General features: G+C 52.4%; 3 protein-coding genes across 6 annotated transcripts; 1 reads left to right on the top strand and 2 right to left on the bottom strand.

The window, feature by feature from the left end:
- Positions 1-51,516: 51,516 nt before the first annotated feature.
- Positions 51,517-68,814, bottom strand: ZDHHC21 (zDHHC palmitoyltransferase 21). Of its 3 annotated transcripts, none has more exons than XR_012941090.1 (8): positions 64,546-68,813; positions 63,309-63,407; positions 61,373-61,487; positions 60,138-60,276; positions 59,714-59,830; positions 57,756-57,802; positions 55,976-56,180; positions 51,517-55,009 (listed from the first exon to the last, which is right to left on the bottom strand). XR_012941090.1 is itself a non-coding variant. In XM_032956261.2 (8 exons), exons 2-8 carry the CDS (start codon positions 64,697-64,699, stop codon positions 56,039-56,041), a joined length of 813 nt encoding a protein of 270 aa, XP_032812152.2. In that variant the 5' UTR covers positions 64,700-64,723; positions 68,591-68,812; the 3' UTR covers positions 51,517-56,038. The 3 variants fall into 3 exon arrangements, 2 of the variants coding, with proteins under 2 accessions (XP_032812152.2, XP_075921142.1); XM_032956261.2 differs by having other exon boundaries at positions 51,517-56,180; positions 64,546-64,723; positions 68,591-68,812; XM_076065027.1 differs by lacking the exons at positions 51,517-55,009; positions 55,976-56,180; positions 57,756-57,802 and adding an exon at positions 57,813-58,719 and having other exon boundaries at positions 64,546-68,814.
- Positions 68,815-71,055: 2,241 nt separating this feature from the next.
- Positions 71,056-82,931, top strand: LOC142923971 (uncharacterized). The gene is made up of 4 exons (XM_076065026.1): positions 71,056-73,196; positions 77,230-77,327; positions 78,021-78,186; positions 81,875-82,931. Exons 1-4 carry the CDS (start codon positions 72,884-72,886, stop codon positions 82,762-82,764), a joined length of 1,467 nt encoding a protein of 488 aa, XP_075921141.1. The 5' UTR covers positions 71,056-72,883; the 3' UTR covers positions 82,765-82,931.
- A 1,949-nt stretch (positions 82,932-84,880) lies between these two features.
- On the bottom strand, positions 84,881-130,511 carry LOC116943329 (interleukin-6 receptor subunit beta-like). 2 transcript variants are annotated; one of them, XM_076065024.1, is made up of 18 exons: positions 130,163-130,511; positions 113,738-113,828; positions 112,834-112,944; positions 112,470-112,576; positions 110,547-110,760; positions 105,598-105,721; positions 102,738-102,907; positions 101,889-102,043; positions 100,628-100,781; positions 100,220-100,302; positions 97,675-97,936; positions 96,855-97,055; positions 94,909-95,016; positions 90,806-90,958; positions 89,041-89,187; positions 87,936-88,023; positions 87,250-87,328; positions 84,881-85,777 (listed from the first exon to the last, which is right to left on the bottom strand). In XM_076065024.1, exons 3-18 carry the CDS (start codon positions 112,907-112,909, stop codon positions 85,097-85,099), a joined length of 2,802 nt encoding a protein of 933 aa, XP_075921139.1. In that variant the 5' UTR covers positions 112,910-112,944; positions 113,738-113,828; positions 130,163-130,511; the 3' UTR covers positions 84,881-85,096. The 2 variants fall into 2 exon arrangements, with proteins under 2 accessions (XP_075921139.1, XP_032812021.2); XM_032956130.2 differs by lacking the exon at positions 113,738-113,828.
- Between the last annotated feature and the right edge of the window lie 12,186 nt (positions 130,512-142,697).

Here is a 142,697-nt window from a genome sequence, read left to right as displayed (position 1 = left end):
GTGGCGTGCGCGATGACCACCACCACCACGTGACTTTTATTTTGTGTTGTGCGCGGTGCATTTAGCCCCGCAGCGCGTGGATTTATAGCGTGTTTGTTTATTTGTGTTACAGTGACTTTGTGTATTTCGTATCGGAATCGCCTCCATTGCTGTTGCTGCTGGCGGCAATAAAAGTTTTTTAAAAGTCTCTCTGCCTCTGTCTCTCTCTCCTCTCGTCTCTGCCTTTTTTCTGGTTGTAATCGCCGAAACGCAGCATCTGTAGACGCAGGGGAACAAAGATCTACGCTTTTCCATCCCCTCCACCCACCCTCCTCCTCCACCTCCTCCTCCTCCCACCATTGGCCCCGCCGTGAACCCCCACCCTTCCTCCCCCCCCCCCGGTATAGACTCCAACGGTGTGTTGGAGCGAGCACTTGTGAAGCAATGACGCAGCTACGATGAAGGTCAAATACCCACTTCGATCTAAGCCGCGGGTGGCGTACATACGGTGCGAAAGAAGTTAGACATGCGTACATGCATAGAGGCCCATAGACTCGTCACACAGAGACCCGTGGACTCATCACGTGGAGACCCATGGACTCATCACACAGAGACCCATGGACTCACCACACTGCAACGTGCGCTTTCAGTTGCACTTTCTGCGGCCGTCTGGAATGCTCTTCCATCCGATATTAGGAAGCTTCTGGGAGCTGTGTTGCACTTTTAAACCATCATCGAGATTGACACACTCATTTTATGAGAACTGCTTCTTGTTGTTGTTGTGTTTAGTTTGCTGTCCGTCGCCCCGTACCTCCGATTAGCATGGTTGGCTACATACGGTGCGAAATAATTTCAACAAACATACACAGACTCACATAGAATACCATTGACCCACACAGCATTCCATAGACTCACACAGATACCTATCGACTCACACAGAGACCCATCGACTCACAGAGACCCATAGACTCACACAGAGACCCATAAACTCACAAAAAGACCCATAGACTCACACAGAGATCCATAGACTCACACAGAGACCCATCGACTCACACAGAGACCCATCGACTCACACAGAGATCCATCGACTCACAGAGACCCATAGACTCACACAGAGACCCATCGACTCACACAGAGATCCATCGGCTCACATAGAGATCCATAGACACACATTGAAACCCATAAAACCACACAGAAACCCATAGACTAACACAGAGACCCATACACCCACACAGAGACCCATAGACTCACACAGAGACCCATGAACTCACAAAGAGACCCATCAACTCACACAGAGATCCATCGACTCACATAGAGACCCATAGATTCACACAGAGATCCATAGACCCACATAGAGACCCATAGACTCACACAGAGATCCAAAGACTCACACAGAGACCCATCGACTCACACAGACACCCGTAGACTCACACAGAGACCCGTAGACTCACACAGCGACCCGTAGACTCACACAGAGATCCATAGACTCACACAGAGACCCGTAGACTCACACAGAGATCCATAGACTCACACAGAAATCCATCGACTCACAGAGACCCATAAACTCACACAGAGACCCATCGCCCAACACAGAGATCCATCGACTCACACAGAAACCCATAGACTCACAGAGAGACCCATTTTTTCAGAACTGATTTTTGGGGTTAGTTTGTTGTGTGTGTCCCCCCCCCCCGGCACCTCCGATGAACGCGGTTGGCTACGTAAGGTGCGAAAGAAGTTCGGCACGGGAGGCACGGACGACTCGCGAACAAAACGCCGTCGAGCGCCGAGTTGGGTTCACGCCGGCGACGGCGACAGCGGCAGCAGCGGCAGCAGCGGCAAAGTTCAAGCGACGTGAACCCAGCGGTGCATTGCAGCCAGCAGTGGCCCTGCATCGTGACGTGAGCCACGTGGGCCCTGGGGAGTCGTCCACCATGTTCTACAGAGTGAGTGAGTGAGTGGAGTTTGTGTGATCTCCCCCACCTGTTCTACAGAGTGAGTGAGTGAGTGGAGTTTGTGTGATCTCCCCCTGTTCTACAGAGTGAGTGAGTGAGTGGAGTTTGTGTGATCTCCCCCACCTGTTCTACAGAGTGAGTGAGTGAGTGGAGTTTGTGTGATCTCCCCCACCTGTTCTACAGAGTGAGTGAGTGAGTGGAGTTTGTGTGATCTGCCCCCCTGTTCTACAGAGTGAGTGAGTGAGTGGAGTTTGTGTGATCTCCCCCACCTGTTCTACAGAGTGAGTGGAGTTTGTGTGATCTCCCCCTGTTCTACAGAGTGAGTGAGTGGTGTTTGTGTGATCTCCCCCTGTTCTACAGAGTGAGTGAGTGGAGTTTGTGTGATCTCCCCCTGTTCTACAGAGTGAGTGAGTGGAGTTTGTGTGATCTCCCCCTGTTCTACAGAGTGAGTGGAGTTTGTGTGATCTCCCCCACCTGTTCTACAGAGTGAGTGAGTGAGTGGAGTTTGTGTGATCTCCCCCCGCCCCCTGTTCTACAGAGTGAGTGAGTGGAGTTTGTGTGATCTCCCCCTGTTCTACACAGTGAGTGGAGTTTGTGTGATCTCCCCCTGTTCTACAGAGTGAGTGAGTGGAGTTTGTGTGATCTCCCCCTGTTCTGCAGAGTGAGTGAGTAGAGTTTGTGTGATCTCCCCCCCTGTTCTACAGCGTGAGTGAGTGGAGTTTGCGTGATCTCCCCTTGTTCTACAGAGTGAGTTAGTGAGTGGAGTTTGTGTGATCTCCCCCTGTTCTACAGAGTGAGTGAGTGAGTGGAGTTTGTGTGATCTCCCCCTGTTCTACAGAGTGAGTGAGTGGAGTTTGTGTGATCTCCCCACCCCTGTTCTACAGCGTGAGTGAGTGAGTAGAGTTTGTGTGATCTCCCCATGTTCTACAGAGTGAGTGAGTGAGTGGAGTTTGTGTGATCCCCCCCCCTGTTGTACAGAGTGAGTGAGTGCGTGGAGTTTGTGTGATCTCCCCCCTGTTCTACAGAGTGAGTGAGTGGAGTTTGCGTGATCTCCCCCTGTTCTACAGAGTGAGTGAGTGAGTGGAGTTTGTGCGATCTCCTCCTGTTCTACAGAGTGAGTGAGTGCGTGGAGTTTGTGTGATCTCCCCCCTGTTCTACAGAGTGAGTGAGTGGAGTTTGTGTGATCTCCCCCTGTTCTACAGGGTGAGTGAGTGGAGTTTGTGTGATCTCCCCCTGTTCTACAGAGTGAGTGAGTGGAGTTGTGTGATCTCCCCCTGTTCTACAGAGTGAGTGAGTGGAGTTTGTGTGATCTCCTCCTATTCTACAGAGTGAGGGAGTGAGTGGAGTTTGTGTGATCTCCTCCTGTTATACAGAGTGAGTGAGTGGAGTTTGTGTGATCTCCCCACCCTGTTCTACAGAGTGAGTGAGTGGAGTGTGTGTGATCTCCTCCTGTTCTACAGAGTGAGGGAGTGAGTGGAGTTTGTGTGATCTCCTCCTGTTCTACAGAGTGAGTGAGTGGAGTGTGTGTGATCTCCCCCCCTGTTCTACAGAGTGAGTGAGTGGAGTTTGTGTGATCTCCTCCTATTCTACAGAGTGAGGGAGTGAGTGGAGTTTGTGTGATCTCCCCCTGTTCTACAGAGTGAGTGAGTGGAGTTTGTGTGATCTCCCCCTGTTCTACAGAGTGAGTGAGTGGAGTTTGTGTGATCTCCCCCTGTTCTACAGAGTGAGTGGAGTTTGTGTGATCTCCCCCACCTGTTCTACAGAGTGAGTGAGTGAGTGGAGTTTGTGTGATCTCCCCCCGCCCCCTGTTCTACAGAGTGAGTGAGTGGAGTTTGTGTGATCTCCCCCTGTTCTACACAGTGAGTGGAGTTTGTGTGATCTCCCCCTGTTCTACAGAGTGAGTGAGTGGAGTTTGTGTGATCTCCCCCTGTTCTGCAGAGTGAGTGAGTAGAGTTTGTGTGATCTCCCCCCCTGTTCTACAGCGTGAGTGAGTGGAGTTTGCGTGATCTCCCCTTGTTCTACAGAGTGAGTTAGTGAGTGGAGTTTGTGTGATCTCCCCCTGTTCTACAGAGTGAGTGAGTGAGTGGAGTTTGTGTGATCTCCCCCTGTTCTACAGAGTGAGTGAGTGGAGTTTGTGTGATCTCCCCACCCCTGTTCTACAGCGTGAGTGAGTGAGTAGAGTTTGTGTGATCTCCCCATGTTCTACAGAGTGAGTGAGTGAGTGGAGTTTGTGTGATCCCCCCCCCTGTTGTACAGAGTGAGTGAGTGCGTGGAGTTTGTGTGATCTCCCCCCTGTTCTACAGAGTGAGTGAGTGGAGTTTGCGTGATCTCCCCCTGTTCTACAGAGTGAGTGAGTGAGTGGAGTTTGTGCGATCTCCTCCTGTTCTACAGAGTGAGTGAGTGCGTGGAGTTTGTGTGATCTCCCCCCTGTTCTACAGAGTGAGTGAGTGGAGTTTGTGTGATCTCCCCCTGTTCTACAGGGTGAGTGAGTGGAGTTTGTGTGATCTCCCCCTGTTCTACAGAGTGAGTGAGTGGAGTTGTGTGATCTCCCCCTGTTCTACAGAGTGAGTGAGTGGAGTTTGTGTGATCTCCTCCTATTCTACAGAGTGAGGGAGTGAGTGGAGTTTGTGTGATCTCCTCCTGTTATACAGAGTGAGTGAGTGGAGTTTGTGTGATCTCCCCACCCTGTTCTACAGAGTGAGTGAGTGGAGTGTGTGTGATCTCCTCCTGTTCTACAGAGTGAGGGAGTGAGTGGAGTTTGTGTGATCTCCTCCTGTTCTACAGAGTGAGTGAGTGGAGTGTGTGTGATCTCCCCCCCTGTTCTACAGAGTGAGTGAGTGGAGTTTGTGTGATCTCCCCCCCCCCCTGTTCTACAGAGTGAGTGAGTGAGTGGAGTTTGTGTGATCTCCTGTTCTACAGAGTGAGTGAGTGGAGTGTGTGTGATCTCCCCCCCTGTTCTACAGAGTGAGTGAGTGGAGTTTGTGTGATCTCCCCCCCCTGCTCTACAGAGTGAGTGAGTGGAGTTTGTGTGATCTCCCCTCCCTGTTCTACAGAGTGAGGGAGTGAGTGGAGTTTGTGTGATCTCCTCCTGTTCTTCAGAGTGAGTGAGTGGAGTGTGTGTGATCTCCCCCCTGTTCTACAGAGTGAGTGAGTGGAGTTTGTGTGATCTCCCCTCCCTGTTCTACAGAGTGAGTGAGTGAGTGGAGTTTGTGTGATCTCCCCCTGTTCTACAGAGTGAGTGAGTGGAGTTTGTGTGATCTCCCCCTGTTCTGCAGAGTGAGTGAGTAGAGTTTGTGTGATCTCCCCCCCTGTTCTACAACGTGAGTGAGTGGAGTTTGCGTGATCTCCCCTTGTTCTACAAAGTGAGTTAGTGAGTGGAGTTTGTGTGATCTCCCCCTGTTCTACAGAGTGAGTGAGTGAGTGGAGTTTGTGTGATCTCCCCCTGTTCTACAGAGTGAGTGAGTGGAGTTTGTGTGATCTCCCCCCCCCCCTGTTGTACAGAGTGAGTGAGCGCGTGGAGTTTGTGTGATCTCCCCCCTGTTCTACAGAGTGAGTGAGTGGAGTTTGTGTGATCTCCCCCTGTTCTACAGAGTGAGTGAGTGAGTGGAGTTTGTGCGATCTCCTCCTGTTCTACAGAGTGAGTGAGTTAGTGGAGTTTGTGTGATCTCCTCCTGTTCTACAGAGTGAGTGAGTGGAGTGTGTGTGATCTCCCCCCCTGTTCTACAGAGTGAGTGGAGTTTGTGTGATCTCCCCCTGTTCTACAGAGTGAGTGAGTGGAGTTTGTGTGATCTCCCCCTGTTCTACAGAGTGAGTGAGTGGAGTTTGTGTGATCTCCCCCTGTTCTACAGAGTGAGTGAGTGGAGTTTGTGTGATGTCCCCCTGTTCTACAGAGCGAGTGAGTGGAGTTGTGTGATCTCCCCCTGTTCTACAGAGTGAGTGAGTGAGCGAGTGGAGTTTGTGTGATCACCCCCCCCCCCCTGTTCTACAGAGTGAGTGAGTGAGTGGAGTTTGTGTGATCTCCTCCTGTTCTACAGAGTGAGTGAGTGGAGTGTGTGTGATCTCCCCCCCCTGTTCTACAGAGTGAATGAGTGGAGTTTGTGTGATCTCCCCCCCCCCTGCTCTACAGAGTGAGTGAGTGGAGTTTGTGTGATCTCCTCCTGTTCTACAGAGTGAGGGAGTGAGTGGAGTTTGTGTGATCTCCTCCTGTTCTTCAGAGTGAGTGAGTGGAGTGTGTGTGATCTCCCCCCTGTTCTACAGAGTGAGTGAGTGGAGTTTGTGTGATCTCCCCTCCCTGTTCTACAGAGTAAGTGAGTGAGTGGAGTTTGTGTGATCTCCTCCTGTTCTACAGAGTGAGTGAGTGGAGTGTGTGTGATCTCCCCCCCTGTTCTACAGAGTGAGTGAGTGGAATTTGTGTGATCTCCACCCCCTGTTCTACAGAGTGAGTGAGTGGAGTGTGTGTGATCTCCTCCTGTTCTACAGAGTGAGGGAGTGAGTGGAGTTTGTGTGATCTCCTCCTGTTCTACAGAGTGAGTGGAGTTTGTGTGATCTCCTCCTGTTCTACAGAGTGAGTGGAGTGTGTGTGATCTCCCCCCCCCTGTTCTACAGAGTGATTGAGTGGAGTTTGTGTGATCTCCTCCTGTTCTACAGAGTGAGGGAGTGAGTAGAGTTTGTGTGATCTCCTCCTGTCCTACAGAGTGAGTGAGTGGAGTGTGTGTGATCTCCCCCCCTGTTCTACAGAGTGAGTGAGTGGAGTTTGTGTGATCTCCCCCCTCTGTTCTACAGAGTGAGTGAGTGGAGTGTGTGTGATCTCCCCCCCTGTTCTACAGAGTGAGTGGAGTTTGTGCGATCTCCCCCTGTTCTACAGAGTGAGTGAGTGGAGTTTGTGTGATCTCCCCCTGTTCTACAGAGTGAGTGGAGTTTGTGCGATCTCCCCCCCTGTTCTACAGAGTGAGTGAGTGGAGTTTGTGTGATCTCCCCCTGTTCTACAGAGTGAGTGAGTGGAGTTTGTGTGATCTCCCCATGTTCTACAGAGTGAGTGAGTGGAGTTTGTGTGATCTCCCCCTGTTCTACAGAGCGAGTGAGTGGAGTTGTGTGATCTCCCCCTGTTCTACACAGTGAGTGGAGTTTGTGTGATCTCCCCGCCTGTTCTACAGAGTGAGTGAGTGAGCGAGTGGAGTTTGTGTGATCACCCCCCCCCCCCCCTGTTCTACAGAGTGAGTGAGTGAGTGGAGTTTGTGTGATCTCCTCCTGTTCTACAGAGTGAGTGAGTGGAGTGTGTGTGATCTCCCCCCCCTGTTCTACAGAGTGAATGAGTGGAGTTTGTGTGATCTCCCCCCCCCTGCTCTACAGAGTGAGTGAGTGGAGTTTGTGTGATCTCCTCCTGTTCTACAGAGTGAGGGAGTGAGTGGAGTGTGTGTGATCTCCTCCTGTTCTTCAGAGTGAGTGAGTGGAGTGTGTGTGATCTCCCCCCTGTTCTACAGAGTGAGTGAGTGGAGTTTGTGTGATCTCCCCTCCCTGTTCTACAGAGTAAGTGAGTGAGTGGAGTTTGTGTGATCTCCTCCTGTTCTACAGAGTGAGTGAGTGGAGTGTGTGTGATCTCCCCCCCTGTTCTACAGAGTGAGTGAGTGGAATTTGTGTGATCTCCACCCCCTGTTCTACAGAGTGAGTGAGTGGAGTGTGTGTGATCTCCTCCTGTTCTACAGAGTGAGGGAGTGAGTGGAGTTTGTGTGATCTCCTCCTGTTCTACAGAGTGAGTGAGTGGAGTGTGTGTGATCTCCCCCCCCTGTTCTACAGAGTGAGTGAGTGGTATTTGTGTGATCTCCCCCCCCCTGTTCTACAGAGTGAGTGAGTGGAGTTTGTGTGATCTCCTCCTGTTCTACAGAGTGAGGGAGTGAGTAGAGTTTGTGTGATCTCCTCCTGTCCTACAGAGTGAGTGAGTGGAGTGTGTGTGATCTCCCCCCCTGTTCTACAGAGTGAGTGAGTGGAGTTTGTGTGATCTCCCCCCTCTGTTCTACAGAGTGAGTGAGTGGAGTGTGTGTGATCTCCCCCCCTGTTCTACAGAGTGAGTGGAGTTTGTGCGATCTCCCCCTGTTCTACAGAGTGAGTGAGTGGAGTTTGTGTGATCTCCCCCTGTTCTACAGAGTGAGTGGAGTTTGTGCGATCTCCCCCCCTGTTCTACAGAGTGAGTGAGTGGAGTTTGTGTGATCTCCCCCTGTTCTACAGAGTGAGTGAGTGGAGTTTGTGTGATCTCCCCCTGTTCTACAGAGTGAGTGAGTGGAGTTTGTGTGATCTCCCCCTGTTCTACAGAGCGAGTGAGTGGAGTTGTGTGATCTCCCCCTGTTCTACACAGTGAGTGGAGTTTGTGTGATCTCCCCGCCTGTTCTACAGAGTGAGTGAGTGGAGTTGTGTGATCTCCCCCCTGTTCTACAGAGTGAGTGAGTGAAGAGTTTGTGTGATCTCCCCCCTGTTCTACAGAGTGAGTGAGTGCGTGGAGTTTGTGTGATCTCGCCCCTGTTATACAGAGTGAGTGAGTGAGTGGAGTTTGTGTGATCTCCTCCTGTTCTACAGAGTGAGTGAGTGGAGTTTGTGTGATCTCCCCCCCCCCCCCCCTGTTCTACAAAGTGAGTGAGTGAGTAAGTGGAGTTTGTGTGATCTCCCCCTGTTCTACAGAGTGAGTGAGTGGAGTTTGTGTGATCTCCCCCTGTTCTACAGAGTGAGTGGAGTTTGTGCGATCTCCCCCCCTGTTCTACAGAGTGAGTGAGTGGAGTGTGTGTGATCTCCCCCCCCTGTTCTACAGAGTGAGTGGAGTTTGTGCGATCTCCCCCTGTTCTACAGAGTGAGTGAGTGGAGTTTGTGTGATCTCCCCCTGTTCTACAGAGTGAGTGGAGTTTGTGCGATCTCCCCCCCTGTTCTACAGAGTGAGTGAGTGGAGTTTGTGTGATCTCCCCCTGTTCTACAGAGTGAGTGAGTGGAGTTTGTGCGATCTCCCCCTGTTCTACAGAGTGAGTGAGTGGAGTTTGTGTGATCTCCCCCTGTTCTACAGAGCGAGTGAGTGGAGTTGTGTGATCTCCCCCTGTTCTACACAGTGAGTGGAGTTTGTGTGATCTCCCCGCCTGTTCTACAGAGTGAGTGAGTGAGCGAGTGGAGTTTGTGTGATCACCCCCCCCCCCCCCCTGTTCTACAGAGTGAGTGAGTGGAGTTTGTGTGATCTCCTCCTGTTCTACAGAGTGAGACAGAGTGAGTGAGTGGAGTGTGTGTGATCTCCCCCCCCTGTTCTACAGAGTGAATGAGTGGAGTTTGTGTGATCTCGCCCCCCCTGCTCTACAGAGTGAGTGAGTGGAGTTTGTGTGATCTCCTCCTGTTCTACAGAGTGAGGGAGTGAGTGGAGTTTGTGTGATCTCCTCCTGTTCTTCAGAGTGAGTGAGTGGAGTGTGTGTGATCTCCCCCCTGTTCTACAGAGTGAGTGAGTGGAATTTGTGTGATCTCCCCTCCCTGTTCTACAGAGTAAGTGAGTGAGTGGAGTTTGTGTGATCTCCTCCTGTTCTACAGAGTGAGTGAGTGGAGTGTGTGTGATCTCCCCCCCTGTTCTACAGAGTGAGTGAGTGGAATTTGTGTGATCTCCACTCCCTGTTCTACAGAGTGAGTGAGTGGAGTGTGTGTGATCTCCTCCTGTTCTACAGAGTGAGGGAGTGAGTGGAGTTTGTGTGATCTCCTCCTGTTCTACAGAGTGAGTGAGTGGAGTGTGTGTGATCTCCCCCCCCTGTTCTACAGAGTGAGTGAGTGGTATTTGTGTGATCTCTCCCCCCCCCTGTTCTACAGAGTGAGTGAGTGGAGTTTGTGTGATCTCCTCCTGTTCTACAGAGTGAGGGAGTGAGTAGAGTTTGTGTGATCTCCTCCTGTCCTACAGAGTGAGTGAGTGGAGTGGGTGTGATCTCCCCCCCTGTTCTACAGAGTGAGTGAGTGGAGTTTGTGTGATCTCCCCCCTCTGTTCTACAGAGTGAGTGAGTGGAGTGTGTGTGATCTCCCCCCCTGTTCTACAGAGTGAGTGGAGTTTGTGCGATCTCCCCCTGTTCTACAGAGTGAGTGAGTGGAGTTTGTGTGATCTCCCCCTGTTCTACAGAGTGAGTGGAGTTTGTGCGATCTCCCCCCCCTGTTCTACAGAGTGAGTGAGTGGAGTTTGTGTGATCTCCCCCTGTTCTACAGAGTGAGTGAGTGGAGTTTGTGTGATCTCCCCCTGTTCTACAGAGTGAGTGAGTGGAGTTTGTGTGATCTCCCCCTGTTCTACAGAGCGAGTGAGTGGAGTTGTGTGATCTCCCCCTGTTCTACACAGTGAGTGGAGTTTGTGTGATCTCCCCGCCTGTTCTACAGAGTGAGTGAGTGGAGTTGTGTGATCTCCCCCCTGTTCTACAGAGTGAGTGAAGAGTTTGTGTGATCTCCCCCCTGTTCTACAGAGTGAGTGAGTGCGTGGAGTTTGTGTGATCTCGCCCCTGTTATACAGAGTGAGTGAGTGAGTGGAGTTTGTGTGATCTCCCCCTGTTCTACAGAGTGAGTGAGTGAGCGAGTGGAGTTTGTGTGATCTCCCCATGTTCTACAGAGTGAGTGAGTGGAGTTTGTGTGATCTCCCCCCCCCCCCCCTGTTCTACAAAGTGAGTGAGTGAGTAAGTGGAGTTTGTGTGATCTCCCCCTGTTCTACAGAGTGAGTGAGTGAGTGGAATTTGTGTGATCTCCCCCTGTTCTACAGAGTGAGTGAGTGAGTGGAGTTTGTGTGATCTCCCCCTGTTCTACAGAGTGAGTGGAGTTTGTGTGATCTCCCCCTGTTCTACAGAGTGAGTGAGTGGAGTTTGTGTGATCTCCTCCTGTTCTACAGCGTGAGTGAGTGGAGTTTGTGTGATCTCCCCCTGCTCTACAGAGTGAGTTAGTGGAGTTTGTGTGATCTCCCCCTGTTCTACAGAGTGAGTGAGTGGAGTTTGTGTGATCTACCCCTGTTCTACAGAGTGAGTGAGTGGTGTTTGTGTGATCTCCCCCTGCTCTACACAGTGAGTGAGTGGAGTTTGTGTGATCTCCCCCTGTTCTACAGAGTGAGTGAGTGGAGTTTGTGTGATCTCCCCCCCCCCTGTTCTACAAAGTGAGTGAGTGAATAAGTGGAGTTTGTGTGATCTCCCCCTGTTCTACAGAGTGAGTGAGTGAGTGGAATTTGTGTGATCTCCCCCTGTTCTACAGAGTGAGTGAGTGAGTGGAGTTTGTGTGATCTCCCCCTGTTCTACAGAGTGAGTGAGTGGAGTTTGTGTGATATCCCCCTGTTCTACAAAGTGAGTGAGTGAGTGGAGTTTGTGTGATCTCCCCCTGTTCTACAGAGTGAGTGAGTGAGTGGAGTTTGTGTGATCTCCCCCTGTTCTACAGAGTGACTGAGTGGAGTTTGTGTGATCTCCCCCTGTTCTACAGAGTGAGTGAGTGAGTGGAGTTTGTGTGATCTCCCCCTGTTCTACAGAGTGAGTGAGTGAGTGGAGTTTGTGTGATCTCCCCCTGTTCTACAGAGTGAGTGAGTGGAGTTTGTGTGATCTCCTCCTGTTCTACAGAGTGAGTGAGTGGAGTTTGTGTGATCTCCCCCTGTTCTACAGCGTGAGTGAGTGGGGTTTGTGTGATCTACCCCTGTTCTACAGAGTGAGTGAGTGGTGTTTGTGTGATCTCCCCCTGCTCTACAGAGTGAGTGAGTGGAGTTTGTGTGATCTCCCCCTGTTCTACAGATTGAGTGAGTGGAGTTTGTGTGATCTCCCCCCCCCCCCCCCCTGTTCTACAAAGTGAGTGAGTGAGTGGAGTTTGTGTGATCTCCCCCTGTTCTACAGAGTGAGTGAGTGAGTGGAGTTTGTGTGATCTCCCCCTGTTCTACAGAGTGACTGAGTGGAGTTTGTGTGATCTCCCCCTGTTCTACAGAGTGAGTGAGTGAGTGGAGTTTGTGTGATCTCCCCCTGTTCTACAGAGTGAGTGAGTGAGTGGAGTTTGTGTGATCTCCCCCTGTTCTACAGAGTGAGTGAGAGGAGTTTGTGTGATATCCCCCTGTTCTACAGAGTGAGTGAGTGGAGTTTGTGTGATCTCGCCCTGTTCTACAGAGTGAGTGTGTGGAGTTTGTGTGATCTCCCCTGTCCTACAGAGTGAGTGGAGTTTTTGTAATCTGCTCCTGTTCTGCAGAGTGAGTGAGTGGAGTTTGTGTGATCTCCCCCTGTTCTACAAAGTGAGTGGAGTTTGTGTGATCTCCCCCTGTTCTACAGAGTGAGTGAGTGGAGTTTGTGTGATCTACTCCTGTTCTGCAGAGTGAGTAAGTGGAGTTTGTATGATATCCCCCTGTTCTACAGAGTGAGTGAGTGAGTGGAGTTTGTGTGATCTCCCCCTGTTCTACAGAGTGAGTGAGTGAGTGGAGTTTGTGTGATCTCCCCCTGTTCTACAGAGTGAGTGAGTGGAGTTTGTGTGATCTCCCCCTGTCCTACAGAGTGAGTGAATGGAGTTTGTGTGATCTCCCCCTGTTCTACAGAGTGAGTGAGTGAAGTTTGTGTGATCTCCCCCTGTTATACAGAGTGAGTGAGTGCGTGGAGTTTGTGTGATCTCCCCCCTGTTCTGCAGACTGAGTAAGTGGAGTATGTGTGATCTCCCCCTGTTCTACAGAGTGAGTGAGTGGAGTTTGTGTGATCTCCCACTCTTATACAGAGTGAATGCGTGGAGTTTGTGTGATCTCCTCCTGTTCTACAGAGTGAGTGAGTGGAGTTTGTGTGATCTCCCCCTGTTCTACAGAGTGAGTGAGTGAGTGGAGTTTGTGTGATCTCACCCCGGTTCTACAGAGTGAGTGAGTGAGTGGAGTTTGTGTGATCTCCCCCTGTTCTACAGAGTGAGTGAGTGGAGCTTGTGTGATCTCTCACTGTTATACAGAGTGAGTGAGTGCGTGGAGGTTGTGTGTTCTCATCCTGTTCTTCAGAGTGAGTGAGTGGAGTTTGTGTGATCTCCCCCTGTTCTACAGAGTGAGTGGAGTTTGTGTGATCTCCCCCTGTTCTACAGAGTGAGTGAAGGAGTGGAGTTTGTGTGATCTCCCCCTGTTCTACAGAGTGAGTGAGTGAGTGGAATTTGTGTGATCCCCCCCTGCTCTACAGAGTGAGTGAGTGGGGTTTGTGTGATCTCCCCCTGTTCTACAGAGTGAGTGAGTGGAGTTTGCGTGATCTCCCCCTGTTCTACAGAGTGAGTGAGTGGAGTTTGTGTGATCTCCCCCTGTTCTACACAGTGAGTGAGTGGAGTTTGTGTGATCTCCCCCTTTTCTGCAGAGTGAGTGAGTGGGTGGAGTTTGTGTGAACTCCCCCTGTTCTACAGAGTGAGTGAGTGGAGTTTGTGTGATCTCCCCCTGTTCTACAGAGTGAGTGAGTGAGTGGAGTTTGTGTGATCTCCACCTGCTCTACAGAGTGAGTGTGTGGAGTTTGTGTGATCTCCCCTGTCCTACAGAGTGAGTGAGTGGAGTTTTTGTAATCTGCTCCTGTTCTGCAGAGTGAGTGAGTGGAGTTTGTGTGATCTCCCCCTGTTCTACAAAGTGAGTGGAGTTTGTGTGATCTCCCCCTGTTCTACAGAGTGAGTGAGTGGAGTTTGTGTGATCTACTCCTGTTCTGCAGAGTGAGTAAGTGGAGTTTGTATGATCTCCCCCTGTTCTACAGAGTGAGTGAGTGAGTGGAGTTTGTGTGATCTCCCCCTGTTCTACAGAGTGAGTGAGTGAGTGGAGTTTGTGTGATCTCCCCCTGTTCTACAGAGTGAGTGAGTGGAGTTTGTGTGATCTCCCCCGTCCTACAGAGTGAGTGAATGGAGTTTGTGTGATCTCCCCCTGTTCTACAGAGTGAGTAAGTGAGTGAAGTTTGTGTGATCTCCCCCTGTTATACAGAGTGAGTGAGTGCGTGGAGTTTGTGTGATCTCCCCCCTGTTCTGCAGAGTGAGTAAGTGGAGTATGTGTGATCTCCCCCTGTTCTACAGAGTGAGTGAGTGGAGTTTGTGTGATCTCCCACTCTTTACAGAGTGAATGCGTGGAGTTTGTGTGATCTCCTCCTGTTCTACAGAGTGAGTGAGTGGAGTTTGTGTGATCTCCCCCTGTTCTACAGAGTGAGTGAGTGAGTGGAGTTTGTGTGATCTCACCCCGGTTCTACAGAGTGAGTGAGTGAGTGGAGTTTGTGTGATCTCCCCCTGTTCTACAGAGTGAGTGAGTGGAGTTTGTGTGATCTCTCACTGTTATACAGAGTGAGTGAGTGCGTGGAGGTTGTGTGATCTCCTCCTGTTCTACAGAGTGAGTGAGTGGAGTTTGTGTGATCTCCCCCTGTTCTACAGAGTGAGTGGAGTTTGTGTGATCTCCCCCTGTTCTACAGAGTGAGTGAAGGAGTGGAGTTTGTGTGATCTCCCCCTGTTCTACAGAGTGAGTGAGTGAGTGGAATTTGTGTGATCTCCCCCTGCTCTACAGAGTGAGTGAGTGGGGTTTGTGTGATCTCCCCCTGTTCTACAGAGTGAGTGAGTGGAGTTTGCGTGATCTCCCCCTGTTCTACAGAGTGAGTGAGTGGAGTTTGTGTGATCTCCCCCTGTTCTACACTGAGTGAGTCGAGTTTGTGTGATCTCCCCCTTTTCTGCAGAGTGAGTGAGTGGGTGGAGTTTGTGTGATCTCCCCCTGTTCTACAGAGTGAGTGAGTGGAGTTTGTGTGATATCCCCCTGTTCTACAAAGTGAGTGAGTGAGTGGAGTTTGTGTGATCTCCCCCTGTTCTACAGAGTGAGTGAGTGAGTGGAGTTTGTGTGATCTCCCCCTGTTCTACAGAGTGACTGAGTGGAGTTTGTGTGATCTCCCCCTGTTCTACAGAGTGAGTGAGTGAGTGGAGTTTGTGTGATCTCCCCCTGTTCTACAGAGTGAGTGAGTGAGTGGAGTTTGTGTGATCTCCCCCTGTTCTACAGAGTGAGTGAGTGGAGTTTGTGTGATCTCCTCCTGTTCTACAGAGTGAGTGAGTGGAGTTTGTGTGATCTCCCCCTGTTCTACAGCGTGAGTGAGTGGGGTTTGTGTGATCTACCCCTGTTCTACAGAGTGAGTGAGTGGTGTTTGTGTGATCTCCCCCTGCTCTACAGAGTGAGTGAGTGGAGTTTGTGTGATCTCCCCCTGTTCTACAGATTGAGTGAGTGGAGTTTGTGTGATCTCCCCCCCCCCCCCCTGTTCTACAAAGTGAGTGAGTGAGTGGAGTTTGTGTGATCTCCCCCTGTTCTACAGAGTGAGTGAGTGAGTGGAGTTTGTGTGATCTCCCCCTGTTCTACAGAGTGACTGAGTGGAGTTTGTGTGATCTCCCCCTGTTCTACAGAGTGAGTGAGTGAGTGGAGTTTGTGTGATCTCCCCCTGTTCTACAGAGTGAGTGAGTGAGTGGAGTTTGTGTGATCTCCCCCTGTTCTACAGAGTGAGTGAGAGGAGTTTGTGTGATATCCCCCTGTTCTACAGAGTGAGTGAGTGGAGTTTGTGTGATCTCGCCCTGTTTTACAGAGTGAGTGTGTGGAGTTTGTGTGATCTCCCCTGTCCTACAGAGTGAGTGGAGTTTTTGTAATCTGCTCCTGTTCTGCAGAGTGAGTGAGTGGAGTTTGTGTGATCTCCCCCTGTTCTACAAAGTGAGTGGAGTTTGTGTGATCTCCCCCTGTTCTACAGAGTGAGTGAGTGGAGTTTGTGTGATCTACTCCTGTTCTGCAGAGTGAGTAAGTGGAGTTTGTATGATCTCCCCCTGTTCTACAGAGTGAGTGAGTGAGTGGAGTTTGTGTGATCTCCCCCTGTTCTACAGAGTGAGTGAGTGAGTGGAGTTTGTGTGATCTCCCCCTGTTCTACAGAGTGAGTGAGTGGAGTTTGTGTGATCTCCTCCTGTCCTACAGAGTGAGTGAATGGAGTTTGTGTGATCTCCCCCTGTTCTACAGAGTGAGTGAGTGAAGTTTGTGTGATCTCCCCCTGTTATACAGAGTGAGTGAGTGCGTGGAGTTTGTGTGATCTCCCCCCTGTTCTGCAGACTGAGTAAGTGGAGTATGTGTGATCTCCCCCTGTTCTACAGAGTGAGTGAGTGGAGTTTGTGTGATCTCCCACTCTTATACAGAGTGAATGCGTGGAGTTTGTGTGATCTCCTCCTGTTCTACAGAGTGAGTGAGTGGAGTTTGTGTGATCTCCCCCTGTTCTACAGAGTGAGTGAGTGAGTGGAGTTTGTGTGATCTCACCCCGGTTCTACAGAGTGAGTGAGTGAGTGGAGTTTGTGTGATCTCCCCCTGTTCTACAGAGTGAGTGAGTGGAGCTTGTGTGATCTCTCACTGTTATACAGAGTGAGTGAGTGCGTGGAGGTTGTGTGTTCTCCTCCTGTTCTTCAGAGTGAGTGAGTGGAGTTTGTGTGATCTCCCCCTGTTCTACAGAGTGAGTGGAGTTTGTGTGATCTCCCCCTGTTCTACAGAGTGAGTGAAGGAGTGGAGTTTGTGTGATCTCCCCCTGTTCTACAGAGTGAGTGAGTGAGTGGAATTTGTGTGATCCCCCCCTGCTCTACAGAGTGAGTGAGTGGGGTTTGTGTGATCTCCCCCTGTTCTACAGAGTGAGTGAGTGGAGTTTGCGTGATCTCCCCCTGTTCTACAGAGTGAGTGAGTGGAGTTTGTGTGATCTCCCCCTGTTCTACACAGTGAGTGAGTGGAGTTTGTGTGATCTCCCCCTTTTCTGCAGAGTGAGTGAGTGGGTGGAGTTTGTGTGAACTCCCCCTGTTCTACAGAGTGAGTGAGTGGAGTTTGTGTGATCTCCCCCTGTTCTACAGAGTGAGTGAGTGAGTGGAGTTTGTGTGATCTCCACCTGCTCTACAGAGTGAGTGTGTGGAGTTTGTGTGATCTCCCCTGTCCTACAGAGTGAGTGAGTGGAGTTTTTGTAATCTGCTCCTGTTCTGCAGAGTGAGTGAGTGGAGTTTGTGTGATCTCCCCCTGTTCTACAAAGTGAGTGGAGTTTGTGTGATCTCCCCCTGTTCTACAGAGTGAGTGAGTGGAGTTTGTGTGATCTACTCCTGTTCTGCAGAGTGAGTAAGTGGAGTTTGTATGATCTCCCCCTGTTCTACAGAGTGAGTGAGTGAGTGGAGTTTGTGTGATCTCCCCCTGTTCTACAGAGTGAGTGAGTGAGTGGAGTTTGTGTGATCTCCCCCTGTTCTACAGAGTGAGTGAGTGGAGTTTGTGTGATCTCCCCCGTCCTACAGAGTGAGTGAATGGAGTTTGTGTGATCTCCCCCTGTTCTACAGAGTGAGTAAGTGAGTGAAGTTTGTGTGATCTCCCCCTGTTATACAGAGTGAGTGAGTGCGTGGAGTTTGTGTGATCTCCCCCCTGTTCTGCAGAGTGAGTAAGTGGAGTATGTGTGATCTCCCCCTGTTCTACAGAGTGAGTGAGTGGAGTTTGTGTGATCTCCCACTCTTATACAGAGTGAATGCGTGGAGTTTGTGTGATCTCCTCCTGTTCTACAGAGTGAGTGAGTGGAGTTTGTGTGATCTCCCCCTGTTCTACAGAGTGAGTGAGTGAGTGGAGTTTGTGTGATCTCACCCCGGTTCTACAGAGTGAGTGAGTGAGTGGAGTTTGTGTGATCTCCCCCTGTTCTACAGAGTGAGTGAGTGGAGTTTGTGTGATCTCTCACTGTTATACAGAGTGAGTGAGTGCGTGGAGGTTGTGTGATCTCCTCCTGTTCTACAGAGTGAGTGAGTGGAGTTTGTGTGATCTCCCCCTGTTCTACAGAGTGAGTGGAGTTTGTGTGATCTCCCCCTGTTCTACAGAGTGAGTGAAGGAGTGGAGTTTGTGTGATCTCCCCCTGTTCTACAGAGTGAGTGAGTGAGTGGAATTTGTGTGATCTCCCCCTGCTCTACAGAGTGAGTGAGTGGGGTTTGTGTGATCTCCCCCTGTTCTACAGAGTGAGTGAGTGGAGTTTGCGTGATCTCCCCCTGTTCTACAGAGTGAGTGAGTGGAGTTTGTGTGATCTCCCCCTGTTCTACACTGAGTGAGTCGAGTTTGTGTGATCTCCCCCTTTTCTGCAGAGTGAGTGAGTGGGTGGAGTTTGTGTGAACTCCCCCTGTTCTACAGAGTGAGTGAGTGGAGTTTGTGTGATCTCCCCCTGTTCTACAGAGTGAGTGAGTGGAGTTTGTGTGATCTCCCCCTCCTCTACAGAGTGAGTGAGTGGGGTTTGTGTGATCTCCCCCTGTTCTACAGAGTGAGTGAGTGGAGTTTTTGTAATCTCCTCCTGTTCTGCATAGTGAGTGAGTGGAGTTTGTGTGATCTCCCCCTGTTCTACAAAGTGAGTGGAGTTTGTGTGATCCCCCCCTGTTCTGCAGAGTGAGTGAGTGAGTGGAGTTTGTGTGAACTCCCCCTGTTCTGCAGGTAAGGACCACCTGAGCTATGTAGCTCTTTTTCGGAAGCGACCTGGCCACAAATGACGGCTCAACGAAGCAGTGGCTTCTCGTGTAGGAATGTAAAGCAGCAGCCAGACACGGAGAAAAATCCACGCGACCACGTGCGGGAGAGAGAGAGACACGCGAACTCCAAATGTACAGCAGCAGGCGTCAGGGTCAGGACTGAACCCACGACCTCCTGCATACCAAGCGAGGTAGTTAACATCTCATCACGGGGAGAGAGAGAGACACGCAAACTCCAAATATACAGCAGCAGCAGGCGTCAGGGTCAGAGGTGAACCCACGACCTCCTGTATACCAGGCGAGGTAGTTAACATCTCCTAGCCACCGCTGCACCCAAAATACACGCTTGTACCTTTGCAATATATGCAGTACATCGTGTACACAACATCACCTTTGTAATCATACACACGCACAAAGACAAAGATCCCCCGCGTAGCCTTAACAGACTGTTGGGGCAAGTTGGGGCAAGTGCTGTTAGCGAGTAGCAGCAGCGCCTACGAAGGAGACAAAGACAAAGATCCCCCGTGTAGCCTCTAACAGACTGTCGGGGCAAGTGCTGTTAGCGAGTAGCAGCAGCGACTATGAAATTCCGGCACTAGCGACTCCTTTGTTTTTCGCACCGGGTACTCATTTGAGGCTGAGTCGACCTAAGGGAGGCCCGGGGATAATCATCACTTGTGTTGGTGGCCGTGAGCGAGAGTCGAGATCTGGTAGCTGGGCTCGTAGCGCAGAGCGCTAACCATTGCGCCACCGCTCACCATATACATACACACGTAAATATACATACACACTCACACATGCACATATACACAAGACAAAGATCCCCCGTGTAGTCTTAACAGACTGTAGGGGCAAGTGCTGTTAGCGAGCAGTGCCTATGAAGGCCGGCACGGCACAGGAGGGGGTGGGTGGCCAACACCACGCCCGGCCGCCTTTGTCTCCCCTAGTGGCGATGTTTTTACACACCAGGTACACATTTGAGGCTGAGTCGACCTAGGGGAGGCCCGGGACCGGTTCAGATAATCGTCACTGGTGTTGGCCGTGAGCGGGAATCGAACCCGGGTCGCCGGGTTCATAGTGCAGCGCGCTAACCGCTACACCACCGCTCCCCACCAGGTACTCATTTGAGGCTGAGTCGACCTAACGGAGGCCCGGGGATAATCATTACACACACGCGTGTACACACACACACGGGTACAACAACAACAAACGCCATTCGCCACTAAGTGGCGGTGACGTCACCACGATGCTTGTGCCAGGCCATGTGCACCACCTGTGCCCCCTACTGTGCCAACCTGCTGTGCTTTAGCCACCCGGCGCTCCGCTCGTTGTTGTGAGCGTCGCTCCTCCGCCCTCCGTTGTTGTTGGAGGGCGACTGCCTCCAACTGCCCAGTAGCATCCTTCACGAGCCTCCTCCACAGAGGCCGATCTTGACACCGCTGGTACCAGTCATCGGCAAGTCCACTCAGCTCCACGTCCTCCTGTACCACATCACTCCATCTCTTCTCCAGCCCGTGCCGCGCCCGTTTAGCCTCCTCAATCCGGCCGAACAAAAGCTGTTTCGGCATGCGGTGGCTGGGCATGCGGGCTACATGACCCAGCCAACGCAGCCTTGCCTGCCGGAGGAGCTCACCGATGGGACCGTGCCCAGATCTTTGAAGGATTTGTGAGCTCCTCACACAATCCAGCCTGGTTAAACCCAGAATGGATCGTAGACAGGCCAGCCTAAATGTTTCTAACTGGCGAAGATGTTCCATTAGGGGGGTCCACGTTTCGCAAGCGTAGAGAAGGGAGGGAATGACCGTGGCCGAGAAGACCTGACGCTTAGTGCGGAGCGACAGACCAGGTAACTTCCACACAGCGTTACGCAACCGATGAAAAGCTATTGCCGCTCGACTGATTCGGAGTGAGACCTCTGCTGTTAAACTGGAGCCGGTCATAAGCACACTGCCCAGGTATGGGAAACTCTCCAATCTCTCCACAACTGCCCCATCACCGATTGGGAGTTGTGGGGGTGGAGTGTCCGATGGTACAAAATACCCAGGCAGGTGCTTAGTTTTGGCCGGAACGGTACACGAGGGGGTGGGTGGCCAGCACCACGCCCGACCGCCTTTGTCTCCCTAGTGGCTATGTTTACACACCGCACCAGGTACTCATTTGAGGCTGAGTCGACCTAGGGGAGGCCCGGGACCGGTTCAGATAATCGTCACTGGTGTTGGCAGTGAGCGAGAATCGAACCCGTGTCGCCGGGTTCATAGCGCAGCGCGCTAACCGCTACACTATCGCTCCCCACTCACGTACACACACACGTACACACACACACGTACACACACGTACACACACACACACACGTACACACACACACGTACACACACGTACACACACACACACGTACACACACGTACACACACACACGTACACACACACACGTACACACACACACGTACACACACACACGTACACACACACGGTGTGTGTGGGTGTCAACACGATCCCACCCGATTCGCTTCATCGTGAGCGACTCTCTACAACAAGCGGCACTTCTCCCCCACCCCCCAACATTCTGTCGAGGCGAAAACTACACTAAAACTAAAGTATATTATTAATTAGAACGTGTCCTTTTTATACCGGGTTAAAGGCCCAACTACTGAGGTAGCGCGTTTCGAGAAGCGACCCTGGCGATCACAAATGATGGCCCACCACCACCACCATCATCATCACCATCATGCGGACAATTATAGCGGTAGCCAAATCATTCTGAACGCGGGGTTGATGTCGGTTCTAGATGTGGAGGGGGAGATGGGACTCGGAGGAGATCGGAGAAAAATCCACGCGACCACCACGTGAAGAGAGAGAGAGAGAGACACGCAGACTCCAAATATACAGCAGCAGCAGCAGGCATCGTGAGAGTCGGGACTTAACCCACGACCTCATGTACACCAGGCGAGGTAGTTGACATCTCCTAGCCACCGTGATGATGATGAGAGAGAGAGACACGCAAACTCCAATTATACAGCAGTAGCAGGCATCGTCAGGGTTCGGGATCGAACCCACGACCTCCTATACACCAGGCGAGGTAGTCACCATCTCCTAGCCACCGTGATGATGATGAGAGAGCCATGCAGACTTCAAATATACAGCAGCAGGCGTCATCAGGGTCGAGATTGAACCCACGACAACCTCCTGTACACCAGGCGAGGTAGTCAACATCTCCTAGCCACCGTGATGATGATGATGAAAGAGACACGCAAACTCCAAATCAGCAGGTGTCATCAGAGTCCGGGTTCGAACCCACGACGACCTCCCGTACACCAGGCAAGGTAGTGCAGAGCTGGGTGGGGGCGGGGTGTAGGGGGGTGCCGAGGAGGCGGGGTGGGGGGGGGGCGAAAGGGGGGCCCCGGCGTCACTCACCATCCACCAGGTGCGAGCCGAGATGTCGTAGCAAAGTTGCCACTTCACCGATCCATCGGCTGCGGTAGCGGCGTGCCGAGACATCATCGCGAGCGGCAGCAGCAGCAGCTCCCCCCCACCGCCTCCCCCCTGCTAACCGCTCACCACAAGCGGTGCTGGCGACGGAACTGAACTCGGCCGAGATAGCTCCGCAGCTAACTGAACGAAGCCGGCTCACCGGTTACGAGCGAGTCGATGGCGAGTGGAGCGAGTGAGCGGAGCGAGTGAGTGGAGTGGAGTGGGTTGGTGGGTGAGTGAGTGAGTGGGTGGAGTGGGTAGGTGGGTGAGTGAGTGAGTGAGTGGTGAGTGAGTGAGCGGAGCGAGTGAGTGGAGTGGGTGGGTAGGTGAGTGAGTGAGTGGAGTGGGTAGGTGGGTGAGTGGAGTGAGTGTGTGAGTGGGTGTGTGAGTGAGTGGTGAGTGAGTGAGTCTGTTAGTGAGTGAGTGGAGTGTGTGTGTGAGTGAGTGAGTGGTGAGTGAGTGAGTCTGTTAGTGAGTGAGTGGAGTGTGTGTGTGAGTGTGTGAGTGAGTGAGCGTGTGAGTGAGTGAGTGGTGAGTGAGTGAGCGTGTGAGTGAGTGAGTGGTGAGTGAGTGGTGAGTGAGTGGTGAGTGAGTGAGTGAGTGGTGAGTGAGTGAGCGTGTGAGTGAGTGAGTGAGTGGTGAGTGAGTGGTGAGTGAGTGAGTGAGCGTGTGAGTGGTGAGTGAGTGGTGAGTGAGTGAGTGGTGAGTGAGTGAGTGAGTGGTAAGTGAGTGAGCGTGTGAGTGAGTGAGTGGTGTGTGTGTGAGTGAGTGGTGAGTGAGTGGTGAGTGAGTGGTGAGTGAGTGAGTGGTGAGTGAGTGGTGAGTGAGTGAGCGTGTGAGTGAGTGGCGTGAGTTCGATTGAGCCAAGAGGATGGAGCGGAGCGAGCGAGCGAGTTGCGATCGGATGTGCTGTAGCGACCCAAAGAATATGAACTCCTATTCTTCTTCTTCTCTTCTGCTGCTGTTGTTGTTGTGATGTTGTCGTTGTTGTTGTTGCTAAAGTGGTGGTTCGGAGACGGAGGTGGAGAGTTGACCAATGGCTAAATCTGGCACACGGCAAAAAAATAACGGGGGGGGGGCGGGTGGGGAGAGGAGAGGGGTAGAGTGAGGTGGGTGGGTTGGGTGTGGGGAGAGAGTTTGGTTACGACCAGAGAGTAGGTACGTGAGCGGCGTTGGGTTAGGCAGTCGGTCGGTCAGTGAGACACGCGGACAAGACAGACGGCTTTAGTCGGACCGGGCTAGTCAGCCGCTCAGCCAGAGAGATAACCAGTTGGTCAACAAAGCGGTCAATGAGTAAAGTTACACGGTCAGCTGGAGAGTTGGTCAATGGCCCGGGCCGATCAGGTCGGGCCAAGTGATAGCGGGGGGGTCAAAATCGGCCGCCCGCCCGTCCGCCCGCTCGCGGAGCGCGTCGGCCGCTCTGAGAGTTCGCCGTGACTCGGGGCGGCCGGGCGTCAGGGCCTGTCCGCTAGGCAGCCCGGTCGGTCACACAGGAGGGGTGACTGCCGGCGGTCCTGGCGAGTCGCACTGCGGGAAACGAAAAACGCCACCGTGCGTGCGTGCGAGCGAGCGAGTGAGCGAGAGGGACCCAGAACTAATCTTGAGCAGCTCAGCCCCCTCGCGATGAGCCACGTTGCCTCGCCGCCTTCAGCACGAGCCAACCGGGTGGCTGGCCCGCTCAGGCAGCCAGTCAGCCAGTCAGACAGCCGTGCCGGCCGGCTCACGCAAATCAACGATTCAGCTGGTCAGTCAGCCGGTCAAACAGTCGACCAATCAGCCAGACAGTTAGACAGCCAGTCAGTCAAACGATCAATCAATCAGCCAGCCAGTCAGACAGCCAGTCAGTCAACTAATTAACCAATCAGCCAGTCAGACAGCCAGTCAGTCAATCGATTAACCAATTAGCTAGCCAGTCAGTCAACTAATTAACCAATCAAGCTAGCCAGATAGCCAGCCAGCCAGTCATTCGGTTACTTCACGTAAAAGTGAGAACATTCAATCAACGAGCCAAATAACTTATCAGTCAGTCAGTCACACAATCAACAAATCAGCCAGCCAGTCGGTCAGTCGATTAACGAGCGAGTCAGTTCATTAGTCTAAAAGTAAGAACATTCAACCAACGAACCAACCAGCCAGTCAGCCAAGTTAGACAGCCAATCAGTCACGCAATCAACCAATCAGCTAGCCAGTTAAAAGGCCAGCTAGTCAGTCAGCCAGCTCGTCAATTAACCAGCTAGTCAGTCAGCTAGTTAGTAAAAAAAACAGTGAAAATTCAGCCAGCAAGTCAATGAGTCCGGCGAGTCAAAAAACAAATGAGTCAGTCAGGCAGACGGCCAGTCATCCATCCAGTCGGTAAGCCAGCCAGTCCAACTAAACAGCCCGCTTATGCAGTCAGTCAGCCAATTTCTCAGACCCCCCCCCCCCAGAAAAACCCAGGCAGTCAGATCACGTGCACCAGTCAGCCGAGTAGCCAGCCAGCACAACCGGGCAGCCCAGTCGAGTCAGTCCAGGCCGGCCAGTCCAGTCAGCGGTCAGCGACGATTGGGTGGAGTGAGTGGGCGAGTGAGCCACACGGCTCGGAGCCCGCCTGAGTGGCGACAGCAGTAGAGGCAACAGCAGTAGAGGCAACAGCAGTAGAGGCAACAGCAGTAGAGGCAACAGTAACAGCAGTAGAGGCAACAGCAGTAGAGGCAACAGTAGTAGAGGCAACAGCAGTAGAGGCAACAGCAACAGCAGTAGAGGCAACAGCAGTAGAGGCAACAGCAGTAGAGGCAACAGCAGCAGTAGAGGCAACAGCAGCAGTAGTAGAAGCAACAGCAGCAGAGGCAACAACAACAGCAGTAGTAGAAGCAACAACAGCAGCAGTAGTAGAGGCAGCAGCAGCAGTAGCAGTAGAGGCAACAGCAGCAGCAGCAGTAGAGGCAACAGCAGCAGTAGTAGAGGCAACAGCAGCAGTAGCAGTAGAGGCAACAGCAGCAGTAGCAGTAGAGGCAACAACAGCAGCAGCAGTAGAGGCAACAACAGCAGCAGTAGTAGAGGCAACAGCAGCAGTAGCAGTAGAGGCAGCAGCAGCAGTAGCAGTAGAGGCAACAGCAGCAGTAGTAGAGGCAACAACAGCAGCAGCAGTAGAGGCAACAACAGCAGCAGCAGTAGTCGAGGCAACAGCAGCAGTAGAGGCAACAGCAGTAGTAGAAGCAACAGCAGCAGAGGCAACAACAACAGCAGTAGTAGAAGCAACAACAGCAGCAGTAGTAGAGGCAGCAGCAGCAGTAGCAGTAGAGGCAACAGCAGCAGCAGCAGTAGAGGCAACAGCAGCAGTAGTAGAGGCAACAGCAGCAGTAGCAGTAGAGGCAACAGCAGCAGTAGCAGTAGAGGCAACAACAGCAGCAGCAGTAGAGGCAACAACAGCAGCAGTAGTAGAGGCAACAGCAGCAGTAGCAGTAGAGGCAGCAGCAGCAGTAGCAGTAGAGGCAACAGCAGCAGTAGCAGTAGAGGCAACAACAGCAGCAGCAGTAGAGGCAACAACAGCAGCAGCAGTAGTAGAGGCAACAGCAGCAGTAGCAGTAGAGGCAACAACAGCAGCAGCAGTAGAGGCAACAGCAGCAGCAGTAGTAGTAGAGGCAGCAACAGCAGCAGTAGAGGCAACAACAGCAGCAGTAGCAGCAGTAGAGGCAACAACAGCAGCAGCAGTAGAGGCAACAACAGCAGCAGCAGTAGAGGCAACAGCAGCAGTAGTAGTAGTAGAGGCAATAACAACAGCAGTAAAGGCAACAACAACAACAGTAGAGGCAACAACAACAGCAGTAGAGGCAACAACAGCAACAGCAGTAGAGGCAACAACAGCAGCAGTAGAGGCAACAACAGCAGCAGTAAAGGCAACAACAACAGTAGAGGCAACAACAACAACAGTAGAGGCAACAACAGCAGCAGTAGCAGTAGAGGCAACAACAACAACAGTAGAGGCAACAACAACAACAACAGTAGAGGCAACAGCAGCAGTAGCAGTATCAGAGTCCACCACCCCCATCGCAGGGCCGGCGACAGAGCGCGGAGCTCCGGAGTCAGCCCCGAGCTCTGGGGGACACCGTCCTCACGTCTCCCACGTCATGTCCCCGTGTCTCGTCCCCGTGTCTCACGTGTCCCGTGTCTCGTCCCCGTGTCTCACGTGTCCCGTGTCTCGTCCCCGTGTCTCCGTGTCTCACGTGTCCCCGTGTCTTACGTGCCCCCGTGTCTTACGTGTCTCCGTGTCTCCGTGTCTCTGTGTCTCACGTGTCTCCGTGTCTCACGTGTTCCCGTGTCTCGTCCCCGTGTCTCCGTGTCTCACGTGTCCCCGTGTCTTACGTGTCCCCGTGTCTCCGTGTCCCCGTGTCTCACGTGTCTCTGTGTCTCACGTGTCCCCGTGTCTCGTCCCAGTGTCTCACGTGTCCCTGTGTCTCCGTGTCTCGCGTGTCCCGTGTCTCGTCCCCGTGTCTCCGTGTCTCACGTGTCCCCGTGTCTTACGTGTCCCCGTGTCTCTGTGTCTCACGTGTCCCCGTGTCTTACGTGTCCCCGTGTCTCCGTGTCCCCGTGTCTCACGTGTCTCTGTGTCTCACGTGTCCCCGTGTCTCGTCCCCGTGTCTCACGTGTCCCCGTGTCTCCGTGTCTCACGTGTCCCGTGTCTCGTCCCCGTGTCTCCGTGTCTCACGTGTCTCTGTGTCTCACGTGTCCCCGTGTCTCGTCCCCGTGTCTCACGTGTCCCCGTGTCTCCGTGTCTCACGTGTCCCGTGTCTCGTCCCCGTGTCTCCGTGTCTCACGTGTCCCCGTGTCTTACGTGTCCCCGTGTCTCGTCCCCGTGTCTCACGTGTCCCCGTGTCTCCGTGTCTCACGTGTCCCGTGTCTCGTCCCCGTGTCTCCGTGTCTCACGTGTCGCCGTGTCTCACGTGTCTCCGTGTCTCACGTGTCCCCGTTTCTCGTCCCCGCGTCTCACGTGTCGTGTCTCTCGTGTCGTGTCTCACGTGTCCCCGTGTCTCCGTGTCTCTCGTGTCGTGTCTCCGTGTCCCCGTGTCCCCGTGTCCCCGTGTCCCCGTGTCTCCCGTGTCCCCGTGTCTCACGTCTCGTGTCTCTCGTGTCGTGTCTCTCGTCGTGTCTCGTGTCACGTGTCTCTCGTGTCACGTGTCTCGTGTGTCTCTCTTGTCACGTGTGTCTCTCTTGTCACGTGTGTCTCGTGTGTCACGTGTCTCTCGTGTCACGTGTCTCTCGTGTGTCTCGTATCTCGTGTGTCTCGTGTCACGTGTCTCTCGTGTCGTGTCTCACGTCTCGTGTCTCTCGTGTCACGTGTCTCTCGTGTCTCGTGTCGTATCTCTCGTCGTGTCGTGTCGTGTCACGTGCCTCTCGTGTGTCTCGTGTCTCGTGTGTCTCGTGTGTCACGTGTCTCTCGTGTCTCTCGTGTCACGTGTCTCTCGTCGTGTCTCACGTCTCGTGTCTCTCGTGTCACGTGTCTCTCGTGTCTCTCGTGTCACGTGTCTCTCGTGTCACGTGTCTCTCGTGTCTCTCACATCTCGTGTCTCTCGTGTCTCATGGGTCTCGTGTCGTGTCTCTCGTCGTGTCTCTCGTGTGTCTCGTGTCTCTCATGTCTCATGGGTCTCGTGTCGTGTCTCACGTGTCACGTGTCTCTCGGCGCAGCCAGCACGCTGTCTCCGTGCTCGCTGTCTCCGCGCTCGCTGTCTCCGCGCTCGCTGTCTCCGTGCGGGGTGTCTCCGCGCAGGGTGTCTCCGTGCTCGCTGTCTCCGCGCTCGCTGTCTCCGTGCGGGGTGTCTCCGTGCTCGCTGTCTCCACGCTCGCTGTCTCCGTGCTCGCTGTCTCCGTGCGGGGTGTCTCCGTGCTCGCTGTCTCCGTGCGGGGTGTCTCCGCGCGGGGTGTCTCCGTGCTCGCTGTCTCCGTGCGGGGTGTCTCCGTGCGGGGTGTCTCCGTGCGGGGTGTCTCCGTGCTCGCTGTCTCCGCGCTCGCTGTCTCCGTGCGGGGTGTCTCCGTGCGAGCTGTCTCGGCGCTGTGGTTCTGGAGACAACGCGGTAGAGACGGCGTGGAGCGGAGAGGGTTGGTGAGCAACGGGTGTGTGTGTGTGTGTCTGTGTGTGTGTGTCTGTGTGTGTGTCTGTGTGTCTGTGTGTGTGCGTGTCTGTGTGTCTGTGTGTGTGTGTGTCTGTGTGTGTGTGTGTGTGTCTGTGTGTCTGTGTGTGTGTGTCTGTGTGTGTCTGTGTGTGTGTGTGTCTGTGTGTGTCTGTGTGTGTGTACCTGTCTGTGTGTGTGTGTGTGTCTGTGTGTGTCTGTGTGTGTGTGTCTGTGTATGTCTGTGTGTGTGTGTACCTGTGTGTGTGTGTGTGTACCTGTGTGTGTGTGTCTGTGTGTACCTGTGTGTGTGTGTACCTGTGTGTGTGTACCTGTGTGTGTGTGTACCTGTGTGTGTGTGTACCTGTGTGTGTGTGTGTCTGTGTGTGTGTGTCTGTGTATGTGTGTGCCTATGTGTGTGTGTGTGTACATGTGTGTGTGTGTCTGTGTGTGTGTGTGTGTACCTGTGTGTGTGTGTGTACCTGTGTGTGTGAGTGTGTGTGTACCTGTGTGGGTGAGTGTGTGTGTACCTGTGTGTGTGAGTGTGTGTGTACCTGTGTGTGTGTACCTGTGTGTGTGTGTACCTGTGTGTGTGTGTCAGTGTGTGTGTACCTGTGTGTGTGTGTACCTGTGTGTGAGCGTGTGTGAGCGTGTGTGTACATGTGTGTGTGAGTGTGCCTGTGTGTGTGAGTGTGTGTGTACCTGTGCGTGTGAGTGTGTGTGTGTGTACCTGTGTGCCTGTGTGTGTGTGTAACTGTGTGTGTGAGTATGTATCTGTGTGTGTGAGTGTGTGTGTACCTGAGTGTGTGAGTGTGTGTGTGTACCTGTGTGCCTGTGTGTGTGTGTAACTGTGTGTGTGAGTATGTATCTGTGTGTGTGAGTGTGTGTGTACCTGAGTGTGTGAGTGTGTGTGTGTACCTGTGTGTGTGAGTGTGTGTGTACCTGTGTGTGTTAGTGTGTGTGTACCTGTGTGTGTGAGTGTGGTTGTGTACCTGTGTGTGTGTACCTGTGTGTGTGTGTACCTGTGTGTATGAGTGTGTGTGTACCTGTGTGTGTGCGTGTGTGTGTGTGTGTACCTGTGTGTGTACCTGTGTGTGAGTGTGTGTGGACCTGTGTGTGTGTACCTGTGTGTGTGTGAGCGTGTGAGGGGAGCGGTAGTGTAGCGGTTAGCGCGCTGCACTATGAACCCGGCGACCCGACTTCGATTCCCGATCACGGCCAACACAAATGACGATTATCTGAACCGGCCGCGGGCCTCCCCTAGGTCGACTCAGCCTCAAATGAGTACCTGGTGCGGTGTGTAAACATTACCACATAGGTGCTCGCTAACAGCACTTGCCCCGACAGTCTGTTAAGGCTATATGGGGGATCTTTGTAAGTGTGTGGACCTGTGTGTGTGTGTACCTGCGTGTGTGTACACACACACACAGACAAAACAACCCCCTACCTCCTCGCGGTGCCGGACGGGCAACTCTGTCGTGGACAGTGCTGTGGGGGGAGGGCCAATTCCGATTGGCTCCTCCCCTTCATGGCGTCTGTGTCCACCACAGTGGCTAAACTGGGGCTCTGGACGGGTGCGAGGAGCTGGTAACCCCTCCACCTTCAATTAATTACCACTAAACCACGAAGTAAACTGAAATATGTAACTAATAAGCTTGTGCCGGAGGCCCCGGGGGGACAGGCGTCTATGACGTCTCCTGGCCAAACCCCATTTGGCGGAGCCAGGAGATTGAATCTCTACCCTCGGGGCTCCTCCAGAAACAACGAAAAGCCACTACGGGTGGCCACGTGGAATGTTCGAACGCTCACTGCGGAGGAGAGGCTGCCACCCCTCTGTCGGGAGCTGGACCGGTACCGCCTGGATCTCTGTGGCATTCAGGAGATCCGGTGGACCGGTTCGGGCTCCTGCCACCATGAGGAGTGGACAGTCCTCTACTCGGGGCAGCAGACTGCCAAACAACAGGGTGTGGGTCTTCTTTTGAACAAAAGAATGAAGGGGGCGTGGGAGCGTGGCGGTGAGGTGTGGGAAGCTGTAAGCACCAGGCTACTTTGGGCTCGCCTTCCCATCAACCGGAGGCGAGAAGTGGTGGTCGTGGTTACTTATGCCCCCACCGAAGACGAACATCCGTGGAGGGATGCAGGCAAAGCCGATGAGTCAGATGCCTTCTATGACCTTCTGTCACAGGTGCTGGCTAAAGTGGCACCTCGGGATAGAGTCATCATGTTGGGTGACTTCAATGCCCGAGTTGGTCATGATGCTTGCACCTGGTCTGGAGTGATTGGAGGGCATGGGCCAGATCAGCTCAATAACAACGGTAGGAGGCTGCTAGATTTTTGTGCAGCCCATGGGCTTGTAATTACCAACACGCTGTTCCGGCATCGGCGCATCCACACAACAGCATGGATGCATGCCGGGTCCAAGCAAGAACATCTGCTGGACTACAGATTGACGGACCAGTGGATGCGAGCCCATGTCCTTGACACCAGGAACTACTGTGGAGTTGATCTGCCCTCTGACCATCCATTAGTCATCTGTAAGATGCGCCTGCCATTCTTCCACTCAGGTGGTGGGTGTACACCCAGGACCCCATTCCAAACTAAAGTGGCCTGGTCTCAGTTATCTGATGAAAGTTGCAAGCGAGAATTTCATCATCACTTGCGGCTGGGATTGGCATCGTCCCCCACTCCTCCTGATGTCGAGGGTAAATGGGCGAGGTTTAGGACTGTGACTCATGCAGCTGCAATGGCTGCTTTGGGTACGCGGTCCAGACCTCCGCAGAGACCCTGGCTGACAAAGAAGGTGTTCAGGATGGTTGTGAAAAAGCGACAGGCCCACTGTCATCGGCTACACAGTCCCACGTCAGAGAATGAGGAGGCTTACCGCAGCCTTTGCTCGGAGGTTCGGAGAGCCGTGAGGCGCTGCAAGGATGGGTGGTGGTCGCGGGTTGCTGAGGAGATGGAGTCTGCCTCAGTGACCCGCGATCACAAATCTCGATTTAACGCCATCAAAAAAGTAACCTGCAGCGCCACACCTATTACCATCATTAGAGGAAAAAACGGTGATCCAATCTCCGACCCCCAGGAACAGGTTTGCAGATTTGCTGAGCATTTCTGTGAGGTCCTGGGAGAGGGAAAATCCCTCAGCCAGGAAAACATCGTGGCACAAAGTGAGGATGACCCTGCTGAGGTTGCGGTGACTCAACTATCGGAAGAAGTCACCCCCTGTGAGTGGCTGGCTGAAGTGCCATCTGTTGAGGAAGTACTGAAGGCGATCCGGAGTCTGAGACCAGGAAAGGCAGCGGGCAGAGATGATCTCCCAAGCGAAATGCTGAGGGAGGGTGGCGTTTGTGCACAGACTGCCCTATATGACATCATATCAACAGTCTGGACCACTGGATGGGTTCCGCATGATTGGAAGGATGCCCTGGTGGTCCCCCTCTTTAAGAAGGGGGACCGCACAGACTGTAACAACTACAGGGGCATCTCACTCCTCAGTGTGCTGGGAAAGGTCCTGGCAAGGATTATCAACATCGCCTCGCCAGGCACGCTGAGGAGAGGCTTGCGGAGCCCCAATGCGGTTTCAGGAAAGGGCGGTCCTGCACAGATGCCATATTTTCTGTCCGTCTGCTACAGCAGAGGTGTAGGGAATTCCAACAAGACCCACATCTCTGCTTTATTGACCTGGTCAAGGCCTATGATACCATCAGTAAGCCTGGGCTCTGGGTTGTTCTTCGTGCTTTTGGAGTCCCTGACCATCTGCTCACGATCATTAAGGACCTTCATGATGGTGAGCGGGCCCGGGTAAAACTACGTGGCCGGGAGTCAGAGCCATTCCCTGTACACCTTGGGGTGCGACAGGGATGTTCTCTGGCTCCCACATTATTTAACATCTATTTTGACCACGTAGTTCGTGCAGCCTTCAATAGCTGTACCGGGGGAATCTCCATATGGTACAGATATAATGGGAGGCTGATCGATGCCCGGGTGTGGTCAAGGGATGGCTCCCTATTGCTCAACCACGTTATGTATGCCGATGATTTGGTAGTAGCTGCTCATTCAGAGGAGGAGTTGGAGACGCTGCTGCTGAGACTGGAGCGTGCCACTAAGAGATGGGGCCTTACCATCAGCCCCACCAAAACTAAGCACCTGCCTGGGTATTTTGTACCATCGGACACTCCACCCCCACAACTCCCAATCGGTGGTGGGGCAGTTGTGGAGAGAGTGGAGAGTTTCCCATACCTGGGCAGTGTGCTTATGACCGGCTCCAGTTTAACAGCAGAGGTCTCACTCCGAATCAGTCGAGCGGCAATATCTTTTCATCGGTTGCGTAACGTTGTGTGGAAGCTACCTGGTCTGTCGCTCCGCACTAAGCTTCAGGTCTTCTCGGCCACGGTCATTCCCTCCCTTCTCTACGCTTGCGAAACGTGGACCCCCCTAATGGAACATCTTCGCCGGTTAGAAACATTTAGGCTGGCCTGCCTACGATACGTGGAGCTGAGTGGACTTGCCGATGACTGGTACCAGCGGTGTCAAGATCGGCCTCTGTGGAGGAGGCTCGTGAAGGACGCTACTGGGCAGTTGGAGGCAGTCGCCCTCCAACAACAACGGAGGGCGGAGGAGCAACGCTCACAACAACGAGCGGAGCACCGGGTGGCTAAAGCACAGCAGGTTGGCACAGTAGGGGCCACAGGTGGTGCATCAGCCAGTCATCTCAGTCATCTCAGTCAGTCGACCCGTGGCACCTGGGTCTGCCCGGTGACCTCCTGCCAGCGGGCGTTCGACACTTCACGTGGCCTCAGGGTGCACATAGCCTGGCACAAGCGTCGTGGTGACGTCACCGCCACTTAGTGGCGAATGGCGGTTGTTGTTGTGTTCCTGTATGTGTGTACGAGTGTGTTTGTGTGGGGAGGAGTGGTGCAGCGGTTAGGGCTCGAGTTTGAATCCCGCTCACGGCCAACACCACGTGGCACACTCGTACAACAACACGTGTTGTTGTTGTGAGATACACAACAACAACACATGTAGCTATATATTCGATAGGCGACGTTTCGGGCAATAGCCCTCGTTCATGGTGGAGATGGGGGATCATTGTAACACGACTGGAGCTTATTTTCTTGCATATCGATTTGCATTTAATGCCACTAATCGATTTTCTGGTCTTGTGCTCGCGCGTAGAACCTAATCACCACAACCGCCGCCACCGCAACTATTACAACCACCACAACAACCACCACCACAGCCACCACCATCACGCAAACACGACCCCTCCACTCTCCACGCAATTCCCCCACCCCAACCCCTCCCCCCACCTTCACCCCTCCCCCCCACCTCCAATCCTCCCACCCATCTCCACCCAACTCCACCCCCCCCTCCTCCACTGCTCCTCCACCCCAGCACCCCCCCCACAATCTCCCTCCCCCTCACCTCCTCACCCCCAACCTGATTCACGTAGATCCCATCACCTCCTCCAATCACCCACTCCGCCCCTCCCCTCCATCCACCCGATTCCCCCCACCCATACCCCTCCCCCCGACCCCTCCCCCTCCCCCCTCCCCCCACCCCTCCCCCTCCCCCCATCACCCCGTCCAGGTGGTCTCAGGAACACGCCGCGGTCCCCTGCGCCCCACCGCTGCGCCACCGCTCCCCCGTGCACGACGGATACTCGGCACGCGCGCGCGCGCACGCGGCTGTCAGCGAGCACCTATTAAGGTCCGGCACAGGTGGGGGTGGGGGGGGGGGACACGGGGGAGGGGGGGACACGAAGGGGGGGGGAGGGGCTCCGAGGCAAATTACGTCATCGCCACCTCCACTTCTCATGCAGGTTCCTGCGATGCAACGAGATGTTAACTCCCTCGCCTGGTACGCAGGAGGTCGCGGGCTCGATCCCGACCCTGACGCCTGCTGCTGTGTATTTGGAGTTTGCGTGTCTCACTCTCTAATCATCATCATCATCATCACGGTGACCAGGAGATGTTAACTACTTTGCCTAGTACGCAGGAGGTCGTGGGTTCAATCCCGACCCCGGGCGATGCCTTCTGCTGTATATTTGGAGTCTGCGAGTGTCTCTCTCTCTCCCCGTGGTGGTCACGTGGATTTTACTCCGGGGTCCTGCGGTTTTTTTTCCCCTCTCCACATTAAGGAATCAACGTCACCACGCGTTTCGAGTTATTTGGCGGCTGCTATAAATGTCCACGTGGTGATGAAGATGATGAGACGCCACCACCTCGTTCAGCTGCTAACATTTGTGATGGCCAAGTTCTGAAAAAGAGCGACATCGCTCACTGGGCCTTACCTGGTAAAACAATGAAGTTTAAATAGTTTATATATAGACGCAGTGATATATCTCATTCTCGCTAGAGAGAGAGATGCAGGGGCTTCCCTCTCTATATATAGAGACAGGTCGCTCTCTCTAATTCCCAGACAAACACACACAGGTACACACACCACAGGTACAAACACAGACACAACAACAACAACCGCCATTCACCACTAAGTGGCGGTGACGTCACCACGACGCTTGTGCCAGGCCATGTGCACCCTGAGGCCACGTGAAGTGTCGAACGCCCGCTGGCAGGAGGTCACGGGGCAGACCCAGGTGCCACGGGTCGACTGACTGAGATGACTGGCTGATGCACCACCTGTGCCCCCTACTGTGCCAACCTGCTGTGCTTTAGCCACCCAGCGCTCCGCTCGTTGTTGTGAGCGTCGCTCCTCCACCCTCCGTTGTTGTTGGAGGGCGACTACCTCCAACTGCCCAGTAGCGTGCTTCACGAGCCTCCTCCACAGAGGCCGATCTTGACACCGCTGGTACCAGTCATCGGCAAGTCCACTCAGCTCCACGTCCTCCTGTACCACATCACTCCATCTCTTCTCTAGCCCGTGCCGCGCCCGTTTAGCCCCCTCGATCCGGCCGAACAAAAGCTGTTTCGGCATGCGGTGGCTGGGCATGCGGGCTACATGACCCAGCCATCGCAGCCTTGCCCGCCGGAGGAGCTCACCGATGGGACCTTGCCCAGATCTTTCAAAGATTTGTGAGCTCCTCACACAATCCAGTCTGGTTAAACCCAGGATGGATCGTAGGCAGGCCAGCCTAAATGTTTCTAACCGGTGAAGATGTTCCATTAGGGGGGTCCACGTTTCGCAAGCGTAGAGAAGGGAGGGAATGACCGTGGCCGAGAAGACCTGAAGCTTAGTGCGGAGCGACAGACCAGGTAGCTTCACACACACACACTGACAGACACACACTGACAGACACACACACACACACACTGACAGACACACACACACTGACAGACACACACACACTGACAGACACACACACACTGACAGACACACACTGACAGACACACACACTGACAGACACACACACACACACTGACAGACACACACACTGACAGACACACACACACTGACAGACACACACACACTGACAGACACACACTGACAGACACACACACTGACAGACACACACACACACACTGACAGACACACACACTGACAGACACACACACTGACAGACACACACACACTGACACACACACACTGACAGACACACACACTGACAAACACACACACACACACTGACAGACACACACACACTGATAGACACACACACACTGATAGACACACACTGACAGACACACACACACTGACAGACACACACACAGAGACGCAAACCGCGCCATCCCGGTAAGAAAGAGCCGCGTTCATCGGGGGGATGGCGGGGGGGGGGGGGAGCTTCAAAGCGCCGAGTCGGTGGCCTCGAGATCAGCAGCAGCAGGAGGAGGAGGTGGAGGAGGAGGTGGAGGAGGTGATTGGGTGGTGGTTCACGTGGAAGAGAGGGAGGCTTTGTGAGCAGCTCACTGGAAGCATTCCATTAGTGGCGTGCGAGTGACTGCGAAACAGACTGCACCTTTTGTGCGTGGCCGTGTGTGTGCGTCTCTGTGTGTAAGTCTGCGCGTGTGTGTCTGTGTGTAAGTCTGCGTGTGTGTGTCTCTGTGTGTAAGTCTGCGCGTGTGTGTGTGTGTCTCTGTGTGTAAGTCTGCGCGTGTGTGTCTGTGTGTAAGTCTGCGTGTGTGTGTCTCTGTGTGTAAGTCTGCGCGTGTGTGTGTGTGTCTCTGTGTGTAAGTCTGCGCGTGTGTGTCTGTGTGTAAGTCTGCGTGTGTGTGTCTCTGTGTGTAAGTCTGCGCGTGTGTGTGTGTGTCTCTGTGTGTAAGTCTGCGTGTGTGTCTCTGTGTGTAAGTCTGCCTTTGTGTGTCTCTGTGTGTAAGTCTGCGTGTGTGTCTCTGTGTGTAAGTCTGTCTATATGTGTGTGTCTGTGTGTAAGTCTGTCTGTGAGTGTGTCTGTGTGTAAGTCTGCGTGTGTGTCTCTGTGTGTAAGTCTGCGTGTGTGTGTCTGTGTGTAAGTCTGCCTGTGTGTGTGTCTCTGTGTGTAAGTCTGTCTATGTGTGTGTCTCTGTGTGTAAGTCTGCCTGTGTGTGTGTCTGTGTGTAAGTCTGCCTGTGTGTGTGTGTTTCCGTGTATAAGTCTGCGTGTGTGTCTCTGTGTGTAAGTCTGCCTGTGTGTGTGTCTGTGTGTAAGTCTGTCTATGTGTGTGTCTCTGTGTGTAAGTCTGCCTGTGTGTGTGTCTGTGTGTAAGTCTGCCTGTGTGTGTCTCTGTGTGTAAGTCTGCGCGTGTGTCTCTGTGTGTAAGTCTGCCTGTGTGTGTGTCTCTGTGTATAAGTCTGCGTGTGTGTCTCTGTGGGTAAGTCTGCGCGTGTGTGTCTCTGTGTGTAAGTCTGTCTGTGTGTGTGTGTCTGTGTGTAAGTCTGCGCGTGTGTTTGTGTGTCTCTGTGTGTATGTTTGTGTGTGTGTGTGTCTCTGTGTATAAGTCTGCGTGTGTGTCTGTGTGTAAGTCTGCGTGTGTGTGTCTGTGTGTAAGTCTACATGTGTGTGTGTCTCCTTGTGTAAGTCTGCGTGTGTGTGTCTGTGTATAAGTCTGCGTGTGTGTGTCTCTGTGTGTAAGTCTACGTGTGTGTCTCTGTGTATAAGTCTGCGTGTGTGTCTGTGTGTAAGTCTGCGTGTGTGTGTCTCTGTGTGTAAGTCTGCGTGTGCGTGTGCGTCTCCGTGTGTTTGTCTGTGTTCGGTAGTGGGGAGCGGTAGTGTAGCGGTTAGCGCTACGCTGCGCTACGAACCCGACCACCCGGATTCGATTCCCGCTCACGGCCAACACCAGTGACAATTATCTGTACCGGTCCTGGGCCTCCCCTAGGTCGACTCAGCCTCAAATTAGTACCTGGTGTGATGTGTGAGCATGGCCACTAGGGGAGGCATGGTGTTGGCCACCCACTCCCTCGTGTGCCGTGCCGGCCTTCATAGGTGCTCGCTAACAGCACTTGCCCCAACAGTCTATTAAGGCTACATGGGGAATCTTTGCCTTTATCTGTGTGTGTGCGTCTGGAGGGGGGATGGGGGGGACTGTAAGACCCGGAGAAAAATCCACGCGACCACGGAGAGAGAGAGACACGCAAACTCCAAATATACAGCAGCAGCAGGCGTCGTCAGGGTCTGGGTAGAACCCACGACCTCCTGTACACCAGGCGAGGTAGTCAACATCTCATAGCCACGTTCTGACCCCGTGCCTCCTACTGGACATCTGGGGGGGGGGGGGGAAGAGCTTTACAGCTCATCGGATTCCTCCTGCGGTCTAAGTAGACGTTCTGATTCCGCTGCGGTCGTGGAGTGGGGAGTCACTTTCCGGAGCTCAGTCCTGGTTATTATTCCAAACTTGGGGGGTGGAGGGAAAAGATCGCCCGTGATGGGAGGGAAATTCCAAGGACTGACTCCCCCCCCCCCACTCAAAACGCCAAACGGCCTGCAACAAACAGCCCCGTGAAATGGATCGTTACATCGCTGGGTCGTCAGAGACGGATTAAAGATTAATCCAGCAGTGGATTCACCATGAAGACTACTACTGATGTTGCTGCTGCTGATGACAATGATGACACAGATGTCTCTCCTACTCTCTCAGTCTCCCTCTTTATAGAGAGATACGGCATGGCTCTCTCCCTCTCTCTCTGTTATGCTCGCCGGTGAGAAGCTGTTGCGGGACGTCGCTCCTCGCCATGAAGGAGCTGCGCCTGAAGCTGGAGGCGCCGGGGGATGGTGGCGGCCCTCTCCCCCCCGTCCTCTGCCTCGTCCTTCCCGGAGTTGTGCTTCTCCTGCACGCAGCCCCCTGGCCAAAGCGACTCCGGCAAGCTACTGAAGCTCCGAGGCTGCAGGAACGTGCCCCTGAAGAGCGCCCCAAGCAAAGCGCTCTACACGTGGCTGTGTCAAGGCGCTGCATTCCCGGGGCCTGGCCGACCTACCGGACACAAAATGGAGAGACCACTTCTCTCCCCTCATTGCGGCCGCCCCCCAGTGGAAACAAATGTACAAAGTCTCCCGTAGCCAAACGCTGCGGTGACCTCCGATGGAGGTTGGCACACTGCACGTTGCCATCGGCCGTGTGGCTCAGCCGAATCTCGCCGGGGGTAACAGACTTGGTGCATCTCCTGCGGTGCCAGGGAGGATCTGCCCCACCGGTACTTACGCTGCCAGCGGCTCAACCCAATGTTCCGCCCTTTGGGGGACATCTTCAGGAAACTGGGGGTGCCCTTCTACAACAGAAGCTTCGTATATGGGGTGGTGCCTTACGTGGCTAACAAGCGCCATGACCTCGCCATCTTCGCCTGTGCTCAGGCGAAGTTGGCGGTGTACAGAACGAGGAAGAAGATGCTGCAAGGTGACACTGACGGCTGCTCTGTGCTGCTTCCAGTGTTCAGGGGCCTGCTCAAGGCGCGGCTCCGGCTGGAGCACGCCACGTACCACACACACGTGTCGGTGATGTGCAGCGCGTCTTCTTAGAACGCTGGGAAGCCGGACAAGCCCCTCTCTGTACCGGCGTGGACGGCACCACCCCACGTGGTCACCTTCTGAAGCGCTCGCTCGTCACCGTGGCGTGCGCGATGACCACCACCACCACCACCACGTGACTTTTATTTTGTGTTGTGTGCAGCGGATTTAGCGCCACAGCGCCTGTGGTGTTTATTGTGTTTTATTTGCTGCTGGTGACTTTGTGTATTTCGAATCGGAATTGTCTCCGGTGCTGTCGTCGGGGAGGCTGACCCCAGGCTCATCACTCACGTGGGATCCGCTGCTCCCCTCTTCCGTGTCCTGGGGAGGGTTACTGCTCACCGACTCCCCCCCCCCCCCCTTCGCCGCGGCCCCTCGGGGCATGACTCGCGGCTGGCGCTTAGCCACCTGGGGTCAATCCACAAAATCTCTGCGCACACTCACTCACACCCACTCACTCGAAATCCGACGTCGCTCCTCTCCCGTGCCGCGCACCAATCGCGCGGCACGGGACTCGGGGTCGGGGGTCAGAGGGCAGGGACGTCACTCGCACACGCGCAGCCGATTGGGGGGGGGGTTGTCTCGGAGATTTATTTAAAGGGCTGTATGAACAATCTCACGGGCACGCTGCCCGTTCACCCCACGCACACGTTAAACACAAGGGCGTATGGGTAATCGCACGTGCCCCTGTACGAGTCCGCCGCCGCTCGTCACACGCACATGATAACCACGAGCTACACGCATGGGCGAGCGCAAACACGTGGGTAAATACACACACGCACAAACACAGGGGTACAACGACGCACACCACCACGCGTCCGTTCCACCCTCGCAGAAACCACACGACAAGGTTTATTGATCACCAACAGTTTATTCTCGGCGAGTCCGAGGCTAAATTACCCGAGTGAGTTTGAGTCAGCAGGAGAGGTCTAACCTATCTCCCGATGGTCTAAGACCCGCTCTGTCCCGCCTCTTTCAAATCACTCTCCTAGGAAAATCTCACGATGGCCTCAATGTCTCACTCTCGGGTATTCACGCACGGTTCGACTCGTACGGAGCTGCTGGGTCGGATCCTCGCTGCACTTCGACTCGTCACACGGACGTTCGAGTGGCTGGGAAGTGGACGGCCCCGAGCGCTGGCTTGAGTAGAACACGAACTCACCCTATCCCTACCTTCTCTCCTCTTTTTATTGTCCTCTACATCGAAGATAAATCGGTCGCTGATCCGCTGGCCTCCCGTCCAATCAGGTGGCTCGGATTTCCCGCCGTTCGTGACTCCATCCCCCACTACCTGCCTGCTGACCCGTGTGTGTTGTGGGTGTATTGTCTACCCGCGGTGGCTCAGCAGCCCCGTCGTGACCATGCAACCACAACCCAAGTGCGAGTTCGCCTCGGGGGGGGTCGCCCAATGAGAGGGCTTCTGGGTGAAAACCTGTCGGTCACGTGACCTCCCCTCGGGGCTCTATGTGGAGGTGTGTGTGTGTGTTCATGTGGGGGCTCTATGTGGAGGTGTGTGTGTGTGTGTTCATGTGGGGGCTCTATGTGGGTGTGTGTGTGTGTTCATGTGGGGGCTCTATGTGGGGGTGTGTGTGTGTGTTCATGTGGGGGCTCTGTGTGTGTGTGTGTTCATGTAGGGGATCTGTGTGGGGGTGTGTGTGTGTTCAAGTGGGGGCTCTATGTGGAGGTGTGTGTTCATGTGGGGGCTCTATGTGGGGGTGTGTGTTTGTGTGTTCATGTGGGGGCTCTATGTGGGTGTGTGTGTGTGTGTGTTCATGTGGGGGCTCTGTGTGTGTGTTCATGTAGGGGATCTGTGTGGGGGTATGTGTGTGTTCAAGTGGGGGCTCTATGTGGAGGTGTGTGTGTGTGTTCATGTGGGGGCTCTATGTGGAGGTGTGTGTGTGTTCATGTGGGGGCTCTATGTGTGTGTGTGTTCATGTGGGGGCTCTATGTGGGTGTGTGTGTGTTCATGTGGGGGCTCTATGTGTGTTCATGTGGGGGCTCTATGTGTGTGTTCATGTGGGGGCTCTATGTGTGTGTTCATGTGGGGGCTCTATGTGTGTGTTCATGTGGGGGCTCTATGTGTGTGTTCATGTGGGGGCTCTATGTGTGTGTGATCATGTGGGGGCTCTATGTGTGTGTTCATGTGGGGGCTCTATGTGTGTGTGTGTTCATGTGGGGCCTCTATGTGTGGGTGTGTGTTCATGTGGGGGCTCTATGTGGGTGTGGGTGTGTTCATGTGGGGGCTGTATGTGTGTGTGTTCATGTGAGGGCTCTATGTGGGTGTGTTCATGTGGGGGCTCTATGTGTGTGTGTTCATGTGGGGGCTCTATGTGTGTGTTCATGTGGGGGCTCTATGTGTGTGTGTTCATGTGGGGGCTCTATGTGTGTGTGTGTGTTCATGTGGGGGCTCTATGTGTGTGTGTGTGTGTTCATGTGGGGGCTCTATGTGTGTGTGTTCATGTGGGGGCTCTATGTGTGTGTGTGTGTTCATGTGGGGGCTCTATGTGTGTGTGTGTTCATGTGGGGGCTCTATGTGTGTGTGTCTGTGTGTTCATGTGGGGGTTCTATGTGTGTGTGTGTTCACGTGGGGGTTCTATGTGGGTGTGTGTGTAGTGTGTGTGTGTGGTGTGTGTGTAGTGTGTGTGTAGGGTGTGTGTGTCTGTGTGTGTGTGTTCATGTGGGGGGTGGTGAGGGAGGAGCGGCGTCGGCCGCGTCGCTCGGAGGTGTCGGCGTCGCGGCCACGGAGTTGGGCAGGACGGCCTCGCTGCTGCGGCACCACCACAGCAGCTGTTGTTGCTGCTGCTGCTGATGGCAATAAAAGTTGTTTAACAGTCAAAAGTCTCATGCTCAGTCTAGAGAGAGAGACACGGCATGGCTCTCTCTCACTCTCGCTATATAGAGACACACAGCTATCTCATTCTCTGTCTATAGAGAGAGACACGGCATGGCTCTCTCTCACTCTATAGAGACACACAGCTGTCTCATTCTCTGTCTATAGAGAGAGAGACACGGGATGGCTCTCTCTCTCTCTCGCTATATAGAGACACACAGCTGTCTCATTCTCTGTCTATAGAGAGAGACACGGCATGGCTCTCTCTCACTCTCGCTATATAGAGACACAGCTATCTCATTGTCTGTCTATAGAGAAAGACACGGCATGGCTCTCTCTCACTCTATAGAGACACACAGCTGTCTCATTCTCTGTCTATAGAGAGAGACACGGCATGGCTCACTCTCACTCTCGCTATATAGAGACACACAGCTGTCTCATTCTCTGTCTATAGAGAGACACGGCATGGCTCTCTCTCGCTATATAGAGACACACAGCTGTCTAAGTCTCTGTCTATAGAGAGAGAGACACGGCATAGCTCTCTCTCTCGCTATATAGAGACACACAGCTGTCTCATTCTCTGTCTATAGAGAGAGACACGGCATGTCTCTCTCTCACTCTCACTATATAGAGACACACAGCTGTCTCATTCTCTGTCTATAGAGAGAGACACGGCATGGCTCTCTCTCTCTCGCTATATAGAGACACACAGCTGTCTCATTCTCTGTCTATAGAGAGAGACACGGCATGGCTCACTCTCTCTCTCGCTATATAGAGGCACACAGCTGTCTCATTCTCTGTCTATAGAGAGAGACACGGCATGGCCCTCTCTCACTCTCGCTATATAGAGACACAAAGCTGTCTCATTGTCTGTCTATAGAGAGAGACACGGCATGACTCTCTCTCACTCTCGCTATATAGAGACACACAGCTGTCTCATTCTCTGTCTATAGAGAGAGACACGGCATGGCCCTCTCTCACTCTCGCTATATAGAGACACAAAGCTGTCTCATTGTCTGTCTATAGAGAGAGACACGGCATGGCTCTCTCTCGCTATATAGAGACACAGCTGTCTCATTCTCTGTCTATAGAGAGAGACACGGCATGGCTCACTCTCACTCTCGCTATATAGAGACACAGCTATCTCATTCTCTGTCTATAGAGAGAGACACGGCAGGTCTCTCTCTCTCTCGCTATATAGAGACACACAGCTGTCTCATTCTCTGTCTATAGAGAGAGACACGGCATGGCTCTCTCTCGCTATATAGAGACACACAGCTGTCTCATTCTCTGTCTATAGAGAGAGACACGGCATGGCTCTCTCTCACTCTCGCTATCTAGAGACACACAGATATCTAAGTCTCTGTCTATAGAGAGAGACACGGCATGGCTCTCTCTCACTCTCGCTATATAGAGACACACAGCTATCTAAGTCTCTGTCTATAGAGAGAGACACGGCATGGCTCTCTCTCACTCTCGCTATATAGAGACACAAAGCTGTCTCATTCTCTGTCTATAGAGAGAGACACGGCATGGCTCTCTCTCACTCTCGCTATATAGAGACACAAAGCTGTCTCATTCTCTGTCTATAGAGAGAGACACGGCATGGCTCTCTCTCACTCTCGCTATATAGAGACACAAAGCTGTCTCATTCTCTGTCTATAGAGAGAGACACGGCATGACTCACTCTCGCTATATAGAGACACACAGCTATCTCATTGTCTGTCTATAGAGAGAGAGATAAGAACTCTGCGTTCGGTACAGGTCACGGCTGAGTCTGATCACTCAACCAAAAAACTGAAGTAACGAACTGAAGTAGTAACTGAAGAAGTAACGAACTGAAGTAGTAACTGAAGAAGTAACTGAAGTAGTAATTGAAGAAGTAACTGAAGAAGTAACTGAAGCAGCAACTGAAGAAGTAACTGAAGTAGTAACTGAAATAGTAACTGAAGAAGTAACTGAAGAAGTAACTGAAGCAGTAACTCAAGAAGTAACTGAAGTAGTAACTGAAGTAGTAACTGAAGAAGTAACTGAAGAAGTAACTGAAGCAGTAACTGAAGAAGTAACTGAAGCAGTAACTGAAGAAGTAACTGAAGAAGTAATGAACTGAAGTAGTAACTGAAGAAGTAACTGAAGTAGTAACGAACTGAAGTAGTAACTGAAGAAGTAACGAACTGAAGTAGTAACTGAAGAAGTAACTGAAGTAGTAACTGAAGTAGTAACTGAAGTAGTAACTGAAGTAGTAACTGAAGCAGTAACTGAAGTAGTAACTGAAGAAGTAACTGAAGTAGTAACTGAAGTAGTAACTGAAGTAGTAACTGAAGAAGTAAAGAACTGAAGTGGTAACTGAAGAAGTAACTGAAGTAGTAACTGAAGTAGTAACTGAAGTACTAACTTAAGTAGTAACTGAAGAAGTAACTGAAGAAGTAACTGAAGTAGTAACTGAAGTAGTAACTGAAGAAGTAACTGAAGTAGTAACGAACTGAAGAAGTAACTGAAGTAGTAACTGAAGAAGCAACTGAAGTAGTAACTGAAGTAGTAACTGAAGAAGTAACGAACTGAAGTAGTAACTGAAGAAGTAACGAACTGAAGTAGTAACTTAAGAAGTAACGAACTGAAGTAGAAACGAACTGCCACGTTTTGTTTACGTGACGAACCCTTAATTGGCTGTGTCGGTTATGTTCATGCGATCTAACCAAACACAAACAACGCCACCACTATTATGCCACAGGTGGGTGGCCGGCATGTTTCCGGATAAGGATACAGATACGAAGCGTGTCGAACACCTGTAATGAGATTTCAATGATCATATACGCTGTATCTATGTGTGTGTGTGCGGGGAGCGGTAGTGTCGCGATCAGCGCTACGCTGCGCTACGAACCGGTCGGCCTGAGTTCGATTCCAGCTCACGGCCAACACCCAGTGACGATTATCTGAACCGGTCGCTAACGGCACTTGCTCCTACAATCTGTTAAGGCTACACGGGGGGGTCTTTGTCTTTGTGGGGAGCGGTAGTGCAGCGGTTAGCGCACTGCGCAACTGAACCCGGCATGCCGAGTTATATTCCCCGTTCGCGGGCAACACCCAGTGACGATTATCTGAACCGGTCCTGGGGCCTCCTCTAGGTCGACTCAGCCTCAAATGAGTACCTGGTGCGATGTGTAAACATCGTCGCTAGGGAGACAAAGGCGGCCGGGCCACCCACCCCCTTCGTGTGCTGTGCCGCACCTTCATAGGTGCTCGCTAACAGCACTTGCCCCTACAGTCTCTTAAAGGCTATAAGGGGACATTTGTCTTTGTATCTGCGTGTGGATTCAACGACGCATTTATATTTTCCTCATGGTGATGTCTTTATCGGCGAAAGTGCCCCCCACCACCACAGCCCCCCCCAGCCCCCCAGCCCCCCAGCCCCCCAGCCCCCCACTGTGTAAATGAGTGCAGCATGACACCGCTCCCTGTTTGCTTGATGCGCGCCACACCGCTCGTGCGGCTGCGGTGCCCCCTAGTGGCTACGGGGGAGGGGCGAAACTGCACGTGCGCCAAGTTGCCGCACGAGGTGTAGCAATCAATCAGTGTCGTGTGTGAGAGTGTGAGAGTGTGTGAGTGGGTGAGGATGTTAGTGTGAGCGTGTGTGTGAGAGTGCGTGTGTGTGGGTGAGGATGTTAGTGTGAGTGTGTGTGTGTGAGAGTCCGTGTGTGTGGGTGAGGATGTGAGTGTGTGGGTGAGAGTGTGTGTGTGAGCGTGTGTGGGTGAGGATGTGTGTGTGTGTGAGCGTGTGTGGGTGAGGATGTGAGTGTGTGTGTGGGTGAGGATGTTAGTGTGTGTGTGTGTGTGAGAGTGTGTGAGCGTGTGTGGGTGAGGATGTGTGTATGTGTGAGCGTGTGTGGGTCAGGATGTGAGTGTGTGTGTGGTGAGAGTGTGTGTGTGTGAGCGTGTGTGTGGGTGAGCGTGTGTGTGGGTGAGAGTGCGTGTGTGTGGGTGAGGATGTGAGTGTGTTTTTGGGTAAGAGTGTGTGTGTGTGTGAGCGTGTGTGTGGGTGAGGATGTGAGAGTGTGTGGGTGAGGATGTGAGTGTGTGTGTGGGTGAGAGTGTGTGTGTGTGTGAGCGTGTGTGTGGGTGAGGATGTGAGCGTGTGTGGGTGAGAGTGTGTGTGTGTGGGTGAGGATGTGAGTGTGTGTGAAGATGTGAGCGTGTGTGGGTGAGTGTGTGTGGGTGAGTCAGTGGTTGTGTAAGTGGGTGCGTGAGTGGGTGAGTGAGTGATTGTGTAAGTGGGTGCGTGTGTGGGTGAGTGGTTGTGTAAGTGGATGCGTGAGTGGGTGAGTGGGTGGGTAAGTGTTGTGTGTGAGTGGGTGAGTGGTTGGGTGGGTGGGTGAGTGGGTGTGTGTTGTGTGTGGGTGTGTGTGGAAAAGTCGTGGTGTAGCAGTTAGCGCCTCGCTGCGCTACGAAGCCGGCTATGACCCGAGTTCGATTCCCGCTCAAGGCCACCAACACCAGTGACGATTATCTGAACCGGTCCTGGGCCTCCCCTAGGTGGACTCAGCCTAAAATGAGTACCTGGTGCGGTGTGTGTAGTAAACATCGTCACTGGGGAGACAAAGGCGGCCGGGCGTGGTGTTGGCCACCCACCCCCTTCGCGTGCCGTGCCGGCCTTCACAGGTGCTACTCGCTACTAACAGCACTTGCCCCTACAGTCTGTTACAGGGCTATACCTATTCAGGAGACAAAGATCCCCCGTGTAGCCTCTAACAGCCTGTCGGGGCAAGTGCTGTTAGCGAGTAGCGGCGGCACCTATGAAGGAGACAAAGACAAAGATCCCCCGTGTAGCCTCTAACAGACTGTCGGGGCAAGTGCTGTTAGCGAGCAGCAGCAGCACCTATGAAGGAGACAAAGACAAAGATCCCCCGTGTAGCCTCTAGCAGACTGTCGGGGCAAGTGCTGTTAGCGAGTAGCAGCAGCAGCACCTATGAAGGAGACAAAGACAAAGCTCCCCCGTGTAGCCTCTAGCAGACTGTCGGGGCAAGTGCTGTTAGTAGCGAGTAGCAGCAGCAGCACCTATGAAGGAGACAAAGACAAAGCTCCCCCGTGTAGCCTCTAACAGACTGTCGGGGCAAGTGCTGTTAGCGAGTAGCAGCAGCACCTATGAAGGAGACAAAGACAAAGCTCCCCCGCGTAGCCTCTAACAGACTGTCGGGGCAAGTGCTGTTAGTAGCGAGTAGCAGCAGCATCAGCGGCACCGCAGCGCCTAAACCGCTGCCGCTCACCAACAACGCACGCGCAGCACTCTGGATCACAGAGACCGTGGCAATCACGGTGGGGAATAAAAGTCTCGTGTAGCCACCCCCACGCCGATGCGCTGCGTGCCAATGTATGCCCGTGTGTGTGATTATTATTATTAGTGCGTGTGTGCTTCTTATTATTATTATTGCTAACGTCTGCGCGACTGCGTTTAATCAGGGCCAATCAAGCGGCGATTCCTCACCCCCCCCCACCAGCTTTTTTTTTACAAGTCTCACATTTTTTTGTGTGTATGTGGTTGTTGTTAACTATGTGTTGTGTGTGTTGGGGAGAAGCGGTTGTGGCGGTGAGCGCGCTACGCTGTGCTCCGAACCCCGGCGATCCGAGTTCGATTCCCGTTCACGGCTACCAACACCCGGTGACGATTATCTGAACCGGTCCTGGGCCAGCCCCCTTAGGTCGACTCAGCCTCAAATGAGTACCCGGTGCGGTGTGCAGTAAACATCGCCACTGAGGGATACAAAGGCGGTCGGGCGTGGTGTTGGCCACCCACCCACCCCCTCGTGTGCCAGTGCCAGCACTGGCATAGGTGCTCGCTAACAGCACTTGCCCCAACAGTCTGTTAAGGCTATATGGGGGGGTCTTTGTCTTTGTGGGGGAGCCGTCCGACGCTCACAACGAGCGGAGCTGCCGGGTGGATAAAACACAGCAAGTTGGCACAGCGGGGTGGCGGGCATCAGCCAGTTCAACCCATGCACCTGTAGAGTCTGTCCCGTAGCAGCCTCCTGCCAGCAGGCGTTCGATACTTGACGTTGCCTGAAAGTGCACAGAGCCTGGCACAAGCGTCGTGGGGGAACCTCACCGCCACTTCGTGGTGAATGGCGGTTGTTGTTGTTGAGTCGGTCGGGCGTGGTTCCTGTTAAGAGGCTACACGGGGGAATTTGTCTAACCGGGAACAGGTAAGCGCAGCGGTAAGCGCGCACCACTGCGCGCTACGAACCCGGCGACCCAGGTTACATTCCCGCTCACAGTCAAGACGCCGGTGGCTAGGAGACGTTAATTAACTCGCCTGATGTACAGGAGGTCGTGGGTTCGATCCTGACCCTGAAGGCATGCTGCATATTTTGGAGTCTGCGTGTCTCTCTCCCTGTGGTCGGCGTGGATTTTTCTCGGGTTTAGAATCAACGTCACGCGTTTTAGAGTATTTTGCTACCATAGACCCATACTCACAGAGACCCAAAGAAACACACAGAGACCCATAAACTCACACAGAGACCCATAGACTCACAAAGAGACCATAGCCTCACACAGAGACTCACAGACTCACACAGAGATCTATAGACTCACACAGAGACCCGTAGACTCACACAGAGACCCATAGACTCACACAGAGACCATAGACTCACACAGAGACCCATAGTTTATTGTCCTTGTCCCCGCACCTCCGATTAGCACGGTTGGCTGTGTATGGTGCGTTAGGTTTCAACATACATACATTAAAAAAACATCACAAACAATAAAAACACATTTATTCATGGGGGTGGGGGGGGGGGGGGGAAACCCGCAAGAACCAGTCCCAAAGAAAAAAAAACATACAAACCCCCCCAGCACCCCCCCCCCGTATATGTACTGGCATTAAAAAGGTCACGCCAATAACCAACTGTTAATACTCATAAAGCAATACGAGACAAAGGTCCCATTCTGCTGCGCCTCCACATTAATAATAACACACATACTTTAGCCCATACATCCTATACAGTATTCCCTTTCCAGACCAAATATTGTCAAGCAACAGGATTTATTTCAGTCTAGCCAAACTCCGGACAAACGTGTGCAGGTGGCGGGGGGGAGGAGATTGTGAACCATATTTAAACAACACGGAAAACCCTTGTTCGGTCTGCACATACAAAAATAAAAACAATGTTGTTTATCCATCGGCCTAGTGGCATTCCAGAACTAATATTACCACGCGAGAAAACTCTGGACCCCACTTCAACCACTCTGGGTCTCATCAGCAGCACAGCCAAGTTCGTTAAAAACCACACGCTGCTAGATTTCCGCATGTTAGGGGCGCCACGGTAGCTAGGAGATGTTAACCACCTGCCTGGTATGCAGGAGGTCGTGGCTTTAATCTCGACCCCTGACGACTTCTGTATTATTTGGAGTTTGCGGTGTTCATCGCTCCTTCTCTCCCCGTGGTTGCCGTGTGGATTTTTCTCCGGGTTCTCCGGGTTTACGTCCCTCCACATTTAGAATCTGCGTCACGCGTTTAGAGAGTTATTTCGCTGCTGCTAAACATTTCCACACGACGGTGGGCGACGGCGACGACGACGACAAGCCGTCACTGTCGAGGCCGTCATTTGCGACGGCCAGGTCGCTACTGGAAAAAGAGCTACAAGTAGCTCATTGGTGGTGGGCTCATACCTGGTAAACATTAAAAAACGATTAGTATTACAGCTTTAATTAGTGAGAGATCTTCTTATAAACTATGGGGGGGGGGGGGGTGGGAATCCTGTTAAAATCCCCAAAAAATTTAATCAAAGCTGCACGTGGAGTCATTAGCGCGCTGCACCGAAGTACAGTGAGTTTGTAAAACATCACACACGACCGCCCACAGTCCCGTGATTTTAATCGATTGGCGGTGACCCGGGTTCACCATCGTGACCCGGGGTAACCCAAAAACCTCCATAACTCCGAAACCAGAAGGCCTATGACGACGGGAGATGTCACTGAGCCCGATACGCACGCCAAATTTGAAAATAAAAAACGCACGCAAAACACCCATGAAAAAGGGGGGCTTGCTGGGGATTTGTGCGTGGCAACGGCTGTTTATCGCTTGTTTTGAAAGTACATCAGGATGCTGGTCTGGTCATTCCCCAGCACGTTCTGCTTCTTACGGGGGCGGCCCACCCTCCTTGACTTTGGGAGCGAGACCACTTGGAGGCAATGGCGCACCCAGGCGCTCTCTCGGTACGGCCGGCGGTCACGGTTGTGCCGGCGGGATCGACATCGTCGTCGTCGTCATCATCGCTCCCAGCGTCGCCCTCCGACAGGATAGGGTGGTAGTACCAGCGATGCTCCCAAAAAAAAAACCTTAAACTATGCCCGGCCCACCAATATTTTGCGGTGACCCGGGCTTACCGCCAACGGATTCATTTAAACTCGCAAACCGCGGCGTTACAAACGGCAATTTACTTTTCAGCATCGACAATAGAAGTGTCTTTTTCATAGCGTAGGGTTTTTTTGGAAGGTTAGAGCGCAGTAAATATTCGTGTCGGTAAACCCGCAACCACCCGAAACAGCAATTAGTAAGGTTTATCACGTAAACAGAACGTGTCAATTCGTTACAATTCGAGTACAGCACACCGGTGTGTTGGCGCAAATCCACAACATTTACAATCTCCAACACTATAAAAAAAAATTGTTGATTTGTTTACCTTTCCTATACTTTCCACTCCCGTCGTGTTTTTGTAATTGTTTGTTGTTGAAACGTTCTGACCCCATGCCCCTACTAGACATCTGTAAAAAAAAAAAAGACCTTTATAGCTCATCGGATTCCTCTTGCAGTATAAACATTCCGATTCACTTTGCGCTGCACAGGGACAAGCTGCCTTCAGAGGGTCCCTGTTTTCCAGTTTTAAAAAGGTAAAAGATGTCACATTCACTGCCCTAGACATTCCCATTATGCGCAGCAAAAGCAGTTGGCGAAGCCACTGGGAGGTAGGCACTTTTAAATCATCTCATTCACTTAGAACTGCTTTTTGTTTAATCTCATTCATTTAGAACTGCTTTGATATGTTTAATTTGTCGTCCTTCCCCCCCCCTCTTCCCCGCGCACCTCCGATTTAGGCACTGTTGGCTACGCACGGCGGTGCGAAAGAGAAGTTCCCACGCACGGTACGTACATCGCGGTTACCGGGTGCACAACAGCAGCAGTTTTAATAACGCGAGTAACGAGGAATACGATGATCACGAACGTGAAAATAAAGCCGCTGCCATGAATTCCTAAAGCGCGCGGGGCACATTTCATTTGATTCCACGCCCCCCCCCACTCCCCCTACCCCCGCCCCCACTTCCCCGCGCCCCCCACTCCCCAACCATCCCCCACCCCACCACTCCCCCACGCAGCCCACTCCCCCCCCACCACCCCACCAAGCCAGCCAAAGAAACACAACCTTCAGGAATTACACCTCAGCTGTTCTCAACCAAAATCTTCGAGAGGGTGGGGGAAGCGGAGGGGAGGGGGCGGGGCAGGCTGCGGCCGGACACGTGCAGGAGAAAGTTTGATTCGTGGCTGAGGGGGGGGGGGGGGACGGGAGCGATGCGTCGCGTCAGCGCCATGTCGACCCCCCACCCCTCAACCCTTCCCCCCTTCCCCCCTGCCCCTTTGTGGATCGATGGGCTGAGTCGGACCCCAAAACCGGGATTCAGTGCCGACGACTCGCGCGTAAAAACTCAAACAAAATAACTCCCATTGGCACCGAGGCTCCCGCAAAGGCCACCACATGCGCAAGGGGCGAGGGCCCAGGGCCCAGGGCCCAGGGCCCAGGGCCCAGGGCCCAGGGCCAGGGCCCAGGGCCCAGGGCCCAGGGCCCAGGGCCCAGGGCCCAGGGCCCAGGGCCCAGGCCCAGGCCCAGGGCCCAGGGCCAGGGCCCAGGCCCAGGGCGTGCTGAATACAGTTTGTGGCGCCGGCTATCGCGTAAGGAGAGAGTGCGGCGGTCGCGCCACCACGGTTACTCTAGCGCCCGGTTATTAGAAAAAACCGGGCGCTAGCTACTGCTGCTGCTACGCCCACGGTGGTGAGGCATTATCTTCATCTGGGTTCTCCGGTTTCCCCCCCCCCCCACATTTAGAAACATGCGTTGAGATTATTCAGATAATTTTGCTGCTATAAAATGTCCAAATGATGGGCCACTTTGTTGAGCTATCATTTGTGGCCAGGTCGCTTCTGCAAAATAAGTTAATACCTCAGCGGGCTTTGCCTGATAGGATGGTTTTAATTTTATTTGTATGTGCTTTGGTTAATTTGTTTACCTTTCTTATACTTTGCAATCCTATCGTGTTTTTGTACTGTTAAAACGTTTCTTACCCCATGCCGCTACTGGTCATTTGTGAAAGAGCTTCATAGCTCATCGGATTCCTCCAGTAAAAATAAAGATTTTGATTCTGACGCATCTCTCCGAATAAAATGAACATCCGAGGCGCTCGAGTGTTCCCAGACTCGGCGGGCCAATTGGGGTGACAAAGACCCCCCGTATAGCCTTAACAGACTGTTGGGGCAAGTGCTGTTAGCGAGCAACTATGCAGGCTGGAATGGCGCACGAGGGGATGGGTGGCCAGAACCACGCCCGACCGCCTTCGTCTCCCCAGCGGCGATGCTTACACACCGCATCAGGTACTCTTTTAAGCCTAAGTCGACCGAGCGGAGTAGGCCCAGGACCAGTTCAGATAATCGCCACTGGTGTTGGCCTTGAGCGTGAATCGAACTCGGGCCGCCGGGTTCGCCACCCTTCTCCACACACGGGTACACATACCCTGCAGACTTGCAGACGACTTGAACACGGGGGCGGGGGGGGGGATGAGCAGGGTTAAATAATGCGGCAGGGGGGGCTACCTTTCTCACATCTTCCGCCGCCTCTACGTCCCCTCAGCTGGGCACGCGCTATGCAGGGAAACAATTTTATTCATATTTTACAAAAGGTTTTTTTTTTTATTTGATTTTACCAGGTAAGGCCCCACTTAGCTCTATGGGGCTCATTATTTCTGAAGCGACCTGGCTATCACATATGATAACTCAACGAAGTGAGCGTATCATCATCATCATCGCATGGCAATTTACGGCAACCAATTATAAACGTAGTGACGTTCTTTTTTTTTAAATGTGGAGAGGGAAAAAAAAACGGAGGATCCAGGAGAGAGAAAAAAACACGTGACTAGTGGGAAAACGTGCGTAACTCCAAATATACAGGCGCGTCACAGGGTCAGGATCGAATCCACAACCTCCTGTATACCAGAAGCGAGGAAGTTAGCCACCGTGGCGGTTGTGTAGGATTTTATTTTTTACGTTTATTTTTAAAGCTTTAGCCGTGCGCTTGTCTGGGGACGTTTCGTTGCACGATTGTTGGTAGTCTAGGATCCCCATGTGTGGTCTAGGCGCGGGGCCGGCGGCGGGGCGGGCGGGGCGAAACGTTATACAGAGCCGCGCCGAAATTCTCGGAAGAAAATGGAGCGTTAACGTGTTTTGGGAACGGTCCTGGGATTCGGAGAACAGAGACGAGTCTCAGATGCTGGGTGCGTAACATTGACGCGGAGCGCCATGTGGCTCGCGTTTCTGGCTCGTTATTATTATTAGTATGACGGGACGGTTCTTTGCGGCGGGCTTTAAATTAAATAACAAAATAAATATATAACAAGCTTTTGATACAAAAATAGAAAAGGGGGGAGGGGGGTGTATGCACGCTTTACAACACGATACACCCCAATAAAAATTATTAACGGGTGCAAGGGACACGACAGGGTGGGGGGGGGGGGAGGAGGTTTAATGTTTAAAACTAAAATAAAAACTAATTTCAAGAGGCGTGCGGGTTTGTCAGTTAGACGGTGGGTCTTTTTTTTTTGTATCTCCCCTTTTTACCCCTCCTTCCGTGCATAATCAAGCGCTATCCGGTACCTCTGGCCCTCTCGCCGTCGCCCGATGTCCGTACGCGCAGGGACGTGCCACACGAACGCGAGGTTCGTCGCACGACGGTCGCAGCGATATTTTAATTTTCAGAAGTGAAATTTAGTCAAACGAAGTGAACAACCAAATTTTTCCGTGGGTGGGTTTTTTTTGTGTCGGTGTGGTGGCCAATCTAAGACCACCGGTGGCGAGATGTTAACTACCTCACCTGGTATACAGGAGGTCGTGGGTTTCGATCTCGACCACTGACGCCTGCTGTATATTTCGAGTTTGCGCGTCTCTCTCTCTCTCTCTCCCCGTGGTCGCGTGGATTTTTCTCCGGTCCTCCGGTTTTTTCCTCCACATTTAGAATTGACATCACGCGTTTAGAGTATTGGCTGCTGCTATAAATTTCCACACGACTGCTTTTTGTGTTTATTTTTTTGTCCTTCCCACGCACCTCCGATTAACACGGATGGCTCTGTACGGTGCGAAAGAAGTTCAACGTACATGATAAGCCACTTGGTTAAGCTATAATTTGTGGATAGGTCGCTTCTGAAGAGAAGCTCTATATATCTCAGAGGGGCCTTACCTGGTAAAATAAAAAATAGTTTTAGTTCCGTTGAATCAATTTACGATTCCTGGATTCTAACCCATGATCAACAGTGCCTGTGAGCGCAGCCAACCACCTCAGAAGTAACAAATTCTACAAATACGAAAAAAAACAATTCAAATCATAATAATTAAGGCAGCGACCTTTTCACTCGCAACATGATGAAAGGGGGCCACGATTTTACCAACAAAAATGTGGGTGAAAATTGGCAGCAAGAGAAATCTTGGAGTTGGGCCTTGACATACTTTGCCAAGTAAAACAAAGAGGCCTTGAATCAAATCCACGTAATTTTGTGCTGCGGCGGCGGCAGCAGCAGTAGCAGCAATCGCAAGGACACGAGTGATCACCATCGACATTTCAAAGGCACGTAAATGTTAATACCCTTGGGGGGGGGGGCTTTCCCCTTTCCCGGCAATCAAAACGCTCCCCCGTCCCTCTTTGGGAAAACATTTTTCTCTTCAACTTTGCCCGTGCGTCCGTCACTCAACAATCCTCGGCAAGCTTGGCAAAAAAAACAATGGTGTTCCGTCATTTCAAGGGATCATCCAGGTAACAAAAAAAAGTTAAATGTGCATTGAAACACAGTCTGTGTTCTCCTTATAACGTGATGGTAGGCGTTGCGTTCCTTGAGAACACCGCGGCATTATGGAAAAACGGCATTATAATAAATAACATATGTAGACGGCGATGCGTAACGCAGAGGCCGAACGAAGACTGAGGCGCGTGTGGAGTAGCGTCCAGAAGCATCCAGCAGCATCCCAATGGCTCGCGCGACGACGCTGCTCCGAGTGCGGCCGTTACGAACCGCTTATTCCTACACGTGCGCAACGCTGCAGTTCCGTTCGCTCGATCGCGGTCACCGTGTCCAATGTCGCATCCGCGCTGCTAAACAAAAAAAAAAACGCGTTCCCCAATGCATCTCGTCGCGTCGTTATCCAATTGGCGTCAACGAAAAACCCAACGCGTTGCGGAAGAACGGAACGCATTGGGGGGAAATGTACCGGGCAGTTTGAGCCGCGGCGGTGACGGCGTTGTCTGTAGCTGCCTGCCTCACAAGATTTGGAGAAGTCACTCTTGGCCCAAATTTGATTTTGCTTTTCACGGGAGGATGTTTGTGTTCTTTCTTTCCCTGAGCTTGTGCAAAAGTGAAAGCTTCACGCGAAAGGAGAATGTTTTATGCACGTGCCATATGCTGAACTTCTTTTTCGTACCATACGGAGCCAGCCGTGCTAATCGGAGGCATGGTGTTGTTATCGCATTGTGAGATGCGGTCTTGCACTAACTGATGCTATATATTTTTTTAAAAAATGTATCATCACTTGCAATAGAGTAAGGAGAAAAAAAACAATCGCCTCTCGCAAGACGCGTAGCACACCCGGACCCAAAGTGAAGTAAAGTGAAGGCCATCGTAAACAAATAGTTTGCTACTGGCAAAGGAGGTCTCATAATGTAAATGCTTACCCCGAGCTCTCAATAGTGCGCTGTTTTTGAGTTGTACGCCTTTTGGCGTCATCTGGTCCAACACCAGTGGAGACTAAGGGCTCTAAGAAAAGCCGTCTCTCGGGTGTGGACCAATCAATTTCAAGGACAGTGCCAATATCATTATCAGAGTTCTCTTTTTGTTTGCATTTTGACTGCTTGTGTTGTGGTTCTTGTATAAAGGTGTCAGTTTTGGTGCCAGATAAAAGGGTAAAAACCTATTACTACAAATAGTTTGTGGGCGATGGCGACGGCCTTGGGAACAAATTCATTCAGCTGTGGAAAGCTCAAGCCTGATGACGACAACGACGGTGTTGATGATGATTATAATGACATGAACATGGGTGCGCCCCCCTTTCGAGGAGGTTGTACCAGTGTGCCTGGCAGGGTGAGCAGGGCTCAGCTGGGCAGGGCTCAGCTGGCCAGGGCCGAGGCTCACACAGCGGCTTGGTAGGAGTAGCGGCGTGCAGAGATTCCCTGCACCCCACCGCGGCGGCAGGGAATGAGCCACAGCAGCTTCCATCGCGTGCCGAACACCGCCGCCAGGGACTCCTGCCAAGGCCGCTGCACCTGAGCGCTGCACGGAGATCGATGCCGCGTCAGTCACCGCTCAACCTTCAACGATGCGAGTTTAACCACTACCCCCAGCCCCCCCCCACCTCCGCTCAATGGAATTCAAAAGAACTCGCAAACAAAACGCCTCGTTGTGAAAGAACCCCCCCAACGCAGAATATTCCCCCTCTCTGAGCTTTGATCTCCTACGAAGCTGCTCACGGTTCAACCCCAAAACCGCATCGTGACTTTACCGAATAGAACCAAAGAGTATGGATCCTTGCAGTCACGAAAGCTTTAAATCTAGAATTGGCAGTAGATGCACAAATGGAAAATCTGAAAACTCTCCAGTGTGCGTGCGACCTGTGGCAATGCCCACGATTCACAAATACGAAGGATACATCGCGGCGATGATACTACTACTCCGCTGCTCCTGACGTGGTTGCCTGCTGGCTTGAAGCACTTGCAGGTGAAATTGTAGTCGTTGTTCAGCATCTACATCGGCTACTGGAACCCCCAGTCAAAATCTGAACTCGCAACCTTTCGATGTTGCGTCCAGTGCTCGAACCAAAAAGTAGTAACTCAAATCCAGTGTATTTTAAATATAACCATGCAATAATTAGATTAATATAGATGTTTTACTGCACTCATGGATGATGCATCAAACTATTATATTAAGAAGACGATGCTTGTTTACCCAGAAAAGCCTCAAATAATCTCAAGAGAGCCTTGCCAAGTTTAGGCCGCGGGGGGGCGCTGTTGCTACGAGTAATGCCAACTGAGAAATGTACCCGCAATTTATTTTCAGAATTTAACGATATTTGGCCAACAACAATCAATAACAATGTACTGTTTGCCTTTTGGCGTTGTTCTTCGGTCTAACGCTGGTGTTAGAGACGAGGCCATAAAGAAGGTTGCTGTCTCTGGTGTAGGCCAATCAGTTTCAAAGACAATCCTTACATTATTATTATCAGAGTCATGTTTGCCTGTTGTGCCACCAGTACTGTATGTGGTTAATGCAGACTTGATGATGCCCTGCAACAATAGGTGTATCTATTTGGGTAAAACCCTACTGTTGTTGATTCATCAATTTTAATAAAACTGGCAATAAATATCCCATATATATAAAACTGCTCAACCCGAGCTATAGATGCTCTGATACGTGCATTGTCTTTGTACTGTTCGACTTTTGGTGTCGTTCTCTGGTCCAACACTGTTGGTGAGATAACGCCATAAAGAACGCTCGTGAGGTGCACAAGAGTTATCACTGCACCACACCTGCCCCCCCCCCCCCAAACTGCGTGTGTGTAAGGAATCGTCCGTTGTCGTCGTCACGGATAAATGCGACCCCCTGCAGCCACTAGTGGCCAATACATTCACCACGAAGTACAACGTTAAAACAAAAAAAATCGACTCTTGAATTACGGTTATGACTATATCGGACATCTGTGAAAACTACTGGACATCTGGGAAAAGAGAGCTTCAAAGCTCAACGGATTCCTCCAGTATAAATAAATATTCTGATTCTGATATGCTGAAATCATTCTCTCGGTAATGATATCAACACTTGCGTATGCTGGGGAATAGTTAGGGTACTTACCTGACTTCCAAAAAGGGATCTTTCATTTTTTCAATTGTGGTCAAATCCTACGTGGAAAAAAAGTAAGTCAGAGAGCACACAAGGGGTTAAACGTTTACATACTTTAATTGCACAACTCTGCTTTGTCATTTGATAACGCATTTCAAATTCGCACGGGTCGGGATAGTACCACAACAAGTGCAGTTTTGTGCTATGAATAAAAACAAGCATTAACATCGTTATCCTCACAGTGGGTGTAAATGTCACTCCATTATTGCAAAGGTGAACTCGACGCATTTCACGTTTTAAAAATCACAATTCCAGTTGATTCAGGGGTGGGGGGGGGGGAAGCTGAGCGAGAACGGCGTGCCTACACGTGCCGAATATTTTCTGAGATAACGTAAAATATACTGATGACACTGTACGGTTGAGGCTTTAGTATTATTGTGTAATTTAAAAGAAAAACGTATTCCATAAATCCTTTGTTGAACTTGTACAAGGTAGAGAAAAATTATGCAAACAATTACGTGACCTAATCTTCTTATGAATAACAGAGCCCGCTCTGACAGAAATGTACTTAACCAGACAAAAAAGCCTACAAACTTGTAAAGTATTGACATTTCCCTTGACTGCACTGATTGGATTTCATTGTGGTGCCAACCAGTTGTGTGTATCAGGGTTAGGGTTAAGGTACGGGACTCTCTTATCTATTCCTGTCCTTCTTAGTATCCTACTACTGCTGCTTGGCGAAGGCATCCCACAAAGCCTTACATTCGTCACAATCTCTCGGCACCTTCGTGTACGCACTTTAAACGCACACAATTTAAGGTTTCTGTGACTTGTATGGACAATAAACGGTGCAAAAAGCAATTTGTCCGATTGATGTTCGTGCGGTATTTTCAATGTCTCCACCGACGTGGTTGCTTTGTTTGCTTCATCGCTATACAGTCTGGTCTCCAATAACGCCACAGTCGTAGTCGCTTTCCTGAAGAACACCACGGCGTTGTGGAAAGATCGCGTTATAATAATGAATAAAGGGTAAAGCACAGTCCTCGATAACGCGTGAGATGCATAGCGCAGACCGAACAAAGACTGAGGCATGTTTGGGCAGTGTCTAGAAGCATCCAGCAGCATCCCGCCTTGTGTGATGTTGCGGCGAGGCAGCCGTACGAACCACCTAATCCCATTCACATGACGTAGTAGTTCCCTTCGCTCAATCGCGTTACGATATCCCTTAATGCGTGGCTATGACAACCACAAGTTAAGGGAGAACAGACTGTTATACTTCATTTCATTTTACCGCCTTTGTCATTTTTGTGACCCGGGTCTGGAAATGTTTCACTTTTGGCAATTCGACACCAAAGCACGCGCTTGCCTACTCTTTATACTCTTCAAATAACGTCCCGTAAAAATAACTGTAACTGCCGCCGTCACCGAGATGGCTTGCTGTATCCGCGGATAATACCCCCGGGGAATATTCACCGGGGCGGCCGGAAGGCGGTCGGGGATATGGACTGCAGAACTTCTGTGACGAAACGCAAAACACGCCGGCTCGCTCGGCGGCGTCACGACCCAGCCTGCATTTGCGTCAGCCGCCCGTGAACATTACCAGGCAACTGTACGTGGCCATCACCACCCCGGAAAATGCGAATGCAACGCCAGTGAGCTGGGCACCACGGTGTCCGGGAGATGTTATTACCCTCGCCTGGTATGCAGGAGGTCGTGGGTTTGATCCCGACATGACACCTGCTGTGTATTTGGAGTTTGCGCGTCTCTCGCTCTCCCCGTGGATTTTTCTCCGGGTCCTCCGTTTTTAACCTCCGCATTCACAATCATCTGTTTGGATTATTTGGTTGCTATAAATTTCCGCATTGGACTATCATTTGTGATAGTAAGTCGCTTCTGAAAAAAGAGCTATATAGCTCAGCGGGGCCTAACCTAGTTAAATAAAAAATAGTTTTTTGTTTAACTGTCATTACCGTGAGGATGTTGATGACCTGTCCGTAGAAGAGGGCGGCCATGCCAAGAAAAATCATCACGCCCATGACTGCGGCACCCCTCAGCATGGCCACCGAATAGTGGAACACAAACTCGTCCTGAGAGAAACAAAAGAACGTTAGTTTGTTTCTCAGTCCACTTGCCCTGGTGAGGGTCACGGCAGCAGCAGCAGCATGTTGAAGAGTGGCGGTCCAGACCTCCCTTTCCTCTAAACACACATTGATTCTTAATGTGGAGGGAAAAACCGGAGGACCCGGAGAAAAATCCACGCAACCACGGGGAGAGAGAACACGCAAACTCCAAATATACAACAGGCGTCAGGGTCGGGATCGAAACCACAACCTCCTGTATACCGGGTGAGGTAGTTTACATCTCCTAGCCACCGCGTCAGCCCAAGGTTCTTACCGGCTGGGCGTCCGCGAGGGGAGGCAGCAAGTAGAAATGTGCAAAGTTGACGACCAGTGCGTACGTGCTGAGCAGTTGCGTGTAGAAGCAGAGCTGGATGAAGAGCCACTGATTTCCCTCTCCAACACAGTTGTTTATCCTGTCGGGCAAAATGTCGAAGAGATGCCGATGGGTTGATTGGTGAAGCGAGAGTCTGGTGGTATTGCGTGTGTGTGTGTGTGGGGTTGTAGTGTCACCGTTCGTGCACCGCGCTACGAACCTGGCAAACCGAGTTCGATTCCTGCTCACGGTCAACGCCAGTGACAATTATCAGCCAGTCATCTCAGTCAGTCGACCCGTGGCACCTGGGTCTGCCCCGTGACCTCCTGCCAGCGGGCGTGCGACACTTCACGTGGCCTCAAGGTGCACATGGCCTGGCACAAGCGTCGTGGTGACGTCACCGCCACTTAGTGGCGAATGGCGGTTGTAGTTGTTGTACCCGTGTGTGTGTGTACGTGTGTGTACACGCGTGTGTATGTGTGTACGTGTGTGTGTGATGATTATCCCCGGGCCTCCGTTAGGTCGACTCAGCCTCAAATGAGTACCTGGTGGGGAGCGGTAGTGTAGCGGTTAGCGCGCTGCGCTATTAACCCGGCGACACGGGTTCGATTCCCGTTCACGGCCAACACCAGTGACGATTATCTGAACCGGTCCTGGGTCTCCCCGAGGTTGACTCAGCCTCAAATGAGTACCTGGGTGTGCAAACATCGCCACTCGGGAAACAAAAGCAGCCAGGCGTGGTGCTGGTCACCCACCCCCTCGTGTGCTGTGCCGGCATTCATAGGTGCTGCTACTCGCTAACAGCACTTTCCCCAAAAATCTGTTCATGCTATACGGGAGATCTTTGGCATTATGGTGCTGGCCGGCCACCCACCCCCTCGTGTAGAGTGCCAGCCTTCACAGGTGCTGTTCGCTAACAGCACTTGCCCCAGCAGTCTGTTATAGTCTATACGGGGGATCTTTGTCTTTGTGGAGACAGTGGTGTAAATTCTCATTCATGCTCGTTTTATCCGGGAAAGCCTCACAAGACTCTCAAGACTCTTTCGAAGTAGGGACCCGTACCTCGACGCACGGTAGGCTACGCACGGTGCGAAAGAAGTTCAACATACATTCGTACAGCAGTGGACTGATTGTGGCCGATGACAATCGTGATGACAGGGCAAAGCCGTGTGCAGCATCGCCGCACTCGCGTTTACCATGGGCAGTGGTGGTCCATGCGTCGCACGCAGTGGCCGCAACGGGAGCAGTGGTGGGCACGGGCCGGCTTCACGATGCTGCACTTCTGGCACACGTGGCTCTGCACACTAAATTCTGAACGTGCAGCACAGCACACACAAACATGCACCAAGGACAAAAAAAAGGATCCCCGGGATAGCCTTTAACGGACTGCTGGGGCAAGTGCTGTTAGCGAGTAGCACCTATGAAGGCCAGGAACGGCACACAAAGGGGGTTTGGGTGGCCAGCACCACAAAGAACCCCCCCCCCCCCCCCCGTATCGCCTTTAACAGACTGTTGGGGCAAGTGCTGTTAGCGAGCACCTATGAAGGCCAGAATGGTACACGAGGGGGTGGGTGGGCCAGCATCACACAGTAGCAACACTTACACACCACACCAGGTACTCATTTGAGGCTGAGTCGACCTAGGGGAGGCCCACAACAGGTTCAGATAATCGTCACTGGTGTTGGCTGTGAGCGGGAACCGAGCTCGGGTCGCTGGCTTCGTAGCGCAGCGCGCTAACCGCTGCACCACCACTCCCCACAGCACACACCAGCAGCATTACCACCTACGCAATCACCAGCAACCATCACAACCATCACTGCCATACGCACGACTACCGGCACATCCACCAGCACAACTACCATCACCAGGACAACCACGACCACCACAAACTACCAGCACCACCACCGGCATAACCACCGTCATCACCACCAGCAGCACGTGCCATGCCTGAGCCCACTTACGTTTGCTTATAGTTATTAATTATGTCGTTAGCCTGTGTATCATATGTAGTAGGATGGACAACAACAACAACAGGAAAATTAAGATAGGTGCCATAAAGATGTGGCCACTATTTGACGCATATTGGCACTAGAAGACAGAGAGGAAAGTGGAAACAACAAATTACGAAATGTGCAGTGGACACCACCACCTACTAATACTACTACGGTGCGTGCTATCTGCCCCTGGGTTTCGAGATGATTAGCAGGGTTGGCTACGTACGGTGCGAAATAAGTGCAACATACATGCAGATATACACACATACATACAAACATACAGAGGAAGACTCTTAACAGAGAATGGCTTGACGACGATGACATCATAAGAGAGATTGGTGCCAGAAAGATGTGGCCACTACTTGACGCATATTCTTCTCCAATTAGCACTGTCGGCTATGTGTGGTGCAAAAGAAGTTCAACATACATACATACATGTTGGCACTACAAGACAGAGAGGAAAGTGAAAACAACAAATGACAAAATGTGCAGTGGACACCTCACGGGGCTATCTGCCTATGGATAGTGATACTGATAACCTGCGTATGCTCTCTAATCCTGGTGTCCGTGTGAATTAAAATCTATCAATCCCCTTTTGTGTACGCGTGCACGTACAGCCCCTTTTGCCAATCCACTGCTGGATGACGGACCTCCACACGCCGCCGTGCAGGTCGCCGCCGTGCAGGTCGCCGGGGTTGTTTGACCGCTTGTAAACGCGTTGAGATTATTTGTATTATTTTAGCTGCTATAAATTCCCACATGACGATAAGCCACTTTTGTTCAGCGATCATTTGTGGCCAGGACGCTTCTGAAAAATAAGTTAACGCCTCAGTGGGCGTTGCCTGGTAAGATATAAAAAGTTTAGGTTAACTCGTATATTTTTTTAAAGTTATTTGTTTACCTTTCCTATAATTTGGATTCCTATCGTGTTTTTGTACTGTTTGTTGTTGCAACGTTCTTACCCCGTCCCTGGACTACTGAAAAGAGCTGTATAGCTCATCGGATTCCTCCAGTACTAACAAATGATTCTGATACTTCACCGCGGTAGTCAGCGTGGGGTTTTGCCGAAGGCGGCGGGGAGGAGTACAGATGTGGGGAGCAGAGTACTCAGTAGTTTGGATGCGAGTTAGAGACTCACCTTCGCTTGACATATCCCGCTCTTGCCGCACACGGCCCGGATCAGCTGTGGATGCCCGCACGAGCGCGGCCATACACAGGGCAGCCACAACGTAATAGCCTGGCACAGGAAATGAACACTCATGGAGGCGGTGATGTGGCCGGGGCAGTAATTGCGAGGATCGCGGTGCAAATTTGGCAGGGACACTCTGGCAATTGGTGCGCCGGGGTGGTGTGATGTTCACTAACTCGCCTGGTGTACAGGAGGTCGTGGGTTCGATCACAACCCTGACGCCTGTCGTATATTTGGAGTTTGCGTGTTCCCTCTTTCCGTGGTTGCGTGGATTTCTCTCCGGGTCCTCCGGTGTTTCACCCCACATTTGCAATCAACATGGGTTTAAGAGTATTTTGCTGCTATAGATTTCCACGTGACGATAAGCCAGCCACGTCATTGAGCTATCATTTGTGATAGCCAGGTCGCTATTCTGTAAAAGAGCTACTATGTAGCTCTGTGGGCCTTACCTGGTAAAATTTAATTTAAAAAAAGTTTACCTATTGGACCTCTTTTGCCAGTATCAAAGTATGAAAAATAACAATAGCTTCAACCCTTTCTGGCAATAAAATAGGTCTTAAGATGTTGGAAACACCAAATAGAAACCATTTGCAAAGAAATCAAGTCTGCATTAACAACACGTACTGGATACTGGCAAAAAGGTCCTATAGATATAACTGCTGAACCCGAGCTATGCACTGGTACTTGCATTGTCTTTGCGCTGTTCGCTTTTTGGCATTCTCTGGTCTTACACTGGTGAGACGAGGCCATAAAGAAGGCTTTGGTGAAGGCCGATCAGTTTCAAAGAGAATGCATACATTATAATCAGAGCATGTTGGTTTGCATGTTTAATCGCAAGAAACATCCTAACACAACTCTTGTTTAATTGCTAGAAAGGGTAACCACCTATTTTATATATTTTTTCAAACGTGCATATACTACGGGGAGTGGTGGCGCAGAGGTTAGCGCCCCACGTTATAATTATGAGGCCGTATTTGCCTCAAGTCTGTTAAAGGCTATGACAGCGATTCTTTGTCTCTGCGATAACAGTCATAGGTCACTCTTGCAAATGCGACTTTATCCTGGCGGCTTGCGTTATCGCCCGGTTGCACAAAATCATCTTGCAAATTATGAAAAAATCTACATGCATTTATTTATATGGTTTAGTTACGAGTGGAGGAGGAGGAGGAGGAGGTAATGCAAGCACCTGCAGCTACCGCAGCGGGCAGCGTGCCCTGAGCGACGTGCGGCATCATGATGAGTTTGGGCAGCAGCCAGGTGTTGTAGGACCACACGAACACGATGGAGCTGAGGCAGAGCCAGCCCATAGGGTCCCACACCGTGTGAATCCGGCACGCCATCGGAGGGGGGTGGGGGGGGGGACACTGCAACAGAGGCAGCGCGAGCGACAGAACGAATGAATAAATAAGCGGGCAATAACACCAAACATGTCCGTCCTGAGAGAGATCGGTCCCCCTCTTCCACTCGAGGTCGTGCTTGCGAAGCAAGAAATTGACGAACTTTTGGTCACGTTGCGAAGGCCTCTGGACCAGAGGAATCGGTCGTGCTTGTGAATGAAGAAGGCGGGCAGCAACCACACTCGGCCGCTTTTGTCTCTTGAGTGGCCGATGTTTAGACACGCGGCACCCAGGCACTCATTTGCGGCTGAGTCGGCCTAGGGGAGGAGGCCCAGGGACCGGTTCAAATAATCGTCACCGGCGTTGGACCGTGAGCAGGCATGGTACTCGGGTCGGTGGTGCTTCGTGGCGCAGCGTAGCGTAAACCGCTGCGCCACCACTCCCCAGGACCCGCTCCCACGCACACCTCTCGGGAGGCCACGTGTGGTGGGGTAAAAAGTGGGTAACTCCCGACATCTTCCAACACGTCTGGTCAGAGTGGAAGAGTAGACCAAGTACCACCTGGAGCTGGATCTAGTCTAGCGGGTAACTCCGACATCTTCCAACACGTCTGGTCAGAGTGGAAGAGTAGACCAAATACCACGTGGAGCTGCCCCAAGTCTAGTGGGTAACTCCTACTCTCTTCCATCACGTCTGTTCAGAGTGGAAGAGTAGACCAAGTACCACCTGGAGCTGGATCTAGTCTAGTCGGTAACTCCTACTCTCTTCCATCACGTCTGTTCAGAGTGGAAGAGTAGACCAAGTACCACCTGGAGCTGGATCTAGTCTAGCGGGTAACTCCTACTCTCTTCCATCACGTCTGTTCAGAGTGGAAGAGTAGACCAAGTACCACCTGGAGCTGGATCTAGTCTAGCGGGTAACTCCTACTCTCTTCCATCACGTCTGTTCAGAGTGGAAGAGTAGACCAAGTACCACCTGGAGCTGCCTCTAGTGGGTAACTCCTACTCTCTTCCAACACGTCTGTTCAGAGTGGAAGAGTAGACCAAGTACCACCTGGAGCTGCCTCTAGTCTAGCGGGTAACTCCTACTCTCTTCCATCACGTCTGGTGAGAGTGGAAGAGTAGACCAAGTACCGCCTGGAGCTGCCTCTAGTCTAGCGGAAAACTCCTACTCTCTTCCAACACGTCTGTTCAGAGTGGAAGAGTAGACCAAGTACCGCCTGGAGCTGCCTCTAGTCTAGCGGGTAACTCCTACTCTCTTCCATCACGTCTGGTGAGAGTGGAAGAGTAGACCAAGTACCACCTGGAGCTGCCTCTAGTCTAGCGGGTAACTCCTACTCTCTTCCAACACGTCTGTTCAGAGTGGAAGAGTAGACCAAGTACCACCTGGAGCTGCCTCTAGTCTAGCGGGTAACTCCTACTCTCTTCCATTACGTCTGATCAGCGTGGAAGAGTAGACCAAGTACCACTTGGAGCTGCCTCTAGTCTAGCGGGTAACTCCTACTCTCTTCCACCACGTCTGGTGAAAGTGGAAGAGTAGACCAAGTACCACCTGGAGCTGCCTCTAGTGGGTAACTCCTACTCTCCTCCATCACGTCTGGTGAGAGTGGAAGAGTAGACCAAGTACCACTTGGAGCTGTCTCTAGTGGGTAACTCCTACTCTCCTCCATCACGTCTGGTGAGAGTGGAAGAGTAGACCAAGTACCACCTGCAGCTGCCTCTAGTCTAGTGAGTAACCCCTACTCTCTTCCATCAGGTCTGGTGAGAGTGGAAGAATAGACCAAGTACCACCTGGAGCTGCCTCTAGTGGGTAACTCCTACTCTCCTCCAACACAACTGGTGAAAGTGGAAGAGTAGACCAAGTACCACCTGGAGCTGCCTCTAATCTAGTGGGTAACTCCTACTCTCTTCCAACACGTCTGGTGAGAGTGGAAGAGTAGACCAAGTACCACCTGGAGCTGCCTCTAGTCTAGCGGGTAACTCCTACTCTCTTCCAACACGTCTGGTGAGAGTGGAAGAGTAGACCAAGTACCACCTGGAGCTGCCTCTAGTCTAGTGGGTAACTCCTACTCTCTTCCATCACGTCTGGTGAGAGTGGAAGAGTAGACCAAGTACCACTTGGAGCCGCCTCTAGTGGGTAACTCCTACTCTCCTCCATCACGTCTGGTGAAAGTGGAAGAGTAGCCCAAGTACCACTTGGAGCTGTCTCTAGTGGGTAATTCCTACTCTCCTCCATCACGTCTGGTGAGAGTGGAAGAGTAGACCAAGTACCACCTGGAGCTGCCTCTAGTCTAGTGGGTAACTCCTACTCTCTTCCATCACGTCTGGTCAGAGTGGAAGAGTAGACCAAGTACCACCTGCAGCTGCCTCTAGTCTAGTGAGTAACCCCTACTCTCTTCCATCAGGTCTGGTGAGAGTGGAAGAGTAGACCAAGTACCACCTGGAGCTGCCTCTAGTGGGTAACTCCTACTCTCCTCCATCACGTCTGGTGAGAGTGGAAGAGTAGACCAAGTACCACTTGGAGCTGTCTCTAGTGGGTAACTCCTACTCTCTTCCAACACAACTGGTGAGAGTGGAAGAGTAGACCAAGTACCACGTGGAGCTGCCTCTAATCTAGTGGGTAACTCCTACTCTCTTCCAACACGTCTGGTGAGAGTGGAAGAGTAGACCAAGTACCACCTGGAGCTGCCTCTAGTCTAGCGGGTAACTCCTACTCTCTTCCAACACGTCTGGTGAGAGTGGAAGAGTAGACCAAGTACCACCTGGAGCTGCCTCTAGTCTAGTGGGTAACTCTACTCTCTTCCATCACGTCTGGTGAGAGTGGAAGAGTAGACCAAGTACCACCTGGAGCTGCCTCTAGTGGGTAACTCCTACTCTCTTCCAACATGCCTGGTCAGAGTGGAAGAGTAGACCAAGTACCACCTGGAGCTGCCTCTAGTCTAGTGAGTAACTCCTACTCTCTTCCAACACGTCTGGTCAGTGTGGAAGAGTAGACCAAGTACCGCCTGGAGCTGCCTCTAGTCTACTGGGTAACTCCTACTCTCTTCCATCACGTCTGTTCAGAGTGGAAGAGTAGACCAAGTACCACCTGGAGCTGCCTCTAGTCTAGCGGGTAACTCCTACTCTCTTCCATCACGTCTGTTCAGAGTGGAAGAGTAGACCAAGTACCACCTGGAGCTGCCTCTAGTCTAGTGAGTAACTCCTACTCTCTTCCACCACGTCTGGTGAAAGTGGAAGAGTAGACCAAGTACCACCTGGAGCTGTCTCTAGTGGGTAACTCCTACTCTCTTCCATCACGTCTGTTCAGAGTGGAAGAGTAGACCAAGTACCCTCTAGTGGAGAACCTTCTACCAGCAGGGGCTTGGGGCAAGGAATCTGCAGTGGCTGCGCCTTGAGGTGGTTTAAGGCTTTAAGCGACCGGCGAGTACAGTGACGTTGTATTTGAAGGCAACTTTAAAATATTGTAAAAAAAAAAACTCGGCACGTTAACGTTCACGAAAGCAAACTACAACAATACGCAACGAAATAAAAAAAACAGAACTTTACTTTATCGCGACCTTAAAAAGATCCGTTCTGGTTTACCAAAGTGGAGTCACGAACAGGTAAAATTCGCCTGGCGTCGAATAGAAAACAAGCGACATTGATCGACCGACATAACAATAATAATAATACTAACAACAAACAACAACAAAGCGCAAACGTGAGACATTACCGTGCGTACGATTAAGTCGAATTAAATTCGAGGAAATTTTAATTTAAAAAAAAACACTTAAGATTTCCTGTCGGCGTTGTCAATGGCGACACCAATGTAAGGAAGAAGCTCGTGCCGCGTTCCCTCACGCGAGGCGACAATTGTGTATTTTATTATTATTGTTGTTGTTGGATTAAAACTCACGAAACTAACGACGTGCGCTTTCAGCAGGCTCTGTTTATGTTTTTTTTGTCGTCGTTAAAGTTTGTAACAAGAAAACGCAGCTGGCTTTAAGCATCGCTGACGAGTTCCCCCTCACAACTTCATCGCTGTGGCGTCAGCTTCCTCGATAGCGGGGGGCGGGGCGGTGACGCCGCCGCGTCACGTGACCAAAAGTACGACTCACGCGCGCGTGCCCCCCCCCCCCGTCCTACTAATGCACTTTCCCGCCAATTTTGTCCCCCCCCCCACCACCTTAATTTCACCCCCACCTCTAAAAACCCCGCCCCTTCCACCCCCCCCCTCCACCGGCCCCACCCCTCCACCGGCCCCACCCCTCCATCGGCCCCACCCCTCCACTGGTCCACCTCTACCGCCCCCACCTCCACCTCGCCTGCTATACAGGAGGTCGTGGGTTCACCTCTGACCCTGACGCCTGCTGCTGTATATTTGGAGTTTGTGTCTCTCTCTCTCCCTGTGGTGAGATGTTAACTACCTCGCCTGGTATACAGGAGGTCGTGGGTTCACTCCTGACCCTGATGCCTGCTTCTGCTGTATGTTTGGAGTTTGTGTCTCTCTCTACCTGTGGTGAGATGTTAACTACCTCGCCTGGTATACAGGAGGTCGTGGGTTCACTCCTGACCCTGATGCCTGCTTCTGCTGTATGTTTGGAGTTTGTGTCTCTCTCTACCTGTGGTGAGATGTTAACTACCTCGCCTGGTGTACAGGAGGTCGTGGGTTCACCTCTGACCCTGACGCCTGCTGCTGCTGTATATTTGGAGTTTGCGTCTCTCTCTCCCTGTGGTGAGATGTTAACTACCTCGCCTGGTATACAGGAGGTCGTGGGTTCACCTCTGACCCTGACGCCTGCTGCTGTATATTTGGAGTTGGCGTGTCTCTCTCTCCCTGTGGTGAGATGTTAACTACCTCGCCTGGTAAACAGGTCGTGGGTTCACCTCTGACCCTGACGCCTGCTGCTGTACATTTGGAGTTTGCATGTCTCTCCCTGTGGTGAGATGTTAACTACCTCGCCTGGTATACAGTAGGTCGTGGGTTCACTCCTGACCCTGACGCCTGCTGCTGCTGTATATTTGGGGTCTGCGTGTCTCTCTCTCCCTGTAGTCGTGTGGATTTCTCTCTGGGTCCTCCGGTTTTTCCCTCCACGTTTAGAATCGACGTCACGTGTTTTAGAGTATGTGTCTGCTGCTGCTGCTGTACATTTCCACGTGATGATGGTGATGTGCCCACTTCGTTGAGCTTTAACTTGTGGCCGGGTCACTGCTGAAAAAGAGCTGCTATACAGCTCGGTGTGCCTTATCTCGTCATATTAAACTGTTTTATTTTAGCAGATAAGGACCACTGACCTGTATAGTAGCTCTTTATCAGAAGCGACCTGGCCACAAATGATAGCTCAACGGAAGTGGCTTGTCGTCGTACCGTGGGCATTTATAGCAGCAGCCAAATGCTCCACAACGTGGGAGGGGAAAGATCGGAGGAACCGGAGACAAAATCCACGCGACCACCGCAGGGAGGGAGAGAGAGAGAGACACGCAAACTCCAATTACATACAGCAGGCGTCATGGGGTCAGGATCGAACCCATGACTCTCCTGTACACCAGGCGAGGTAGTTAACATCTCCTAGCCACCGTGATGATGATGATGAGAGACACGCAAACTCCAAATATACAGCAGCAGCAGGCGCCGTCAGGGGTCAGCATCCAACACCACGACCTCCTGTCTTGTAGCGGAGGAGGGGGCGGAACGCGCCACCACCAGCCCAGCAAAGGGCGACTTCGCGCTCCACAATTCCCACGCGACGAGCCAACTTCGTTGAGCTTTTTATTCGTGGTAGCCATGTCGCCCAGTGGCAATAGATATCCTTTTTTTTACATCTTGATTTGAAGCTTTCGTGACTGCAGGAATCCATAATCTTTGGTTCTTTCGGTAAAGTCACGAAGAAAGAAAATCATTGCAAAAATAGAATACCGACGTTTCGATTGCAACACAAGCAATCGTCGCCAGGTAGAACTACATTTGAAAGAGAGACAAAACACAGACACGGAGACACACAGACAGACAAACACACAAGCAGAGAGAGACACACATAGAGACACAACATAGACACACAGATACTATATGTAGCTCAGTCGTGGGCCTTACCTGCTAAAATAAAAACAATAGCTTCGTTTTTAGCTAGTTAATCAATAACAGGGTCATTGCCCGAAACGTCGCCCTATTTTATATGATGTTATTGTCTCAATTTTGCTGTGCCTGTGCAATCGCTGTCAAAAGTTAAGCACAACTTTTTGTGCATTCAAATAATAAAGCTGCCCTCAGACTGGAAAACCTACGACTAGACTTTGTGCAAACTGTATAAAGATGTCAGACCTAAGTCAACAGAGGCATTAGGGAGGGAATGTTGTGAAACGAAAAAGCATAAATACGCAAAAATAGCCTCCAGAAATTCCTCCAACCCTCAGCGACAACGTTAAACAAACACACACGCACAGACAGAGAGTCAGACTCAGCACGGACTCACACACGCACAGAGACAGAGCCAGACTCATACAGAGAGAGAGAGAGCCAGACTTACACACGCACACAGACAGAGAGGAAGACTCGCACAGACTCACACACGCACTGAGACTCACACACGCACAGAGACATAGAGCCAGACTCATACAGAGAGAGAGCCAGACTCACACACGCACACAGAGAGGAAGACTCGCACAGACTCACACACGCACTGAGACTCACACACGCACAGAGACATAGACCCAGACTTATACAAAGAGAACCAGACTCACACACGCACACAGACAGAGAGCCAGGCTCGCACAGACTCACACACGCACAGACTCACACACGCACACAGACCGAGAGACAGACTCATACAGAGAGAGAGCCAAACTTACACACGCACACAGAGAGGAAGACTCGCACAGACTCACACACGCACTGAGACGCACACACGCACAGAGACATAGAGCCAGACTTATACAAAGAGAGCCAGACTTACACACGCACACAGACAGACAGACTCACACACGCACAGACTCACACACGCACAGAGACAGAGCCAGACTTATACAGAGAGAGAGAGCCAGACTCACACAGGCTCACATCGACTTACACACACACAGAGAGCCAGACTCATACATACCCGGGTCACGCACACACACAGAGACACAAACATTTACACGCACACACACAACCACACACAAACATTGACAGACACGCACACATATAAACTGACAAAGAGACACACGCAGACAAACAGTGAGAGACACAAACACAGACCGTCACTGACACACGCAGTCAAATATTGACAGACACAGAGAGACACACACGCGCAGTGAAATATTGACAGACACACTACACACACATAACCACACGGAGAGAGAGACACACACATAACACACGCACAACCACACGGAGAGATAGAGCCAGACACACACAGACACACACACACAGACACACACACACAGAAACACACACACAGACACACACAGAGAGACAGACACACACAGAGAGACAGACACACACAGAGAGAGACACACACACAGACACACAGAGAGACACACAGACACACACAGAGAGACACACACACAGACACACACAGAGAGACAGACACAGAGAGAGAGACACACACAGGCACACACAGAGAGAGACACACACACACAGAGACACACACACACAGACACACACAGAGAGAGAGACAGACACACAGAAACACACACAGATACACACACAGAGAGACAGACACACAGAGAAACACACACAGACACACAGAGAGAGAGACACACAGACACAAAGACAAAGATCCCCCGTATAGCCTTAACAGACTGTAGGGACAAGTGTTGTTAGCGAGCAGACACACACAGAGAGACACACACACACACAGAGACAGACACAGAGAGACACACACAGACACACACACACAGACACACACAGAGAGACAGACAGAGAGAGAGACACACACAGGCACACAGAGAGAGAGACACACACAGACAAACACAGCGACACACAGACACACACACACAGACACACACAGAGAGACAGACAGAGAGAGAGACACACACAGGCACACAGAGAGAGAGAGAGACACACACACAGACAAACACAGCGAGACAGACACACACAGCGAGACACACACAGAAACACACACAGGCACACACACAGAGACAGACACACACAGACAGACACACACAGAGAGACACACACAGAGAGAGAGAGACACACACACAGACAAACACAGAGAGACAGACACACACAGCGATGATTTCAACCGCCAACCCTCCATACCACCTCCTCCTATTTCCCATCATCATCATCGGCACCACCAGCAGCATCAGCAGGGCGATGGCTCCTCCACTGCCGCCGGCGTCTCGACGTTCCGGGCTGGCCTCTGCCTCAGCCAGCATCGTGGAGATGATGCAGGTGGAGAGGGTGCAGCAAGGGGGTGCTCGAGCGGGCCCCCTGGCGACCCTGCACCCGTACATGCGTCTCCTGTCGGTCGTGGGAGGTGGAGGGGGGGGCCGGAGAACGTGGGGGGACGCCGTGACCCTGCGCAGCCTGCAAGTCCAGCCCGGTAACCCCGACTCTTACACACAGACAAAGGTCCCCCGTGTAGCCTCTAACAGACTGTCGGGGCAAGTGCTGTTAGTAGCGAGTAGAAGCAGCGACTATGAAGGAGACAAAGACAAAGGTCCCCCGTGTAGCCTCTAACAGACTGCTGGGGCAAGTGGTGTTAGCGAGTAGCAGCAGCGACTATGAAGGAGACAAAGACAAAGATCCCCCGTGTAGCCTCTAACAGACTGCTGGGGCAAGTGCTGTTAGCGAGTAGCAGCAGCGCCTATGAAGGAGACAAAGACAAAGATCCCCCGTGTAGCCTCTAGCAGATTGTCGGGGCAAGTGCTGTTAGCGAGTAGCAGCAGCGCCTATGAAGGAGACAAAGACAAAGGTCCCCCGTGTAGCCTCTAACAGACTGTCGGGGCAAGTGCTGTTAGCGAGTAGCAGCAGCAGCGCCTATGAAGGAGACAAAGACAAAGATCCCCCGTGTAGCCTCTAGCAGATTGTCGGGGCAAGTGCTGTTAGCGAGTAGCAGCAGCGCCTATGAAGGAGACAAAGACAAAGATCCCCCGTGTAGCCTCTAGCAGATTGTCGGGGCAAGTGCTGTTAGCGAGTAGCAGCAGCGCCTATGAAGGAGACAAAGACAAAGATCCCCCGTGTAGCCTCTAACAGACTGTTGGGGCAAGTGCTGTTAGCGAGCAGCACCTATGAAGGCCGGCGCGGCACACGAGGGGGTGGGAGGCCAGCACCACGCCCGGGCCGCCTTTGTCTCCCTCGTCGCGATGTTTACTACACACCGCACCAGGTACTCATTTGAGGCCGAGTCGACCTAGGGGAGGCCCAGGACCGGTTCAGATAATCGTCACCAGGTGTTGGTGGCTGTGAGCGGGAATCGAACTCGGGTCGCGGGAGTTCGTAGCGCAGCGTAGCACTAACCGCTGCGCCACCGCTCCCCACTTTTACACACACCCACAAAAACCATGAGCTATAATGAACTATAATAAACGTTTTAAATTTATATACTCCTTGGTTCTTTCGGTAAAGTCACGTAGGTAGAAAAAATAATGGGTCACGACGTTTCGATCGCAACACGAGCAATCGTCATCAGGTGGGACAACCACAGCAAGAGAAATCTGCTCAAGTAGGCGAGAGACCTGCCGTGGCACGAGGTTATATAGTAGGCCTCGGCAGTAGGGGGGGGAGGTGGGGGGAGAGAGGGGGTGGGGCAGGAAGTGGACCCCGCAGCAGCCCCGGGTCACTGGAGTAGAGAGATCGGAGAGAGATGCACAGAGAGAGAGAGAGAAAGACACACAGAGAGTCGGAAATAACAGCTGACATTGGCAGGTAGGATGGAAACATCACAGTCAGTTAAGACTTTACCTGGTTAATAACGTCCTTCCAATTATTGCTCAGTGTGTACCCATCCTCTCGGTTAAAGTTGTGTCCGTGTTTGTATATCTGGATGGCTACCTTTCGTCTTGGAAAAAATACATTGTGTGTGAGCCCACAGCGTTAAAGCAATGATCAGCAACGGCAGAGGTATTGGCCCTACCGTGTTTCAGATCCGCCTTGTGTTCGCGGACGCGGTCTGAGACATGTCGTTTCGTTTCCCCAATGTAACTGCTGCCGCAACCACAACTCAGTTTGTAGACACCGGGGTTATTGCATGTCAGAAACCACATCCTTTACAGATGGGATCAAATCACGGATTTTGTGTACTGTGTTGAAACGAACCTGGAGCTTGCGTTTGTTTAAGATTTTGGAAATGTTTTTGGTAACCCCTGCTATGTATGGCAAACTGATGGTTTTGGTTGGATTCTCAGATGGTTGTCTCCCCATGGCTGGGGAGACAGCTTTGCGGATTGTACGGTCAGAATATCCATTCATCTTGAGGGCTTGGTGTACGTGCTCCAGCTCACTGGCTAGGTGGTGCTGGTCGGAGATGCAACGGGCCCTATGCAATCATTGAAGACTTAGTCCAACAGGGAGTGATGAGTCTATGGGTCTCTGTGTGATGAGTCTATGGGTCTCTGCGTGATGAGTATATGGGTCTCTACGTGATGAGTCTATGGGTCTCTGCGTGATGAGTCTATGGGTCTCTGTGTGATGAGTCTATGGGTCTCTGTGTGATGAGTCTATGGGTCTCTGTGTGATGAGTATATGGGTATCTGTGTGATGAGTCTATGGGTATGTGTGATGAGTCTATGGGTATCTGTGTGATGAGTCTATGGGTCTCTGTGTGATGAGTCTATGGGTCTCTGTGTGATGAGTCTATGGGTCTCTGTGTGATGAGTCTATGGGTCTCTGTGTGAGTCTACGGGTCTCTATGTATGCATGTTGAACTTCTTTCGCACCGTGCTAATCGGCGGTACGGGGAAAGTAAAACAAACGAAACACAACAACAACAATAACAAGCGGTTCTCAAGAAATGAGTTAGTCAATCGAGACGATGATGATGATTTAAAAGTGCATCATGTCCTAAAATCGGAAGGGGCCGTCCATAAATGACGTCACGCACCTGGGGGGGGGGTCAGACATTTGTGACGAGGGGGGGTTGAGAAATGTGACGTCACATCAAAATGCGCAACTTCAAATAAATGTAGACAACACGTTCTACTTAAGTAAATCGACTTTTTAATAAATATTTTCTCCTACAACATCAGAGTGCAGCGCCACATTAAATACGCAATACAATGACAATAAAGCGATTTGAAGCGTGTTTTATCTTCAAAATGGAAATATGGTTTGGGGGGGGGGGCAGAGCTTTGTGACGTCATATTTGAGGGGGGTCTGACTTTTTGTGACGCTGTGTGACGAGGGGGGGGGGGGGGGTTCAAAAATCGTTCAAAATCGCGTAACGTCATTTATGGACGGCCCCGAAGAGAGCGTTCCAGACGGCCGCAGAAGCAGCATCTGTAAGCGCCGCGCGATGCTGATGATGACGACGATGCGGTGACCACCACCGCCTTTGTTCCACGGTAGAGCCAGAAGCCGTCGCCGCTGCTGCTGCAACGATGATGACGTTGATGATGACGATGATGACGTTGATGATGACGATGATTCTAGATTTAAAGCTTTCGTGACTGCAAGGATCCATACTCTTTGGTTCTATTGGGTAAAGTCACGTAGGTAAAAAATAAAATATGATGACGTTGATGATGACGATGATGACGATGACAATGATGACGATGATGATGACGATGATGACGTTGATGACGATGATGACAATGATGACGATGATGATGACGACGATGATGACGACGATGATGATGACGACGTTGATGACGTTGATGATGACGACGTTGATGATGACGATGACGACGATGACGACGATGATGATGACGATGATGACGATGATGAAGATAATGACGATGATGATGACGATGATGACGACGTTGATGATGACGATGATGACGATGATGACGATGACGATGAACGGAGTTGGCGTGACGACGCCTCACGCTCCCTTGACGAGAGAGTCGGCAGCGAGGTGTCACTGTGGTTCAGTCGTGGCGGAGAGCACGCGGTGTGCAATCAGTGGATTCGACCGCGGCTGCTGCTGTTTTTTTTTTAAATGACCGACGACGATGATGAATAATGATGAATAATGATGATGAAGAATAATGAATAATGATGATTCATGATGAGTGATGATTATGAATGATGATGAATTGATGAATGATAAATAATGATGATGAATGATGATGAATAATGATGATGATGAATTGATGATGATGAATAATGATGATGAAGAATAATGATGAATGATGATGAATGAATGTCGATGAATAATGATGAATAATGACGATGAATGAATGATGATGAATGATGAATAATGATGATGAATGATTAATAATGATGATGAATGATGAATAATGATGATGAATGATGATGAATGATGATGAGTGATGATTATGAATGATGATGAATAATGATGATGAATGATGATGATGAAGATGAATGATGAGTGATGATTATGAATGAATGATGATGAATGATGATGATGAGTGATGATTATGAATGATAATGTCTATCCCCCTGGAACCGTGCAGGGAGTCCCAGAGGGCAGCTTTGCTTCAATGCCTCGGGCTTCAGGACTCCTGGCACCGTTCTGAGATTGGTCCTTCGAAGGCGCGTACTGGAATTCAAGGTACAGTTGTACATCGTCGTCGTCATCGTCATCATCGTCGTCATCGTTGTCATCATCGTCGTCGTCATTATCGTCGTCGTCATTGTAGTCATCATCGTCATCATCGTCATCATTGTAGTCATCGTCGTCGTCATCGACGACGCTCATGACGATGACGAACATCATCACGATCCATGGGGCAGACAGCACAGTAGTAGCAGCAGCCGGTGGTGGTGTCCACTGCACGTCTCTGCACGTGTCGCTTCCACTGTCCTCTCTCTCTGTGCATGTTGCAGTGTCAGTACGCGCCCAGAAGTGGCCACATCTTGTCTGGCACCGATTCCTCTCACGATGTTGTCAAGCCGTTCTCTGTTAGAGGTCTTCCTCTGCATCTCTGTTTACACGTCTGTCGGTGTGTACATATGTCTGTCTGTATGTGTCTGTCTGTCTGTATGTTTAATTTCTTTCGCACCGTACGCAGCCAACCCTGCTAACAACCACCCTCGCCACCACGATCCGAGGGGCAGTGTCACTGCAGCAGCAGCAGCAGCAGCAGCTGGTGGAGTGTCCCCGCTCTTCACAGCCACAATCTTGGCCGATGTCCACCGTCACCTTTCCCCAACCGCCAGGGGTCACCACCCCGTGACCCCTCCGACCCCTAACGCCCCCCCCCCCTACCCCACACCCCTCTGACCGCACCGCACCCTCCGCCAGACCGACCTGCAGGGCGAGGGCGACTTCCTCAGCGTCGGGGTGTCGGTGCTCAGCGTCCACCCGACTCGACCGCCCCGCTGGCTCGGCCGCTCCACCATCAGCCTGGCCCGGCGCCCGGGGGTCGCGGGGTCGGAGCTCAACGGTGGCGCGGTGGCGGCGAGCGAAGGTGCGACCCGACAGACACACTGCTAGTGTGGCCCCTGTGGCAGAGATGCCATGCGTGGCGATGGGGGGGGGGGGGTGGCTATAGCCCCCCCAGCAAATCTATTTAACAGCTTTGGGGGGGGTTCAAGGATTTGGGTCAGGTGGTTGCCACTTTGTGGTGGTGGTGGTGGTAGTGGAACGGCGGTTGTCGCACGGGACGTGACCCTTTTTTGTTTTTTAAATCCTCGCACACAAAGGGGATGTGGAATGTCCCGCCTCTCATTACGCCGGTGTGGCGAGATGTCGTGCGGGACTGCACCTCCTACCGTGGCTAGGAGATGTCGACTACCTCGCCCGGTGTACAGGAGAGTCGTGGTGTTCGATGCTGACCCCTGACGACGCCTGCTGTATGTAATTGCAGTTTGCGTGTCTCTCTCTCTCTCCCTCCCTGCGGTGGTCGCTTGGATTTCTCTCCGGTTCCTCCGATTTTCCCCTCCCACGTTCAGAATCGACGCCACGCGTTGTGGAGCATTTGGCTGCTGCTATAAATGCCCACGGTACGACGACAAGCCACTTCCGTTGAGCTATCATTTGTGGCCAGGTCGCTTCTGATAAAGAGCTACTATACAGGTCAGTGGTCCTTATCTGCTAAAATAAAACAGTTTAATATGTCGAGATAAGGCACACCGAGCTGTATAGCAGCTCTTTTACAGCAGTGACCCGGCCACAAGTTAAAGCTCAACGAAGTGGGCTCATCATCATCACGTGGAAATGTACAGCAGCAGCAGACACATACTCTAAAACACGTGACGTCGATTCTAAACGTGAAGGGAAAAACCGGAGGACCCAGAGAGAAATCCACAAGACTACAGGGAGAGAGAGAGAGACACGCAGACCCCAAATATACAGCAGCAGCAGGCGTCAGGGTCAGGAGTGAACCCACGACCTCCTGTATACCAGGCGAGGTAGTTAACATCTCACCACAGGGAGAGAGACACGCAGACCCCAAATATACAGCAGCAGGCGTCAGGGTCAGGAGTGAACCCACGACCTCCTGTATACCAGGCGAGGTGGTTAACATCTCACCACAGGGAGAGACATGCAGACCCCAAATATACAGCAGGTATCAGGGTCAGGGGTGAACCCACGACCTCCTGTATACCAGGCGAGGTGGTTAACATCTCACCACAGGGAGAGACATGCAGACCCCAAATATACAGCAGCAGGTATCAGGGTCAGGAGTGAACCCACGACCTCCTGTATACCAGGCGAGGTGGTTAACATCTCACTACAGGGAGACACGCAGACTCCAAGTATACAGCAGCAGGCGTCAGGGGTCTGGATTGAACCCACGACCCCTCCTGTATACCAGGCGAGGTAGTCAACATCTCGCCTTAGTTTGAGTTCATCCGGCAGTGGATTGATGGAAGGGCTGTAAATGTAGAATGACTGCACCCGGTTGGAGCTCACTTCGTACACCCTGACAGCTATGCAGATCTCTCTTTTACGTTTTCACTGCCACAACGGCGGACCACAAGCCATAAACACAAACAATAAACACAAACAAACACAAGCAATAAACAAACACTAAACACAAACAACACAAACAATAGGACATCACAAGAGGTCAGTAATGCAAGTGGACTCAAAATGGTTACAGTTAAAAAATATTTTAATATGGCATTTTTGTTGTACACACAAGTTATATTAAATTCATACAAGGGTTTGTTATTAAATTGTTTTTAATCGTTATTACTATTTATCTTCAGTGTAACATGCCTCCAGACCTTTCAAGCAATTCACACGCGGGTTGACGCTCAACGGCAGTCTTCAGTGTGGTTTAAAAAATAAATCTGCGACAGTCAATTAACGATCATCAGCTCGGGCACCGCGGTGGCTAGATGTTGACTACCTCGCCTGGTGTGCAGGAGGTCGTGGGTTCGATCACGACCCTCGACGCCTGCTGCTGTATATTTGGAGTCTGCGTGTCTCTCTCTCCCTGTAGTGAGATGTTAACCACCTCGCCTGGTGTACAGGAGGTCGTGGGTTCACTCCTGACCCCTGACGATGCCTGCTGCTGTATATTTGGAGTCTGCGTGTCTCTCTCTCACCCCGTGGTCGCGTGCATTTCCACATAAGCCACTTCATTGAGCTTTCATTTGTGATAGCCAGGTCACTTCAGAAAGAGAGATATATAGCTCAGTGGGATATACCTGGTAAAATAAAAGTAGTTTTTAAAATATATATTTATTAGTTATAACTCGCACAAAAGCCACAAAATCAACACTTGTGCATAGGTGGGCTTAATTTCCCATCAAATAAAAAGTCAAAATCAGTCCGCTCATCATGGCATGAACCTGAGCAAGGGTTACGCAACATGTACGTACGTATGGAGAAGTTCGTCACCCTAGACGATGATTTAAGAGCGGAATAGCTTCCCAGTGGCTTCCTGACATCGGAGGGAAGGGAAGAGCGTTCCAGACGGCCCCAGAAGCAGCGCGTCTGAAAGCGCCGCGCGATGCTGCGAGTCCATGTGGCCCCTGTGCGAGTCTGCGGGTTCCTATGCATGAATGTTGAACCTCTTTCGCACCGTGCTCATCGGCGGTGCGGGGGAAGGCCAACAAGCTAAACGCCACAAAAAACATCAAGTAGTTCGAAAGAAATGACTTAAAAGTTCATCACAGCCAGCTCTCGGTAGCGTCTTCGTATCGGAAGGAAGAGGGCGTTCCAGACGGCCGCGGAAGCGGCGCGTCTGAAAGCGCCGCGCGACGCCTGACGATGCGGTGACCACCACCGCCTTTGTTCGACGGTCAGCCGAAAGCCGCTGCTGCTGCTCCTGCTCCTGCTGCTGCTCCTGCTGCTGCTGCTCCTGCTGCTGCTGCTCCTGCTGCTGCTCCTGCTGCTGCTGCGAGGACGACGACCGGGAGTTTGCGCGATGCTTCAGTAGCCGATGGCTCTGCGCTGGCAGGACGGAAGCGCCAACACCGCATGGCGTCCTTGATGCCCCTAACACGATCGCCGCCGTATTTGCGCCGCCGCGCGGCACGCCGATTAAAAATCGGCGCTCGCCTTCGAGGTGACGGCGAGGGAAATGAGACCGGCGATTTTCACGTCCCGCGCACTCTGAATGAGCCGTCAACTTGCGAGATCCGGGTTCGCTTTTCATAAAACTGTTGCGAAATTGTAATTGTTGTGTTGTTGTTGTAGCGTTGTGACCCCGTGCCCCTACCTGGGGACGCGCCTGTGAAAAAAAAGAGCTTTACAGCTCATCGGATTGCTCCTGCGGTGTAAAAGACAATATTTAAAATTCTGCAGTCGTGGTGTGTTGTGATGCGACGATTTTCAGATTATTTTGCGGCTATAAGTTCTCACGTGGTGGTGATGATGATGAGCCACTTCGTTGAGCTATCACTTGTCGTGGCCAGGTTCGCTCCTGAGAAAATAAGCGAATACCTCGGCGGGGGCTTCGCCTGGTAGCATGGGGATGGCTTTGTGTTGTGTTCGTATGTTGTTTGTGTGATTTTGTTTACCTTTCCGATACTCTGCACTCTGGTCGTGTTTTTTTGTAATTGTTTGTTGTTGTGACGCTCCCGACTCCGTTCCCCTAACCGGACATCTGTGATTTTTCTTCTTAAAGAGCTTTATAACTCATCAGATTCCTCCTGCAGTATAAAGACCGATTCAGATTCTGACACCAATCCCATCCCTAGACACTGGCTCCGGATCAAAGACTGGACTCCAACCTAAACACGGAACTGGAAGTCAGCCAGGGGGAGGCTCCGAGTCAGAGGGTGGACTCGAATCCGGACCGGGAGTCGAACCCACAGCAAAACCAGAACCCGGATCGGAAGTGGAACCGAAGCCACGACTGGAATTCGGTTTGCCTGTGGGACTCACAGGCAAACCGGAATCTGGACTCGAACTGGATCCCCCGGGGGTGGGACCCAAGCCACAACCAACACCCGCACCGGAATCAAAACCCGGGTCGGACCGCGACCCGGCAACGGGTCCCATCTCAAAACCGGGGGCTCGATCCGAATCGGGACCTCGCCGGAGAGAGCCACCGCCACCGCCGCCGCCTGTCGCAAGTCCGAACCCCGACGGAGTGGAATCCACCGCACGGCCGGCGTCCGGGCCCGGCGTTCGCCGGGAGCCGGATCGGGACCGCGGTTTCGCCGCCGCCGCCGCCGCCGCCGCCGCTGGCTACTACGACGTGTTCGACGTGACGCCGGCGCTGGGCGGCGCCGGCGACCCCGCGTCCCTCTGCTTCTCGCTGCGCTTCAGCGACGAGGCGGGCAGCCTGGTGCTGCACCACGAACTGGCACGCAGCTTCTACGCTCTCGAGCACCGCGGCGGCGGCGGCGACGACGGCGGTGGCATCAACAACGACGCCAACAACAACGACGACAACGCTAACAACCACAACAACGCCGCTAACCACAACAACAACGCCGCTAACCACAACAACAACGCCGCTAACCACAACAACAACGCCGCTAACCACAACAACAACGCCGCTAACCACAACAACAACGCCGCTAACCACAACAACGCCGCGCCGCCGCTGCTGCTAGCGTACGTCGACTTGCCGGCCCGGTAGCGTACACGATTAGCTCTTAAAACCAAGAGAGGCACACAGGAGGCTCGGCCGTGCGACGTGCGAACTTGTCTCGCGCCGTACGTAGCCAACGGTGCTACGTACGCGTGTGCACGGCAGGCGCAGAGGCTGGACGACTACGTTTGTTTTGTCACGACGACGGCGTCGTCGTGACAAAACATGTAACAGCGACCAAAGAGGTTCCCCCCCCCACAAGCCCCCCAACACCCCCCCCCACAACACCCCCTCCACAACACCCCCCCCCCCCCACAACAACCCCCCCCACCCCGGTCTCTTGCCAGCGTTTGCGTATTGCCAAAACGATCGCGAGGCATCCGAGATTCTCTTTACAATCATTTCTCCGCCAATTCTCCGGGTTGTATAAGACAGCCCACCCCACCCAGCCCCCCCCCCCTTCCCCCACCCCCCTCATCCGCAATAAACGCCTGGCACCAAAAAGTCGGTGTTAGATTGTCTAACAACATCTGGTGTCTCTCTCTCGCACGCACAAAAGACAAAGATCCCCCGTGTAGCCTCTCAGACTGTCAGGGCAAGTGCTGTTAGTAGCGAGTAGCAGCAGCAGCACCTATGAAGGAGACAAAGATAAAGATCCCCCGTGTAGCCTCTAACAGACTGTCAGGGCAAGTGCTGTTAGCGAGAAGCAGTAGCCCCTATGAAGGAGACAAAGATCCCCCGTGTAGCCTCTAACAGACTGTCAGGGCAAGTGCTGTTAGCGAGTAGCAGTAGCAGCCCCTATGAAGGAGACAAAGATCCCCCGTGCAGCCTCTAACAGACTGTTGGGGCAAGTGCTGTTAACGAGTAGCAGCAACGATGAAGGGGACAAAGACAAAGATCCCCCGGGTAGCCTTAACAGACGATCGGGGCAAGTGCTGTTAGCGAGTCACAGCACCTATGAAGGCCGGCACTCTTGCACACGAGGGGGTGGGCGGCCAGCACCACGCCCGGCTGCCTTTGTCTCCCCTAGTGGCGATGTTTATTACACACACAGCACCAGCTACTCATTTGAGACTGAGTCGACCTAGGGGAGGCCTCAGGACAGGTTCCGATAATCGTCACCGGTGCTTGGTGGCCGTGAGCGGGAATCGAAATCGTGTCCTAGCCGGGGTTCGTAGCGCTAACCACTACACCACCGCTCCCCTCTCTCACGCACGCTCACGCACGCACACACGCACGCACACGACACACGCACGCACACACGCACACACGCACGACACGCACGCACGCACACACGACACGCACACACGCACGCACACGCACGCACACACGACACACGCACGCACGTACACACACACACGCACGTACACACACGCACGCACACGCACGCACACACGACACGCACGCACGACACGCACACACGCACGCACACATGCATTGTAAGAGGCGGCTCTCCATCTTTTGCTTTGAAATGCCAGGATTAACTACTTTTATTTTACCAGGGTAAGGCCCTCCACTGGAGCTAATGTAGTAGCTATATTTCGGAAGCGACCTGACCATCACAAATGATAGCCCCAACGAAGTGGGCTTATCATCATCATCGTCACGTGGACAATTACAGCGGTGGCCAAGTACTCTACAACGCGTGACGTCGAATCGAAACGTGGAGGGGAAAAAACCGGACCCCGGAGAAAAATCCACGCGACCACGGGGAGAGAGAGAGAGACACGCAGACTCCAAATATACAGCAGCAGCAGCAGGCATCGTCAGGGTCGGGATCGAACCCACGACCTGTAGACCTGGCGAGGTAGTTAACATCTCCTAGCCACCGTGATGATGAGAGAGAGACAAGCAGACTCCAAATATACAGCAGCAGCAGGCATCGTCAGGGTCGGGATCGAACCCACGACCTGTAGACCAGGCAAGGTAGTTAACATCTCCTAGCCACCGTGATGATGAGAGAGAGAGAGACACGCAGACTCCAAATATACAGCAGCAGGCGTCAGGGGTCGGGATCGAATCCACGACCTCCTGCATACCAGGCGAGGGAGTTAACATCTCCTAGTCACCGCGGTGCCCCTTTAACCCAGTGCTTCGACCTGGGTATCTTGCCACTTGTGGACCCCCTGGGAAGTCCATGATGGTGATAAAAAAAAAACAGCAGCAGTATAAAAGAATCTACATTCACGTACAACAACAACAACAATTTATGACGTTTGTTTGTTTGTTTGTGTGAAAGGCACGCGTTCCAAAACCACACAAAGTTTGTCGGCGAGAGAAGAAGAATGCGGCTCGCGTGCTTCTCCGCCTCTCTCTCTCACGCGGTGGCAGTTCAATGCACCCCCCCGGTGAACGGAGCCGCGCCCGCCCGCGATTCGATTCACAAACCCCCGACGCCGATCAGCTTCGCGATGTCGAAGTCGTCCGGCAGACTCAGCCGCCCGCCGTCGCCAAATCCCGCCGCGCCGGAATCCGGCGACAGCAGCGGCATGAGGTGCGAGAAATCGTTGAAGCCAGGGGGCGGCGATCCGCATCCTGCTCCTCCTCCACCGTCGCCACCGCACTGCAAGTCCAATGTGGAAAATCTCTCCTCCTCCTCCTCCTCCTCGTTCTCGGCATCTCCCTGCCAACGTACGGCCTGCGGGATCGCCGCCGCCGCCGCCGCCTTCTCCTCCTCGTCCTCCGCCCTCCCGTCGCCCGTGCCCATCACCTCGCCCGAGTCGTCCTCCCCGGCGGCGCCCGGCGCCAGCCGCACTATCTCGAGGCCCGAGCTGACAGGCAGGGTCTTGAAGTAGCCGGTGGACACGATGACTCGCGGCGCCGGCGCGGCGGCCGAGTCGGCGCCGGCGGTGAGCGAAGGGCACCGAGGCGTCGACAGCCCGGACGAGCCCCCGACGCCGCTGCTCGACTTGCTGTCCTCGTCGGGGTCGGCGTCGCCCGCCTCGGTGATCGTCGAGCGGCGCTTGCCGCCGCCGCCGCCGCCGCCGTTGCCGCCGGAGACGCCGATGGCGGTGACGGGCGACACGAGCGCGTCGTCCGAGGGGAACGCCGAGCACGAGCGCTGGAGGGGGGGGGCGGGGGGGCAACGGAGGTTCGCACGTTACGGGGAGGGCGGGCAATCGTCTACACACACACACACACGAGCCGCCGAAACGTTACCTGGCACTCGAGTGCCCACTGGGGAGACAAAGACGGCCGAGGTTGGGGGGGGGGGGTTGTGTGTGCGCGGGGTGTGGATAAAGTGAAATTTACGCTCGAATCGTGGCGTTGTTGTTTTTGTTAAGAGCTGGTAACTCCATCTCCCCGTGCTATCTGTACACGCAACGCGCCGCACCGGGGAGACAAAGACGGCCGAGGGGGGTGTGCATGCATGCGTGGTTTGGACGAAGTGGAATTTCCACTCGAATTGTGTTACTGTTTTAGAGGTGGTCTCTCCATCTCTCTGTTTACTGGACATCGGTGAAGAAGAGTTCCGTAGCTCATCGGATTCCTGGAGCATAAATAAAGATTCTGATGGTGATTCTGGTGGTTTTACAGGGGGGGGAGGGGTGGTTCAGCTGACTCACGACGGTGCTCCCACCAGGTTCTCAATCACCGGTGACTCGTACAGAGACCCAAAGACTCACAGACTCACACAGAGACCCATAGACTCACACAGAGACTCATAAACTCACACAGAGACCCATAGACTCACACAGAGACTCACAGACTCACACAGAGACCCACAGACTCACACAGAGACCCATAGACTCACACAGAGACTCACAGACTCACACAGAGACCCATAGACTCATACAGAGACTCACAGACTCACACAGAGACCCACAGACTCACGTAGAGACCCATAGACTAACACAGAGACCCATAGCCTCACACAGAGACTCACAGACTCACACAGAGACCCATAGACTCACACAGAAACTCAGACTCACACAGAGACTCATAGACTCACACAGAGACTCACAGACTCACACAGAGACCCATAGACTCACACAGAGACTCACAGACTCACACAGAGACCCACAGACTAACACAGAGACCCATAGACTAACACAGACCCACAGACTCACGTAGAGACCTACAGACTAACACAGAGACCCATAGACTAACACAGAGACCCATAGCCTCACACAGAGACTCACAGACTCACACAGAGACCCATAGACTCACACAGAGACTCATAGACTCACACAGAGACCATAGGTTCACACAGAGACCCATAGACTCACACAGAAATACCCACAGACTCACACAGAGACCCACAGACTCGCATAGAGACCCATAGACTCACACAGAGACCCACAGACTCACGTAGAGACCCACAGACTAACACAGAGACCCATAGACTAACACAGAGACCCATACTCACACAGAGACCCACAGACTCGCATGGACTGAGTTGTGACGAAGCAGGTTTCTCAAGTGTGTGCATCGAGTGGCGGTGAGGGGGGGGGGGTCTCAGCCCGGCCACCGGTAACTGGGCGACAAATCCACCGCGTAAAGAATGTGGCGACGCCGCGCTGTCACCCGTACCGCCATGTCCAGATTCAAGGACTTGAAGAGTTTGCTGTCCGCAGGATCGGGGATGTGTTGCCAGAAGAGCAGCTTGTGTCTGCGTGCACCGGCACACACGGACAAAAACAAAAAGACGAAGATCCCCCGTGTAGCCTTAACAGACTGTAGGGGCAAGTGCTGTTAGCGAGCGCCTACGAAGGCCGGTAACGGCACACGAGGGGGTGGGTGGCCCGCACCACGGCCTTTTGTCTCCCCAGTGGCGACGTTTACTACGCACCGTGCCAGGTACTCATTTGAGGCCGAGTCGACCTAGGGGAGGACGAGGACCGGTTCAGATAATCGTCACGGGAATCGAACTCGGGTCGCCAGGTTCGTAGCGTAGCGTAGTGCTAACCAACCGCTGCACTACACACACAGGCACGCACAGAGACACACACAGACACATCGCTCGCTCGATCGATCAAGCGATCGAACGAGCGATCGGGTGATTGAGGGATCGATCGAGCGATCGAACGGGCGATTGAGGGATCGGGCGATCGATCGAGGGATCGGGCGATTGAACGAGCGAATGAAGGATCGATCGAACGAGGGATCGAGCGTGCGATCGATCGAGTTAACGGGCGATCGAGGGGGCGGGCGGGCGAGCGAGCGATCAAACGTCCGGCCATCATCCCCAGGGTGGGTCGCACTCCCGGTTGCCTCACCTCCTCAGCTGCCAGAGGCCGATGACGACCGCGATGCCCACCATGACCGAGAGCAACAGCAAGGTGGTGAGGGTGATCAGCCATCGCGCTGTGGTGCGGGGTGGGGTGGTGGGGGGGGGGGGGTAGGGGGTGGGGGGCGGTGGGGGGTGGTGGGGGGGAAGGGGGTGGGGGTTATTCTTCCGGTTCCGTTGCGATGACGTACGTAGCTCGTCGGCGGCGCTCATGCCCCCCGTCACTAACGTCAACCTCCCTCGCCACCCCCGGCTGGCACTCGCTGGACGAGGGCACGGCGAAGGTGTCTCTCTGTGTGCGCGCGTGTCTCTCTGTGTGCATGTGTCTCTGTGTGCGCGTGTCTCTGTGTGCGCGTGTCTCTGTGTGCGCGTGTCTCTGTGTGCGATGTTCTGTGTCTCTCTGTGTGCGCGTGTGTCTCTGTGTGCGCGTGTCTCTGTGTGCGCGTGTCTCTGTGTGCGCGTGTCCCTGTGTGTGCGCGTGTCTCTGTGTGCACGTGTCCCTGTGTGCGCGTGTCCCTGTGTGCGCGTGTCTCTATGTGCGCGTGTCCCTGTGTGCGCGTGTCTCTATGTGCGCGTGTCCCTGTGTGCGCGTGTCTCTGTGTGCGTGTGTCTCTGTGTGCACGTGTCCCTGTGTGCGCGTGTCCCTGTGTGCGCGTGTCTCTGTGTGCGCGTGTCTCTGTGTGCGCGTGTCTCTGTGTGCGCGTGTCTCTGTGTGCGCGTGTCTCTGTGTGCGCGTGTCCCTGTGTGCGCGTGTCCCTGTGTGCGCGTGTCCCTGTGTGTGCGCGTGTCTCTGTGTGCGCGTGTCTCTGTGTGCGCGTGTCTCTGTGTGCGCGTGTCTCTGTGTGCGCGTGTCTCTGTGTGCGCGCGTCTCTGTGTGCGCGCGTCTCTGTGTGCGCGTGTCCCTGTGTGCGCGTGTCTCTGTGTGCGCGTGTCTCTGTGTGCGCGTGTCTCTGTGTGTTGCGCGTGTCCCTGTGTGCGCGTGTCTCTGTGTGCGCGTGTCTCTGTGTTGCGCGTGTCTCTGTGTGCGCGTGTCTCTGTGTTGCGCGTGTCTCTGTGTGCGCGTGTCTCTGTGTGTGCGTGTCTCTGCCACTCACTGGACGAGGGCACGGCGAAGGAGTGCTCCGTGCCAGAGGGGCTCTCGCCTTCGCTCGAGGAGGCGCTCACCCACGCCACGTAGCGGGCACCCGCCTCCAGGTTGCTCAGCGCCAGCCGGCGGGGCTCGCTCGCACTGCGCGTCACATCTGGGTGGGTGGGTGGTGTGGTGGGGGGTGGTGGTGGGGGGCAGGGGTTGGTGGAGGGGGCGGTAGAGGCGCCAATGTTTATGAATGAGACTCATCGCCAATGTTTATGAATGAGACTCATCGCCAATGTTTATGAATGAGACTCATCGCCAATGTTTATGAATGAGACTCATCGCCAATGTTTATGAATGAGATTCATCGCCAATGTTTATGAATGAGACTCATCGCCAATGTTAATGAATGAGACTCATCGCCAATGTTAATGAATGAGACTCATCACCAATGTTAATGAGACTCATCGCCAATGTTAATGAATGAGACTGGTCTGGTATTGGTGTTAATGAATGAGACTCGTCTGGTATTCGTGTTAATGAATGAGACTCGTCTGGTATTCGTGTTAATGAATGAGACTGGTCTGGTATTCGTGTTAATGAATGAGACTGGTCTGGTATTGGTGTTAATGAATGAGACTGGTCTGGTATTGGTGTTAATGAATGAGACTCGTCTGGTATTCGTGTTAATGAATGAGACTCGTCTGGTATTCATGTTAATGAATGAGACTGGTCTGGTATTGGTGTTAATGAATGAGACTCGTCTGGTATTCGTGTTAATGAATGAGACTCGTCTGGTATTCGTGTTAATGAATGAGACTGGTCTGGTATTCGTGTTAATGAATGAGACTGGTCTGGTATTCGTGTTAATGAATGAGACTGGTCTGGTATTGGTGTTAATGAATGAGACTCGTCTGGTATTCGTGTTAATGAATGAGACTGGTCTGGTATTCGTGTTAATGAATGAGACTGGTCTGGTATTGGTGTTAATGAATGAGACTCGTCTGGTATTCGTGTTAATGAATGAGACTGGTCTGGTATTCATGTTAATGAATGAGACTGGTCTGGTATTCGTGTTAATGAATGAGACTGGTCTGGTATTCGTGTTAATGAATGAGACTGGTCTGGTATTCGTGTTAATGAATGAGACTGGTCTGGTATTCGTGTTAATGAATGAGACTCGTCTGGTATTCGTGTTAATGAATGAGACTGGTCTGGTATTCGTGTTAATGAATGAGACTGGTCTGGTATTCGTGTTAATGAATGAGACTGGTCTGGTATTCGTGTTAATGAATGAGACTGGTCTGGTATTGGTGTTAATGAATGAGACTGGTCTGGTATTCGTGTTAATGAATGAGACTGGTCTGGTATTCGTGTTAATGAATGAGACTGGTCTGGTATTCGTGTTAATGAATGAGACTGGTCTGGTATTGGTGTTAATGAATGAGACTCGTCTGGTATTCGTGTTAATGAATGAGACTGGTCTGGTATTCGTGTTAATGAATGAGACTGGTCTGGTATTCGTGTTAATGAATGAGACTGGTCTGGTATTCGTGTTAATGAATGAGACTGGTCTGGTATTCGTGTTAATGAATGAGACTGGTCTGGTATTCGTGTTAATGAATGAGACTGGTCTGGTATTCGTGTTAATGAATGAGACTGGTCTGGTATTCGTGTTAATGAATGAGACTCGTCATCCAATGTTAACGAGTGAGGCTGGGACCAATGTTAATTAATGGCGCTGGTGAGTCTGGGGCGGGTTGGGGTTGGAGCCGGTGCCTCCTCACTGTGGACGGGTCCGCGCGGGTCGGTGGCCCGGTAGTAGACGGTGTAGCCGGTGATGAATCCCCGGCTCTCGTTGACCGTCAACTCGGCCCACTCCACGGTGGCACCGGACTCCGTCACGGACTGCGTGGTGACGCTGGGGCCCCGCAACGGCACTGAGCGACGCGCGGCGCAGAGACACGCAGAGATAGAGCACGCACACAGAGACACGCAGAGAAACACAGAACATCACACACGCAGAGACACGCAGAGATACAGCACGCACACAGAGACACGCAGAGAAACACAGAACATCACACACGCAGAGACAGGCAGAGATACAGCACGCACACAGAGACACGCAGAGAAACACAGAACATCACACAGAGACACGCAGAGATACAGCACGCACACGGAGACACGCAGAGGCGCACAGAACATCACACACGCAGAGACACACAGAGATACAGCACGCACACGGAGACACGCAGAGACGCACAGAACATCACACACACGGAGACACGCAGGACATCACACACACAGAGACACGCAGAGACGCACAGAACATCACACACGCAGAGACACGCAGAGATACAGCACGCACGGAGACACACAGAGACACACAGAACATCACACACAGAGACACGCAGAGATACAGCACGCACACGGAGACACGCAGAGACGCACAGAACATCACACACACGGAGACACGCAGAGATACAGCATGCACGGAGACACGCAGGACATCACACACACACAGAGACACGCAGAACATCACACACGGAGACACGCAGGACATCACACACGCAGAGACACGCAGAGACACGCAGAGACGCACAAAACATCACACACGCGGAGACACACAGAGATACAGCACGCACGGAGACACGCAGAGACGCACAGAACATCACACACACGGAGACACGCAGAGATACAGCACGCACACGGAGACACACAGAGACGCACAGAACATCACACACACAGAGACACGCAGAGATACAGCACACACGGAGACACGCAGAGACACACAGAACATCACACACGGAGACACGCAGAGATACAGCACGCACACGGAGACACACAGAGACGCACAGAACATCACACACGCAGAGACACGCAGAGATACAGCACGCACGGAGACACGGAGAGACGCACAGAACATCACACACACGGAGACACGCAGAGATACAGCACGCACGGAGACACGCAGAGACGCACAGAACATCACACACGGAGACACGCAGAGATACAGCACGCACGGAGACACGGAGAGACACACAGAACATCACACACAGAGACACGCAGAGATACAGCACGCACGGAGACACGCAGAGACACACAGGACATCACACACACGGAGACACGCAGAGATACAGCACGCACGGAGACACGCAGAGACACACAGGACATCACACACACAGAGACACGCAGAGATACAGCACGCACACGGAGACACGCAGAGACGCAGAGAACATCACACACACATGGAGACACGCAGGACATCACACACACGGAGACACGCAGAGACGCACAGAACCTCACACACACGGAGACACGCAGAGATACAGCACGCACACAGAGACACGCAGAGACGCACAGAACATCACATACACAGAGACACGCAGAGATACAGCACACACGCAGAGACACACAGAACATCACACACACAGAGACACGCAGAGATACAGCACGCACGGAGACACGCAGAGACGCACAGAACATCACACACACAGAGACACGCAGAGATACAGCACGCACACGGAGACACGCAGAGACGCACAGAACATCACATACACAGAGACACGCAGAGATACAGCACACACGCAGAGACACGCAGAACATCACACACACAGAGACACGCAGAACATCACACACACAGAGACACGCAGGACAGCAGACGCACACACGCACACGCAGAGACACGCAGAACATCACATACGGAGACATGCAGAGATACAGCACGCACGGAGGCACGCAGAGACGCACAGAACATCACACACACGGAGACACGCAGAGACGCACAGAACATCACACACACGGAGACACGCAGGACATCACACACGCAGAGACACGCAGAGACGCACAGAACATCACACACACAGAGACACGCAGAGACACACAGAACATCAAACACGCGGAGACACGCAGAGATACAGCACGCACGGAGACACGCAGAGACGCACAGAACATCACACACACGGAGACACGCAGGACATCACACACGCACACGCAGAGACACGCAGAACATCACACACACAGAGACACGCAGAACATCACACACACAGAGACACGCAGGACAGCAGACGCACACACGCACACGCAGAGACACGCAGAACATCACACACGGAGACACGCAGAGATACAGCACGCACGGAGACACGCAGAGACGCACAGAACATCACACACACGGAGACACGCAGGACATCACACACACGGAGACACGCAGAGATACAGCACGCACGGAGACGCACAGAACATCACACACACAGAGACACGCAGAGATACAGCAAGCACGGAGACACGCAGAGACAAGCAGAGATACAGCACGCACGGAGACACGCAGAGATGCACAGAACATCACACACAGAGACACGCAGAGATACAGCACGCACGGAGACACGCAGAGACACGCAGAGATACAGCACGCACGGAGACACGCAGAGATGCACAGAACATCACACACAGAGACACGCAGAGATACAGCACGCACACGGAGACACGCAGAGACGCACAGAACATCACACACGCAGAGACATGCAGGACATCACACACACGGTGACACGCAGGACATCAGACGCACACGCAGAGACACGCAGAACATCACACACACGGAGACACGCAGGACATCACACACGCAGAGACAAGCAGAGACACAGAACATCACACACACAGAGACACGCAGGACATCACACACACAGAGACACACAGAGATACAGTATGCACGGAGGCACGCAGAGAAACACAGAACATCACACACACGGAGACACGCAGAACATCACACACACAGAGACACGCATGACATCACACACACACGGACACGCAGACATGCAGAACATTACACACACAGAGACGCACAGAGATGCACAGAGACACTCAGAGACACGCACAGAGACATGCGCAGAGACACACAGGACATCACACACAGAGACACACAGGACATCACACACAGAGACACACAGGACACCAGACACCCACACACATAACAAAGACAAAGATCCCCTGTATAGCCTTAACAGACTATTGGGGCATGCTGTTAGCGAGCACCTATAAAGGCCGGCACGGCACACAAGGGGGTGGGTGGCCAAGACCACGCACGGCCGCCTTTGTCTCCCCAGTGGCGATGTTTACACATCGCACTACGTACTCATTTGAGGCTGAGTCGTCACACACACACAGACGCGCAGAGAAACGCGTAACAGAGACACGCAGAACATCACACCCACAAAGACACGCAGAACACAGACTAGTACTGTGTCTATGGGCAATGTAGGTCCCTGGGTTATGTTAGTCGATAGGCAATGTTACTCAAGTGCAATGTTAGTCTATGGGTTACGTCAGTGGAGGGAAATCCAGAGGACCCACACAGAAATCCACGCGACCACTGGGAGAGAGAGAGACACTGCAAACTCCAAACATACAGCAGGCGTCAGGGGTTGGGATCGCATCCACGACCTCCTGCATACCAGGCGAGGTAGTTAACATCTCCTAGCCACCATGATGATGATGATAAGAGAGAAAGACGCGCAAACTCCAAATACACAGCAGCAGGCATTGCCAGGGTTGGGATCGAACCCACGACCTCCTGCATACCAGGCGAGGTAGTTAACATCTCGTAGCCACCATGATGATGATGATAAGAGAGAGAGACGCGCAAACTACAAATACACAGCAGCAAGCATCGCCAGGGTTGGGATCGAACCCACGACCTCCTGCATACCGGGCGAGGTAGTTAACATCTCTTAGCCACCATGATGATGATGATAAGAGAGAGAAACGCGCAAACTCCAAATACACAGCAGCAGGCATCGCCAGGGTTGGGATCGAACCCACGACCTCCTGCATACCAAGCGAGGTAGTTAACATCTCGTAGCCACCGCGGCTCCCCTGGCAGTGCGTGGTGCCATACCCAGCTGCTTGCAGTAGGCCTGCACCGTGACGGGCCGGCTGACGTCCGCTCCGTCGCCGTGCACCGCAAACACCGAAACGTCCAAACGCTCGCCGGCTCGAACCACGTCTGGGGGGGGGGGGGGGTGGCGGGGGGGTGGGGGCGAGGGGGGGGCACCGACAACGTCTTTGTTTATTTTTTACCGGAGCTTTGTCGGTGTGTTGCAGCTGTTGCCGGCGAAGGAAGGTGGAAGGGGGGGTGAGAGCGACTGTGTGTGTGCCTGTGTGTGCCTGTGTGTGTCATAAGGTGCTACTCGCTAACAGCACTTTCCACAACAGTCTGTTAAGGCTATACGGGGGGATCTTTGTCTTTGTGTGCGTGTGTGTGTGCCACGCTTCACGTGGCCTTAACGCCGTGGTGACGTCTCCGCCACTTAGTGGCGAATGGCCGTTGTTTTTATTGTTGTTGTTGTTGTTGTTGCGTCATAGTGCAGCGTGTGGAGCGGAGGTGGAGCGGTTAGCGCTACGCCGCGCTACGATCCCGGCGACCCGAGTTCGATTCCAGCTCACGGCCACCAACACCGGTGACGATTCTCTGAACCGGTCCTGGGCCTCCCGTAAGTCGACTCAGCCTCAAATGAGTAGTAAACATCGCCACTGGGGAGACAAAGGCGGCTGTGCCGGGGTGCTGACCACCCTCGAACAAGAACCCTTGCCGCAAGAGCCACCGCACCTCCACCACCACCGCCACGACCACTGTCATCACCACCGCCAGTCACCACCGCCACAGTCACCACCGCCACGACCACTGTCACAGTCACCACCGCCAGTCACCACCGCCAGTCACCACCGCCAGAGTCACCACCGCCAGTCACCACCGCCACAGTCACCACCGCCACAGTCACCACCGCCACAGTCACCACCGCCACAGTCACCACCGCCACAGTCACCACCGCCACAGTCACCACCGCCACAGTCACCACCGCCACAGTCACCACCGCCACCACAGTCACCACCGCCACAGTCACCACCGCCACCACAGTCACCACCGCCACAGTCACCACCGCCACGACCACTGTCATCACCACCGCCACAGTCACCACCGCCACAGTCACCACCGCCACAGTCACCACCGCCACCACCGCCACAGTCACCACCGCCACGACCACTGCATCACAGTCACCGCCACCACAGTCACCACTGCCCCAGTCACCACCGCCGCCACAGTCACCACCGCCACAGTCACCACCGCCACGACCACTGTCATCATCACCGCCACAGTCACCACTGCCACAGTCACCACCGCCACGACCACTGTCATCACCACCGCCACAGTCACCACCGCCAGTCACCACCGCCACAGTCACCACCGCCAGTCACCACCGCCACCACAGTCACCACCGCCACCACAGTCACCACCGCCACAGTCACCACCGCCACAGTCACCACCGCCACGACCACCGTCACATCACCACCGCCACAGTCACCACCGCCACAGTCACCACCGCCACCACAGTCACCACCGCCACAGTCACCACCGCCACGACCACTGTCATCACCACCGCCACAGTCACCACCGCCACAGTCACCACCGCCACAGTCACCACCGCCACGACCACTGTCATCACCACCGCCACAGTCACCACCACCACAGTCACCACCGCCACGACCACTGCATCACAGTCACCACCGCCACAGTCACCACCACCACAGTCACCACCACCACAGTCACCACCACAGTCACCACAGTCACCACCGCCACGACCACTGTCATCACCACCGCCACAGTCACCACCACCACAGTCACCACCGCCACAGTCACCACCGCCGCCACAGTCACCACCGCCACAGTCACCACCGCCACAGTCACCACCGCCACAGTCACCACCGCCACAGTCACCACCGCCGCCACAGTCACCACCGCCACAGTCACCACCGCCACGACCCGGGCCCACGTTGGCTCCTCACCCCGAAGCTCCACGCTGGTCTTGCCGGCGGCCAGCCAGCGAAAGTTGTATCGACACGACTCCTCTGGCACAGCCGCGACCGGGCACCACGTCACCACGTGGGCCGTCGTGTCGGCGCCGTGGCCCGGGGACGCCCAGCTGACGAGCACGCCGGTGTTGTCGCCGGACTCTCCGGCAAACACCGCGCTCGGAGCCGGCGGTCCTGCGGATACGGTGACGGAGACGGCGGCGACGGAGCGCAGGGGGGTGAGAGGGACGGGGAGGGACGGGGAGGGGGGAGGTGGGGAGGGGAGGGAGGGAGGTGGGGAGGGACGGGGAGGAGGGGAGGGAGGGGGGGAGGTGGGGAGGGAAGGATGGTGGGGAGGGGAGGGAGGTGAGGGAGGGAGGGAGGGAGGTGGGGAAGGAGAGATGAGGGGAGTGATAGGGGGAGGGATGGTGAGGAGGGAGGGAGGAGGGAGGAGTGAGGGAGGTGGGGAGGGAGAGAGGTGGGGGAGGGAGGGAGGGGGGGGATTGAGGAGGGGAAGGATGGGGGGGGGGGGGGAAGGGAAGGAGGGAGGGGAGAGAGGTGGGGGAGGGAGGGGGGGAGGAATTGGGGAGGGCAGGGATTGGGGGGGAGAGGGAGAGAGGGGGAGGGAGGGAGGGGAGGGAGGGAGGGAGAGAGGTGGGGGAGGGAGGGAGGGGAGGAATTGGGGAGGGCAGGGATTGGGGGGGAGAGGGAGAGAGGGGGAGGGAGGGAGGGGAGGGAGGGAGGGGAGGGAGGGAGGTGGGGGAGGGAGGGATGGGGAGGGAGGGGAGGGGAGGGCCGGCCGCCGCCTTCTCACCGTGCGATCCGACGGCAGCCACGCCGACGCGCGACGCCGGGCTCTCCCCCGCCGAGTTCTGCGCCTTCACCGTGAGCCGGTGGGCGCCGGCGTTCAGCGCCAGCACGGCACTGCAGCCCCCCGCCGCCGGAGTGCCCGCGGCGTCGCCGCCGCATCGGCCCGTCGCCACGACGACGGTGGCGTTGCGGAAGGGGCCGTCGACGCTCTCGGCGGTGACCGCGTAGCGAAGGACGTTGCCGCGGGCGACGTTCGGCGCCAGCGTCTGTCGGCAAGAGACGGAGGTCTGGGACTGTTGTTGTTGTTGTTGTGTTGGTGTGTGGTCTGAGACTGTTGTTGTTGTTGTGTTGGTGTGTGGTCTGGGACTGTTGTTGTTGTGTTGGTGTGTTGGTGTGTGGTGTGAGACTGTTGTTGTTGTTGTGTTGGTGTGTGGTCTGAGACTGTTGTTGTTGTTGTGTTGGTGTGTGGTCTGAGACTGTTGTTGTTGTTGTTGTCTTGGTGTGTAGTCTGAGACTGTTGTTGTTGTTGTTGTTGTCTTGGTGTGTAGTCTGAGACTGTTGTTGTTGTGTTGGTGTGTAGTCTGAGACTGTTGTTGTTGTTGTTGTGTTGGTGTGTGGTGTGAGACTGTTGTTGTTGTTGTTGTGTTGGTGTGTGGTGTGAGACTGTTGTTGTTGTTGTTGTGTTGGTGTGTGGTCTGGGACTGTTGTTGTTGTTGTTGTCTTGGTGTGTGGTCTGGGACTGTTGTTGTTGTTGTTGTCTTGGTGTGTGGTCTGAGACTGTTGTCTGGGTGTGTGGTCTGAGACTGTTGTTGTTGTTGTTGTCTTGGTGTGTGGTCTGGGACTGTTGTTGTTGTTGTCTTGGTGTGTGGTCTGGGACTGTTGTTGTTGTTGTCTTGGTGTGTGGTCTGGGACTGTTGTTGTTGTTGTTGTCTTGGTGTGTGGTCTGAGACTGTTGTTGTTGTGTTGGTGTGTGGTCTGAGACTGTTGTTGTTGTGTTGGTGTGTGGTGTGAGACTGTTGTTGTTGTTGTGTTGGTGTGTGGTCTGAGACTGTTGTTGTTGTCTTGGTGTGTGGTCTGAGACTGTTGTTGTTGTCTGGGTGTGTGGTCTGAGACTGTTGTTGTTGTCTTGGTGTGTGGTCTGGGACTGTTGTTGTTTTGCTGCTTGCCCCAAGGCCTTGCCCCAAGGCAGGAAAACAACAAGCCACGTAAGATAAAATAGTTTAGCTTCAGTTTAGTCTATGGGTCTCTGTGTGTCTCTGTGTGTCTCTGTGTGTCTCTGGGTCTCTATTCATTCCCTCCCTTCTCTACGCTTGCGAAACGTGGACCCCCCTAATGGAACATCTTCGCCGGTTATAAACATTTAGGCTGGCCTGCCTATGATCCATCCTGGGTTTAACCAGACTGGATTGTGTGAGGAGCTCACAAATCCTTGAAAGATCTGGGCAAGGTCACATCGGTGAGCTCCTCCGGCGGGCAAGGCTGCGATGGCTGGGTCATGTAGCCTGCATGCCCAGCCACCGCATGCCGAAACAGCTTTTGTTCGGCCGGATCGAGGGGGCTAAATGGGCGCGGCACGGGCTAGAGAAGAGATGGAGTGATGTGGTACAGAAGGACGTGGAGCTGAGTGGACTTGCCGATGATTGGTACCAGCGGTGTCAAGATCGGCCTCTGTGGAGGAGGCTCGTGAAGGACACTACTGGGCAGTTGGAGGTAGTCGCCCTCCAACAACAACGGAGGGCGGAGGAGCGACGCTCACAACAACGAGCGGAGCGCCGGGTGGCTAAAGCACAGCAGGTTGGCACAGTAGGGGGCACAGGTGGTGCATCAGCCAGTCATCTCAGTCAGTCGACCCGTGGCACCTGGGTTTGCCCCGTGACCTCCTGCCAGCGGGCGTTCGACACTCCATGTGGCCTCAAGGTGCACATGTCCTGGCACAAGCGTCGTGGTGACGTCACCGCCACTTAGTGGCGAATGGCAGTTGTTGTTGTATCTGTGTGTCTCTGTGTGTCTCTGTGTGCCTCTGTGTCTCTGTGTGTCTCTGTGTCTCTGTGTGTCTGTGTGTCTGTGTATCTCTGTGTGTATCTGTGTGTCTCTGTGTGTCTCTTTGTGTATCTGTGTGTATCTGTGTGTATCTGTGTCTCTGTGTATCTCTGTGTGTCTCTGTGTGTCTCTGTGTCTCTGTGTGTATCTATGCACGTCTATCCTATACAAGTGTCTGGAGCTCACTGTGAGTCTCTATGCGTCCACTTGGTAAGCCACTCACGTTGAGCGTTAAGTGGCTTAACGCTTCGGAAAATAAAGAGCTGTATAGCTCAGCGGGCCTTACCTGGTAAGAGCAAAAAATATATATCTTAAATTAAATTGAGTTTTCCTCCGCCGTGTACACGCTGGTTTAAAGTTAGTTTAGTTTAGACTCCGCCTCTCTGTGGTCTTCCACGGGTACAACTGTTGCAAGCATTGTCACATTATTATTGCCCTGCTATTATCGCACGCCCGTCTTGCCGAGCTGCGCGTTGTCCGGCAGGGGTCATGGAGGGTCGGTGGGTCACCTTCCAGTAGACGAAGACCTTGCGTTGACCCTCGGAATCCGCCGGGGTCACGACCCTCCACACCTCGGGGCCTGCGGAGGGAGCTGCGGCAACACGGAGGGTCACACTTCACCGCTCGGCGCGTTCACGGTTTCACCAGCGGGTCCGGCAATCGATTCCCCGCGCTCGGGGACGCACGCGCCTTGCTTCAGAGTCGCTCGCTCGCTCGTTCGTTAGCTCGCTCGCTCGCTCGCTCGTTAGCTCACCCGTTGGGTCACTCGCTCACGCACTCGCTCACTCGCACGTTAGCTCGCTTGTTAGCGCATTAAACGGAGAGAGCGAGGGGGCGTCTTTAAAAGCCACGTCGCAAAAAAACTCGCTCAGGTTACTTTTAACTTTCCCCTCCCTCCCCTTCCTCCCGTCGCTCACCCAATTCCGCGGTGGTGGCATTCGCCTCGGCCCAGTCGCTCCACCAGAGCTGCCCACGGTCGCCGATGCAGCGCAGCTGCACGCTGTACGTGGTGTGGGGGAGCAGCTGGTCCAGCGCGAACGAGGTGGCGCTCAGGTTCTGTGGGACGTCCGTCTGCACCCACACACACACACGCACACACACGCACACACACGCGCACACACACTCGTACGTTCACGCACACGCACCAGCACGCATGAAGACACGCACGCGGATACGCAAGCGCACCCACGCACGTACGTGCACGCACACGAAGACAAAGACAAAGATCCCCCCCGGATAGCCTTTAACAGACTGTTGGGGCAAGTGCTGTTAGCGATCACCTATGAAGGCCGGCGCTGTGGCACACGAGGGGGTGGGTGGCCAGCACCGTACCTGCTGCTGTGTGTAGTAAGCATCGCCACTGGGGAGACAAAGGCGGTCGGGCGTGGTGCTGGCCGCCCACCCCCGCGTGTACCATTCTGGCCTTCATAGGTGCTCGCTAACAGCACTTGCCCCTCCAGTCTGTTAAGGCTATACGGGGGATCTTTGTCTTTTGTAGTGGTGTGGTGGTGTAGTGGCATGTGCTGGTGTGGTGGTGTGTGGTGGTCGTGTGGTGGTGTGTGTTGGTGGTGTGGTGGTGATGGTGGTGTGGCGGTGTGGTGGTGTAGTGGTGTGGTGGTGAGTGGCATGTGGTGGTGTAGTGGTGGTGATGTGGCGGTGTGGTGGTGTGGCGATGTAGTGATGTAGTGATGTGATGGTGATGGTGGTGTGGTGGTGTAGTGGTGCGATGGTGGTGGTGATGGCGGTGTAGTGGTGTAGCGGTGTATTGGTGTGATGGTGGTGGCGGTGATGGCGGTGTGGCGGTGTAGTGGTGTGATGGTGGTGGTAGTGATGGTGGTGTGGCGGTGTAGTGGTGTCATGGTGGTGGTGATGGTGGTGTGGCGGTGTAGTGGTGTAATGGTGGTGGTTATGTGGTGGTGTGGCAGTGTAGTGGTGTGATGGTGGTGGTGGTGATGGCGGTGTAGTGGTGTGATGGTGGTGGTGGTGGTGATGGCGGTGTCGCGGTGTAGTGGTGTGATGGTGGTGGTGGTGATGGCGGTGTAGCGGTGTAGTGGTGTGATGGTGGTGGTTGTGTGGTGGTGTGGCAGTGTAGTGGTGTGATGGTGGTGTGGCGGTGTAGTGGTGTAGTGGTGGTGATGGTGGTGGTGGTGGTGCGCGGGTGCCTGCACCGTTGCGTACCCACAGCTGCTGGGGCAGTGCGGACGGGCGGTAGCGCAGGTGGTAGCGCAGCTTCACGACAAGCGGGTCGATGTCCCGCGGGGCGCTCCAGCGCACCAGGGGGTAGTCGCTCAGCAGGAAGTCGTTCATGTCCAACGTCGGGGGGTCGGTTTTCACTGGGGAACGATCGCAGCGACAACGACGATCGTAACAACAACGACGGTGGTGGTAATGGTGGCGACGGTGGTGGAGGTGGTGGTGCTGGTGGTGGTGCGAGTGGTGGTAGTGGTGATAGTGGTGCTGGTGGTATAGGTGATGGTTCTGGTGGTGCTGGCAGTCGTGGTGGTGGTAGTGGTGATAGTGGTCCTGGCAGTAGTGGTGGTGGTAGTGCTGGTGGTGCTGGCAGTAGTGGTGGCGGTTGTGGTGGTGGTGCTGGCAGTAGTGGTAGTGATAGTGGTCCTGACAGTAGTGGTGGTGGTAGTGCTGGTGGTGCTGGCAGTAGTGGTGGCGGTTGTGGTGGTGGTGCTGGCAGTAGTGGTAGTGGTGGTGGTGCTGGCAGTAGTGGTAATGGTGGTGGTAGTGCTGGTGGTGCTGGCAGTAGTAGTGGCGGTTGTGGTGGTGGTGCTGGCAGTAGTGGTAGTGGTGGTGGTAGTGGTGGTGGTGCTGGCAGTCGTGGTAGTGGTAGTGCTGGTGGTGCTGGCAGTCGTGGTAGTGGTAGTGCTGGTGGTGCTGGCAGTAGTGGTGGCGGTTGTGGTGGTGCTGGCAGTAGTGGTGGCGGTAGCGGTAGTGGTGCTGGCAGCAGTGGTAATGGTGGTGCTGGCAGTAGTGGTGGTGGTGGTGCTGGTGGGGGAGCCGGTGGGGGCGACTCACGGAACTTTGTGGGGTCGAACTCAGCGAGGTGATCCGCGCTGCCCAGACTGCTGTCGGCGAGCAGCCGGAACGTCTGGGTCATGAAGATGTTGAAGTTTTCGCGCGGGACGATGCAGCGCGTGACATCCGTCCCGCACGCATGCACGCTCGTCGTGGTGGTGCCTGGCATGCTGCGGTGACCCGAGAGGGGAGGAGAAGAAAGGGCAGGGGAGGGGGGAGGGAGGGGAGGAGAGGGGAGGAGAGGGGAGGGAGGGGAGGAGAGGGGAGGGAGGGAGGGGAGGGAGGGAGAGAGGGGAGGGAGGGAGCAGAGGGAGGGAGGAGAGGGAGGGAGGAGAGGGAGGGAGGAGAGGGGAGGGAGGGAGGTTGGGAGGGAGGGAGCAGAGGGAGGGAGGAGAGGGAGGGAGGGAGGTTGGGAGGGAGGGAGGGAGCAGAGGGAGGGGAGGGAGGGGAGGAGAGGGGAGGAGATGGGAGGGAGGGAGGGAGCAGAGGGAGGCGAGGGAGGGAGCAGAGGGAGGGAGGAGAGGGAGGGAGGAGAGGGAGGAGAGGGAGGAGAGGGGAGGGAGGTTGGGAGGTTGGGAGGGAGGGAGCAGAGGGAGGGAGGAGAGGGAGCAGAGGGAGGGAGGAGAGGGAGGGAAGAGAGGGAGGGAGGAGAGGGAGGCAAGTTGGGATGGGAACGATCGGATCGCAAACGGGTCGTCGTAGTTGTGATCGTCATCGTCACCATTGTCGTCGTCCTCATGATCGTCGTCGTCATCATCATTACCATCGTCATCATTGTCATGATCATCGTCGTCGCTATCATTGTCGTCGTCATAATTATGATCGTCGTCATCATCATAGCCGTGCTGCCGCCACCCCTTGATAGGCGGGTGCACATCTCACTGGGTGGGAAGTTGCGCGGCTGATACCGCTGCGGTGACACGCAGGTGCCGCCCGGTGACGATGGTGGTGCAGTTGGTGGGGAGGTGGCAACCTGATGGTGGTGGTGTAGTTGGTGGGGAGGTGGCAACCTGACGTTGATGGTGCAGTTGGTGGGGAGGTGCCAACCTGAAGTTGATGGTGTAGTTGGTGGGGAGGTGGCAACCTGAAGTTGATGGTGTAGGTGGTGGGGAGGTGGCAACCAGACGTTGATGGTGTAGCTGGTGGGGAGGTGGCAACCTGAAGTTGATGGTGTAGTTGGTGGGGAGGTGGCAACCTGAAGTTGATGGTGTAGTTGGTGGGGAGGTGGCAACCTGCAGTTGATGGTGTAGTTGGTGGGGAGGTGGCAACCTGACGTTCATGGTGTAGTTGGTGGGGAGGTGGCAACCTGACGTTGATGGTGTAGTTGGTGGGGAGGTGGCAACCTGCAGTTGATGGTGTAATTGGTGGGGAGGTGGCAACCAGATGTTGATGGTGTAGTTGGTGGGGAGGTGGCAACCTGAAGTTGATGGTGTAGTTGGTGGGGAGGTGGCAAACTGACGTTGATGGTGTAGTTGGTGGGGAGGTGGCAACCTGAAGTTGATGGTGTAGTTGGTGGGGAGGTGGCAACCTGACGTTGATGGTGTAGTTGGTGGGGAGGTGGCAACCTGACGTTGATGGTGTAGTTGGTGGGGAGATGGCAACCTGACATTGATGGTGTAGTTGGTGGGGAGGTGGCAACCTGACGTTGATGGTGTAGTTGGTGGGGAGGTGGCAACCTGACGTTGATGGTGTAGTTGGTGGGGAGGTGGCAACCTGACGTTGATGGTGTAGTTGGTGGGGAGGTGGCAACCTGATGTTGATGGTGTAGTTGGTGGGGAGGTGGCAACCTGACGTTGATGGTGTAGTTGGTGGGGAGGTGGCAACCTGAAGTTGATGGTGTAGTTGGTGGGGAGGTGGCAACCTGACGTTGATGGTGTAGTTGGTGGGGAGGTGGCAACCTGACGTTGATGGTGTAGTTGGTGGGGAGGTGGCAACCTGACGTTGATGGTGTAGTTGGTGGGGAGGTGGCAACTTGACGTTGATGGTGTAGTTGGTGGGGAGGTGGCAACCTGACGTTGATGGTGTAGTTGGTGGGGAGGTGGCAACCTGACGTTGATGGTGTAGTTGGTGGGGAGGTGGCAACCTGATGTTGATGGTGTAGTTGGTGGGGAGGTGGCAACCTGACGTTGATGGTGTAGTTGGTGGGGAGGTGGCAACCTGATGTTGATGGTGTAGTTGGTGGGGAGGTGGCAACCTGATGTTGATGGTGTAGTTGGTGGGGAGGTGGCAACCTGACGTTGATGGTGTAGTTGGTGGGGAGGTGGCAACCTGACGTTGATGGTGTAGTTGGTGGGGAGGTGGCAACCTGAAGTTGATGGTGTAGTTGGTGGGGAGGTGGCAACCTGACGTTGATGGTGTAGTTGGTGGGGAGGTGGCAACCTGACGTTGATGGTGTAGTTGGTGGGGAGGTGGCAACCTGACGTTGATGGTGTAGTTGGTGGGGAGGTGGCAACCTGATGTTGATGGTGTAGTTGGTGGGGAGGTGGCAACCTGACGTTGATGGTGTAGTTGGTGGGGAGGTGGCAACCTGAAGTTGATGGTGTAGTTGGTGGGGAGGTGGCAACCTGACGTTGATGGTGTAGTTGGTGGGGAGGTGGCAACCTGACGTTGATGGTGTAGTTGGTGGGGAGGTGGCAACCTGACGTTGATGGTGTAGTTGGTGGGGAGGTGGCAACCTGACGTTGATGGTGTAGTTGGTGGGGAGGTGGCAACCTGACGTTGATGGTGTAGTTGGTGGGGAGGTGGCAACCTGACGTTGATGGTGTAGTTGGTGGGGAGGTGGCAACCTGACGTTGATGGTGTAGTTGGTGGGGAGGTGGCAACCTGACGTTGATGGTGTAGTTGGTGGGGAGGTGGCAACCTGACGTTGATGGTGTAGTTGGTGGGGAGGCAGCTCTTCGGCAGGGAGTCCCAGGTGCACACCAGGTCGCCATCCAGGTCAGGCCCCATCACGTACGTCACGCCCGTGGGCACCTCTGGAGGACCTGAGAAAGGGGAAGGGGGGGGGGGCAGCAGCAGCAAGGGATTGTGGGTATGTGGGATGACGTATGGATCACTCCACATGCCTCCACGCACTCTCCTGCCTCTCCCCTCTCATCTCACTCCACTCCCCTGTACGCTCTCTCCTGCCTCTCCCTCTCATCTCACTCCACTCCCCTCTACACTCTCTCCTGCCTCTCCCTCTCATCTCACTCCCCTCCACGCACTCTGCTGCCTCTCCCTCTCATCTCACTCCACTCCACTCCACGCTCTCTCCTGCCTCTCCCTCCCATCTCACTCCCCTCCACGCACTCTCCTACCGCTCCCACGGTGGCGAGATGTTAACTACCTCACTTGGTATGCAGGAGGTCGTCAGGTCGACCCCGACCCTGATGCCTGCTGTATATTTGGAGTTTGCGTGTCGCTCTCTCTCTCTCTCTCCCGGTGGTCGCGTGGATTTTTCTCCAGGTACTCGCTCAACCAAGTGGCTTATCAAATTTTAAAAAAAATAACGCAGCAGCCAAATAATATAAATCCATGACGTTGATTCTCAATGGCGGAGGAGGGAAAATCCAGAGGACCCGGAGAAAAATCCACACGATCAAACTCCAAATATACAGCAGCAGCAGCAGGCGTCGTCAGGGGTCGGGATCGAACCCACGACCTCCTGTACACCAAGCGAGGTAGTCAACATCTCCTAGCCACCGTGATGATGATGACAGAGAGAGAGAGAGACACGCAAACTCCAAATATACAGCAGCAGGCGTCAGGATCAGAGGTGAACCCACGACCTCCTGTATACCAGGCGAGGTGGTTAACATCTCCTATCCATGATGATGATGAGAGAGAGAGAGAGAGAGACACGCAGACTCCAAATTTACAGACGTCGTCAGGGGTCGGGATCGATCCCACGACCTCCTGTACACCGGGCGAGGTGGTTAACAGCTCACCACAGGGAGAGAGAGAGAGACACGCAAACTCCGCCCTGTGTAAGCAAAACAAACAAACAATAACAACAACAACAACAAATAAAGCGAGGAAACAGAAGAAGGAAATCCACACGTCTGGTAAAACAGCGCTTCCCCCCAACACCCCAACCCCCCCCCACCCCCACCCCCCCGAGCCTCCTCTGATTTTCTTGTTTTTTGTTAGTTTGAAGAAAAACGGCGGTGAGTCACCGGACCGCAGAGGAAGCCGGGACGGCGAGTCACCAGTGCCGCGATTACCACCCCACTCCCGCCAAGTTACACAGCGGTGGCGACGGCGGCGGTGACGACGATGACGACGACAACCAAGATCACGACGACGACCACGACGATCACGACGATCACGACGACGACGACGAGGACGACGACGACGATCACGACGACGAGGACGACGACCACGACGATGATAACGATAACGACGACGAGGATGACGACGACGACGATCACGACGATGATGACGACGACCACGACGACGACCACGACGATGACGACAACGACGACGATCACGACGATGATAACGACGATGACGACGACGACGACGATGATGACGACCACGACGATGATAATGACGATGACGACAACGACGACAACGATGACGGCAGCACGGCTACGATGACGACGACAATCATGACGACGATCATGACGACGATCATGACGACGATCATGACGACGACGACGGCGGCAGCACGGTTACGATGACCATGAGGACGACGATCATGACGACGACGATCATGACGACGACGCTCGTGAAGACGGCGACAACAATGACGGCCACGACGACCACGAGGGCTCTCCCCTTCAGCTCGCCCGCACACCGCGCTCCCTCTCTCTCGACAGACCGACGTCTTCATTTCGTCGCAGATATTCACGCTGTTCATGTTCGCATTGCGGCCGCCCCCCCCCACACACTCCGTCCGCCCTCTTTGTGCCGGTGTCCTCCGGCCTAACGGGCGGTGGTGAGACAAGGCCCTCCTCAAATGAGGCCTGCGAGCGGCTCTGGTGTAAAGGCCAATCGCTTGGCTCGTCGCCCGCACCTCCGATGGGCGCCGATGGCTACGTGGGGCGTGCAAGGAGCTCGATGTAACAACACATCCGTGCGTCTCTCTTTCACCCCCGCGACTCCGATTGGCGCGGGCGGTTACGTACGGTGAAAAAGAAGTTCAACGCACATACACATTCATAGACTCACACAGAGATCCGTAGACTAGCACACAGAGACCCATAGACTAGCACACAGAGACCCGTAGACTAGCACAGAGACCCGTAGACTCGCACAGAGACCCATAGACTCGCACAGAGACCCATAGACTCGCACAGAGACGCATAGAATCACACAGAGACCCATAGACTCACACAGAGACCCATAGACTCACACAGAGACCCATAGACTCACACAGAGACCCATAGACTCGCACAGAGACCCATAGACTCGCACAGAGACCCATAGACTCGCACAGAGACCCATAGACTCGCACAGAGACCCATAGACTCGCACAGAGACGCATAGAATCACACAGAGACCCATAGACTCGCACAGAGACCCATAGACTCGCACAGAGACCCATAGACTCGCACAGAGACCCATAGACTCACACAGAGACCCATAGACTCACACAGAGACCTATAGACTCACACAGAGACCCATAGACTCGCACAGAGACCCATAGACTCGCACAGAGACGCATAGAATCACACAGAGACCCATAGACTCGCACAGAGACCCATAGACTCGCACAGAGACCCAGAGACTCGCACAGAGATCCATAGACTCACACAGAGACCCATAGACTCACACAGAGACCCATAGACTCACACAGAGACCCACAGACTCACACAGAGACCCATAGACTCACACAGAGACCCATAGACTCACACAGAGACCCATAGACTCACACAGAGACCCATAGACTCACACAGAGACCCATAGACTCACACAGAGACCCATAGACTCACACAGAGACCCATAGACTCGCACAGAGACCCATAGACTCACACAGAGACCCATAGACTCACGGTGGTGCAAAAGAAGTTCAAAGTGCAGTTCAAGCTCCGCGGCACTCGCAGAATCCCTTTTTTTTTTGTTTCTCCAGACTGCGAGAGAAATCCGATGAGCTACGAAGCTCTTGTCCACATGCCGCCCTCTCAGTGTTAGAATTCCCCTCCTCCTCGTCCCCCACCAGCGCTACTGACTCCCCTTAACCACCCCCACGACTTCCAAGGCTTGGGGTGGCTCTTGACAGCTTCCCGTTTCCCCTATGAGTGTCTCCCCCTTTTTAAAAAAATAAATAAGGAAAAATATATAAGTCGTGGGGAAGAGCGGCGGCGCAGCGGTTAGCAAGGGCGCAGCGCCATGGATCCGGCAAACGTTTTCATTTCATCATCATGAGACCTCCCTTTTGCCAGTACCAAAATATGAGAATAGGTTTTTCCCCTTTTTTCTGGCGACAAAACAGCTGTGTTGAGATGTTAAAACACCAAACTGAAACCTTTTTACAAGGAATCATGTTACTGCATTAACCACAATGCTTGTGGTCAGAATGCAAACAAAAAAACACTGATAATATATGCTGCATTGTCCTTGAAACTGATTGGTCCACACCAGAGACAGCTTTCTGTTGAATCCTCGTCTCAAACGGTGTTAGACCAGCGGACGCCAAAAGGCGTACACAGCTCAAAGACAATGCACTATCAGAGTAATGAGAGGACAATGCACATATTATCAGAGTATGTTTTTTTGTGTGCATTCTGACCACAAGCATTGTGGTTAATGCAGTAACATGATTCCTTGTAAAAGGTTTCAGTTTGGTGTTTTAACATCTTAAGACAGCTGTTTTGTTGCCAGAAAAAAGGGGAAAACCGATTATCACGTTTTCATTTCATTTAATAATTTTATTGACGCACGCGGCTAAACCCGCGGCTATCCAACGACACGCCGTCGCTGTGAGCAGATGGGTCACCATGGTGGCTAGGAGACGTTAACTACCTCGCCTTGTATCCAGGAGGTCGTGGGTTTCATCCCGACCCCTGACCCTGACGCCTGCTGCTGCATATTTGGAGTTTGCGAGTCTCTCTCTCTCATCATCATCATGGTGGCTAGGAGATGTTGACTACCTCGCCTGGTGTACAGGAGGTCGTGGGTTCGATCCCGACCCTGATGACGCCTGCTGCTGCTGCTGCTGTAGATTTGGAGTCTGCGTCCCGCTCTATGCTCTCTCTCCCCGTGGCCGCGTGGATTTTTTCTCCGGGTCCCTCCGGCTTTTCCCTCCACATTTAGAATCGACGTCGCGCGTCGCAGAGTATTTGGCTGCTGCTGTGCATGTCCACGTGGCGATGACGACGGTGCTAAGCCGGCACTTCGTCGAGCCATTGTTTGTGGCGGCCAGGGTCGCTTCTCAAAAAAGAGCTCGACAGCTCAGCGAGGGACCTTGACCGGCAAAATACAAATTTGCTCAGCATAATGAGGCGCGTGTAGGGCTAGCATCTAGGAGGCATCCAGCAGCATCCCAACGCCTCGCGGGGCAGAGCGCACAAAGCACCCGCTCGCCCTCGCACGACGCAGCGGTCCCGTTCGCTCCGATCGTCGCGTCAACGCGCAACCCGCACGCCCGCGTCGCATCCGTCGCGCGACACGTCCAACCGGCGTAGCGAAAGCAAACGCGCCTCACGGGAGGACGGGCTGCCCGCGAGTACACGCGTTACTGTATCATAGTTGAACGCGTGGGGCGGGGGGCGACGAGGGGGGCGACGAGGGGGGGCACCGCCGATGCAACGTTAAGAGCCGCCGGATAATCGCCGCACCGCCGCTGCCAAGCCGACGACCGCCGCTCATTGACGCGGGACTCACTTGCGCCGCACACGACGGCCGCGGCGAGCAGCGTCTCGCCCGAGGTGCAGTCGAGGAGGCAGACGAGCTTGGAGAGGCCGGCGGGCGCGTAGCGCGACACCGCCAGCGCCGCCACGGCCGTCTCGCCCGCCGCCTCGACGCTCGGCCGCGCCTCCGGCGGTCCCAGGCGCTCGCCAGCCAACCTCCAGACGACGTCGTGCACCGTGCAGCCCCTCTGCAATGTCACCGGCGGCGTCGGCGTCACCGGCGGCGTCACCGTCGGCGTCACCGTCGGCGTCACCGTCGGCGTCACCGTCGGCGTCACCGTCGGCGTCACCGTCGCCATTGTTACCATCGGCGTCACCGTCATTTGAAAGCCACCGGGAGCCGCGGGCGTGCACTTTAAAATCGCCAAACAGACTGATAAACTCGCGCCTTGATTAGAAGTGGCTTCGTCCACGCGCGCCGTACACTGCCATCGTGAGCGAGTGAGGCTGCCACTGACATGGACGCGTGCGTGTGTCGTGTGTGCGTCGTGTGTGTGTGTCGTGCGTGTGTCATGCGTGTCTCGCCTGTGTCGCGTGTGTGTCGTGCGTGTGTGTGTCGTGTGTCGTGTGTGTGTGTGTCGTGTGTGTGTGTGTCGTGTGTCGTGCGTGTGTGTGTCGTGTGTGTGTCGCGCGCGTGTTGTGCGTGTGTGTGTCGTGTGTGCGTCGTGTGTGTGTGTCGTGCGTGTGTCATGCGTGTCTCGCCTGTGTCGCGTGTGTGTCGTGCGTGTGTGTGTCGTGTGTGTGTGTGTCGTGTGTGTGTGTGTCGTGTGTCGTGCGTGTGTGTGTCGTGTGTGTGTCGCGCGCGTGTTGTGCGTGTGTGTGTCGTGTGTGTGTCGTGTGTGTGTGTCGTGTGTGTGTCGTGTGTCGTGTGTGTGTCGTGTGTCGTGTGTCGTGTGTGTGTGTTGTGTGTGTGTGTATCGTGTGTGTGTGTCGTGTGTCGTGCGTGTGTCGTGTGTGTGTGTGTCGTGTGTTGTGCGTGTGTGTTGTGTGTGTGTGTATCGTGTGTGTGTGTCGTGTGTCGTGCGTGTGTCGTGTGTGTGTCGTGTCGTGCGTGTGTGTCGTGTGTGTGTCGTGTCGTGCGTGTGTGTGTGTCGTGTGTGTGTCGTGTCGTGCATGTGTGTGTGTCGTGTGTCGTGTGTGTGTTGTGTGTGTCGTGTGTGTGTTGTGTGTGTTGTGTGTGTTGTGTGTGTGTCGTGTCTCGCGTGTCGTATGTCGTGTGTGTGTGTGCGTCATGTGTGTGTCGTGTGTGTCGTGTGTCGTGTGTGTGTTGTGTGTGTTGTGTGTGTCGTGTGTGTCGTGTGTGTGTTGTGTGTGTTGTGTGTGTTGTGTGTGTGTCATGTCTCGCGTGTCGTGTGTCATGTGTGTGTGTGCGTCATGTGTGTGTCGTGTGTCGTGTGTGTGTGTGTGTCGTGTGTCGTGTGTGTGTGTGTGTTGTGTGTGTCGTGTGTGTGTTGTGTGTGTTGTGTGTGTTGTGTGTGTGGCGTGTCGTGTGTGTCGTGTGTCGTGTGTGTGTGTCGTGTGTCGTGCGTGCGTGTGTCGTGCGTGTGTCGTGCGTGTGTCGTGCGTGTGTGTGTGTCGTGTGTGTGTTGTGTGTGTTGTGTGTGTTGTGTGTGTTGTGTGTGTGGCGTGTCTCGCGTGTCGTGTGTGTGTGTGCGTCATGTGTGTGTCGTGTGTGTCGTGTGTCGTGTGTGTGTCATGTGTGTGTGTGTGTGTGTCGTGTGTATGTCGTGTGTGTGTCGTGTGTCGTGTGTGTGTCGTGTGTGTGTGCGTGTGTCGTGTGTCGTGTGTGTGTGTGTGTCGTGTGTGTGTGTGTGTCCGTGTGTATGTCGTGTGTGTGTGTGTGTGTCGTGTGTGTGTGCGTCTCTCCCCCCCTTCCCCATCGCGCGCTGCGCCGCACCTCCAAGCCGCCCAGCTGTCCAGGCGGCAGGCGGCAGCGCCAGGTGAACGGCAGCCCCAAGGTCGCCACGGCGTCCTGCGGCTCCAACTCGGCCTCCGGGCGCCCTCCTGCCGGCCGGGGGAAAACACCACTCTCCTGTCAAGTCGGTCAGTCGGTCAGTTAGCCGGGCAGTCAGTCGCTCAGTCGGTCGGTCGATCAGTCAGTCTGTTAGTCGGTTGGTTGATCAGTCAGTCTGTTAGTCGGTTGGTCGATCAGTCAGTCTGTTAGTCGGGCAGTCAGTCGGTCAGTCGGTCGGTCGGTCAGCGAGGGCTACGGTTTGGCCGAAGCCGGGGGGGGGTGGCGGGGGCGGGTGGGCCGGGCTCACCGGATCGCACCGCGGGCGCCCAATGCAGCAGCAGGAGGGGTGCCACCAAGAGGAGCGCCGGGGGGGGCGGCCTCATCGCGTCGCCGCCGGGAACGGCGCGCTCGGCAAAACCTGCGAACCGCAAGTACAAGGCAAAGACAAAGGTCCCCCCCACCGTGTGTAGCCTCTCACAGACTGTCGGGGCAAGTGGTGTTAGCAAGTAGCAGCAGCGCCTATGAAGGAGACAAAGACAAAGATCCCCCGTGTAGCCTCTGACAGATTGTCGGGGCAAGTGGTGTTTAGCGAGTAGCAGCAGCGCCTATGAAGGAGACAAAGACAAAGATCCCCCATGTAGCCTCTAACAGACTGGAGGGGCAAGTGCTGTTAGCAAGTAGCGGCAGCGCCTATGAAGGAGACAAAGACAAAGATCCCCCGTGTAGCCTCTAACAGACTGTCGGGGCAAGTGCTGTTAGCGAGTAGCAGCAGCGCCTATGAAGGCCGGCACTGTGGCGCATGAGGTGGGTGGTCAGCAACCACGCCCGGCCACCTTTGTCTCCCCAGTGGCGATGTTTACACACCGCGCCAGGTACTCATTTGAGGCCGAGTCGACCTAGGGTAAGCCCAGGACGGGCTCAGATAATCATCACCGGTGTGGTCCGTAAGCGGGGACAGATCTACGGTCACCAGGCTTCCTAGTGCGGGGCACTAACTGCTGCGCCACCACTCCCCACACACACACACACGTGGGTGGTGGTGCAGTGGAAACGCTCGTGGCTCGCAGCAAAAAGAGCCTGGGTTGGATTCCCAACTCGGGCGCCTTGCTGTGTGGAGTTTGCTGTGTTCTCCCGAGTGTGAGCGAGCGTGTGAGCCTCTCTGCGCCTGTTCGTGTTGTGCCCCTGTACGTCCTCTGTGTGAGCATGTGCACCTGGCCTGGCACAGGAGCCGTGGTGATGTCACCGTCACTTAGTGGCAAATGGCGGGGGTTGCTATTGGTGCGTACGTTGAACTTCTTTTTCCTACCGGACATATCCGACCGTGCCAATCGGAGGTGCGGGGGAAGGACAACAAACAAAACACAACAGCAACAAGAAGCAGTTTGAAAGATATGAGTTTGTCAATGTAGATGACGATGATTTAAAAGTGCATCACAGCTCCCAGTGGCTTGCTCGTATCGGAAGAGAGCATTCCAGACGGCCGCAGAAGCGCACCTGAAAGCGATGTCGTGACCGTCCTTGTTCGATGGCTAGCCACAAGCCATTGTTGCCGCAAGCATGACTGGAGTTTGCACCATACATAGCCAACCGTGCTGTGTGTGTATATGTTGAATGTCTCTGGCACCGTACATAGCCAACCGTGCTGTGTGTGTATATGTTGAATTTCTCTGGCACCGTACGTAGCCAACCGTGCTGTGTGTATATGTTGAATTTCTCTCGCACCGTACGTAGCCAACCGTGCTGTGTGTATATGTTGAATTTCTCTGGCACCGTACGTAGCCAACCGTGCTGTGTGTGTATATGTTGAATTTCTCTGGCACCGTACGTAGCCAACCGCGCTGTGTGTGTGTATGTTGAATTTCTCTGGCACCATACGTAGCCAACCGTGCTGTGTGTGTATATGTTGAATTTCTCTGGCACCGTACGTAGCCAACCGTGCTGTGTGTGTGTATGTTGAATTTCTCTGGCACCGTACATAGCCAACCGTGCTGTGTGTGTGTATGTTGAATTTCTCTCGCACCGTACATAGCCAACCGTGCTGTGTGTGTATATGTTGAATTTCTCTGGCACCGTACGTAGCCAACCGTGCTGTGTGTGTATGTTGAATTTCTCTGGCACCGTACGTAGCCAACCGTGCTGTGTGTATATGTTGAATTTCTCTCGCACCGTACGTAGCCAACCGTGCTGTGTGTATATGTTGAATTTCTCTGGCACCGTACGTAGCCAACCGTGCTGTGTGTGTATATGTTGAATTTCTCTGGCACCGTACGTAGCCAACCGTGCTGTGTGTGTGTATGTTGAATTTCTCTGGCACCGTACATAGCCAACCGTGCTGTGTGTGTGTATGTTGAATTTCTCTCGCACCGTACATAGCCAACCGTGCTGTGTGTGTATATGTTGAATTTCTCTGGCACCGTACGTAGCCAACCGTGCTGTGTGTGTATGTTGAATTTCTCTGGCACCGTACGTAGCCAACCGTACTGTGTGTGTATATGTTGAATTTCTCTGGCACCGTACGTAGCCAACCGTGCTGTGTGTGTGTATGTTGAATTTCTCTGGCACCGTACATAGCCAACCGTGCTGTGTGTGTGTATGTTGAATTTCTCTGGCACCGTACGTAGCCAACCGTGCTGTGTGTGTGTATATGTTGAATTTCTCTGGCACCGTACGTAGCCAACCGTGCTAATCGGAGGTGCCAGTGGGCGGAGGGGGAAGGACAACAAACTGCACACAACAGCAGGCAGTTCTACAGAAGTTAGTTTGTCAATCTCGACGACGATTTATAAAGTGCGCAGCTTCCACCCAAGCGGCTTCAGAGTAAATCGGCAGAGGGGGGTCCGTCAGTGCGTGCCGCGTCCGCAACCCCTCCCGCCGCGGGGCGTCGTCGTCGTGGTGGTCGGGGCGCTCTCACGCCCACACCACCCCCCGGCGTGGGTCCCGCGGTTAAAGTCACGGCCGCCGCTAAAACCTCCGACCCAGGTGCGTGTATTTTTTTTTTCCCTTTAAATTCATGTTGAGAGCTCCCGAGCCTCCGAAATCGCCTCGCGACAGCTTTCCGAACGACGACGCCTCCCGGGCGCGACACACGAACGAATGAACGAACGAACGCGCGACCACTTTCACCCTCGTCACCCCTCCCCCCCTCCCCCCTCGCTCCACCGTTCGTTCCTCTTCCACGTAACTGCGGCAGCCGTTCAACTCTCGCTAGAAAACAAAAAAAACCCCAACACCGCGACCTCCTAACCACGGTCAAGGCTTATTTTGTAATGTTTACTAAAAAAAAAAAATCGTTTTATGAATTTTCCCGGGCCGTTTGGGTTGTGCGACCGCATGCCAGCAGCACGCTCCGGTGCCCGCGCCCTTTCCATCGAGGGGGGGGGGGTGGGGGGGGGAGAGACCCCTCGCAGGCCTTGCCCAGACCACGCGCTCACAAGGAACTGGCACGAGCGAGCGAACGCGCGCTCGCGCGCGCGTGGCCCCGTTGCAACAAGCGGAATGAGAATCGCTATTTATACCGGAGGGAGGAATCCGGTGAGCTATGAAGCTCTTTTTTTTCCCCCTACACACACGCGCGCACGCGTGCGTCCAGCCAGGGGGCAGGGGCGGTATAGAAGTTACGACAACAACAAACACAACTACGACAACAATAAACGACAGGAGTGCAAAGTACAGGAAAGGTAAACCAATTATCCAAACGCCTAAAGCGTGTGCACGCACGCGCTACGTTCGTACACACACGCTAGGCACAAACGCGCTACGCACGCGCGCAACGGAAACTCAGATCCAGCTTCCCGCGAAATCACCGAGAGACGGCTGGGCCCGGCGCTCGGCAAATCACGATCCCGGTCCCGGTCGCAACGCCGATGCGGGTTGCCGATCGTGGTCCCGGGCCCGGAAGCCGGTGTCCGGTCCCGACGAGTTCACCGTGCCCCCCGCAGCCCTCTCGGCTGCATTCTCGCCGAAGACCGGTGACGACGTTTGCCGAACGATACCGAGCGCGGAGACGGCGTCAGCTAAAATACGACGCGGAAGCGGGAGGGGTGGCATTTCGAAATGCTCGCTCGAACCTCGAGCCACTTCCTGCCGCAAAGAAAGGAAAACAAATCAATTGTGTTTATTAAAATCACGTTTCACCATCGGCAGCACTCGCTCACCCACCCAGCCACTCCACTCAATGGTGGAGCCAGGATTTTCAGGTGGGGGGGGGGGGTAACCCCTCCAGCAATGAAAAATTATAGAGTTGTCCCTTGATTTCTGTGCGGCGATGGTGCAGCCATCGATCGAGGGTCGAATTCGAACCGCGTTGTGTGATCGGCATCGCGCTCGCCGAAGGTGCTGATGCCATCAGGGAAGTCGTGTGCTGGATATGCAACTGCGCACAATTCTGTGAGTCACTTATAACCGCTTTTGCCATTACTTATTGCCAATTATGGACTCAGACTATTGTCCTATCATCTCATAGAGTCCCTGGCACATAATAATATGCTACACAGTGGCAGTGGGGGTCGAAAAATGCCGATTTATTACTAATAAACCCCAATGATCCGATAGAGATTACCGATTTCGATCGGATCATTGGGGGGGCACGTGCCACCACACCCCTACTGGCTCCGCCAGTGACTCCACTCGTGACTCCACTCCTCCTCCTCCTCCCACCCTCATCCTCTCCCGCCGCCCCTCCTCCTCCCAGCCCTCCCCCCCCTCCTCCCACTCTTCCTCCTTCTCCGACCACCCTACCCCCTCCTCCTCCCCCTCAATTAAAACAAAAAACAGTGTCAATCTCTTTGACATCGATCCGCAGCTTTCAACGGCTGCCGTTTTGTTTCCTGGATGCTTTACTTTGTTTGGGACATTGGGGGAGGGTGCGGGGAGGGGAGGGTTCCGGGCTTGGCAAGAGTGGAAAATAAAAAATAGAAATATATCGCGATAAGACAAGGCTGGCACGGCCCGGTTTTATTCATTCGGGTTTTAATCGTTTTTTTATATAAAGCCGGAGCACCTGGATCGTGCCCAAATCCGGTTTTATTCGGTTTTTATTAAAGTTAAGTCGGGATTTCAGTCGCACGCACCCCATTAGCGGCGTTCGGGCCGGGGCCCGGGCTCAGCCGCCACGCGCCTGAGTCACGCGCACGGCGGCATGGCCACGTCGACCGCTGCTGCTGCGTCTGAGCGGAACGTCTCGACGCTGGGATTCATCCATTCCAAGTTGAGGAAAGAGCCTGGCGCCCAACGCGATCGAGAATCTCGTCCTCATCAAGTCGAACCGCAACGCGTTCCACGACTACCCGACGACGCCCGACGACGCCGGCGACGACAACGCCGAGTCCAGCGGCGAGAACGACGACGAAGACGACGAGGAGGAGCAGGATTGAAGTGTGCACGAGACGCCGATAATAAAACCAGGTTTTAAATCGGCAAAATCGAGTTTCATTCCATTAAAAGCAATAACCCTTGCAATAAAAAGGTTAAAACGCCACGTGTGAACGTCCGGTTTCGTTTGGCGGGCGAAGGTCATCTGTTTAAACGACAAAAATGATGAACCGCCGGGATTGGTGAAAGGGTGGTGACCGGCCAGCACCCGCCCTCCTCTGTGACCTCTGTGTGACCTCTGTGTGACCTCTGTGTGACCTCTGTGTGACCTCTGTGTGACCTCTGTGTGACCTCTGCGGGCCACCCTGGCCACCCTCTGACGATCGCGCTGCGTTACCGCTGTGTTACCACTCTCTGGGGCCTTCATTCACGTGACACCCGGCACTGTGGGACTCTCTGGGCCTTCACTCACGTGACACCCTCACTGTGGAACTCTCTGGGCCTTCACTCACGTGACACCCGGCACTGTGGAACTCTCTGGGCCTTCACTCACGTGACACCCTCACTGTGGAACTCTCTGGGCCTTCACTCACGTGACACCCGGCACTGTGGAACTCTCTGGGCCTTCACTCACGTGACACCCTCACTGTGGAACTCTCTGGGCCTTCACTCCCGTGACACCCTCACTGTGGAACTCTCTGGGCCTTCACTCACGTGACACCCGGCACTGTGGAACTCTCTGAGCCTTCACTCACGTGACACCCTCACTGTGGGACTCTCTGGGCCTTCACTCCCGTGACACCCTCACTGTGGAACTCTCTGGGCCTTTACTCACGTGACACCTGGCACTGTGGGACTCTCTGGGCCTTTACTCACGTGACACCTGGCACTGTGGAACTATCTGGGCCTTCACTCACGTGACACCCGCACTGTGGAACTCTCTGGGCCTTCACTCATGTGACACCCGCACTGTGGAACTCTCTGGGCCTTCACTCACGTGACACCCGCACTGTGGAACTCTCTGGGGCCTTCACTCACGTGACACCCGCACTGTGGAACTCTCTGGGCCTTCACTCACGTGACACCCTCACCGTGGAACTCTCTGGGCCTTCACTCACGTGACACGCGCACTGTGGAACTCTCTGGGGCCTTCACTCACGTGACACCCGCACTGTGGAACTCTCTGGGCCTTCACTCACGTGACACCCTCACCGTGGAACTCTCTGGGCCTTCACTCACGTGACACCCTCACTGTGGAACTCTCTGGGCCTTCACTCACGTGACACCCTCACTGTGGAACTCTCTGGGCCTTCACTCACGTGACACCCTCACTGTGGAACTCTCTGGGCCTTCACTCACGTGACACCCGCACTGTGGGGACTCTCTGGGGCCTTCTCTCACGTGACACCCTCACTGTGGAACTCTCTGAGCCTTCACTCACGTGACACCCTCACTGTGGAACTCTCTGGGCCTTCACTCACGTGACACCCGCACTGTGGAACTCTCTGGGCCTTCACTCACGTGACACCCGGCACTGTGGGACTCTCTGGGCCTTCGCTCACGTGACACCCGCACTGTGGGACTCTCTGAGCCTTCACTCACGTGACACCCGCATTGTGGAACTCTCTGGACCTTCACTCACGTGACACCCTCACTGTGGAACTCTCTGGGCCTTCACTCCCGTGACACCCTCACTGTGGAACTCTCTGGGCCTTCACTCACGTGACACCCGGCACCGTGGGGACTCTCTGGGCCTTCACTCACGTGACACCCGGCACTGTGGAACTCTCTGGGCCTTCACTCACGTGACACCCTCACTGTGGAACTCTCTGGGCCTTCACTCACGTGACACCCGGCACGGTGGAACTCTCTGGGCCCTCACTCACGTGACACCCGTCACTGTGGAACTCTCTGGGCCTTCACTCACGTGACACCCGGCACTGTGGAACTCTCTGGGCCTTCACTCACGTGACACCTGGCACTGTGGAACTCTCTGGGCCTTCACTCACGTGACACCCGGCACTGTGGAACTCTCTGGGCCTTCACTCCCGTGACACCCGCACTGTGGGGACTCTCTGGGCCTGAGAAACGAAGATTTCTCCGTCAGAACCCACACCGCCTCTTCCCACCGCCATTTGTCGTGGATGCCGAGCGGCCTCCATGAGATTTTATGAAGGGCACTCTTCTTCCTCATGAGCCGCGATAGTAAATAGCAATAATAGTTATTGTTGTTGTTCAAACCCTTAACAGCTGGGCCATTATCTCCATATATATCATATATATAAAAGGCAAAGTTGTGAATATGTGTGTCTGTTCAAAATGTTTAGCGCACTTCCCGACATGCAACAAACTTGAAATTTGCCATCTGGGTATTTTCCAGACTGTACACCATGCAAAAATTATAAAAATACACATTTGTTTTTTTTAGCGGGGGGGGGGGGCTCAATAATGCATTTTTTTTCACGGCAAGTGAGCTGTGACGTCAAATCTGTCACGTGACCCTCACATGTGGAAGCGTAACGCATTGTAGTGTAGCGGTTAGCGCGCTGTGTCTGTCTGTATGTCTGTGTGTGTCTGTGTGTGTCTGTGTGTCTGTGTGTGTGGAAGCGTAACGCATTGTAGTGTAGTGGTTAGCGCGCTGTGTATGTGTCTGTGTGTCTGTCTGTGTCTGTATGTATGTGTGTGTGTCTGAGTGTGTGTGTCTGTGTGGAAGCGTAACGCATTGTAGTGTAGTGGTTAGCGCGCTGTGTATGTGTCTGTGTCTGAGTGTGTCTGTGTCTGAGTGTGTGTGTCTCTGAGGAAGCGTAACGCATTGTAGTGTAGCGGATAGCGCGCTGTGTCTGTCTGTATGTATGTGTATCTGTCTGTGTCTGTGTCTGTCTGCGTGTGTTTGGAAGCGTAACGCATTGTAGTGTAGCGGTTAGCGAGCCGCGCTACGAACCAGGCGACCCGAGTTCGATTCCCGCTCACGGCCACCACCGGTGACGATGATCTTAACCGGTCCTGGGCCTCCCCTACGTCGACTCTGCCTCAAACGAGTAACTGCTGTGGTGTCAACATCGCCACTGGGGAGACATGCTGCTGGCCACCCACCCCCTCGTAAATTACAAATGAACGACCTCCAAATAACAGCGCACGAAGCGCGAGCACACAGGACGGGCGGACCGGACCGACCCACCCACTGGGGCGGCCACGGTGGCTCGGAGATGTTAACTACCTCGCCTGGTATACAGGAGGCTCGTGGGTTCGATCCCGACCCTGACGACGCCTGCTCTATATTTGGAGTTTGCGTGTCTCTCTCTCTCATCATCATCATCACGGTGACTAGGAGATGTTAACTACATCGCCTGGTACGCAAGGAGGTCGTGGGTTCGATCCCGACCCTGACGACGCCTGCTGCTGTATTTGGAGTTTGCATGTCTCTCTCTCTCATCATCATCACGGTGGCTAGGAGATGTTAACTACCTCGCCTGGTATACAGGAGGTTCGTGGGTTCGATCCCAACCCTGACGACGCCTGCTGCTGTATATTTGGAGTTTGCGTGTCTCTCTCTCTCTCTCTCATCATCATCACGGTGACTAGGAGATGTTAACTTCCTCGCCTGGTACGCAAGGAGGTCGTGGGTTCGATCCCGACCCTGACGACGCCTGTTGCTGTGTATTTGGAGTTTGCGTGTCTCTCTCTCTCTCTCATCATCACGGTGACTAGGAGATGTTAACTTCCTCGCCTGGTACGCAAGGAGGTCGTGGATTCGATCCCGACCCTGACGACGCCTGCTGCTGTATATTTGGAGTTTGCGTGGATTTGTCTCCGGGGCCCTCCGGTTTTTTTCCCCTCCACGTTTAGAACCGACCGCGCACGTTCAGAGTATTTGGCTGCTGCTATAGCTGTTCACATGATGATGATGATGAACCCACTTTCGTTGAGCTATGATTTAAAAAAAAGAAAGAGCTAACTGAAAAGCAGCTCAGTGGTGGGGCCTTACGCGCTAAAAAAAGTTCGTGACTTTTGTAGTTTTCACCGACGCTCCGTCTTATCGGCACGGCGCAGGCAGCCGGCACCGGTCGGTCGGGCACGAGAAGGGGAAAGCAGTTTTTTTTTTTAGAAATAAAAAAATGATTTAACCACAGCGACGCGCGGACGGACGTGTGCACACACGCGCACACGTGGACGGACGTGCAAAAAAGACAAAGATCCCCCGTGTTGCCTTAACAGACTGTTGGGGGGCAAGTGCTGTTGGCGAGTAGGCAGCGCCTATGAAGGCCGGCACTGTGGCACACGAGGGGGTGGGGTGGCCAGCACCACGCCCGGTCCCGCCTGTGGCGATGTTTACCCATCGCACCAGGTACCCATTTGAGGCGGAGTCGACCGGTTCGGATAATCGTCACCGGTGTTGGCCGTGAGCAGGAATCCAACCCGGGTTTGCTGGGTTCGTAGAACAGCGTAGCACTAACCGGTACCACCACCGCTCCCCACACAGACACACGAGACGCGCGCAGCGAGAACCCGAGCCAATTCCCACCTCAGGCTGTGCATCCAACTCAGTACTTCCTCCTCCGCCACCGCAGTTGTATTGCATAAGCACAGCTGCGTGATGAACCCAACAACTCGGTTCTTCATTTGGTGGGGACGAGTTCCCCGGATTTCGCCGAGGACTGTGAACAACATCCCCCGATCCTCGACGGCGGGCCAACGGGTGGCGTTATTTGGGAGCTGCGGCGGCCGGGGAGATGTTAACTACCTCGCCCGGTATGCAGGAGGTTGTGGGTTCGATCCTGAACCCCGGACACCTGCTCTATATTTGGAGTTTGCGTATCTGTCTCTCTCCCTGTGGTGAGATGTTAACTACCTCGCGCGATATGCAGGAGGTCGTGGGTTCAATCCTGATCCTGAACTCTGGACGCCTGCTGTATATTTGGAGTTTGCGTGTCTCTCCCCCCCCCCCCCACGGTGAGATGTTAACTACCTCACCTGGTATGCAGGAGGTCGTGGGTTCGATCCTGATTATCCGGCGTTTTTTTAAAATCCGGCAGCCCCTTCACACCCCCCACGCGCCGAAGCCGCCGGACAATCGATGACCGACTGCAGTCATTTAGTTTATGGATAAAATAACTAGAACTTGAAAGCTTCCTGGTTTGAGGAGCGAGCGGGTGCGATGGGGGGGGGGGGGGTGGCGGCTATGGGTGGCGGAGCATCTCGTGGAAATCACGTGCGTGCACTTTGGAAAGGCAACAAAGAATTTCGGCCGCCCACGCAGCAGAGCGGACGAAAAAACCACGCTCACACACAGCACGGGGCGAACACACAAAACATTCCCATGGCTGCTTGGAATGACAAATCAATCAGAAGAGTATGGGACCATTTCTTGCCAGTATAAAAATATAACAGTAGGTTTCACCCTTTCTGGAAATGCAACAGGTGTTAAGATATCCACAAGAGAGGTTTTTGGGTGAAAACGGAGTTAAGATGTTAAAACACCAAACGAAATCTTTTTTAAACACCTGTGCTATTGCCATAAATAGTAAAACCTATTGTTATATTTTGATAGTGGCAAGAAAGGTCCCATATTGTAGCTAGGGGTGAGCTAACACTGTTGTTTGACTTGCATCCCACTGGGATTTTTGCACACAGCGTTGGAGTACGGTGCTTTTTCAGGAATATTTTGCTGTTTTTTTCATGGATTTTATGTTTGCAGTCACATATAGTCACTTTAAGATGTTTTCTTGTGTTTTTGTATTTTTGTTTGTTGTGGTTGCACCCGATTCAAGAGCCGAATGGCTCATAGGGCCATACCAAATAAATAAACTGAAATAAAAACTGTTTGAGACTAGGCTCAAAAAGAAAGCCGTCACTGGCGTGGACCAATACATTTCAAAGACAACGCATCATATATTATAAGAGCATGTTTTTTTTTGCATGTTCACCACAAGTACCGTGTGGTTAATGCAGACAGGATTCCTTTAAACAATACTCCGTGTTGTTGTTTTAACACCTTGACACCCGTTTTATTGACAGAAAGGGTAAACCTTAACCATACGAGGTTCACGGGACACAAACCCCTTGCTGGCAAAACCAGATGTTCAAGCGCCAAAAAGATGGTGGCCGCGCGCGGGAATCGAACTCGGGTCATAGCCGGGTTGCGTAGCGCTAACCGCTGCACCACCGCTCCCCACACGCACGCACTATACTCCCTGCCCGTCATGGGCTGTTGCTTGAACGATACTTTCACCACCGTCAGGTATGTACAGGCACTGCTCTACTTACAAACGAGTCAGCTTGCAGACGTCTGTTCGTAAGTCAATTTGTTCGCAAGTCCCAAATGTACTCCCGTCGACTCCAAATGTGTTGTATGGCGTGTACACTAAACACGGGGAATGGCTTTAAACGTTGTATAATCTCCTGTAGACGTAGATGCCACTGGTTCTTCACGTTCTGTAGATGCCACTGATTCTCCACGTTCCGCAGATGCTGATTACACTGGTTCTTCGTGTTCTGCAGATGTAGATGCCACTGGTTCTTCACGCTCTACAGATGTAGATGCCACTGGTTCTTCACGTACTGCAGATGTAGATGCCACTTGTTCTTCACGTTCTACAGATGTAGATGCCACTGGTTCTTCACGTTCTACAGATGTAGATGCCACTGGTTCTTCACGTTCTACAGATGTAGATGCCACTGGTTCTTCACGTTCTGCAGATGTAAATACCACTGGTTCTTCACGTTCTACAGATGTAGATGCCACTGGTTCTTCACGTTCTGCAGATGTAAATACCACTTGTTCTTCACGTTCTACGGATGTAAATGTCACTGGTTCTTCACGTTCTACAGATGCAGATGCCACTGATTCTTCACGTTCTACAGATGTAGATGCCACTGGTTCTTCACGTTCTGCAGATGTAGATGCCACTGGTTCTTCACGTTCTGTAGATGTAGATGCCACTGGTTCTTCACGTTCTACAGATGTAGATGCCACTGGTTCTTCACGTTCTGTAGATGTAGATGCCACTGGTTCTTCACGTTCTACAGATGTAGATGCCACTGGTTCTTCACGTTCTACATATCTAGATGCCACTGGTTCTTCACGTTCCACAGATGTAGATGACACTGGTTCTTCACGTTCTACAGATGTAGATGCCACTGGTTCTTCACGTTCTGCAGATGTAGATGCCACTGGTTCTTCACGTTCTACAGATCTAGATGCCACTGGTTCTTCACGTTCTACATATCTAGATGCCACTGGTTCTTCACGTTCCACAGATGTAGATGACACTGGTTCTTCACGTTCTACAGATGTAGATGCCACTGGTTCTTCACGTTCTGCAGATGTAGATGCCACTGGTTCTTCACGTTCTACAGATCTAGATGCCACTGGTTCTTCACGTTCTGCAGATGTAGATGCCACTGGTTCTTCACGTTCTACAGATCTAGATGCCACTGGTTCTTCACGTTCTACATATCTAGATGCCACTGGTTCTTCACGTTCCACAGATGTAGATGACACTGGTTCTTCACGTTCTACAGATGTAGATGCCACTGGTTCTTCACGTTCTGCAGATGTAGATGCCACTGGTTCTTCACGTTCTACAGATCTAGATGCCACTGGTTCTTCACGTTCTACAGATGTAAATGTCACTGGTTCTTCACGTTCTACAGATGTAGATGCCACTGGTTCTTCACGTTCTACAGATGTAGATGCCACTGGTTCTTCACGTTCTACAGATGTAGATGCCACTGGTTCTTCACGTTCTACAGATCTAGATGCCACTGGTTCTTCACGTTCTACAGATGTAAATGTCACTGGTTCTTCACGTTCTACAGATGTAGATGCCACTGGTTCTTCACGTTCTACAGATGTAGATGCCACCACAGCTATCTGTTGCGCTGCGGTTGAACTAACGATTCTCGGTTCCTAACAGGCAACTTGACACACGGACCAGGATTGTTCGTATCTCTCAAAGTTTTTGAGTCGAATGTTCATAAGTAGAGTCTTTTTTTTAAGAAATCAAGTCTGCATACACTAAACAGGTACTGGTGGTATACAACCACAAACGTGCCCTGAAAATAATAAAACGTACAACCACAAACATGCTCCAAAAATAATAATAATAATAAAACGTACAACCACAAATGTGCTCCGATAAAAAATATTGATAAAACGTACAACCACAAACATTTCCACGTCCTGGGTATGAGAACCGATCAGCACATCACCACTTTGTGGTAAACAAAACGGGAGTCGTGTTAAAGTTGTTCAAACACCAAAGTACATCACACACGATTTAAAGCTTTCGTGACTGCAATGATTCATCTTCTTTGGTTCTTTCGGTAAAGTCACGTAGAATGAGAATAAAATAATAAATTGATCAAATAAAATAACACAATAATATTATTGTGTTATTATTGTGTTATTTTATTTGATCAATTTATTATTTTATTCTCATTCTACGTGACTTTACCGAAAGAACCAAAGAAGATACATCACACACGCCTATCATTTTGCAAAGGAGCCAAGTCTGCATTCACTAACCACGGGTAATTGTGGCAAAACACTCTGATCAGGATGGTAAAATAATGATGTGTACTCATTGTCTTTGAAACTGATTTGGCCTACACCAGAGACTTGTAGCCGCCTTCACGTTCTTGTCTATGTGCCAGTGTCAGACCAGAGAATGGGTAAACGAATCACCCAAACAACAAACACAACACAACTAGATTCGAAGCTTTCGTGATTGCAGGAATTACTCGTTGGTTCTTGCGGTAAAGTGACGTATAAAGAAATTAAATAATAATAGAATACGACGTTTCGATTGCAACACAAGCAAGCATCATCAGGTACAACCGAACGAGAAAACAAACCAGGGATCAGAACGTTACAACAAAGACAAAGGCACGACAGGAGTGCAAAAGTATAGAAAAAGTAAACAAATCAATTTTTGATTTAAAGCTTTCGTGACTGCAGTAATTCATATTCTTAGTTTTTTCGGTAAAGTCACGTTGAAGAGAAACAACAAAATAACAAAATATATATAAAACAATAAAAAATTCTCACGACGTTTCGACCATAACTCAAACGGTCATCATCAGGTGTGTCGGTTTGCATAAATTTATTTTGAAAACGGCATATTTATTTATATATATAAAAATAGAATACAACAACAAAATTAAAGAATTACTCGACGATGGTAGTTATACAAAAATAAAAAGAGATCCCACCAACAGCCTCGTCACACAAACCAACAAAATAATTTCTGATTCAACCGCATTAATTGATCAATCTAAACAGTTTTCGTTGAAACCTTCTGCTGCCAGGCCACCAAGATTATACGGCTTACCAAAAATACATAAAGTTGATACACCTCTTCGTCCCATAGTCTCTACTATCAGCTCCCCCACCTACAAACTAGCTCGTTTTTTGTCTGAAATCCTGCGTCCTTTCACTGGAAAGACCACCTCTGCGGTACAAAATTCTACTCACCTGGTATCAACAATCAAGGGTATTTCCCTGTCCCCAGACGACCTGCTTGTCAGTTTTGATGTAGTTTCCTTATTCACCAAGGTTCCTGTACCTGACACCATTGCAATCATTGAAGACTTGGTTCATCAAGGACTAAACACTGAGGTACCCCCCCTGGTGAGACACTGTTTAACCAATACATACTTCACTTGGAATGGAACTTTCTACAAACAAACTGAGGGCACCCCAATGGGCTCCCCCCTTTCTCCAGTTATAGCTAACATTTTCATGGAGAAATTTGAGACTGACGCCATCCAGACTGCCACTCTGCGCCCAACCTTATGGAAGAGGTACGTGGATGACACTTTTGTCATCTGGCCACATGGCCGGCCTGCTCTAGACAAATTCTTCGACCACATCAATTCCATACACCCAGCCATCAGATTTACCATGGAAGTCGAAATAGATGGCAAGATACCTTTTTTTTTTGGATGTCCTAATTAAAAAGAGACCTGATGGTTCAATGAGCCACTCTGTCTACAGGAAAGCTACCCATACGGATGCTTATCTGAAACCGGATTCCCACCACCATCCATCACAGAAGAATTCTCTCATCAAGACTCTGTATCATAGAGCCCAATGCATATCCGACCAGGAACACATAAGCAGTGAACTCAAGCACGTACACCAAGCTCTTAGGGCTAATGGTTACTCCGACTATACAATCCGCAAAGCTATCACTCAAACCATGAAGAAGAACCCTCTTGAGGAGCCTTTCAAAACCATCACTTTACCCTACATTGCTGGGATCACAAAAAAGATCTCCAAAATCTTGAATAAACACAAGATCCAGGTCCGTTTCAACACATTACATAAAATCCGTGATCTGGTTCCGTCTGTAAAAGATGTGATTCCGGACATACAATACCCTGGTGTCTACAAACTAAGTTGCCTCTGTGGTAGTAGTTACATTGGAGAAACCAAACGCCATATCTCGGACCGCATTCGTGAACATAAAGCAGACCTTAAACACGGTAGGACCAACACCTCGGCCGTAGCAGATCATTGTTCTAATTCAGTAGGCTCACATGCCATTGACTTTTCCAAGACGGAGGTTCTTTGTAAGCCATCTGGCTTCCATGAGAGATTCGTTCATGAGGCTATCCACATATACAAACACAGAGACAATTTCAACCGAGAAGATGGATTCTATCTTAGCAATCATTGGAAAGATTTGATAAATCATTTCAGTTCTTGATTGATTGTTCACGCTTACAGTGCCTTTCAGACAGCATACATAAAAACAAATTTCGTCTCCCCCCTCCTCTTTTCAAAAAATAGATGGACTAGTCCTGGCAAACTGCCATCGTTGCGCGTGACACAAACGTTATTTTTATATATATAAATAAATATGCCGTTTTCAAAATAAATTTATGCAAACCGACACACCTGATGATGACCGTTTGAGTTATGGTCGAAACGTCGTGAGAATTTTTTATTGTTTTATATATATTTTGTTATTTTGTTGTTTCTCTTCAACGTGACTTTACCGAAAAAACTAAGAATATGAAATCAATTTTTTTTAAGAAAAATATAAATACGAATAAAACTATAGTATGTTTAACACGTAGGCATTCGCTACCAATATTATTCATAATAAAGGTTTTTGGGTTAGAACGCGATCTAACCCAAAAACCTTTATTATGAAAATTATAGTATATATTCTTGGTTCCTTCGGTAAAGTCACGTAGAAGGAAACAATAAAATAATATTTTCGTTAATATTTTTAATATTTGTATTATTTTATTGTTTCCCTTCTACGTGGTGACTTTACCGAAAGAACCAAGAATATGAATCCCTGCAGTCACGAAAGCTTTAAATCAAACTATAGTATATATTTTTCGATTTAAAGCTTTCGTGACTGCAAGGATTCATCTTCTTTGGTTCTTTCGGTAGTCACGTAAAATGAGAATAAAATAATAAATTAATAAAATTCAATATCACAATAAAATTCTCACGACGTTTCGGCCACAACACAAGTGGCCTTCATCAGCGCTGTCCTCCAGACAGTCTCGTCCCTTCACCTGATGAAGGCCACTTGTGTTGTGGCCGAAACGTCGTGAGAATTTTATTGTGTTATTTTATTTTATTATTTTATAGTATATATATTTTTTTAACTTTAACAGGATTAAAGCCCACTGAGGTATTAACGTGTATTAAAGCGGATTGACTAAGACTGATGCTGCCGCTGGTGATATCTTTAAATAGATCTATTTAAAATTAAAAAATGTTATTTTTAGTTACGAAGACCCAATTGCCCCCCCCCCTCTTTCCTAGGCAACCGCAGGCGGTGCCAGAGCCCCCCGCTACGGCGCGACCGTCCAGGCAAGCCGCTAGGCATTGAGGCGCCCGCCAAGGCCGCACTAGGCCCCCCCCGCCCCATACGCAACTCCCATAACGGCCTCCACTGCTGGATGGAATTCCTCCCTACAAATCAATCGATTTAATTTCAATCTCATCAAAGTTTCTCTCTCATCGGCGTCATTCGTCAAATCCACGCGGTCAAAAATCCCCACATTTTTTGTTGTTGTTGTATCGTACACAAAAAAAGACGTTTCAGTTCTCCATAAGCCTACACAGACAATCGTCCCCTCTATCGCTCTATCTCTCTCGAGCGGCAATTTAACTTTATAACTCGACACAACATTGTCCCCCGCCTCCCCCCTCTTAAGTTGCCTTTTTCAAGTTGCGACGCCGTAAAAGTCGTCGCGGGACATTCAAAACGACGGGACGTCCCTCGGCCAGCGCGCTTTCAGCTGGCTGTGAAGAAATGCGCGCACGCCACGACACAACTCGCCACGCAGACCCTCACCTTTATCGAGTCCAAGTATTAAAATTGTTTAGAATCTTCACCTCTTTGCCTTCGGACTTACATCGCCGTCCACAGGAACCCCAACACCACCACCACCAGCACCACCACGCCACGCTGTCCGCGGCGGTTAACGGGAAATTGTATTTATTTTGTCTACAACACGAATTCAATTCCTCCACGCACGGACAGCTTTACAACAGGACGTCTGTCCTCCACATTGTACGTGATAGAACTCAGGACGGTGAGAGGTTCGACTTTGTGCACCGCCTCTCGTTGAAGGAGGCCCGCCGCTAACTCTCTCCGCTTCGCCGCCACTGGGCAACGGTTTGGAGGCCGTGGAAAAGGGGGCGGAGCCGCCGCCGCCGCCGCCGCGCCGCTCACAACAACGCGCGGAGCTCGGGGCGAATAAAACGCACGAGACGGATAAAACGCACGAGACGGTTTCGGTTTAGTTTTTCAGTTCAGTTTATTTTAGGTATAGCCCTGTGAGCCATTCGGCTCTTGAATCGGGCGCGACTGCAACAAACAAAAAAAACAAAAACACGAACAATAAAAAAAGCATCTTAAAGTGACTGCGTGTGTGACTGTGCAAACAGAAAATCCATGAAAAAAACAGCAAAAAATATTCCTGAAAAAAAGCACCGTACACCACCAACGCTGTGTGCAAAAAATCCCAGTGGGATGCAAGTCAAACAACAACCACAAGAAAACTTAGATTAAGGCCAGCAGTCTAACTCCGTACTACAACAAAACAAACATGTCCAAACCAAAAAAACGTTTTCGAAATCACCAAAAAAATGGGCAATCGTTGAAGCTACGGACCGGATTTGTCACTGTGGTGTCCGTTCCATTTGGAGCACTGGCGGAGAGAATGTTAACTACCTCGCCCGGTGTGCAGGAGGTTCGTGGGTTCGATCCAGAACCCTTGGTGACGCCTGCTGCTGTAGATTTGGAGTGTTGTTATATTTTCAAACTTTGATACTGGCAAAAAAGGTCCCATGCTGAATATTTGGAGTTTGCGTGTCTCTCTCTCTCTCTTCCATCATCATCACGGTGGCTAGGAGATGTTAACTACCTCGCTTAATATACAGGAGGTCGTGGGTTCGATCCCTGCTGTATATTTGGAGTTTGCGTGTCTCTCTCATCATCATCACGGTGACTAAGAGATGTTAAATACCTCGCCTGGTATGCAGGAGTTCGTGGGTTCGATCCCTGCTGAATATTTGGAGTTTGCGTGTCTCTCTCTCTATTCCATCATCATTACGGTAGCTAGGAGATGTTAACTACCTCGCCTAGTATACAGGAGGTCGTGGGTTTGATCCCTGCTGTATATTTGGAGTTTGCGTGTCTCTCTCTCTCTCTCTTTCATCATCATCACGGTGGCTAGGAGATGTTAACTACCTCGCCTAGTATACATGAGGTCATGGATTCGATCCCTGCTGCATATTTGGAGTTTGCGTGTCTCTCTTTCTCTTCCATCATCATCATCATCACGGTAGCTAGGAGATGTTAACTACCTCGCCTATTATACAGGAGGTCGTGGGTTCGATCCCTGCTGTATATTTGGAGTTTGCGTGTTTCTCTCTCATCATCACGGTGACTAAGAGATGTTAAATACCTCGCCTGGTATGCAGAATGTCGTGGGTTCGATCCCTGCTGAATATTTGGAGTTTGCGTGTCTCTCTCTCTTCCATCATCACGGTAGCTAGGAGATGTTAACTACCTCGCCTGGTATGCAGGTGGTCGTGGGTTCGATCCCGACCCCTGACACCTGCTGCTGTATATTTGGAGTTTGTGTCTCTCTCTCTCTCCCTGTGGTGAGATGTTAACTACCTCGCCTGGTATGCAGGAGGTCGTGGGTTCACCTCTCACCCTGACGCCTGCTACTGTACATTTGGAGTGTGCGTGTCTCTCTCTCTCCCTGTGGTGAGATGTTAACTACCTCGCCTGGTATACAGGTGGGCGTGGGTTCGATCCCGACCCCTGACGACTTCTGCTGCTGTATATTTGGAGTTTGCGTGTGTCTCTCTCCCCGTGTTTATTCCCCTCCACATTTTAGAATCAACATCATCACCACGTGTTTCTAGTCGTTCGGCTACTGTCATCCATTTCCACGTGATCATGATGATGATTTCGATTTAAAGCTTTCGTGACTGCAAGGATTCATCTTCTTTGGTTCTTTCGGTAAAGTCACCACGTAGAATGAGAATAAAATAATAAATTGATAAAATAAAATAACACAATAATATTCTCACGACGTTTCGGCCACACCACAAGCGAAGAAGGCCACTTGTGTTGTGGCCGAAACGTCGTGAGAATATTATTGTGTTATTTTATTTTATCAATTTATTATTTTATTCTCATTCTACGTGACTTTACCGAAAGAACCAAAGAACATGATGATGATGATAAGCCATTTGGTTGACCTGCTATCATTTGTGATAGCCAGGTCGCTTCTGACAAAATAGCTGCATATAACTCAGCGGCGCCTTGCCTGCTGAAAAAAAAATGCGTGTTTAAATAGTTTCGTTTATTTTTCCATTAAGTAAAGCTCTTTTGTAAAGAGCGACTCAGCCGGAAGACAACATCGAAGCGCTCCACATCAACCGCCTCTTTTGGACCCGGGTCACACTTTGCAAATGAGACCTCTTCTCCTGCTGATGGAGCCTACAATAACGTCTCGTCAAGGGAGCGTAAAGCATCATCACGCGAACTCCGCTCATCATCCTCGCAGCAGCAGCGGCGGCGGCGGGGGCGGCTCTTGGTTCAACCGTCGAACAAAGGCATCGTCGTTCATCATCAGCAGCATCGCGCAGCGCTTTCAGATGCTGCTCCTGCTTCTGCGGCCGTCTGGAACGCTCTCTTCCTACCGATACGAGGAAGCCAGTGGGAGTTGTGATGCACTTTCAAATCGAGATTGACAAACTAATTTATTGAGAACTGCTTGTCGTTGTTATTATTAGTTTGTTTTCCTTCCCCCACCCCCCTCCCCCAGCACCTCCGATTAGCACGTACGGTGCGAAAAAAGTTCAACGTGCACACATTGAAACCAATAGACTCACAAAGAAACCCATAGACTCATCACACAGAGAGCCATGGACTCACACAGAGACCCACAGACTCATCACACAGAGAGCCATGGACTCACACAGAGACCCATAGACTCATCACACAGAGACCCATAGTCTCACACAGAGACCCACAAACTCATCATACAGAGAGCCATAGTCTCACACAGAGACCCATAGATTCATCACACAGAGAGCCATGGACTCACACAGAGACCCATAGACTCATCACACAGAGACCCATAGTCTCATACAGAGACCCACAGACTCATCATACAGAGAGCCATAGTCTCACACAGAGACCCATAGACTCATCATGCAGAGACCCATGGACTCACACAGAGACCCATGGACTCACACAGAGACCCACAGACTCATCATGCAGAGACCCACAGATTCATCACACAGAGACCCATGGACTCACACACTGCATCGAGCACTTTCAGATGCTGTTGCTTCTGCGGCCGTCTGGAACGCTCTTTTCCTTGCGATACGAGGAAGCCACTGGGAGCTGTGATGCATTTTTAAATCATCATCTCGATTGACAAATTCATTTATTTAGAACTGCTTGTTGTTATGATTTGTTTGTTGTCTTCTCCCTCACTCCCCTCCAATTAACACGGTTGGCTACGTACGGTGCGAAAAAAGTTCAGCATAGATACATCAAATCGAATTGCGAACTGAAACCATCTTGGCGAGTGAGTTTCAATGTAGATCGTCACCTAGTCGCTAGGGCGCAGTATAATACCATCATAAGGACACTAAGAATTGACGTTTTACCCCTCTCTGGCAATGAAACAAGGAGTTGTGTTTAGATGTTCAAACACCGAATGGAAAGCAAGTTACTGCATTAACCACGCGCGGATTCTTGCGATGAACATGCAAACAGAACATGGCTCTGATACTATACGAGGCATTGCCTTTGAGACTGATTGGCCTACACCAGAGAGACAACAGCAGACTTACTCTTTGGTTCTTTCGGTAAAGTCACGTAGAAAGAAAATAAATTAAAGAATAATTGCGAATGTTTGTTTTCTCATTCATCCGTACCTGATGATGGTTGCTTGTGTTGCAATCGAAACGTCGTGTGCTATTATTATTTAATTTCTTTCTACGTGACTTTACCGCAAGAACCAACGAGTAATCCCTGCAGTCACGAAAGCTTCGAATCTAGTTTTAGCAGCAGACTTATTTAGGGCCTCGTCTCACCAGCAGCCAGTGTCAGGCCAGACAACGACGCCAAAAGGCGAACAGCACAATGTCAATGCCACACGGAGCAGAGCGTTGAAAGCTCGTGGTGAGCAGCTACATCGTGTGATACCTCTTTTCCTGCCAGCATCAAAGTATGAAGAAATGAAGAATATTACTCTTTGGTTTCTTTCGGCAAAGTCACGTAGATAGAAAATTAATAGATCACGACGCTGGTGTCGCGCCCGAAACGTCGTGTTTTTATTTATTTTATTTTAAACCTACGTGACTTTACCGAAAGAACCAAAGAGTAATTTCTTACTAATTACTCGAATTGTAAATGTTGCGGTGGGTTTACTCTCCAACACACAGCCGGTTAGTGCTGAACTCGTAACGAATTGGCCACGTTCTGTTCACGTGCAAAACCCCCTTACTAATTGGCCGTGTGTGTTGGGTGTTGCTGGGTTTAACAACACCTTTTTATTTATGCGATCTAACCCAACATAAACACTCTATTATATTGTTGGTTCTTTCGGTAAAGTCACGTTGAAGGGAAACAATAAAATAATAAAATATATAAAACAATAAAATTCTCACGACGTTTCGACTGCAACAAAAGCAGTCATCATCAGGTGTGAAAACCAACGGCAAGAACATTTGAAAGAAGTGGCGGTTTGTAGTTATTTATTTTTAAACGTTAGCGCCACGGATAGCGATTTGACAGTTTGTTTAGATGGACGAGTCCATCTATGTTCGGAAAAGAGGAGGGGGGAGACGAAAAATTAATGTATGCTGTCTGAAAGCCACCGTAAGCGTGAACAATCAATTAAGAACCGAAATGGTTTATCAAAACCGCGCATGGACGCGAACACAAAACACGCTCCACCCTCCTCTTCACACTCACAAAGACCATACGACACAGTTTATTCCCCTACTAGCTATTTTATTTACCGCGAGTAACCCGTTAAACTACGCATGATTGTGTGGGTCAGTGGATGCCAGCCTATTCCCCCTGGGCTCCTAGGCTCAATTTATCCTGCAGAGGTGGTTTTTCCAGTGGCTCGTTTTCTGTCTGAAATCCTGCGGCCTTTCACTGGAAAAACCACCTCTGCGGTACAAAATTCTACTTACCTGGTATCAACAATCAAGGGTATTTCCCTGTCCCCAGACGACCTGCTTGTCAGTTTTGATGTAGTTTCCTTTTTCACCAACGTTCCTGTACCTGACACCATCGCAATCATTGAAGACTTCATTCATCAACGACTAAACACTGAGGTACCCCTCCTGGTGAGACACTGCTTAACCAATACATACTTCACTTGCAATGGAACTTTCTACAAACAAACTGAGGGCACCCCAATGGGCTCCCCCTATCTCTGGTTATAGCCAACATTTTCATGGAGAAATTTGAGACTGATGCCATCCAGACTGCCACTCTGCGCCCAACCTTATGGAAGAGGTACGTGGATGACACTTTTGTCATCTGGCCACATGGCCGGCCTGCTTTAGACCGATTCTTCGACCATATAAATTCCATACACCCAGCCATCATATTTACCATGGAAGTCGGAAAAGATGGCAAGCTACCTTTTTTGGATGTCCTAATTAAAAAGAGACCTGATGGTTCAATGAGCCACTCTGTCTACAGGAAAGCTACAGTACCCTGGTGTCTACAAACTAAGTTGCCTCTGTGGTAGTAGTTACATTGGAGAAACCAAACGACATGTCTCGGACCACATTCGTGAACACAAAGCAGACCTTAAACACGGTAGGACCAACACCTCGGCCGTGGCAGATCACTGTTATAATTCAGTAGGCTCACATGACATTGACTTCTCCATGACAGAGGTTCTTTGCAAGCCATCTGGCTACCATGAGAGATTCGTTCATGAGGCTATTCACATATACAAACACAGAGACGATTTCAACCGAGAAGATGGATTCTGGCTTAGTAACCATTGGAAAGACGTTATAAACCATTTAGGTTCTTGATTGATTGCTTTACGATGACTTTCAGACCGCAGTCCATTCGCTGGCACTGCCTCTTAATACCTTTCACACGACGGTCAATGGTATGGTTTATAGCATGTTGTATAATAATAAATAGTATAACAGTGTAATGTTTAACATCATTAATAAGGCAATATATAGTATCGTAATTGTATAGTGAATATACAGCAGTGTGGTATACAGTAGGGTTGGTAGAATAATACATAGTGTAATATTACAAGTCTAATATTTTATAGTCTAAAGTATAGGGTAGTGTATAGTAACGCATTGTATTATTCAAGGGTGGGGTTTGTCTATGGCAGTGTATATTACGGTGTATAGTCGTGTAATGTAGAAAAAAGTTAAGTTGGAGACATATCAATATAATGCATAATGTTAGAGCTTACATTGGGCTGTGTATACGATATTATACAATGTTGTTTAGATTGGAAGGTATAACATTGTAATGTATAGTAGTCTAGTTTATAGCATAGTTGTAACGCAACACAGGACAGAGCAGCGCATCGTGGCTGTTTCTCTCTCTCCCACCTCCTCCGTTCCGAGCATAGATGGACTTGTCCGTCTGAACAAAGCTCGTCGCTTTCCGTGGTGCTAACGTTGAGAAGAAAAAATAAACCGCCACTTGTTTCGACAGAATTGTAATGTATAACGACTTATTGTTAGTAGCTCAGCTGATTGGAGAGTATATTGAGTTTATTGATAACATTGATGTAGTTTATATTTTAGTTTTTTATCAGTTTACTATATGGTATTCATTATATAATGTAGTGTATACCCAGTTACTTTATGTTAATAGCTCAACTTATTGAAGAATATATTGAGTACATTTATTATATTGATCAGTTTAACATGTAGGCTTTCGCGACCAATATTATTCATAATAACGGTTTTTGGATTAGATCGCGTTTATTTATAAATGTGTCGTAACCCTCCACCACCCGACACGGCCAATCAGCAAAAAAATTGTCACGTTAACAAAAAGACAAATAATTCACTACTTTAGCCCACCGGTGTGTTGAAGAGTGAATCCACATTTACAGTTTGAGTACGACGTTTCGCTGCTGGATGTATTTACCAGCGAAACGTCGTACTCAAACTGTAAATGTGGATTCACTCTTCAACACACCGGTGGGCTAAAGTAGTGAATTATTTGTCTTTTTGTTAACGTGACACTTTTTTTGCTGATTGGCTGTGTCGGGTGGTGGAGGGTTACGACACATTTATAAATAAACGCGGTCTAACCCAAAAACCTTTATTATGAATATTATATTGATGTAGTTTATACTTAGTTCTTTCACATCGGCTTATTGTATGATAGTTGGGTAGTTGCAGTTCTTTAGCGTCAATATACTAAATGCCTCTGTTGATATGTAAACTCTGACTTTAACATAGCTACTTCTGTGACCAGTTACATGCTAATCCCTCACACTAACATCATGCTAATCTCCCAGTTACATGCTAATTTCTGACTTTAACACCCTGCTAATCCAACACATTTACACAGCTATTTCAATGCTAAATTCTTCTGTTGATATGTAAACTCCTTTGTCAAGGCGCTCTGCTCCTCCCACCCAGCTTAAAAGACGCTGCCAAGCTTAGCAGTGTTCATTGAAGCGCTGTCATCCCGACAGTTCTGTTCCTTCACCTGAAGAAGGCTACTTGTGTTATGTCCGATACGTCGTGAGAATTTTATTTTATTATGTTTTATTTTTATTATTTTATTTCCATTCTACGTGACTTTACCGAAAGAACCAAGAAGATGAATCCCTGCAGTCACGAAAGCTTTAAATCGAAATCTATGGGCAGTCTTGAGTTTATGGCCAGTGTTGAGTCTATGGGCAGTGTTGAGTCTATGGGCAGTGTTGAGTCTATGGTGCAGTGTTGAGTCTATGGTGTAGTGTTGAGTCTATGGGCAGTTTTGAGTCTATTGGGCAGTGTTGAGTCTATGGTGCAGTGTTGAGTCTATGGTGCAGTGTTGAGTCTATGGTGCAGTGTTGAGTCTATGGGCAGTGTTGAGTCTATTGGGCCTTGTTGAGTCTATGGTGCAGTGTTGAGTCTATCGGTAGTGTTGAGTCTATGGGAAGTGTTGAGTCTATGGGCAGTGTTGAGTCTATGGGCAGTGTTGAGTCTATGGTGCAGTGTTGAGTCTATGGTGCAGTGTTGCGTCTATGGGCAGTGTTGAGTCTATGGGCAGTGTTGAGTCTATGGTGCAGTGTTGAGTCTATGGGCAGTATTGAGTCTATGGTGCAGTGTTGAGTCTATCGGTAGTGTTGAGTCTATGGGTAGTGTTGAGTCTATGGGCAGTGTTGAGTCTATGGTGCAGTGTTGAGTCTATGGGCAGTGTTGAGTCTATGGTGCAGTGTTGAGTCTATGGTGCAGTGTTGAGTCTATTGGTAGTGTTGAGTCTATGGGTAGTGTTGAGTCTATGGGCAGTGTTGAGTCTATGGTGCAGTGTTGAGTCTATCGGTAGTGTTGAGTCTATGGTGCAGTGTTGAGTCTATGGTGCAGTGTTGGGTCTATGGTGCAGTGTTGAGTCTATGGGCAGTGTTGAGTCTATGGTGCAGTGTTGAGTCTATGGGCAGTGTTGAGTCTATGGGCAGTGTTGAGTCTATGGGCAGTGTTGAGTCTATGGTGCAGTGTTGAGTCTATGGTGCAGTGTTGAGTCTATGGTGCAGTGTTGAGTCTATCGGCAGTGTTGCACTTCTTTCGCGTCGTACGTAGCCAACCGCGCTAATCTGGAGATGCGGGGGGGGGGGACATCGAACTAAACACTCACGACAAAGCACGTGACATGGGAAGCTTTACTGGGACTCGGGAGAACAAAGGCAGTACGCGTTCTCTCTACTCCCCCCCCAAAAAAAAACCCACGACTCATAAATAATAAGTTAATAAACAACCACCCCCAACAAAAAAATGGAACATTTAATTTATTTAACGAATAATAATCGATTCTTCTAACAAAATCGTCACAATCGAATCGTCACGAGGGATTAATCCGAACGCCCTCCTCTGTTTAACATCCTGTGAAAAACAATTCACTTGGAGGAGGATTATTCCACCACCCACCCACCCACCCCCTTCCCACAACATTACTCTTATTATTACGTCAATAATCATAAATTATTTTTATTTTTTTAAGCCACACACACCACACAAAAAAACACTTTTCCCGTAATTGTAATATTGTTCTTTTCGCCAATGCGCTCATTTGTTTAGGAAAGCCTTGCCTGTGGCGGGGTCTCTCCGGAGGGACTTGAGGGGGGGCTGGGGGGGGCTGGGTGGGGGGCCTTGGTGGGGGGCCTGGTGGGGGGCCTGGTGGGAGGCCTGGGTGGTACACGATGGGTGGGGGAGGGGGTTGGCTCGGACCTAGCAACCCCTCGACCTCGCCACCACCCCACCCCTCCTCCACCCCACCCCAAGGCCCGGCCGCCTTTGTCTCCCGAGTGGTGATGGTTCGCATGAGTTTGACAGAACCGCCGTCCTCTTTAGACGGGGGGGAGGGCGTGGACCCTCAGAGTTCTGTGCACGCAGTGTGGGGCGACTCGATAGGTCGTGAGATGTTAACTACCTCACCTGGTTTGCAGGGGCCCGTGGGATCGATTCCGACCCATGACGACTGCTGTATGAGAGAATGGGTTTATCCCCTTTTTTATGGCAACAAAACAGGTGTTAAGATGTTCAAACAACAAACCTTTTACAAGCAATCATGTCTGCATGAACCACAATACTTGTGGTCAGAATGCACACAGAAAACATACTCTGACAATATATGCATTGTCTGTGAAACTGCTGTATATTCGGAGTTTGCGTATCTTTCTCTCTCCCCGTGATGAAATGTTAACTACCTCGCCTGGTATGCAGGAGGTCGTGGGTTCACCTCTGACCCTGACACCTGCTGCTGTATATTTGGAGTCTGCGTGTCTCTCTTCTCTCCCTGTGGTGAGATGTTAACTACCTCGCCTGGTATACAGGAGGTCGTGGGTTCGATCCCGAACCCCTGACGACGCCTGCTGCTGCTGTATAATTGGAGTTTGCTGTGTCCCTCTCTCTCTCTCTCCCTGGTCGCGTGGATTTTTCTCCAGGGTCCTCCGGTTTGTTTCCCCCTCTACATTTAGAATCAACAACACCACGCGTTTAGAGTGCTGTGTTTGGCTGGTGTACATTTCCACACGGTAACGGTGATGACATTAAGCCCACTTTGTTGAGCTATCATTGGTGACATCCAGTGCCGCGTCTGAAAAAGAGCCACTGTATATGTAGCTCAGCGGGGCCTTACCTGGTTCAAATGAAAACTTAGTTTTTAGAGAGAGACACGCAGCAGCAGGCGTCGTCAGGGTCGGCATCAAACCCACAACCTCCTGTATACCAGGCGAGGTAGTTAACATCTCACCACGGGGAGAGAGAGACACGAAAACTCCAAATATACAGCAGCAGGCGTCAGGGTCAGAGGTGAACCCACGACCTCCTGTATACCAGGCGAGGTAGTTAACATCTCACCACAGGGAGAGAGAGACACACAAACTCCAAATATACAGCAGCAGGCGTCAGGGTCAAGACTGAATCCACGACCTCCTGTATACCAGGCGAGGTAGTTAACATCTCACCACGCGGAAAGAGAGAGAGACACGCAAACTCCAAATATACAGCAGCAGCAGGCGTCAGGGTCAGGATTGAACCCACGACCTCCTGTATAGCAGGCGAGGTAGTTAACATCTCACCACGGGGAGAGAGAGAGAGACACACAAACTCTATCTACGGGGCTTTACCGAAAGACCTATAGAATATGTATAGCAGTTGTCAGGGTTCGGAATCGAACCCACGGGTCCCCGCATACCAGGCGAGGTAGTTAACATCTCACTAACCACCGAGTCGCCCCACACTGCGTGCAAACCACTCTGAGATTCTATCAAACTCATGTGAACCATCACCACTGGGGAGACAAAGGCGGCCGGGCATTGGGGTGGGGTGGAGGAGGGGTGGGGTGGGGGTGGCGAGGCCGGGGGGGTTGCTGGGTCCGAGCCACGCCCACACCCACCCACCTGCCCCCCCACCCATCGTGTACCAGAATCAGAACATTGACTTGAAGCTTTCGTGACTGCAGGAATTCATTTCCTTTTGGGGTCTTTCAGTAAAGTCACGAACGTTTTCTGTGTTGCGTGCATTTATGTTGTGTGTTATTTTCTTTGAACCTATCTACTTGACTTTACCGAAAGACCCAAAGAATACACGATCAGAACGTTTACTCATCCTGCATGAGGAATCCGATGCGCCACGAAGCTCTTCCACCACGCGTGTCCAGGCTCGACGGGGGGGGGGGGAGGGGGTCACCTGTGTGTGTGTTTTGTTGTTGTTGTTGTTGTGTCCCTGGACGGCTCTGCCGGAATAAGCCCCCCCCCCCTCATAAATGACCGGATTTGAGTCGATTTCCTCCAGCGCACGATGGTGGGGTGGGTCAGCTCTGCCCGCTGCGGGAACAATGGAGCCTCCGCCCCTGTCGCCCCCCTCCGCCCCCCCCCCCCCCAATTGCCATTCCCAGCATTCAACACAAGGGGGTTGGTGGATGACACGGGGACGGGAGAAGCGTGTTCTCACGCTCTGCTCACCAATGTCTCCCTCCCTGTCTGTCTCGCTGTCTCGCTGTCTCACACTCTCATCTCGCTCGCTCGCTCACTACACATTGTTCCTTGCGACTCCACTCAACCTGCTCGACTCACTCACTCGGCCAAGCGTGCATTTAGGGTGTCACGGTGGCTAGGAGATGTTAACCACCTCGCCTGGTATACAGGAGGCCGTGGGTTCAATCCTGACCCTGACGCCTGCTGCTGTATATTTGGAGTTTGCGTGTCTCTCTCCGTGGTGAGATGTTAACCACCTCGCCTGGTATACAGGAGGTCGTGGGTTCAATCTTGACCCTGACGCCTGCTGCTGTATAATTGGAGTCTGCGTATCTCTCTCTCTCTCTCTCCCCGTTGTGGTCGCGTGGATCTTTTTCTCCAGGGTCCTCCGATCTTTCCCCCCACATTTAGAATCAACGTCACGCGTTTAGAGTATTCGGCTGCTGCTGCTGCTGCACATTTCCAAGTGGTGAGCCACTTGCTTGAGCTATCATTTTTGATGGCCAGGTCGCATCTGAAAAGGAGCTGCTATTGCTTTCCTTGGTCAAATAAACATAAATAGTTTAGTCTTAGTTTTTATGGTGACAAAATCTGCAGGAATTTATGTACTTAAATTTTGACCTGAAACATTATAGACCGCCAGTACACTAATTC

This window comes from Petromyzon marinus, chromosome 1, assembly GCF_048934315.1.
Source record: "Petromyzon marinus isolate PM22_M1 ecotype Great Lakes invasive population chromosome 1, UKy_Petmar_22M1.pri1.0, whole genome shotgun sequence".
Classification (NCBI taxonomy): domain Eukaryota; kingdom Metazoa; phylum Chordata; class Hyperoartia; order Petromyzontiformes; family Petromyzontidae; genus Petromyzon; species Petromyzon marinus.
Note: the sequence above shows the minus strand (reverse complement) of the source record. Positions and strands in the feature narration are given on the sequence as shown.

Bases quoted from the DNA above. Each gene is read 5' to 3' on its own strand.
- ZDHHC21 (XM_032956261.2), bottom strand. From the start codon at position 64,699: ATGGCGTGCCGGATTCACACGGTGTGGGACCCTATGGGCTGGCTCTGC. The intron at 61,488-63,308 runs GTGAGTCTCTAA...CTGCACGTTCAG, and splicing joins GCGGGATATGTCAAGCGAAG to AATTTAGTGTGCAGAGCCAC. The intron at 60,277-61,372 runs GTAAACGCGAGT...TTTGCCCGACAG, and splicing joins ATGGACCACCACTGCCCATG to GATAAACAACTGTGTTGGAG.
- LOC142923971 (XM_076065026.1), top strand. From the start codon at position 72,884: ATGATTTCAACCGCCAACCCTCCATACCACCTCCTCCTATTTCCCATC. The intron at 73,197-77,229 runs GTAACCCCGACT...GGAACCGTGCAG, and splicing joins CAGCCTGCAAGTCCAGCCCG to GGAGTCCCAGAGGGCAGCTT. The intron at 77,328-78,020 runs GTACAGTTGTAC...ACCCTCCGCCAG, and splicing joins GGCGCGTACTGGAATTCAAG to ACCGACCTGCAGGGCGAGGG.
- LOC116943329 (XM_076065024.1), bottom strand. From the start codon at position 112,909: ATGAGGCCGCCCCCCCCGGCGCTCCTCTTGGTGGCACCCCTCCTGCTG. The intron at 90,959-94,908 runs GTATGGCACCAC...CGCGTCGCTCAG, and splicing joins GGCCTACTGCAAGCAGCTGG to TGCCGTTGCGGGGCCCCAGC. The intron at 89,188-90,805 runs GTGAGGAGGCAC...CCACCCACCCAG, and splicing joins CCCGCGCGGACCCGTCCACA to ATGTGACGCGCAGTGCGAGC.